This window comes from Mercurialis annua, linkage group LG1-X (assembly GCF_937616625.2).
Source record: "Mercurialis annua linkage group LG1-X, ddMerAnnu1.2, whole genome shotgun sequence".
Classification (NCBI taxonomy): Eukaryota; Viridiplantae; Streptophyta; class Magnoliopsida; order Malpighiales; family Euphorbiaceae; genus Mercurialis; species Mercurialis annua.
This window is the reverse complement of record NC_065570.1, coordinates 50,678,267-50,822,445: the sequence shown is the minus strand read 5'-3', so window position 1 is coordinate 50,822,445 and position 144,179 is coordinate 50,678,267. Positions and strand designations below refer to the sequence as shown.

At 31.8% G+C, this 144,179-nt stretch overlaps 10 protein-coding genes and 2 non-coding genes across 15 annotated transcripts in view; 5 read left to right on the top strand and 7 right to left on the bottom strand.

Annotated features, from left to right (window-relative positions):
* The window catches only part of LOC126665417 (arogenate dehydratase 2), a 4,693-nt gene extending 17 nt beyond the window's left edge, over positions 1 to 4,676 (top strand). Inside the window, exons 1-12 of the mRNA XM_050358226.2 lie at positions 1 to 434; positions 521 to 588; positions 675 to 767; positions 1,854 to 2,054; positions 2,131 to 2,211; positions 2,505 to 2,600; positions 2,685 to 2,762; positions 2,847 to 2,936; positions 3,228 to 3,295; positions 3,515 to 3,596; positions 3,809 to 3,884; positions 4,300 to 4,676. The exon at positions 1 to 434 is cut by the window's left edge and continues 17 nt beyond it. Coding sequence (XP_050214183.1) covers positions 182 to 434; positions 521 to 588; positions 675 to 767; positions 1,854 to 2,054; positions 2,131 to 2,211; positions 2,505 to 2,600; positions 2,685 to 2,762; positions 2,847 to 2,936; positions 3,228 to 3,295; positions 3,515 to 3,596; positions 3,809 to 3,868 — 1,170 coding nt within the window. The 5' untranslated portion in view covers positions 1 to 181 and the 3' untranslated portion in view covers positions 3,869 to 3,884; positions 4,300 to 4,676. The remainder of the gene's footprint in view (positions 435 to 520; positions 589 to 674; positions 768 to 1,853; positions 2,055 to 2,130; positions 2,212 to 2,504; positions 2,601 to 2,684; positions 2,763 to 2,846; positions 2,937 to 3,227; positions 3,296 to 3,514; positions 3,597 to 3,808; positions 3,885 to 4,299) is intronic.
* Positions 4,677 to 5,519: 843 nt separating this feature from the next.
* Positions 5,520 to 5,592, bottom strand: TRNAK-UUU (transfer RNA lysine (anticodon UUU)). The gene has a single exon. It is a non-coding gene; the product is annotated as a tRNA-Lys (tRNA).
* Positions 5,593 to 6,435: 843 nt separating this feature from the next.
* Positions 6,436 to 14,074, bottom strand: LOC126660637 (NEDD8-specific protease 1). Of its 3 annotated transcripts, XM_050354216.2 has the most exons (5): positions 13,858 to 14,073; positions 11,963 to 12,660; positions 9,330 to 10,161; positions 7,519 to 8,216; positions 6,436 to 6,964 (listed from the first exon to the last, which is right to left on the bottom strand). In XM_050354216.2, the coding sequence occupies exons 2-5, from the start codon at positions 12,635 to 12,637 to the stop codon at positions 6,764 to 6,766; spliced, it is 2,406 nt and encodes an 801-aa protein (XP_050210173.1). In that variant the 5' UTR covers positions 12,638 to 12,660; positions 13,858 to 14,073; the 3' UTR covers positions 6,436 to 6,763. The 3 variants fall into 3 exon arrangements, with proteins under 3 accessions (XP_050210173.1, XP_050210181.1, XP_050210196.1); XM_050354224.2 differs by lacking the exon at positions 6,436 to 6,964 and having other exon boundaries at positions 7,310 to 8,216; positions 13,858 to 14,072; XM_050354239.2 differs by lacking the exons at positions 6,436 to 6,964; positions 7,519 to 8,216; positions 9,330 to 10,161 and having other exon boundaries at positions 11,824 to 12,660; positions 13,858 to 14,074.
* Positions 14,075 to 27,566: 13,492 nt separating this feature from the next.
* On the top strand, positions 27,567 to 37,544 carry LOC126659928 (V-type proton ATPase subunit a1). Its single transcript, XM_050353263.2, has 18 exons — positions 27,567 to 27,935; positions 28,035 to 28,079; positions 29,043 to 29,165; positions 29,358 to 29,465; positions 30,584 to 30,697; positions 30,852 to 31,025; positions 31,214 to 31,351; positions 31,468 to 31,575; positions 31,664 to 31,771; positions 31,899 to 32,047; positions 32,603 to 32,756; positions 33,185 to 33,345; positions 33,938 to 34,144; positions 34,235 to 34,418; positions 34,516 to 34,599; positions 34,998 to 35,191; positions 35,281 to 35,340; positions 36,857 to 37,544. Exons 1-18 carry the CDS (start codon positions 27,774 to 27,776, stop codon positions 37,059 to 37,061), a joined length of 2,478 nt encoding a protein of 825 aa, XP_050209220.1. The 5' UTR covers positions 27,567 to 27,773; the 3' UTR covers positions 37,062 to 37,544.
* An 8,627-nt stretch (positions 37,545 to 46,171) lies between these two features.
* LOC126672738 (uncharacterized) lies at positions 46,172 to 50,166 on the bottom strand. The gene is made up of 7 exons (XM_050366695.2): positions 50,151 to 50,166; positions 49,727 to 49,743; positions 49,286 to 49,293; positions 48,154 to 48,772; positions 47,494 to 48,067; positions 46,765 to 47,378; positions 46,172 to 46,603 (listed from the first exon to the last, which is right to left on the bottom strand). The coding sequence occupies exons 1-7, from the start codon at positions 50,164 to 50,166 to the stop codon at positions 46,172 to 46,174; spliced, it is 2,280 nt and encodes a 759-aa protein (XP_050222652.2).
* A 2,202-nt stretch (positions 50,167 to 52,368) lies between these two features.
* LOC126665659 (protein ALTERED SEED GERMINATION 2) lies at positions 52,369 to 54,788 on the top strand. Its single transcript, XM_050358513.2, has 5 exons — positions 52,369 to 52,629; positions 52,720 to 52,971; positions 53,412 to 53,555; positions 53,641 to 54,339; positions 54,427 to 54,788. Exons 1-5 carry the CDS (start codon positions 52,519 to 52,521, stop codon positions 54,670 to 54,672), a joined length of 1,452 nt encoding a protein of 483 aa, XP_050214470.1. The 5' UTR covers positions 52,369 to 52,518; the 3' UTR covers positions 54,673 to 54,788.
* Positions 54,789 to 61,180: 6,392 nt separating this feature from the next.
* LOC126660725 (uncharacterized) lies at positions 61,181 to 70,112 on the top strand. Of its 2 annotated transcripts, XM_050354387.2 has the most exons (13): positions 61,181 to 61,435; positions 61,629 to 61,823; positions 61,930 to 62,168; positions 62,348 to 62,433; positions 62,558 to 62,730; positions 62,948 to 63,078; positions 63,226 to 63,498; positions 63,596 to 66,495; positions 66,964 to 67,409; positions 67,491 to 67,941; positions 69,001 to 69,109; positions 69,183 to 69,263; positions 69,869 to 70,112. In XM_050354387.2, the coding sequence occupies exons 1-13, from the start codon at positions 61,255 to 61,257 to the stop codon at positions 69,932 to 69,934; spliced, it is 5,331 nt and encodes a 1,776-aa protein (XP_050210344.1). In that variant the 5' UTR covers positions 61,181 to 61,254; the 3' UTR covers positions 69,935 to 70,112. The 2 variants fall into 2 exon arrangements, with proteins under 2 accessions (XP_050210344.1, XP_050210336.1); XM_050354379.2 differs by having other exon boundaries at positions 66,964 to 67,941.
* Positions 70,113 to 71,111: 999 nt separating this feature from the next.
* On the top strand, positions 71,112 to 74,224 carry LOC126681463 (hyphally regulated cell wall protein 3-like). The gene is made up of 2 exons (XM_050377004.2): positions 71,112 to 73,622; positions 73,821 to 74,224. Exons 1-2 carry the CDS (start codon positions 72,493 to 72,495, stop codon positions 74,008 to 74,010), a joined length of 1,320 nt encoding a protein of 439 aa, XP_050232961.1. The 5' UTR covers positions 71,112 to 72,492; the 3' UTR covers positions 74,011 to 74,224.
* Positions 74,225 to 83,828: 9,604 nt separating this feature from the next.
* On the bottom strand, positions 83,829 to 89,948 carry LOC126665447 (protein NRT1/ PTR FAMILY 2.7-like). Its single transcript, XM_050358273.2, has 4 exons — positions 89,852 to 89,948; positions 89,555 to 89,772; positions 88,716 to 89,257; positions 83,829 to 84,700 (listed from the first exon to the last, which is right to left on the bottom strand). The coding sequence occupies exons 1-4, from the start codon at positions 89,946 to 89,948 to the stop codon at positions 83,917 to 83,919; spliced, it is 1,641 nt and encodes a 546-aa protein (XP_050214230.1). The 3' UTR covers positions 83,829 to 83,916.
* A 5,292-nt stretch (positions 89,949 to 95,240) lies between these two features.
* On the bottom strand, positions 95,241 to 100,414 carry LOC126665446 (protein NRT1/ PTR FAMILY 2.7-like). Its single transcript, XM_050358272.2, has 4 exons — positions 100,309 to 100,414; positions 100,008 to 100,225; positions 98,817 to 99,358; positions 95,241 to 96,123 (listed from the first exon to the last, which is right to left on the bottom strand). The coding sequence occupies exons 1-4, from the start codon at positions 100,382 to 100,384 to the stop codon at positions 95,301 to 95,303; spliced, it is 1,659 nt and encodes a 552-aa protein (XP_050214229.1). The 5' UTR covers positions 100,385 to 100,414; the 3' UTR covers positions 95,241 to 95,300.
* A 16,445-nt stretch (positions 100,415 to 116,859) lies between these two features.
* On the bottom strand, positions 116,860 to 116,966 carry LOC126666377 (small nucleolar RNA R71). Its single transcript, XR_007637880.1, has one exon. It is a non-coding gene; the product is annotated as a small nucleolar RNA R71 (small nucleolar RNA).
* A 19,780-nt stretch (positions 116,967 to 136,746) lies between these two features.
* On the bottom strand, positions 136,747 to 141,926 carry LOC126672665 (protein NRT1/ PTR FAMILY 2.7). The gene is made up of 4 exons (XM_050366621.2): positions 141,782 to 141,926; positions 141,493 to 141,710; positions 140,554 to 141,092; positions 136,747 to 137,612 (listed from the first exon to the last, which is right to left on the bottom strand). The coding sequence occupies exons 1-4, from the start codon at positions 141,873 to 141,875 to the stop codon at positions 136,793 to 136,795; spliced, it is 1,671 nt and encodes a 556-aa protein (XP_050222578.1). The 5' UTR covers positions 141,876 to 141,926; the 3' UTR covers positions 136,747 to 136,792.
* Between the last annotated feature and the right edge of the window lie 2,253 nt (positions 141,927 to 144,179).

Here is a 144,179-nt window from a genome sequence, read left to right as displayed (position 1 = left end):
ACTGATTTTATTCAAACTTGAAACTCATTTTGAAGATACAAAAAAGCTGATGTGAAAGCAAATAAATGGCAGTAAATTCAATGAAATCCCACCCCATTTGCTTCCCCTTCACAGCACATTTTACCAACTCCTCTCTATGAACGAATGAACCCAAAACTGAACTCACCAAATCAATTCAAAAATGGCCACTTCTTCTTTAGCTAAATCCCTCGTCACTGCTGCTCCGTCGCCTGGTCAAATTACTGTTCAAAAAACTTCTCTTATTCCCAATCAAATCCGTTTTTACCACACTAAACGGCGTCGTAATGTCATCGTATTAGCCTCTTCTCGCGGAGAAAACGATAATCAAAACGCTCAGGCTGCTCTTGAGCTGCAGCAAACTCCTTTGCTTAATAACTCTCCCTACGATGTCGTTTGTAAAGACGCTCTTCCTAGTACGTTATTTTTGCTATTTGTTTTTGTTTCTTTTTAATTTTTAATTTTTTGTTTTAAATATTGATTGTTTTGTTGTTGTTGATAGGGCCATTATCGTCTTCTCAGTTCTCCGATTCAGTTTCTGAGGGCTCTCGGCTTCGTGTAGCTTATCAGGTGAAGGAAAATCTGCGAACGTCGTCGTTTTATTTTCCTCTGAGTAATTTGAAAATTAACTTTATTTTCATATTATTTGGTAAAAGGGAGTCGGCGGCGCCTACAGCGAATCAGCGGCCGAGAAGGCGTATCCGAATTGTGAAGCAGTTCCTTGCGAGCAGTTCGATACAGCTTTTGAAGTGAGTGTTTTTTGAAATTGTTTTAATTTAAATTATGCCTCTTTTTTATATAAGTATTTGTATTTTTAACTGAGCATTGTTGTGATTTTTTCCTGTTTTAGAATTAATATTTGCTAGATAGAACAGTTTTGATGTGGAGGGTTAGGTTAGCTGTATTTTTCTTTCAACTAATTTATGGTTGTTGATTGACAATATGTATGTCAAGCCAATATCAATCCACATTTCAGCAATACGAAAACATTAAGTTTATCTTGGACTTCTGATTCTATAATACTTATGAAAGAAGATTTGATTACATGGATCGCCAGATGGAAAAAATACATCGAACCATATGAATAAGAATGGAAAGATGGAATTGTAAATCAAATGCAATTTTCAATCAGTATCCAACAAATTTATGAGGCTGTTTTTTCGTTTCATTCGATTTAGTTAAATGATATATATTTGAAGTTCTTGGTTAGTGTTGTTAAGAATTTAGTATTCTAGCTCGTTGTGGCATAAGCCTATCAGATTATTTGGTAGGTCTAATGCTATATCATCCATAATTTTGATTTTATTCTCCCTCGGTACCAAATTGATAGACACTTTAGGACAAGCACACAATTATTAAGAAATTTAGTTTATCTAGACAAAATGAATTAATTTATGAAGTACTACACTTACCTTTATTTAATATAATAATTTTTTGTCTTTTAGTATTTTTATTTTCTTTTTAATGCATTCTGCTTGTAAATAATGAGGATATATATGACAATTAATCATTCAAGTTATAAATGAATGCCTATAATTTGGAGCAAAAAAATATGAAAATGTTGCCTGATTTGGGATGGAGGGAGTATTAGATTCACTGTCTTTAGCTTCTTTGCCTGTGGTATTGTGTAGTATGCGTTATAAGTATTCTGCATGCTATACAATTGACTTCTTGCTTAATTTCTAGAAAGTCATGCGAGTATTGTAGTGGACTATGAGGAGAGCACCTAAACTGTAGTTAACAATATGGTCATATGAAGGTCATAAAAAGATGCATATTTCAGGATTTGTTGCTGGTTAAAATTTTAATATATCTTCTATTCGTTGCTTTTATAGGCTGTTGAACGGTGGCTTGTGGATAGAGCAGTTCTTCCCATTGAGAATTCTTTAGGCGGGAGCATCCATAGGAATTATGACCTTTTGCTCCGGCACAGCCTGCATATAGTTGGGGAAGTGAAATATGCTGTTCGCCATTGCTTGCTAGCCAATAATGGTGTAAAAGTTGAAGATTTGAAAAGGGTCCTAAGTCATCCACAGGTATGTTGTAATTATTTTTCTTACTTATCTTTTGCATACTTTCAGTGTGTTCATATGTTACCTGGTCATGTTTCAGGCTCTTGCTCAATGCGAGCATACATTAACAAGCTTGGGATTGGTCAGAGAAGCTGTAGATGATACCGCTGGTGCAGCTAAGGTAGGGCTATATGTTTGTTGTTGGATTGCTATTTTCCTTTTGTGAGTTTTTGAGGCCTTCCATTTGAAACTTGTTTTAAAACAATTCCTGCATGTTCCAAAAATTCTTATAGAACACTATGTTTGAGAAATTCTTGCTTAACATAAGTAGATAGTGAATTCTTTGTTGTAGTGTATTATGTTTTCAACTTATAGATAATTTGATATTATTCCAGACAATAATATACAATAAATTGCAATTATTCATGGCCTTTGAATTTTTGAACTTGAGTTAAATCCATTGTACTCGTGTAGCATGTTGCACTTCACAAACTAAAGGATACAGGAGCTGTTGCTAGTTCTGCTGCTGCGAAGATCTATGGCTTGGATATTTTAGCTGAAGATATTCAGGTTTGCATATGAATGTCTCGATATGATGATGTAACATGAATTGATGTTTGATCTGCTACATCTGTCATGGTTTTGTTATGACAGGATGATTGCGATAATGTTACTCGCTTTCTGATGCTGGCAAGGGAACCCATAATTCCAGGCACTGACAGACCATTCAAGGTTTGTCTTTTTGTGATGTAAAATTCACCGCTTTACTGATTGCCCCATATATTTTCTATTGCTGATGATTTTTTTTATCCTCAGACGAGTATTGTTTTCTCCCTGGAGGAGGGCCCTGGGATGCTTTTCAAAGCACTTGCTGTTTTTGCTTTGCGGCAAATTAACCTTTCTAAGGTGCACTTTATCTTCTTATGTTATGTTTGGTATTTACAAAGATGTAATTTGCAGGCAGATTCATGCTTATTTTTTTTGTTATTTTTGTTGAGAGTTGCCCAACATTGATAAAATAAAAGGACAAGAAAGAGTTAATAACGGTAAGGGATTGATCACTCAATTGACTAGTTCTAGTCATTTTGGGTATGGTTAGATTCAAACTCATCTTATATGTATGTGGACTCTCGCTCAATCCATATCTATCATCTTTCTTCTACAAGAATTAAATGGAATCCTGTCACTTTTAACCAGATTGAGAGTCGACCACTGCGGAAACAGCTACTGAGAGCATCTGATGATAATAACAATGGACTTCCAAAGTAATTTCTTCAACATCCTTGTATTTAGTTGCGTGAAAACTTGCATTTGCTAGCTTTTAGACTTGGAGTTTCAGTAATTCGCAGAAAGCCTTTTTTGTTCATTTGCTGGGCTTGCTAGCCTCAGTTTGTTTTTTGTTTATACTTTATTTTCTCTTGCTGCCATATATATTGGTGGGTGGAGTAGAGCTCAGCCTGATATATTTGCTTAATGTTTTGCAGATACTTTGACTATCTTTTCTATGTGGATTTTGAAGCATCTATGGCTGATCAGAAAGCACAGAATGCCCTCAAGCACCTGATGGTGTGTGTTCCTTCTTGACCGTATTGCAGTGAAACAAATTATTACTTTCTGTTTTATTTCTCATTCTTTTTCGATTTCTTCATTCTCTCCTATGTTATTCGACTTTTTAGGTCTCATCTAAAGAATGTGCAGAGTACAGAGTTCATGATGCAAAATTCGTTTAGTTCATCCCACTCGTCAAAAATTGACATAAATTTTCCTTTCTTTTACAGGAGTTCGCTACCTTCTTGCGGGTTTTAGGGAGTTATCCTGTGGACACTAGCATGATATGAATGAGCATTTAACATGGTAACTCTCTAATATCTAAATTGCTCTTTGTTGTCCAAGAGACAATCTTATTCCGATGTGATTTGGTGATGAAATAAGAACTCAGTTCTGAATCATGGCTTTCATTATTTAAATTTGAAATATTGTTCAGCCCAAAAATGACTTCTTATCCTGAAACAATCACTTAGTGAGCACTTATTTAAGAACTAATTTTGACCAATGTCCCAATTATTTGTTTCTCTTGATTTTGGCTTGATCCGGTTTGTCTGATATTTGCTGATAAGAAAATCAGGCCCTTTCTCTCTTCACCATTTCTATAATTCATAGGCTTATATGTGAAATACGTCGCCTTGAGTCTCATGTATATTGTTTAATATTGTGCGGTTTGTGTTTATTTATGTTTCTCATTGGGATTTTGACGATCCTGCTGATGCAGCGGTCCAGGCTCATAGCCTCTCGGCTTGGATTTCATTTTGAATGGACACCAGGAAATGTGATTGAATCCCCGCGGCTTGAATTTTATTTTGATTGGAGAGAAAGGATTGGTGATCTATCTCCATTTACAAGTCTCCTTAGAACCGCTCACATATTTTGTGGTAATCTCCATTCGCAATTTTGTGGCTTCCTTTTCTATATTGCTCATGTAATTATGAAGATCCGGAATGTACTTTTGTTTTGGTTCCATTTTTTTATAATTTATTTGATATTTGATATAAATGTGATTACGTTAAGAAAAACTTAATAAACTATTCATTGTTGGTATTAGTATATGTTATACTTACTGTTAAATTTATCTATATCTTATTATTAACATTATTTTCTTTTCATAACTTTCTTCTTCCTCTTTATAAATTAAGAGAAATGAACACAATTAATTATGCTCTGTTTTAGTATTTTGCATTGAGGATAATAATCAACAATTAATGCCAAGTATATTGAATCTGAGATTAGAAAGGAATTTTGGTAATCTTGTTTATGTGATAACTGTCAAAATGAGCTACAAGATTTAACTACTATATATTTACAATATATAAATACATCAGTTAACAAAGTATAGAATAAAATTATTTCATCTTACATTTAGCCTAAAAAATAGGGAAATTTATTACACTTAACTTTTTAAATTACTAAATACCAACTTTCTCTACTTTTTATCTTCTTCATCTTCAAACTCTTAAAAACCTAATTTTTTTCTCCTTTCTTCCATTAACATTAATATTCACCTTACAAAATCAACACCACGACCCACTACTTTCCGTTGCCCTCTCACTTTTTTTTTGAAACTAAATATAACCATCACTTATTTAGGTATGATATAACATAATGATATTCGTTTATATATACAAAACAACCCTAAATCAGATTGTGAGTATTAATAATTAATAAGTAGATATTAAAAAGAGTATGATAAAATTTAAAGATTGTAATATTTTAAAAATTAGAAGAGTTTTGACGTGTATAAAAAAATTTAGGTATGATATAACATAATGATATTCGTTTACATATACAAAACAACCCTAAATCAGATTGTGAGTATTAATAATTAATAAGTAGATATTAAAAAGAGTATGATAAAATTTAAAGATTGTAATATTTTAAAAATTAGAAGAGTTTTGACGTGTATAAAAAATTCATCATATTTGAATAAAAACAGTTCGCCGTCTGTGGGAATCGAACCCACGACCACATGGTTAAAAGCCATGCGCTCTACCAGCTGAGCTAAGACGGCTCAATTGTTAGATATTAATTAATATATAAATAAAAACTTTAATAAAAGTAGTAAACAGTTTCATCTCCCAGTATCACAAAACCAAACAATTTAACTTTCAAAGTGAAGCCAACCTTGCAATTTATGGGTTTTTTAGATAAATTCCAAAAAAAGATAAAATATTCCCAAGAATACTATCTCCAAATTTTTTTTTGAAAAATACAATTTGTACTTTTTTTTTGTAAAAATGACTTTTGTTATTCTCAAAAATATTTTTTTAATCTCAGAAATACGATTTTGGTTATCCACCGGTATACTAACACTGTTGGTTAACCAAGAAACAAAACTATTATAAATTTAAACCTCAATTTCTATTAAACTAGTTGAAAATTTTATTACAAACCCCTCCGCCTTCATCATCGCAAGAGCAACCGTCAAATAAAACCTAAATCGTCTCTTTTTAAATCTAAAATTATTGATTAACCATTTGTTAACTAACAGTGTACTAAAAATAAGGTCATTGGTGTACCTTTAGTACACCATTGGTTAAATAGTAACAAAATAAAATTCAATAACAGTTAACTAACGTTTTTATTAATAATATATTCAAAATAACGTTTATTACAAGTTACCAAACGGTTTACCTAATGTTAACCATTGGTTATCCAACACCCAAAAACATAACAATTCTCATAAGCATTTTTTCAAACACTTAGAGTGCAGGCAGTGCAACACCAAAAATCGAACCACCACCACATCACACCGTTGTTCACAAAAGAAAAATCAGTTAACTAACGATTGGTTAAATAGCAACAAAATAAATTTCATCACAACAGGCCCGCTACCTCCGGCGACGACAACCAGTTAACTAACGATTTTATTTATAATATATTGAAAATAAAATTTATTACAAAGTTACCCAACAGTTTACCCAGTGGTAACCATCAGTTATCCAACACCCAAAAACATTACAATTCTCATAAGCATTTCTTCAAACACCTAGAGTGCAAGCTGAACATTGATTCTATCTATACAATCACGACAATATACCACAAATCTCCACAATGAACCCAACAAAACTCAAGAATCCAGGCACAACAAAGAATAGAACAACCCCAACCGGAAACCAAATCGGAGCCCCGCCGGACGGCTATTTTAGGTAGAGTATGTCATGGAGGCCGTAAAGCAAGGCTCATCGGCAATTGGACTCCGATATAAGACTCACGTGGTTCTCGCGTGCGTTAATAGGGCTAATTCTGAGCTCTCGTCTCTCCAAAAGAAGATTTTCAAAGTCGATGACCAAATCGACGTTGCTATTGCCGGTCTCACTGCCGACGGTCGTCTCACATGGTTCAACAGTTGCTTCCTCTCTGTTTACTCTTGGCTGCCATGACTTTTATTTGAAGAAATTAGGTTATAAAAAGATTAGAAAAGCATTTGATATTTGTATAAAATCAAAAGTATAAAAATCAAAAAAGAAAAGAACAAATTGTATTTTTCAAAAGAGAAAGATATGAACGTAATTGTCTAATTAAGTTGAGAAGGTGTAGTATTTTGTCTAATTAACCGCAATTTATTGCTTCATTTTATCTGCGCATCACATGCATGAAATATAATATATTAGTTTTCTAATACAGATTTTTAATATTGGTAACAGATCCGAAAATACATTTAAAAATTAAAATTATTCCAGTTCATCCTTGAGAATCATATCACATCCCAATATAGTCAAATAGAATGAATTGAACAATATTTTATAAATATGCTATTATCATAAATATATATAATGTTTCTTGACCCGTGAACTTAACCGCTACAAAATTAAACGATAGCATTCCACAGTTCAATAATTAAAGCAAAAATGAATCCACTTCCAAATCCTGAACTAAATTAGGTAGACAAACCTCATGCACTTCAATTCATCATATGCAGGCCTCATTTACTTACCATAAGACTTCTAATAAGAGATAAAATCTCAGTTCGCATTGCAGCAACAGCAGCTGGGGTAACCTGCGCCTTCACATCAGAAAACCATAATGAAGTCGTGTCTTCGCGTTCACGTTTTCCGTACCAGAAACAAATGGCTCTCGTGGTGGCAGTGACGTATAAGCCACAATCCCATCCATTCAATTGCTGAGGCGAATCAGTATGTTCCATATACTTGGCATGAACCGTTGCATCCGAGGAGGCTAAATATCTAGCAACAGCTTCGTAAAGTCGCAAAGCATGTCTTCCGTTTGTCCCCGAGAAGCTATCGTGATGAACAAAGACATCGGAATTTCTGTCATAGACAAGTAAGCTCCAATGTGATCCACCCTCAGCAAGATTCACATCATCATTGTCGTTGACCGGAAATATCACCAGTTTCTTATCTGCTAATTTGAGGGGTTTGAGGAAATCTTTTAGACACTCAGTATCCGGGCAGTTTGAAATCCAAAAGGCAATCGAAGGTGGAAGAAGTAGGACGTCCTCTGACGGGTGGCTCGACGAAAGATAACTAAAGTAAAACTCAATTATCCGATCATTAAGAAAATGTCGACCACTAAGAATCTCCAAATCTGATTGCCTAAGAACAACATCATTATAGCTGAGAATCTTTTCGTCTGCAGCAGATTTCACCATACCGTAAATTTGTGTATGTTTATCTGGTTAAATCCACAGCCAGGTCAGATAAGGTTATAATGCCATTCTTTTATCAGCGCAAAAGCAATTCGTAGGTTATGATAGCATAAAAAACAGAGTAAGCCAATTAAACAATAAGTTTCAATGCCAGATTGCTAGCTCAATACATTATGGCCTATATTCTCTTGCTATGTAGCACGGAAACGCCAAATTGAAAAACGCTTAAACGAAAAACATCTAAACAAACATAAAACTCGACATATTTCCATATAATATATTTTTCTTAAAGAAAAACACTTAATCATCAAAGGAGTAATTTCTAGAAGTAAACTCCTGATAGACAGTAAACCATACTTTTGTTCACTAATTCGAGTAGAACCTTCTTCCTTTCTATCAAAAAAACTAATCCGTCTAAACGTTCAAATTGTTAAGTGAGACTCCAACATTAATTTTATTATCTCTAATACACTACCTCACGCGAGTGCTCACTGGACTTGAAGCGTGAACAAACAAATAACAACTTTAGTTTGTGCTTTTAATTAATCAAATTGGAGTTATTAAATTCTAGACCTTTAAATCCTCTGATATCATATTCAATAACCAAGTCACCCAAAAGTTAATTAAACTATTAGTTAAGCTTTTAGATGAGAATATAACATTCGTTTTAGTATCTCTAACACTTTCTAACAATCTTATAGAGTTACCGATAAGCGTCGGACAATATTCAGTTAAGGTTGTGTGTTTAATTCCTTCAACAAGCGCTAAAATTCCCCCTCCCCGATGAATTAAAAAAAATATTAGAGAGTTCACAGCCAATTCTAAATCAGCAACTTGTTTGAGTTTCCCTACATCTCACTAAAGATACTTTATGCTCAGTGTTCATTTTCAAAGATTTAAACAATAATAGAATCGATGTTATCTAACATAAGGTGAAAATCAAACACATAAAATAGAAAAACCAAGTACCAGCTTTCAATTGATTGATTAGAACATGGATTGATTAGATCAAAACTAATTAGATTTTCAAGAACAACCAGGTCATTGATTTAACTTATTAACCAATAACAAATTCACAAAAGTATATTACCATATGATATTATTATATAGAAAAATATATATACAAAATCATTATTTACCAGATGTAGGAGCGGTGTGAACCCGACCCTGGGATGACCGGCCAAGAACCCTCTGATTGTACTCCCAAGCACTCGGCTTGGTAGATGAACTCCCCTTTGGTCTATCTCTGACTATGGTTTTCACTCCGGGTTCACTATAACTTGATTCTTCTTGGTGAAGGTGATCGCGGATCATAAGAGATATACTGCGCACCACAGAGCGATCCTGAGCCATCACCTCCTCAACAATCTCTCGAAAATACTGGTGATCCTCTGACTTATCAGCACAACCTGCCTGTTCGAATGTGTCCACCACATCTCTACCCTCAAAACTAGACTTCCTCAAATAATCTCTATGGTTGTACACTTGTCTTATAGTAGGGTTGTCTGACGGATTTTTTTCTTTCAAGGCCGCCAAAATAGCACACGGCTTAACTTGTGCTGCACTCATATCCCGCACTATCAGTTTGGATGCATGACTTAGTCTACTCATCTGACCCTCAAACGCATGATTGTGCATACTCGTAATCCCAGCATTTGCAACGATAATCCATCCACTGCCAAACAATTTTACCGCAATCTTGAAAGTGCATTTGCACGCTTTCGTCTTTGTATTCTTTCGTGCAGCGGAATCAAGATCTCTGGACGATCCTCTGTACCGCTCACCACGGGCACATTTCAGAATCTTTTGCCTCCCCCCATTTTTATGAGAAGAAATAATCAACTCGAAGCCAATATGTTTAGCTATTCCTTTTGCCCACTTAATAGCTTCTGCATCACTTTCAAACGTTTCTCCACTTAAGAATTGTTCACTATAATCGATACCATCACCGCCAATTTTTTTTAATTGAACCTATAAATTGTAAATAACTAATATTAACATTTGCATTAATATTGATAATTAATAAATATAAAATAAATCCCAAAATATCCAAAAAAAACACACTAGGACGCACTAAAAAAACGTCCCACCATAAGGTGAGACATTTTTAGAATGCGTCCCACCTTCTGACTGGACGTCCTCAAAAAACATCCAGCCTAATGGTGGGACGTTTTGTTATCGCATCCCACAATAAGGTGGGACGTTTCCCTTTTGCATGCCATCTGGGAGGACGTCCCACCATATGATGGGACGTTTTGGAAGGACGTCCCTCCTTATGGTGGGACGCAATCCTGATGCATCCCACCTGAAAAATTGATAAAAACAAATTTTCTCGGTAGATTTTTCAGAATCTTGATACTTATTTCCTGACGAATTGGAATTGTAAGCAGCCATTACAGTTTCCGGATTGGAATGAGGTTAAGAGGGGGAAAATTATTATGTTTTGGGAGAAATTCTTAGGTAGACTCAGTTCGTGACGTCATATGTGCACTAAGCCTATCACATTATGACATGTCATTAAAATAGTGGCACAATCGTAATATTACTATTCAAATGTGTAAAAAGTAATAAACAAAAATACTACAGAGCTATTATTTTAATATGATAGGCTAGTACACTGGTGACGCGGTAAACTGAGTCTACCTAAGAATTTCTCTATGTTTTGATTAAAAAGACAAGGAGGTAATTTGGAGGGGGGGTAGGATGTATATAGTAAAACCCTTAATTTATTAAGTAGTTGAAATAGTCAATTTGATCTTAAGAATCAACAAATTTCATTTCAACAAGGAAAGTAAAAGATTGACTAAATTTTTGGTGAAATTTGAAACGACATGGAAACTAAAAGAATTTTATTTAAATTACTAATTAATGTTTTACGTTTAATTATTTTCTTTTTAGATTTTTTCGCAATATTTAAAGATAATTATTGATATATAGTATTTGACTATAAATAGAAGTCTCGTGCATAAATATGATTTTCTCTATTTAATTATAAGTTCGATTTCAATAAAAAAATTATTGACTTTATTTTTCTTCCTACTTAGTATAGCAACTTAATTTAAACACTAAAGAACAAGAATATCTATATTATATATCTAAACACTGATAGATGCATATTTACCATATAATTCTTAGTAATAAATTTTTAATTGATAATTAGTTTAAAGTTTTATTGTCGCTTAACTATTATCTGCAAAACTAAAATAAATTCGTAGAAAGGAGTAATAAACTCAATTTATGACTCTAAAATGTAGCTTAGTAATTTTAGTGCATTACAACTCAAGAGTTTGGATTTACGGCAATTTACAAGTATCCTAATATGGACATAGCAAAACAAAAGATTTTGTAAATGTTATATTTTTGTTAATAAAACTCTACTATTTATCAAATTTATTTATTAAATTAAAAATATATAAATCTAATTAATTTTAAAAATTAATCAATTGAACTATTATGTTTATTTTTATCAAAAAGAAATGTAGCTAATTCAATATTGATAATTAATACTAATTAATATAGTTATAATAATTTTTTTTTAAAAAATTGATGAGTCATGTTACGAGACACGTGATGCGAAACTAGTTATCTTAAATATATAATGTTTCTTGATTCATGAACTTAACCGCTACAAAATTATACGATAGCATTTCTATATTTTTTATTCCACAGTTCAAAAAAAAAAATTAAAAAAAAGAATCCATTTCCAAATCCTGGACTAAATTAGTTAGACAAAACTCATGCATTTCATCTTATGTAGGCCTCATTTACTTACCATAAGACTTTTAATCAGAGACAAGATCTCAGTTCTCATGGCAGCAACAGCAGCTGGAGTAACCTGCACCTTCACATCAGAAAACCATAATGAGTCCGTGTCTTCGAGGTCACATTTTCTGTACCAGTAGCAAATGGCTCTCGCGGTGGCAGTGACGTATAAGCCACAATCCCATCCATTCACTTGCTGAGGCGAATCAGTAAGTTCTGTATACTTGGCATGAACCGTTGCGTCGGAGGAGGTTAAATATCTAGCAACAGCTTTGTAAAGTTGCAAAGCATGTCTTCCATTTATCCCCGAGAAGCTATCGTGATGAACAAAGACATCGGAAATTCGGTCATAGACAAGTAAGCTCCAATGTGATCCGCCCTCAGCAAGACTAACATCATCATTGTTGTTGACCGGAAATATCACCAATTTCTTATCTGCTAATTTGAGGGGTTTGAGGAAATCTTTTAGGCTCTCGGTATCCGGGCAGTTTGAAATCCAAAAGGCAATCGAAGGTGGAAGAAGTAGGACGTCTTCTGACTGGTGGCTTGACGAAAGATGACTAAAGTAAAACTCAATTATCCGATCATTAAGAAAATGCTGACCACTAAGAATCTCCAAGTCTGATTGCCTAAGAACAACATCATTATAGCTGAGAATCTTTTCATCTGCTGCAGATTTTACCATGCTGTAAATTTGTGTATGTTTATCTGGTTAAATCCACAGCGAAGTCAGATTAGGTTATAATGCCATTCATACATAATCAATTTTTTCAGCGCAAAACCAATTCATAGGTTATAGTATAAAAAACAGAGTAAGACAATTAAGCAATAAGTTTCAAGCCAAGATTGCCAACTCAATGCATTATGGCCTATATTTTCTTGCTATGTAGCACGGAAACTCCACATTGAAAATCGCTTAAAAGAAAAACAGCAAAACAATATTTTTAATAAATATAGAGTTTTGAGTTGTATTCTGAAACATAAAACTCGACAAATTTCCATATAACATAATTTTCTTAGAAAGACATTTAATCATCAAAAGAGTAATTTCCAAATGGTAAATTCCTGATAAACAGTAATCCATACTTTTGTTCACTAATTCGAGTAGAACTTTCTTCCTTTCTATAAAAAACTAATCCGTTTAAAAGTTTAAATTGTTAGGTGAGGCTCCAACGTTAATTATATTATCTCTAATACACTCCCTCAACCGAGTGCTCACTGACCACTTTAGTTTGTGCACTTAATCAAATGGGATTAATTGAATTCTAGACCTAACAACCCTATGATATCATGTTCAATAACCAATTCACTCAAAACTATTAGTTAATCTATTAGCTGAGACTCCAACATTAGTTTCAATATCTCTAACACTTTCTAACAATCTCAGAGAGTTACCGATGAGCCATAGCTCAATTGGTATAAGCGTTGGGCAGTATTCAGTTAAGATTGTGTGTTCAATTTCTTCCCCAAACGCTAAAAATTCCCCCTCAGCCCCGATGAAAAAAAAATCTTAGAGAGTTTATAACCAATTCTAAATCAGCAACTTGTTTAAGTTTCCTACATCTCACTACAGATAATTTATGATCAGTGTTTATTTTCAAAGATTTGAATAACAATAGAATCAATATTGTCTAACTGAAGGTGGAAATCAAACACATAAAATAGAAAAACCAAGTACCCAAATCATCATTAGAACATGAAAAACAGCTTTCAATTGATTGATTAGATCAAAACTAATTAGAATTTCTAGAACGACCCAGGTCAGTATATTAACTTATTAACCGATAACAAATTCACAAAAAACTCAACATACGAATAATATTTTGTAAAAGTTATCAAACAAAAAATGGCGCAATTGAAAAAGAAAAAGAATTAAGAGAGGTAATAGTGGAGGTGAAATATAACCTTTGTGCTCAACTTGTGCGCTTTAGCTGCTTTGTGGCCTTTAGCTGTTTGAGAAAAGTTGAAGGAATGAGAGTGATGGGTCGCATAAATTAAAGGATGGGTGCATTTAGATTAACCTCTCTGCCTAAAATTCTATTTTCCTATCACATAATATTATGTCAACTTCCTAATAAACCCTAGCCCTTTTTTCTCAGTTCTTCTTCCTCGGCAGCCGGCTTAATTTTTCTTTTGACGGTAACTACCTCTTTGTTTGTCATTTTAATTTCATAAAATATAATAAATAGCCAAAATTTTTTTATTTTTTTGATGGATTAAAATTTAAAAGTTTTTTTATAAATACAAAAAAAATAAAAATATTTACTAAGATACTACATCCATTTTTCTTAACAGAAATATAAAAAATATTTACAAAAATATAAATTTTTAAAAAATATTTAAAAAATTATATAAAATTTTAAATTTTTCAGTTTTTATATTTCTTTAGTATATAATACGCATATAATCTATATATAATCCGCATATAATACGAATTATATACGTTTTTTTATATCAGATCTAAAAATAAAAATTCCACATCTGAAAAACGAAAGAGATGAGGAGGAAGACCAACTGAAAATCTAAAAACAAACTGAAAATTTAGAAACGAATGTAAAATACATTGATAATCAAGTGTTAGAATTTTAAAATTCAAATCACGAATCATATACATAAATCCTAGATCTATACATATAATAAGAACAAAATCCTAGATCTACACATACAAATTCTAGATTTAAACATACAGATATGATTTCATAACATTTGAAATCTGATTTTAAAAAATAAATACGAACGGCGGCGTGAGTAGTGCAGGGGACACAACGGTGATGATCGTGAGGGAGGGCACGACGGCAACGATCATAGCAGCGGCAGCGGTGATTGTATCAGCAGCAGCGGCGAGCGGAGCAGCGACGGCGGCGTAGAGAGGGTGCGGCGGCGAGTGGAGGAGAAGGAAAGTAGATTGTGGTGGTGATTTTATAAGATGAAGATTACTGTTAGTGGTGGTGGATGTTAATGGAGGAATAGAGAAAATAAAATTAGGGTTTGAGTGGAGAAGATGAAGAAAAAAAAGGGAAAATATTTTTTTGCTAATAAAAGAGATAAAGTGGTATATTTGAAAATATGGAAAACACTCTTGTAAAAAAAAGATAAGATATTATATTTGTAAATATTTTACCTTATTATGTATAGAGTATAAATATTCCTAAAATTTATCACGAAGCGCAATTTAATTATCAAGAAGTAAAGATAAATTGAAAATCTTTCATCAATAAAATGGATTCGTTTATGAGATATACTGGTTTTATTTATTTTTCATTATTTGTCTTTTTTATGAATATTTTATTTTGTCCTTTTTTTATGAAAGGTTTGTTGTATTTTCTCTGTGAAAGGTTTGTTGTCTCCTTTTTAGAAGGAGTTATTAAGTGTTGATTGAAAAGGATGATGTGAGTTCGCGGGTGACTGGAGAAAATTGAACGAAGAGTGATTGAAGATTGCATTTAATTCGCGAAACAGTTAGTAATTTATTTTTATTTTCGTAAGTAAGATATGCGAATCAGAAGTATGTTGTATGTTCCATGTTAGGTCACTGGGTTTAGATTTCAAATTATCCCAGAAATTTCTTACAAATGTAACTGTTTCATATTCAATTTAATAAAATCTGATAAATTCAAAAAAAAAAAAATTACGTCAACTAAATTTGAAACATTACACGGGACTGGTAATGCGATTCGTCATATAAAGACTGTTAATTGAAATAATAGTTAATTAAAAATATTTTATCTTACTTCTAGAAAATATAAATAAGAAATAAGAAATATTAATTTATTAAACACAAATACCTTAGTTATAATTTAGATAATTAAATAATAATTAATATAGTAATAATTAAATATTTAAAGTAGTATATTCTAAAGGCTTAATTATTTAAAAAACCCTCACCTTTAACTTTTTTTTCGTTTATACCCTGACCTAGGAAAATTGTCACATATACTCATGACCTTGTCTTTATGTTTCACCTCGACCCTCGAGGTATTAAATTTACCTCTTTTCATTTGAAAAAAAGTTTAAAATAGTCCTTCATCTTTAGCATATATTCTAATTATACGTCAATGTTATTAATTATACAAAAATCGAATTTTTTTTGAAAATAATAATATTAGCGGTTTTTAAAATTGGAGTATAATTGTAGGTTGTAATTAATAAAAAATATTTTATTTATTTTATTTTATTTAAATTAAAAAATTAATTAATTTTAGGACTTATTTGAGCGTTTTTATAGATGAAGTATTTGTTTGTAATTTTTTTATTAGAAAAAGGTATAAAATAACTCTTATATTTAGTTATTTTCAATAAATCATTTTTTTTTTGAAATTTGGGGTAGAGGTGAAACATAAAGACAAGGTCATGAGTATTTGTAATACCCCAAATATTTTAAGAATAATTAAGTCGTGCCACGTGTCGTGAATTTCGATAAATTAAGTCAAGATGGATCTAGTTTAATGATATCGGGAATTTAAAGTAATTTTTATTGAACGGATTATTGGGATTAAAGGAAAAGGGTTAGAAAATTAATATATAAAATAAATTATAAATCCCGAGATAAGAATTAGTTCGCCAAGGTCCGCGAAATATTTTATAGTATTTGTGATAAAAGTTTCGAGTCAATTGGAGACCTTTTAAAATTTGGACGCGGATGCGTTTAGGACTAAATTGTAAATTTTGAAAAGTTTAAGGGCTAAAATGTAAATTAGCCAATTGAGCCTCGAGAATTGAAATGAAAAGATTATTAATGGAAAATAATAATTTTGGAGTCGTATTATTTATTTGGATATAAATAATACGTACGTAATCGAGATAAAGTAAATAGTTAATCGTTAAGTTAAAATAGAAAGTTTAAAAGAGAATTGGTTTAAGTTAAAGAGATGAAGGATTAAAAGTGTGCTTTAGCCATATATGTATTAGGAATGAAATAGGAAAGGAAAGCTCCAGAACCTTATAGCAGATCATCTTCTCCTTCTTTCATTTCTCTCGTTGGTTTTGAACGGTTCCGTCGCACGATTCCGTTTCTCGTCCGTTTCCGACGTTCTATAGCTCGAATTGATCGTATTCCAGAGGCGAATCACGGTAAGCTTGACGTATTCTCGTTTAAACGGATATATTTTGAGTTATATCGAGTTAAAGTTTTAGGCCACGAAACGATTTTATCGTTTTAATGATTTTAGGATTTAGATATAGCGTTTTGATTATAGATTGAGCGTTTTGGATAAGTTTAGAGCGTTTTTACGCTAATAGCACGTCGGAACGCCCCGGAAAACGATTCCGGGGATCGTGCACGAAAGTGCACGATCGTGCACAGGAGGTGCACGAACGTGCACCTATGTGTGGTGCACGACCGTGCACCAAGGTGCACGAACGTGCACCAGCAGGACGTGCACGATCGTGCACCCCAATGCACGAACGTGCCCCGGACTTTGATACCTCAGCGATTCCGTTTTGATACTCCATTTATATTTACGTATCGAGACTAAAAATCAATAGATTATCGATTAATTTAAGACGTTAACCTAATGAGGTTAAAAAGGGAATTGATTTAGAAATGATGTTCGAATTGTAAACGAGTTAGACACCGTTTATCGGAGTATACGTGGAGAGCACGACGGTTAATGAATTTATAATGTCACGTCTCGAGTCTAGAGTCAATCCTAGAATAGGATTCTGACGTGAGTCAATTATTTTAAAATAGTTTTAGATCCGACAAGGCAAGGAGCCGATGGACCAGGAGCTCGGGGAGCTAGATGTTTCTGAGCACCGGTACCAGAGTATTTTTGGATAAGCGGTCACTGTGAGTTTATACGATTTGCTTTTAAAGTATTTATTTAAGCAATTATTTTATATTGCTTTTTATTTGAATTGCATGTTTTATATGCGAATTCTTTTTATGAATTGCATATGGTTGATTTGAAACCAGTATTGATCCGATGGAACGTGCTACCTATTGGGCGACAATAGGACTGTGTGATCACCAGTTTTGATATGACTCAGCTGGAAGCTGATGATGAATATGAAATTTACGATTGGGTTATGATTTAGATACGCAGAGTGAACTCGGCTACGGTGTAGCCTGGAAGTCCCCGTATCTAGTGGCTGGGCCACCAGCGAGTTGGACTCGCAGTTGATATTTATGATTGGGTTGATCGATTGATTATTAGTATGTTTGAGGATTAAGGTTTCATTCGGATCCTGTACTTGGCTGCACGAGGTTTGAACGCTATTGCATTGTTTTATGCTTTTTGATTTATATGGATACTTATTAGTAAATGTATAAACTCACTCAGTATATTCCCATATACTGACCCCTCACAGTCTTCCTTTCAGGTTAAAGCATTTTGAAGAACGGACTTCCTCCTTCTTGTTCTGGAAGTCCACAATAGTGAAAGGTCATGTTAAAGAACGTTTTCTTCGTAGAGCTGCAGTAGTCGGTAGATGTCTGTATGGGATGTAAGATTTATATTCAAACGGTTTATTTAAATGGGCAACTCTGATTTGAGATGAAAGTATATATACATTATAATTGTTTATAAATAACGTATTTTAACCGTTGATTTCGTAACCAATTTCCATGAGTGAAATTGGTCAAGATGTTGATTAAAGATAGGGCAGAGCCGGACATGAGGTGTCGCTCGGAAAGACCCTAGTCTATAATAATGATTCGCGATGCTTTTCAGAAAGTAGTAAAGATGTTTTAGTATTTATAATAATAAAGTTTAAAAGGGTTTTCTGAAAATAATTTATATAATATATTTAATTCGCGAAAAATTCATAGTGGTTTTAGGCTTGCTACGGTTTCCGGAACTACCACTCCCGTTCCCTAGCGCCGGTCTCGGCTCAATAAATTGGGTCGTGACAGTATTTGTGACAATTTTTCTAGGTCAGGGTATAAACGAAAATAAAGTTAAAGGTGAGGGTTTTTTTAAGTAATTAAGCCTATTCTAAACAAATTTTAACATGGTATTAAAAGTGGTTTATTTTATTTAGTACTTGATAGATACAGATGTTGGATGTGGTTTATAACTTGAGATATTGAGTATTTGAACTTTGATATCAGGTTCGGGTATTTTGATAGGATGTATGGATTAGTGTATGGGACGTTAGTTCGTTCAGATTGTGTGTCCTTGAACTTATTGGTTTGCGGACCTTTTATAGTGTTTGTGGCGCCCTTTGTCTTTCCTGGTCGATGTGGGATTTGTGATTCCCTTATGTTCCTTCTTATTATATTAGTACTTTAACTCTAATAATTATTTTAAATTTTTTTTAATTAATAATTATATTCTAAAAAGTAAAAAGAACATTAACGTCTATATATATCCCCCTCCCCGCCATCTTATATATATATATATATATATATATATATATATATATATTTTGAAGTGGTTTTTTTTATTTTAGGATATCATGTATTAGAAGTTCTGTTTTCTTTTAGATTCTTTTTACATCAATTTCTCTTTTTAACGTTTATTTAGCGATCTAAACAACATTCTATAAAATATTTCACGGATTAACTCATTCCAAAATTCCTAAAGTATATAATTTTTGTTGGCTTATCCCCTTAAAATCCCCCCACTTTTTACCCCCAATTCGTTTGCACCCTCACGTTGTAAAACCACCAAATATACCCAAATTACGACCTTTCACTTTGAATTGAACCCTCAAGCTTTAAATTAGGGGTGGGCATGGACCGGTTAACCGGTCCATGAGGGTAATTTGTAAACCGGTCCATTGTAATACGGTTTTTAAAATTAAAAACCTAAACCTAAAATTTTAAACGGTTAACCGGTAAATTGGTTAACCATAAAAAACGGTTCGGTTTTTCGGTTTTGCGGTTTTTAACCATATAACCATTAGAAAAATTAAAGACAAAAAAAGATATATTTTTAATTCTATTTGATTTTTTAGCAAACAAAAAAAACTATAGAAATTCAAATTATATTAAAAAAAAATATAAATCTAAACTATCTTATAAATAGTTAAATCAATGCAAATATTTAAAACTATTATTATTTACAAATAATTTATGAGTAATATTAAAGCTAGGTTTGTATTTTTTGAATTGTTTGTAGTGTTGTTCACGTCCACTTTCTACTATTTATAGACTTAAATATTTATATTTTTGTTAAGTAAATATTTTAATAAGGAAAACAAATTTCTTTTACAATATTTTCATATATAAAATCTCCTAAAATATATAAATATTCCTAAATAAAATATATGTCAATATATTTTTATATTTAGATTTTATTGTGTATATTTTAAAATCAATATTATTTTATAGATCATAAAATATATCTTATTAATTATTAAAAATATATGAATATATATATATAAACCGGTTAACCGGTTAACCACGGTTTTTAGAAATCCAAAACCTAAACCTAAACCATTAACCATGAAAACTAAAAATCAAAACCTAAACCTAAACCGTTGGACCGGTTAACCACATTTTTCGGTTCGGTTTTCCGGTTTCGGTTCGGTTAATCGGTTTGACCGGTTTTTTTGCCCACCCCTACTTTAAATTGACCTATTTTTACTTGAAAAATGTTCAAATCAATACTTTAAATTTTAGCATATATTTTAAAATAGGACTTAATATTTTATTTAAAACAAAAATAAACCTATTTTTTCAAGTGAAAATAAATCAATTTAATGCTTGAGGGTGCAATTGAAAGTGAAAGGTCGTAATTTGGATATATTTGGTGGTTTTGCAATGTGAGGGTGCAAACGAATTAGAGGTAAAAGGTGAGGGGTTTTTAAGGGGATAAGCCATTTTTGTTTAAAAAGCCCCTCAATTGCAGCATAGCTCTTTCTAGCCTCTCTTCTTTTATTTTTTGTATTTTTAGGCCCTCCAATGGATGTTTGTCAAACGCTTGGAATCATAACCCAATGAAAACGATTTTGACAAAGAAAGAAGAAGCAAGAAGAAGAAAAAAAAACGAAGCAAAAAAGACTATAAACCTAACGTTATGGCTGAAGGTGGTGAAAGAGAGATTTTTAAAGGTCAAGAGGATTGCGAAGATGGATTCCCCGTTGTCTTCCAAAATGCAAATGTGGAGTACGAGCGAGGGTAATGGTGGCTTGGACCAAAACAATCTTGGCAGACGATTTTTCAAATGCTCTAAACCTAAGGTTAGTTGTTGTTTACTCGTTTTTTTTTCGCAAGCGATTCTTTGGTTGCATTATTACTTTATTTTGAAATATGAATATACCGTGTAAGGTTTATATTTTTGAATTTTGGGTTTCAATTTTTTCAAGTTACTGTTTTTAATTTAGGGTTTTTTGGGTTTTAGTTTTCAAATTAGGATTTGCAATGGTAGAAATCATCATCTGAATTATATTGGTATTGAAGTTTATAGATTCAATTTTTTCAGCTTATGTCAAAAAGTAAAAAATAAATGATCTTAAAAGCAATAACATTCATAATATCCCTAGTAAGGCAGCTCCAAAATTTTAAATTTCAATTGGATTCTTGTAAATGGTTTTGTTTTTCTATGTTAGTGAATGATCATATAAATCAATTTGCTATTAAACTCAAGAGAATACTTCATACACAAAATTATTACACATATCATATGGCGATACCCATTCGGGTGGAGCTGACTTAATAGGACTCGGAAATCCCCTAAACACTCCTTAACTGAATATAGCAGGGGAAACCGAACACCCGCATCTAGTTGTTCAATAAAGATGATTGCCTCATCAGCACTACATCCAGAGCACATACATCCGGAGTGATTCTAATCTTATAGCTCTCAGGGATACTATACAATGCCCGAGCACCCTCTACTTGGTCATCATCCAAAACACAAGGGAAATCCCTTGAAGTCTTCTTATTTAAGAATTTCACCTCGCCCTTAGGCTCGCCCCTTTTAGCCCTAACTCGTTTAGGTTTAATCTCCGCCTTTTTTGGACGAGGGATAAACTTACTCTCCAAATGAACACTCACCCTTTCCCCTAAAGGGACAGACCCACTACCTAGAGGAGGAAAATCAAGGGGGACTTCACTATCATCTTCCGACCAGGATATATGGTCATTAGACTCGGCTACAGGGGATTTAAGTTCCCCACTAGATACAATAACTACCTGGTCATATCTCTCGCCGCTTAAGTCAGAAGAATCAAATGCAGAGGACATTGAAGGATCAATTCACCTCCTCAATTCGGCATGAAATATCAAAAAGGTTTGAGTTTTTTTCGTAAAATCGGTCAAAACAGCTCTTTACATAAAAAAACAGAGAATGATAAGTAATTTGTCATAATGAATCCCAATTAATTATACTTAATCCTAATTAAACTCTAATCAATGCTAATAAATTAAAACTCTAATTAACCTTATTTATAATTGACCAAAATTAACTCTAAAAACCTAATTGATGGATCCGATAAAAGGTTCATGTCTTTTGGGTCGCTCAAAGTTCGTTTTCCTTTGGTCGCTCCATAATAATCTTTTTATATAGTGAACTCCGAGAATGTCCTATAAGACAAACAAGTCATATAAGATTTCAAAGTCTTGGTCTGAAATCCACTCCGAAACTTAAGTTAGTATCAATCTCATATAAAAAGTACTATACAAAAGAGGTAATAAAACTTGACTTACTATAATAATAAGTTGACTTGCCTTATATAGAGACTTGATGAATTGACTTCCTTATAAAATATCAATGTGGAATTTTGCTATAAAGTCGTCATGTGAGGTTTTGCCTTATTCAATCATATGAGGTTTTGTTATTCCATCCCTAATTAACCACAATTAGCCCTAAAAACCTAGTTAACCTACAAAACAAGATTGTTGTTGTTGTCGCCATCAATAGCCTTCAACATCTGTTACAGCTTCACATCAAAACACATAACAAAAGACTAAAGTTGTTGTCACAATGAACGATGAACGAAGAATCGACGAGGGCGAACAAGATGCTACCGTTGATACTGGTTGTCGTATGTCTATGCGGACTGAATGATGATTTTGTTGCGGAATGCTGCAGTTGCTGCTAGTCGATCATAGCTAATGTGGTTGAAGGGAATGTCATTGTTGTTGTTGCTGCTAATTAACTTCCTTTTTTCCTCCACCAATTCTCCTATTTGTTGAGCTCTGATAGAACAGTGGTAATGGTGGAGAAGAAGAGAAAAAAGTGGTGGACGGCGGCAATGGAGGTTGTGGGTGGCGGCAAGTTTAAGTAAAATGAGAAGGGTTTAAGGAAATTGAGAAATAAGGTTCGCATATTTGGCTTAGAAGATGAAATGTAAAAAATGCAAAAAAGTTTTTAAATTTTTAAATAAAAATTCATCTGATATACAAAATTTTAAAATTATAAGGATAAAATTGATATATATTTAAAAAGGCAAAAGGCTCACTTTAGCCCCTAAGGTCGGACTAAAAGAATAAATAAGCCCCTAAGGTCAAGGTTGGCTCACTTCACACCCCGTACTTGTCCAACACGGCTCAGATCACACCGAAAACTTAACACCGTTAATTTCTTCTGTCAAATGATGACGTGGCATATAGGCAAAATGTTCAAAAAAGTCCTTAATGTTAAAAATACTTATCAATTTTATACTTACAATTTTTTTTATCAATTTTCATCCTCTTTTTCATTTAAATATTAATAATTAAAAAATATTTAAAATTAAAATATTTATTAAAGCAATCGAAACACAATTAAACATTTCGAAACAAAATTAAACGCTTCAAGGTCCAATTAACAAATATTCCAACACCCACCGTAAACTACACCAACAAACAAATATTCCAACTAAAAATTAAAAAAGATTTTGCCGGAGAAGACACGTTCGTCTTCTCCGGACTGTTCTTCCCCATGGAAGAACAGATATGTTCTTCCATGGGGAAGAACAGCTGCTGTTCTTCCCCAAGGAAGAACAGCCACGTCGGCTGTTCTTCCTTGGGGAAGAACAGTCGACTGTTCTTCCCATTGGGGAAGAACAGGTCGGCTGTGACCTGTTCTTTCCCAAGGGGAAGAACGGGCCGGTTCTTCTCCAAGGAAGAACAGAGCGGTCGGCTGTTCTTCCTTGGGAAAGAACAGCCTAATGTTCTTCCCTTTGGGGAAGAACAGCCGACCTGTTCTTCCCAAATGGAAGAACGGATCTGTTCTTCCATGGGGAAGAACAGATCTGTTCTTCCCTTTGGGAATGAACAGCCAGGTCGGCTGTTCTTCCATGGGGAAGAACAGCCGAAGAAGACGAACGAGTTCGTCCCGTTCGTCTTCGTCGATGATTTTTTCTTTTTCTTTTAGTTTTATTTTTTTTTTAATTTTAATTTTTAATTAGGTTTAAATTTTTAATTTAATTAGGTTTAAATTTTATTTTAATTGATTTAATTTAATTTTAATTTATTTAATTGAATTATGAAACGTTTAATTAGGATTCGAAGTATTTAATTGTGTTTAATTGTTTTAATAAATATTTTAATTTTAAGTATTTTTTTTAATTATTGATATTTAAGTGAAGAAGAGGGTGAAAATGGTTAAAAAAAATTATAAATATAAAATTGGTAAGTATTTTAAATATTAAGGATGTTTTTGAAATTTTTCCTTCCATGCCACGTCATTATTTAACTGAAAAAACTAACAGCAGTGTAATCTGAGCCGTTTTGGACAAGTACGGGGTGTGAAGTGAGCCAACCTTGACCTTAGGGGCTTATTTATTCTTTTGGTCCGACCTTAGGGGCTAAAGTGAGCCTTTTGCCTATTTAAAAATCATTGAGTGTTAATTTTACCAATGTAATAAATATTAAAGATCAATTTTTTAGGGTGTCGATATTTCCAAAGCTAAAATTACTAGGGAAAGAGCAATGCTTTTGAATTTGACAATATTATCCTTATTTAAATATGAGTTGACTTGTTCTTCTTTAATTTGGTTTTTCTTCTTCGAAAATAACCTAACTAAATTAAATAGAATAATCAACATTTCTTTTCTGTAACATTTTTTGAGCCTCTCTATACTACCCATCTTTAAATCTGAGACATTCTTTTATTTTTGTGTTTCGTTTTTTTACTGGATTTGTGTTCAACCATTTTGTGGTTTCCTGGAATTATTAAAGTTTAATCAATACTTCATAAATATATGAAAACGTAGAAGGATGAAGGTTTGGGCTTGTGCTTAATACCTGCAAGAATAGACAATCAATTAATGGAAAACATCAATCATCAATGGGCAATTTGGATTTTAATGGTTTCGGCAGACTTAAATTTCTATGGAAAAAATCAATCATCAATCAATTTTAAGAAATGGTTAGCAGAGAGAGATTTGAAAAATATTTGCAGGAAAGGATCATAGAATCACTCTAATTTACGAATTAGTTAAGTATTTTGGAAAAAAAATAGAATAAAAAGAAAAAAATAGATTCAGATTTGATTAAGGATAAATTTGTCAAATTCAAAAAACTGCTCTTTCCCTATTAATTTTAGCTCTGAAAATAGCGCCACCCATTTTTTAACTTTTTTCATTATTTAATGGAGGGTGTGCTTCACTTGCGGGTGAAAGTGTGGGAGGATGCATTTGTTTTGGCTTGACATAGTTGTAGTTATTTTGATCCGATTTCGTGAACTTCGGCCATTTTTAATAGACCTAATGTCTTAAAAATTTCCGACTTTTTACCTCATTTTCAATCCTATCATGACGTTGCAAATCAGTCAATTTTACCCTATTTTGTATTTTTTCATTTCAATTGTACCCTGAAACATAAAATTGACATTTTTTTTATTTGACAAAAGTTCAAAAAAATTCTCTAAATTAACCCTTTTTTTATTAGATTAACTTTTTATATCAAATTAATCATTTTTAAAAAACATTTTGAACTTTTATTAAATAAAAAAAGGGAAATTTTATGTTTTAGGGTACAATTGAAATGAAAAAAAATACAAATTAGGGTAAAATTGACAAATTTTCAACGTCAGGGTAGGATTGAAAAGGGGACGAAAGGTCGGGATTTTTTTAAGGCATCAAGCCTTTTTAATATTCCGTACAAAATTGAGGGGTGAAGTGATCCTTTGTTTGTTTTACGAGTGATCAAATTATTCTCTTATTTGTTATTTTCATTTTATAAAAGCTAGTGTATCAAAATAATCCTTTAGTTCAATCGATTGAATACAAATCAAATGATGATTAAAATGTTGTTTTTGTCAAAGTTATTAGAAACTGAGTCAATCGGGTTGACTTAATCTATCAATGATTCAAATATTACTAAAATGTTTAATTCTTTTGTCAAATTTGTTTAAAAATAAAAAACATCAGCTAAAATCTTCAGTAAATATCTAAAAACAATAATCAAACTTTTTAAATAAAACAAAAGTAACTATATCATTAGACCAAATTAGAAATTTTAGGGTTAATGTCTTAAAAAACCCTGACCTTTCATCCCTTTTTTCAATCCTACACTGACGTTGAAAATTTGTCAATTTTACCTTATTTTGTATTTTTTTATTTCAATTGTACCCTAAAGCATAAAATTGAGCTTTATTTTTTTTTAGCAAAAGTTTAAAAAGGTTCTTTAAAAATGGTTAATTTAATATAAAAAATTAATCTAATGCAAAAATGATCAATTTAGAGATTTTTTAAAACTTTTACAAATAAAAAAGGTCAATTTTATGCTCCATGATACAATTGAAATGAAAAAAAAATGCAAAATAGGATAAAATTAACTGATTTTCAACGTCAGGATATTACTGAAAAGGGAATAAAAGATCAAAGTTTTTTAAAATATTAGGCCAAAATTTTATGATTTGAATGCATTTGATTTTGGATCAATTCTTATTTGTAGAATCATATTAATTTTAGGGGTAATGTTATTTTTTTTTTAAATTCATAAACTATACCGGTTTTTTCAAATTAATCACGAACTTTAAAAGTCTCAATTACATGAAAGAAGTTTTATTTTTTAATTTAATGCATATGCTGACGTGACACTCATTCATTGGTGTGATTTTTGCTTAGGTGGACATCATTTTTGACGGTCACGTCATCATATTATGACCTTATGTATCGAATTGAGAAAAATTGAAGCTTTTTACATACAATTTTTGTGATTAAATTAAAAAATGATATAGCCTTAATTTTATAATGGATTAATTTTGTTAAGTTAAATTATTCAATTCAATCCTTTATTTTGGTTTTGATCAACCTTAAATGGATATATCTTTTCATCAAAAAAATAAAAACTGAATTTATCTAAATTAGTACTTCACAATTAATTATAATATCAAATTAAAATGGCGCAAATTATTTAAAATTATAATTTTAATGTGTTCTATAATTTTAATACTAATTTCAATTTTGACAATTTAACTTATAAATTACCATTTCTTTGTATTCGAAATATTGAACAATTTTTTTAATAAATAAAAAGCAAATGTGACGTTGGAAATAAATTATTATCACACCCACATTAGTAGAAAATTGTTTTATTTTTGGAATTGTAAAAATTTCAAAATTAATGTCTGTTATTGTTAAAATTAAATTCTTTTTTAAAATTATAAAGTATACGCTATATTTTGTGACTATATGATATTTTTTTTTAAAAAAAAAGAGAATGTAACCGGATTTTCACGATCGTGGAAGTTGGCCATTTAGAAAGGAAATACTAAAAAAAAAGAAAAGAAACCATTATTTTCTCTTGAACTTTTACTGCACTAGATGCAGAAATTAAAAAAACAATAGAAAACAAAACAGATCTGGGTCATAAAAGTTTCATAAAGTCAAAATAACGAATTAAAAAAATTTAACATTTCACACAAATATTTATCATGCGTATTCCATCACTACCATATTGAGATCCACGGAAGAAACCACTTTCTCTGGTTCATTAACAAAATATGGGTTTCATGGAGAAATTTGACAAGTTTTTCGATACTATTCCGGCGATGGATCTGATGCGTTCCGAAAAAATGAGTTTCGTGCAACTCATCATTCCCGCCGAGTCCGCTCACCGAGCCATCTCTTATCTCGGTGAACTCGGCCTTCTCCAATTTCGCGATGTGAGTTTTCCGAGTTAGATCCGAGTCTCTGTTTTATTCATTTTGCGTTAATTATGAGGATAATGTTAGTTAAGCATGATTTTTTTTTTGAATTGGCAGTTAAATGCTGATAAAAGTCCTTTTCAACGGACGTTTGTTAATCAGGTAATTATTTTTCTCTTTTTAAATTTTAATGCTCTTTAAATTAGAATCTGTTATCTTGTAGCAATGCTTTGTGCACGCCAATTTGGTGTTTCTGGCAATTTAAATATCAAGTTATGAGCAAATTGTAGCTTATGTAGGGTGGTTAATTTGTTTTAGTCTGTTAAAATCCATGTAATCTAGCAATTATATTATGCTTATAGTTAGTTAAATACGGGTTGATCGATGAAGTGCTTCCGGTGCGCCGCATTATATTTTTTTTGCCTGTAGAACTCTAGAACTAACGAAATGTTTTCGGTATCCTTTGTACAATCTACAAAATCTACAAGAATTTGATTCATTTGTCTTCTATTTACTCAATTCTCATGATTGGAAAGCCTGTAGTTGCAGGAATTCAATTTATTCAACTTAGAAAGACCAATGCATTTTGACAAAAATGAAATTGTGCCGAAAGTGGCATGCATTTTTCTGATTTAAACTATTTATTCTACAAAAGTTTACACATCCTTTTTCCTTGATCCGTTTTCTTTTTACTAAATTCCACTCGCTTCATTTGAGTGATCATTTAGAGTCTGTCAGGATAGAGGCGTTGGTTGTAGATGTAAGCACTTGAAGAAATGTGGATTAACTTGAACCCTGACATCCAGTCTAAAATATTGTTTTGTTAGCAAACTGCCTATTTTCTTTGTGTTAACAGGGTCAGGACCATGTCAAAACAATTTCATTTGTATAAGAACTTAAAGTACCCGGAGGTTTAGATAGTGAAAACTGGACCAAGTTGCTTTTGAACAAAATCACGAATAATTGAAGTTTTACTCTTCTTCACGACTTAAACTACATTAACCGACTGCCATATTTTTTATGATTTTTAATTTGTATTTCACTTTAGAGTTTGAGTAAATTTAAGTTGCAACAGCGGATTACTTTTTGTTTGTTTTTTTTAATGTTTGAGGGATCTTTCCATAGGTAAAACGATGCGGAGAGATGTCAAGGAAGCTTCTGTTTTTCAAAGATCAAATCACTAAAGCTGGTTTATCATCTTCGACACTTCCTGCTGTGGAACCAGATCTTGAACTGGAGGAATTAGAGGTACATTTACATACCAGTGCCTTGTTTGGTGACACCTGGAATTTCATTTTATTTTTTTTGCTTTCTATTATGTGATGCCAGTAATCATTAGTAGAATTTACAGGAGGCACTAATCAATATTTACTTCAGATAGGATTATGATAACTTTGTTCTAATAAAATTCATTCTGTTTTTAACTTCACATTCTGTCAGATTCGACTTGCTGAACATGAACATGAGCTACTTGAGATGAACTCTAACTCTGAGAAACTTCAACGATCATACAATGAGCTTTTAGAGTTTAAAATGGTATTGCAAAAGGTAATATTTTTGCTCTCATTTAATTATGAGCACTTGTTGGCTCAGGATATGTTACATCATAAGTTTTTTATTTTATTCATGTTTCCATTGGATCCTCCACTTTTCTTTTTCACGAGTGTCTTCACTGGTATCTTGTTTACACTAATAGTTACTTGGTTCTTTTATTGGCATGGATGATACCTTATGTGATGAATTGACATGTCACCAAGCTAGAGGCTTGTGGCTAGTCCATTAAATTTCATTAATAAATAAGTTAACCGCGGAAGAAACTAATAAACAGCAGTGTAGTGTAACACTATATTTAGTTAAAGCCACATTGATGATCTTAGTTGAGTTGAATGTGTAATTATTTTATAGTGTGACACTTCTCATTTTTACATTTTGATTCACTCTGCATGGTCCTGTGAATTCCAATCCATTAAGTAACTAATAGACTAATTGATTGCTTTTTCAATTGCTCTCTCTTTTTTGAGTTCTGCATTAACTATCAAGCTATTTGATTGTTTTAATGAAGTTGATTCCTAGGTAGGCTTTTATTGTAGTACTGGAAGTTGGAAATTATGTTAGATGGACCTTCTTATATGCTGTCTAAAATTCAAATTGTTAGGTGGGGCTCCAACAATAATTATTACTTATTATTATTATCTCTAACACACCCCGCACGCGAATTGACTTGAAGCGTGAACAAGCATAGACCCACTTTACCTTATGCATTTAATTAATCAAATGGGGGTTGCCGAGGATCAAACTCTAGACATTTCGATTCACAGAAGCTTTGCTACAATATCAAATAATCAGTTCACCTAAAAGCTTGCCCTATCGGATGTGGGTCCAACCATAGTTATCATTATCTCTAACATAAGAGAAAGATGAAAAATGTTAAATAGTAATTTTTTTATCAGAAATTACAGGATATGTATTTATAATTTTTGTTCTTCCCTTGTATGACCTCGTTAATAATTGTTTCTTAGAGAATGAATTTAGTAATTTTCCAAGCATTTTATTGCTGTTATTTTTATTTCTTTTTAATTAATCTTTGAATACTATCTTTGTAGTGGAGGTCGTAATGCATAATTTTTTCCTGATTTCTTCTATCTATCTTTGTGGCGAAATTCCAGGCAGTTGGCTTTCTTGTGTCAAGCAATAGTCATGCAGTTGGAGAGGACAGAGAACTAAATGAAAATGTGTATTCAAACAATGGTTACAGTGACACAGCTTCATTACTTGAACAGGTCTTTTCCATGATGTATTAATTATTTGTGTGAAATTATATACATCTTTCTGCTTAACAATGTGCATTGAATACATATTTCATTAGATATATTTTATAAGTTTCAACCATCGTATTTCTGTTCCCACATTCATGATATTCTTGTTATTTTACAGGAACTGAGTTCCGCGCCATCAAACCAATCTGGTTTGAGATTTATCAGTGGTATTATACCTAGACACAAAGCTCTGAGTTTTGAGAGAATGCTATTTCGTGCTACAAGGGGAAATATGCTTTTCAATCATGCATCTATCGATGAAGAGATTATGGATCCTGTGTCCGCCGAAATGGTTTTTTTTCTTTTCGTTCTATATGTTCCCTCATGTTTTATTTTCTGATTTGTTTCTCTGGAGCTGTCAATTTCATTTGACTTCATATTCTTTAGTGTACTCTAGTTTTAGCCGCATGCTTTGTTAAGTGTATGAACTAGTAATTGAATTTGTGCAACAGTCTGATTCCTCATGTTTTACCTTTGCAGGTTGAAAAGACTGTGTTTGTCATTTTCTTTTCAGGGGAGCAGACAAGAGTGAAAATATTTAAAATATGTGAAGCGTTTGGGGCTAATTGCTATCCTGTCCCTGAAGATATAACTAAACAGAGACAAATAACCAGAGAAGTAAGTGCTGTGTGATGTTTTCATGTGGTGCGAGAGGGAATCTCTTTTAGTCAGAACATATGTAATTAGTGTGCCCTCAACTCATTTATGACATGTCTTTTTGCTGTTTATTTTAGGTTTTGTCACATCTTTCTGAATTGGAGGCCACTTTGGATGCTGGAAATCGCCATCGAAACAAAGCCCTTACTTCTATTGGGTTCTATCTAACAAAATGGATGAAATTGGTACTAAGTCCTGTAATTTGTACTTCTTTTGTTTTCTTAATGAATGATTTGTGGCTCCCTATTTACATGCTGCTTGTCTCTTCTGAAGGTTCGTAGTGAGAAAGCTGTATATGATACATTGAACATGCTTAATTTTGATGTCACCAAAAAATATCTTGTTGGAGAGGGCTGGTGCCCCATCTTTGCAAAAACTCAGGTACAGTGTATATGTTCTTTTGATTGTATGTGGAGTTATGATGATTGCTTAACTCTACTTTCAGTTATTTTGTTAAGACACTTGTGAGCTTGTATATCTCAAGGGAAGACGTGCTATGATTGAACAGATTCAGGATGCACTACGTCGTGCAACATTTGATAGCAGTTCACAAGTGGGCATAATATTTCATGTGATGGAAGCTCTGGAGTCACCTCCTACATGCTTTAGAACAAACCGTTTTACGAATGCATTTCAGGAAATTGTCGATGCATATGGGTCAGTTCTCTAATGTCATTCTATCATGGCTTCATGTTGTCTTACATGTTATTACTTCTTTCGTTATATTTTTTTTTTTTTTAAAAGAGCTCTTTTTATTTCTGTAACCGAAGGTGATCTTCCATGTGAAACATTTTATGCACCGGGTTTAATACATCTTATTCTGATGCATCAACAATGAGAGGTTAATTGTCACAAACATAGATGGCTGCAGGACAGCTCATTTTGTTACCTGGCTTCCTGGGTACCACTATCAGTAATAGTTATTGATCAGATTATAAATCAAAAGTGAGGGTTATGTCTGATATTTCTTGCTAACAAGTGTGATATTAGTGAACAGTTGCAGGGTCATAAACCACAAATGCTGCATGATATCGCCATTTCTATCATGTTCTTCATACTCTGTCTTGTAGTTGATGTTACATATTTTTGATTTAAATGGATTCTTTTTTAGTTTCAGGAGTTTCTAGTTAGCTGTATGAAGTTGTGTTTTATTTATATTCACCATCCATTCATTAAGCTGCCTATGGAACTAATTCAAGAATCGATTGGCAGTGTTGCTAGATATCAAGAAGCAAATCCTGCTGTCTATGCTGTTATTACCTTTCCATTTCTTTTTGCGGTAATGTTTGGGGATTGGGGTCATGGAATATGCTTGCTGATTGGAGCTTTAGTCCTTATCGCTCGTGAAAGTAAGCTCAGTTCTCAGGTATGATTGTTTTTATTTATGCATTAAAAGGTTTCTGAAAAGTGCTATTTTCCAAGAGTCAGTTTCCAGTAATTTAAAATAAAAGTACTTTTTATAGTGACCTAAAAGTTCTTCAAAATGATTTGGTCCTTTTCATGTCATTTAATATTTGGTCAAATGTTGTGCTGAAATTTAGTTCTCCAAGGTGAATTAAACAATTTTTATGAAAAGATGTTCTAACTGCATCACATGTAATATGAGTAATGTTTAGGTAATATTTGAGCATGCATGGCTTCACTTCACTTCATGATCATATTATTAATTTCCAATTTATCTATGCTATTTGCAGTTTATTATCTGAGTTGATCCTGATACATTATTTTATTCTTTTGGATTTTCCCATTTTGACGTTGGCACTAGCACTAAATTGAATGTTTAACTCCTTCCAGAAACTTGGAAGCTTCATGGAGATGTTTTTTGGCGGCCGCTATGTACTCCTTTTAATGGCATTGTTTTCAATTTACTGTGGGCTGATTTACAATGAGTTCTTTTCTGTTCCTTTTCACATATTTGGTGGGTCTGCTTACAAATGCCGAGACACCACGTGCAGGTACATGTATTTTACATCTACATGCCATGTTGGCTAGAAACTTTATTGAAGTTCAACTCATATGCATGATAATGATCTTCTATTTGTTGATACCTTGTCTAGGGTTTCATAATTATGGGAATATGGTTGTAAATATATCTTTATGTTTTAATTAATGCTAAATCTTTCTGAGGCGTCTAATGTATAGATATGTAATTTATCTATTACATTTTTTCAGATGATAGAAGTGTTTTTAGAAGATGCATGTTTATCATTTGGAAAAAAAGGGAATAGAAAACAAAATGAATGTATAACGTGTCAAAGTGACAATGTATTATACATAAAGTCAATTTGGTCCTTAACAAGCCAAATTATGCAAAGAAAATTATGGATGAAGTTGCAATGGAATTCCTAATATAATTGGATATTTTAATGCAGTTTACTGAAACAACAGTTTTACTAATGTTGGGTTCTCATGCACCACTTTTTTTACATTCAGTTTTTATCACTCTTGTTCCATTTCCCTGAGGGCTGTAGCTGTGGATTTTATCATGATAATTATGGTCTTTTGTTTACTTCGGTCTGATACTTTTTCCTTGCATCTTTTCATCAGCGATGCACATACTGTTGGTTTAATCAAATACCAAGATGCATACCCTTTTGGTGTGGATCCCAGTTGGCGTGGAAGTCGTTCAGAACTGCCCTTTCTGAACTCTCTCAAGATGAAGATGTCAATATTATTTGGTGTTGTGCAGATGAATTTAGGAATTCTTTTAAGTTACTTTAATGCACGTTTTTTCCGAAGCTCAATAGATATAAGGTTTGCTTGTTTTCTTTCTTTCTTTCTCAGTTGCTTTGTTACATTTAAAGAGGATATAGTCGATGAAACTTTTTTCGCCTTTGGTTTTAGGTATCAATTTGTGCCACAAATAATCTTCCTCAACTCCCTTTTTGGGTACCTTTCGCTACTCATTATCATCAAATGGTGCTCTGGCTCACAGGCGGACCTTTACCATGTGATGATTTATATGTTTTTGAGTCCTACTGATGAGCTTGGTGAAAACCAGTTGTTTTGGGGACAGAGACCATTGCAGGTATGAGTATGGTTATCCTATCCGTTTTTTCCAGCTACGTGCACAACACATATGTTGCTAGTCTTCATTTTAGTGAATTTATTCTTGAATCTGGCAGATCATGTTGTTACTGTTGGCTATAGTTGCAGTTCCGTGGATGCTGTTTCCTAAACCTTTTATTTTGAAGAAGCTTAATACTGAGGTAATTTTTTTTTTTTTCATCTTTTGCCTTTTTTCAAATTTTTGAGTCTTACTTGAGTCTCGAATAGATTTATACAACAAAAGTTAATGAAGTGATGTATACATGCGCACAAAAAAAAAGGATTACAGATGATATTGGTTTACTTGCAATGTTAATTAAGATCCATTCGCTATTGGCGTTTAAAAAGGCATTAAGGATGTAACTTCTTGTTCTTATATATGAAGATTTACGTTTGATTGAAATGTTGAAATGTTTTTTACCCTCGAGTTCCTGCATGGGATACGCTTGCTATTTTCATGATAGGCCTTGTATCAATAACTAAAATAAAAACGGAGTACATATTTATGGAAACTTTTTTAAATATTTATTTACTAATTTTTCTTGGTGATACAATATAGAGATTTCAAGGTCGAACCTATGGGCTTCTTGGCACCTCTGAGATGGATCTTGATATGGAGCCTGGTTCTGCTCGACCGCAGCATGATGATTTTAATTTCAGTGAGGTGTTTGTACACCAAATGATACACTCCATTGAATTTGTGCTTGGTGCAGTTTCAAATACAGCATCATACCTTCGACTCTGGGCTTTGAGGTGCAGCCATGAAGTCTTTGTTCTTAATTCTGTTTTATTTATCTCGTCTTTCATAGTTTTGTAATTTAAATATATGATTTCTATTGCAGCTTGGCACACTCGGAACTGTCAACTGTTTTCTATGAGAAAGTCCTTCTCCTTGCTTGGGGGTAAGTAATTTTCTTTCTCAATATGAATGGCATGCTATTTTCTGCCTCTTCATACTATGTCTTGAAACATTATCCTCTTGTTCTTTTAATTGCAGTTGCTAGTTCTATACATAATTACATATTATTCTATATGGTCTTTACCAAAGACAAGTATTCGTAAATAGAAAGGATAATCTAAATTCTTCATTCATGTGATGAACCAATTCGGGCGGATTGTTATCAATACCGGAGGGGCGAGCCTGTGTGCCTTAAAACTTATTAAGCAGTCGCTATTAGGCATGTGTCTAGGCACAAAGGTACAATATAGTGGCGCCTGTCAATAATTGGCTCAAAGAATCTCTTGTTTAATCCAAATGAATTCTGAAACGAGTTTATTTGCAAATGAAATGGATTAAAGACTAGAATTGAACCAAAACAAGTTGTAGCATTAGAAACTAAAAGAAATAAGGGGCCGTTTGGTTTAAGGTTGGGAATGAGAATCGAAATGGGAAGGAATGGGAATGGGAATGATTGTTTTCATTTTTTGTTTGGTTCAAAGTGTAGGAATGGGAATGGATAAAGTTTAATAAAAATATTATTTATTATTTATTAAAAATATTTTTTTTATTTTTTGAAATATTTTTTATATAAAATAAATTATTTTTTTAAAATAAATTATTTTTTTAAAATAAATTATTTTTAAAAAAACAAAAAAATTAGTTAAATTAAAATATTTTTTATAAAAAATATTAAAAAATATTTTTTTTATTTTAAGTATATTTTTTAAAATTTAAAAGTAATTTTTTTAATAATTATATATTTATTATTTATCATTAAAATATTTTGTTAAATTTTGATTCCCATTCCCAAAAGTTCATTCCCATGGGGTAAGGGGGGAATGGGTGATTCCCAAGAAGGGATAATCACATTCCCATTCCCTAGTGTAATTTGACAAAACAAACACAAAAAATGAGAATCATTCCCATTCCCATTCCCCCTTTTTTTGGCGAACCAAACGGCCCCTAAGTGTAAGGTGGGCTTTTCAAACTTAAAAAATAGCATCCCTCCAAAAATATTGAATGAAATGATTTTGAAGAAAATAATAGAGAATATTAGAAGAGGAACTTGGAAGTGATCAATATAAACTCAATGATAATAATGAAGGAAAAAAAAATCATATTTTGTCTTGATGATGCCTTGACAAGTTTTTTAGAAGATTGTTAAGCTGTGTGTGCGCGCGCGCATGTTGACTTGTGTGTTTTGAGTATTACTATTATTTTTAGTCATAGCTTTTTATGAGTTTGTTAGCAGGACAGTTCAGTTTTTTATTTTCATGATTTTACGCCTTGTTTCGGTAAGGCGTGTGTTTGCCTTGCACCACATGCTCTAGAACCTCTTTGCATCTTCGCTAATCTCGCGCCTGAAATCTATGCTTTCATTATCAGATTGAAAATAAAAAAGCACTTCTAAAATATTTTGTTGCATCTAGTTTAGCAGAGCATTAATATGTTCATTATCCGACTAATTATTATTACAGGTATGACATTCTTGCTGTCCGGTTAGTGGGACTCGTAGTATTTGCTTTCGCCACAGCCTTCATTCTACTCATGATGGAGACACTTAGTGCATTCCTACACGCCTTAAGACTTCACTGGGTAGAATTCCAAAATAAATTCTACCACGGCGATGGCTACAAGTTCAAACCTTTCTCATTTTCTTTGATAAACGATGACGACAATTAGTCAGCCTGCACATATTTTCGATTTTGGTTTTGCATACGAGGCGCCAGAGATTTTTGCTGAGAGAACCATTTGCAACAAAAAGGATTGAACCGGCAGACGTTAGTGCCTTTTTCGCCCCCGACATTAGAGCTGCTGCACGGGTTTAACATAGAAATGTGAAATGCCGACTCATAATTCTTTGGGTTTATGGTATATATATAAGGTTTGGTTACAGCCACGAAAGGCCAATAGATTATAAAGAGGATTAGTGAAAATTATTTGTAAAGAGGGAGGTAAAATTTAAATACGCCATGTACCTTTTTATTACTTTCTGGATAGAAATAGAAACGTGAAACTATACAACAGAAGTTATGGATTTTGTAGTTATTGGAGCCTTCTGTTTAAGTTTTAAGTTTAAGTTTTGAGTAATTCGCAATACTGTTGCAAATTTTTGTATACCTCTTCACTTACATCAGAGAGAAATTAATGGCTTTCACTGTTCAATCTGTCTCCTCTGTATTTTTTTTACTTATGTTGATGACTCTAAGTAGGGGTGTGTAATGGAGTCGAGTTGAAATATTATCAAACTCGAGTCCATCCTGACTTTTCAAATTTTGAAGTTCAAAGTTGATGTAAGTTTGATCAAGTTTTATTTAGAAGTTGTAGAATAATACAGAAACGAGTTTGTTTCAATTCAATTATTTGTGTATATATTTAAAAATTTAAAAATATTACTAGTAAAAATGTTTCTAATTAAAGAATAAAGAAGTAAATTAATTAAAAAGCAAGTAGGCACAAGAATTTATTGAAATCTTAGGTCATGTTTAGTTGTAGAAAACATTTTCTATTTTCTGTTTTCATTTTTCTTCTCATTTTCTCTATTTTTCAGTTTTTTGTTTTCCAAATAGAAAACTAGAAAATCAAAATTTTATTTGCTTATCTAATTTTTTTATTGTTTTCTATTTTCTATTTTCTAAAATTAAACAACATACTACATCTTTTTAACGAGATTTTTGTATTTTTATTTTTCATGAATGTTGTTTAACCTCAGAAAAAATTAAAAAGAATTGAAATTCGAGTTTTAATTATTTAATATTTAATTTAAAATAAATACTTAATTTAAATATGAGGAGAAAATATGTCTTAAAGAACTTTTTTTATATCATGATGAATGTGTATGACTTTATTCGAAAATAATATGGTTGGATCATTAATTATGTTTAAAAACCGGTCCAAAAATGAACTAAGAGATTTTAGGCCGGTTCAAAAAAAAAAGTTGGAACCAAAAATGTCGGTTGGTGTATTTTAAAAAATATAAATTTTAAATTATATACTAAATATGTTTATATAATTCATTGCTAATATAATTAATTATATTAAATTTATTTTAATGTATTTTTTAATTTTTCGAATCGGGTGCAGCCGGAATTTACCGGTTTAAAAACGGTCCGAAACAATTCAAGAGTCGGTTTAGGGCCGGTTCAAGTGTTTCTCGAACTGTGAACTATAGAGTTATAAACTGTGCTCATTTCTACATGCAAGTGTTTATTAATGATTAAAAAAATTCATTAATATTAAGATTGAATAAATATTGATTCTCGTTGTTAAATTTTTAAATTAAATATTTTTAGTATTTTTTGAACTTGTTAGATAGAAATATCAATTAAAAAATTGTGTTTTCTAAAAGTTAATTTTAATAAAGGAAAAGTGAGAAAACATGTTTTTGGTGTTTTTCAACCATTAGTTATAAGAGAAAATTAGGGAATACACTCCAATTTTGAAAATATTTATATAGATTACCTCCCTTATTAAAAGATATAAAAAATACTTCCTCTTTTATTGTTATTTGTGTATTTACTCCCACGTGTCATTTTTAATTATATTTGCGCTGTTTCATTGTTTTTTACGCCGTTTTATTTAAAAGTTTTCTTTTATACTCTTAGGGCAGTTATTGCTCATTATTTCCTGTTTCCCTCTTTTCTCTTCTCTTCTATTCTCTCTCGTTCTCGTTCTATTTCACTCTTCGTGTTTTCTGATTTATTTGCTCTTCACTGTATCGTTTTTTGATTGTTGTATCTTCCATTGTTACTGCTCTATCATCTGCATTGTTCATCGGTGAGTGATTTCTCTAATTTTTTTTTATTTTTAACGGTTATGCTTTTGTTATATCTTATTTTTTGTTGTGTTAGATCTAGGATTGTGTTTTTTTTATGATTTTAATAGTTTTTTTTATCTTACAATATGAATTGCAAATGATTTTGTATTAAAAATTTGTGAATCTGTTAATGCATGTACAATTATTGATATTTTGTTAGTTCTTATCACTGATTTCGTTTTTTTATACTTTTTATCTCCAGTTTTTATTATACATTATGTCTGATACTGATTTTGATCAAACATTATCGGAATTCTTGATTCAATTGAAGAATCCTGACATTGCTCCTAAAGAAATGGAGGAAGCTTCTGATTCTCCGGTCCGTATGAGTTTGAGGAAAAAGACTATTGGTAGTAAACCTGTTACTCCTAAAATAGAGAAGAAAGCAATAAAGAAATCAAAATCTGTGCAGAAGTCTGTTGCTGGAAAAAGGAAAGCAAATTTTGTGGTACCTAAAAGAGATATTAAGAGGAAAAGGCTTGGTACTGATAATTTGAATAAGAATGATTCATTTCAGGTATTTTTTTGATTAATTGTGTTTTTTTCGTATTGTACTGATAATCGAATGATAATATGATTATAACATGATGACAAGTTGATGATAACATGATGATAGCGTTATGTTAGTATAAATGTGTATACTGATAATATTATGATAATATGCTTTTTTGTGATAATATTGTGCAACTTGTATGTGTTCAGTTGTTTGGTAATATGATGATAATATAAAATATTTGTTTCTGTTGATACTCTTATGATAATAGTATGTCATTTTGAGAGTGTTGTTTTTTCTGGTAGTTGTATATGTTCAGTTATTTGATAATATGATGATAATATAAAATATTGCTTTTATGTTGATACTCTTATGATGTTTTTAATAGTTTTTGTATAACTGATGACAATTTTATGACAGTATGATACCATGATGGTAAGTGTACTGATAATCGAATGATTATATGATTATAACATGATGATAAGTTGATGATAACATGATGATAAGTTGATGATAACATGATGATAGCGTTATGTTAGTATAAATGTGTATACTGATAATATTATGATAATATGTCATTTTTTGTGATAATGTTGTGCAACTTGTATGTGTTCAGTTGTTTGATAATATGATGATAATATAAAATATTTGTTTCTGTTGATACTCTTATGATGTTTTTAAATACTCTTTGTATAACTGATGACAATTTTATGACAGTATGATACCATGATGATAATGATGTTTTTTTATAATAATATTTTTGTATAACTGATAACATTATGATACCATTTATAATACTCTTTGCATTTGTGTTTATTGCAAACATTTGATTTGTTACTTGGTCCAAAGGATCGGTTTGTCGGTAAAGTTGGAAATGCTTCACAGAATGCAGTGCTGAAACACATAAAATCGAAGCTTAGTGAAGATCAGTTAGCAACGTTCAAGAACAGTAGGTTTGGTGCCTTTCTAGAACTTGACAAGGATGTACTGAGTCTTAGACTCATACATGCCATACTTTTAAGGGAAGTTCATCACAGCAATTTGTCAGAGCTTTGGTTTCATTACGGTTCGCAGAATATGCGATTCAGTCTATATGAGTTTGGTCTTGTTAGTGGACTTGTTTGTGTTGGTGATGTGTCAAGGTTTTCTGGTCATTTTAAGGACAATAATTTTTTTAATAAATATTTTGGTGATGTGAGCAAGATTACCCGTCAGGTTATTGAAGCGAAATTTAAAGAGGCTGCGTGGGAGAATGATGAAGATGCTGTAAAGTTTGCAAAGCTTTACATGGTTCAGTGTTTTTTATTGGGTCATCTTGGGACTACTTTGGTTGACGATCGGTTCATTCACTTGCTTGACTGCCCTGATTATGATGATTTTCCATGGGAAAATATTCATTCCAGTTATTTGTTCAGTCTACTAAGAACAAGCTGTGGACTAAACATAATGCATCAAGTCAATCTGCTTTCTATCGTTTGTATGGTTTTCCGCATGCTATTCAGTTTTGGTTTTATGAAACAGTGGTTTCTGTGCCTGAGTATTTGTGTACTTTGAGCAATGCTGCTGTTTATCCTCGATTACTGCGTTGGAGTCCGAAGGATATTAAGAAAATGCAAAACTTTGACTTTCAGGTTTTTGATGATGGAACTGAAAAGGTATTATGATTCTTATTTAACTTTTTTTCTTTTATTGATTTGTGTGTTATTTGTGAGATAATTATTTTTTATTTTTTATAGGTCTCAGTGCTTTCAAATATTGTAGCAAATGAGTTTGTGTCAAGTCAACTTATTGTTACTGGACTAAATTATCAAGGTCAAGTTGTGAAGCGAGCAAGAACTTCTGCTTCTGATTCTGAAGATAAAATATTGGAAGTGGCAAGGTCTGCTTGTATTAAATTTGTCCATGAATTGAAAGCACTAATTTTTGATAACAAGGCTGATTATTCTGATGTGGAGTGTGACGTTCGAAAGCGCATTTGTGCTTCTGTGGTTAGTTTTGAAGAAAATCAATTGAGTGATATTTTTGATGACAAATCTGGAAAGGTATGTGTTTTTATAATAACATTACGATAATAGTATATTATGATAACTGTATGATAATGTGAAAATACTGATACTTATATGATATTTTGATGCTCATCTAATAATGTGATGCTCATCTGATAATATGATAATTGTATGATAATTGAATAATAACTGTATGATAACATTTTTGCATAAAACTGATACTGTTTTAATATTACATATTTATTGTTAGCATTGCAATGATACCTCTATGATAATACTTAATTGTACTGTTATTTTTATGCTTTTTCATGAGTTGTGTTTTGCTGTTTTGTTAATGGCTTATATGTTCATGATAATGTTTTTAATTAATGAGAATATGATGATACTGTTATGATAATCTCTTTTATTTATAATGATATAATCATTGTTTAATATAGACTGATACTGTAGAAGAACTGATATATTCTTCTGACGGTGATTCTGAGGTAAATATTTTTATATATATTTTAATAATATGCATTATTCTAATTATTAATTTTATTAATTTTTGTTTTTGCAGACTGTTAATGAGAATAACAGTGGCTCATCGGAGGAAACTGTGAGTGATGATGATGTGAGTCATAAGGTCTTTAAGGAGAGTGCTGCGATTTTAAATAATGAAAATGTTGTATCTGTTTCTGAATCAGTTGGAGGAAAGGTATTTTTTTATTGTTGTTGATTTCTTTATAATTAACTGTACATTTTACTAATTAATCTTTTTCTGCTATTAGATTGATGCTGAGGTAAATGTTGAGGAAGTGAAATCCTTGTCCAATGATAATCCTGAAATTGATGATTGTGGTGTAGAAGATGTGGCTGAAGATGTGGGAGAAGCTGTGGCAGAAGTTGATTCTATTGCTGATGATTCAGAGAGGAATTTTGATGTGGATGCTTTTTTTGATAGCAATCCTAGTCAGTGTACTGATAAATTTGATGTAGTTAAGGAGGCTGAGTTACCTGACATAACAGAAGAAGTTGAGGATGCTGATTTAGTTCAAAAAAGGGATGTAATTGGGGATGCTGAGAATGTAAATGTAGCTGATGATATTAATCAGGCTGAGAATTTTAATTCCGTTGAGCCGTTGGAGCAGGTCGACAATGTCAATTTCGTTGAGCCGTTGGAGCAGGCTGAGAATGTTACTGCTGTTGAGCTGATGGTGCAGGATAAGAATATTAACGAAGCTCTGCATTCTGTTGCAACTGAGCAGTCTATTTGTACTGATGGTGTTCCAGACAAGGAACAATTGAGTTTAAAAGAAAAGGAATCTGACTTGGAGGTATAAACATACAAGTTTGTTAATTTTTTGCTCTCTTCTTTTTTTATGATAATGTAATGATACTGTTCTTTTTTTTATTTTTTGAGTTGTATGGCTACTTGTAAGTTAATTACATGATACTGTAATGATAATGTATTATTTTTATACTGTTATGATAATGTAATTTTATTATTTTTTAATTGATAATTTATTGATAATATGGTGTTTATATGAGCTGATTTTTTACATTTATGTGATACTGTTATGATAATGATAATTACATGATAATGTCTTATTTTTTACATTTATGTGATACTGTTATGATAATGATAATTCTATGATAATATGTTTTGATACTGTTATGATAATGTAATTTTTTTATACATTGAGTGTGTCATGATAATTATATGATACTCTATGATACTATTATGATAATATGAAATATTTTTGATTATTTTTTATGTAACAGAATGTTTGTAGTGCTGCTGGTGAAAAAACTGATATGCACAAACAAATTGAAGTTGAACTTGAGATGATTGGTGAAGTCTGTAGTGATGAGTTTATGACACCTCCTGTTGAGCAATCAGATTTAGATGTTGCAAAGACAACTTTAGAGAAGAAAGTGGATGATAATTCTGATACTGAGATGGATGGTCTTGCTGCTTGTGAGCTACAAGTATCTTCTATTGTGGCATCTTTGTCTACCTGGATTTCGAATGAGGTATTTATTAAATTTAGGTTTTGTTTATTTTTCAATTATTTATGCAAGATAAGTTAACTGAACCTTCTGTTTTATGAAATAAGGTTCCTAAAAAAACAGTTATAAAAGAAGAGAATGTCATTGCTGAACAAGATATACCAGTTAAAACAGTTACTGCTCCTCCAAGAAGGAGATTGAAAGTAATGTTTTTAAATTTATTTTATTTTTAATTAGATGTAATATTTTTTGATATTGTAATGATAATGCAATGTTTTGTTTTCGTATTGTAACAGCTTCCCACAAGGAAAACTAGTGAAAATTTGAAAAAGGAGACAACGTTGACAAATGTAAAAAGTTGGGCAATTCCATCTTTTGCTTTACTGGAAAAAGTTCGAAACTTAGACAAACCTGAAAAGGTTAAATCAGTTGGTTTGGTGTTTGTAAATCGCAATCCGTTGCTCCTAGAAAGTGTGTCTGATATGTGTAATCAAGCATGGCTTTCTGAATTTAATGATTGGATTTGTGTTGGCACATACAAGAGGAAAACAGAGCAGTAAGCTTTCTGTCATTTTCTTATTTTAATATGTATATTTTTTTTTATCTTGTTGTAACACAATTTTTTTGAATTTTTGTAGCCATGAAATTTATTATCCAAACTATAAAATTTTAAAACCAGTTATAAGGCTTGGCGGAGAGGAAATTCGTGTGAAAGATTTCTTTTTCAAGCTTCATACACCTGGAGCTTATTTGGATTCAAGTGTAAGTGTATCATTATATTGTTTATATAATTATATGATTGATTGATAACAATATGATAATATAGATTGATAACATTATGATAATCACTGGTAATGAAAACAGTGGATAAAATAATGAGATAATGTTTTCTGATAACATTATGATAATCTAATTATAACATTATGATAATATGTGTTTTTATGATCATAAATGTTTTTATGATACTTCTATTATGTCTTCTTACTTTTGGTTTGTTTTATTATTTTATTTTCAGCATATTGACTGCCTGTTTGCATATTTGAGGAAGAAGTGTATGTTTCTGAACAATGGTTACAGTACATGTGCAAATTTCTTTGACCAGTATGTGCAGAATGGGTATTTAATCTATAAGGAGGTTGGCAGTGTGACTGAAATACTGCAGTTCTCTGAATTGTATAATATCATTGTTGGTGAAGATGGTGTTTATAAGAGGGCTTGGGGAGATGTGAAGAATGTACTGTTCCCAGTTCATCTTAAAGTTGATGGTGAAAATCAGGATCATTGGATTCTTGCTAAGCTCAGTTTTGAATATAGGACTTTTTTTATCTACAACTCTCGCAGGAGTGAGCTCTATGACAAGCATACTGCTATTGCTATGAATGCATATGCAACATTGATCCCATTTCTATTGGATACTGTTGGATTTTATGATCGAAGGGACATCAACTTCAAATTTGTTTATTATATGGGCAAGAAAAACACTGATCCATTCGTTGTAGCTTATGTTAACAACCTTCCTGTTCAAGAGGATGCGTAAGTCTCTATCTTTTGGTCTTTTTATATTTTTTGAAATAGTGATTTAATGAGATAGTTTCATAATTATTATACCACAATGCAGAGATTGTGGCGTTTACGTTGCAGCTTTTGCTGAATACTTGATAGAAGGGAAGGCTATTCCGAGACAAATCAGTTGTAGTGTTGTTCGTGAGCGATATGCAGCAAATCTGTACATTTATGGAAGGTAGAAGATCAAGAGTGGATATATATCAAATGAATGTTAATGTTTTAGTTTTTGGTTTAGGTGTTTCATTTTGTTATTCTGTAAAAAAAAATGGTTGTGTAGATTTTTTTTACTGTTAATGACTTTTATTATGATGTAATGACAATTGTTTGATCAGTTTTATGATAATGAGATGATAAGTTTGTGATACATAAATGATGATAAACTGTTTGTTCATTATCAGATGTTTGGTTTACTTTGACTCATATGATAATTGTATGTTACTGTTATCAAATTTATGATTATCTGATTTTATATATTTTAATGATTATCATATGTTTAATATTTAGATGATTTTTATATATTTTAATGATTAACATATGATAATATTTTATAATATTTGTATATGGTTGATAATAAGATGATAATGTAATGATAATATTATGATAATAACATTCATAAATGATAATAAACTGTTGTCCATTTATCAGATGTCTGGTTTACTGTGACTCATATGATAATTATATGTTACTGTTATCAAGTTTATGATTATCTGATTTTATATATTTTAATGATTATCATATGTTTAATACTTAGATGATAAACATATGATAATATTTTATCATAATGATATATGGTTGATAATAAGATGATAATGTAATGATAATATTATGATAATAACATGATATTACTCCATCAGATATTGAATGATATTTTTTTATTTATTGAAAAATAGTACTATTGAAAATCTCAAATCACAGTTTTCTATCTGTTTTTTGGAATATTTTTACAAGTTTTACGATTATGTCCATAATATCCACATCTGCTGCACTTGTTTTGATTCTTTTGTTCTTCTGCTCCTTTTATTCTTCTCTTTTTTGGTCTTCCTGGCTTAGTTCTCCCTATAGGAGGTAAGACAATGATATCCTCAACCTCTGCAGTGACTTCCCATGTTTCTTTTTTAGGAACTGGGTATACAGTTTGTGCATATGTAGCAAGCATTGCTTCATTTGTGAAGTACTTTGAGCAATATTCAGTTGGGTCTTGATGTTTGTAGTTTAATACAGCAGCAGCATGTTTACATGGGATCATTTCTTCTTGATATCTGTTGCATGTACAAGATTTTTCCTTGATGTTAACAGTAGAGGTATCACCATTTTCAGTAACAGTGTATATGACATCATTAGATGGCTCTACCTGATATACATGTGATAATGTCAAAAATATTAAAAGATAATAGCATATGATAATAGAATGATAATAAACTGATAATAGCATATGATAATAGCATGATAATAAACTGATAATAGCATGATAAGATGAAAATATTTCTAGCTGTGATAAGAATGAATCCGTACCTCTATTTTGAGTGAATCTAAATAGTTTTGCCTTAGGACAACATCATATTTTGAAGACAATTTTGTAAAGGTTCCTTTAGCAATATTTCTGTTCTTGTAGCTCCACCTTTGAACCAAATTTCTCAAGTATTCCATAAGCATCGTAACTGGTAATTCTCGTGCTCTATTTACTGCTGCATTAAATGACTCAGCAGTATTTGAAGTCATTATGTTGTATCTTTTGTTCACAGAATGTGAAACTGCCCACCTTTCAAAACCTGCATCTTTGAGATAAGCTGTAACTCTTGGATTTACGTTGCTCATTTCTGCCATATGAGTATTGAATTCTTCCTTTGTATAAGCTCTTGCTGCTGCTTTGAACAGGTCTTTAATTGTCTTCTGATCCTTTTTAAATCTGCTTTTCACGTTACTTAGTAAATGATATAAGCAAATATCATGTTGAACTTCTCCAGCAAAAACACTTTCTATTGCATTTTTAATACTCATATGTCTGTCTGAAATTATACACATTCCTTCCCTTACACCAAAAACAGTTTTGATTTGTCTAAAAAACCAATTCCAAGATGCATCATTTTCTGAATCTGTTATTGAAAAGGCAAGAGGGAAGATTTTTCCTGTAAAATAAGAAGCAAAATAAAATAATGATATTACGATGATACTGTAATGATATTATAATGATACTGTAATGATAATATGATGATATCGTGATGATAATGATATTAATCATACCTGCTGCATCAAGAGTTGAAGCTGAAAACAGAGAACCTCCAAATGGTCCTTTCAAAAATGTAGCATCAACAACCATAATAGGCATACAGTGACTCCATCCACTTATTGATGCATTAAGTGACATGAATGCATAAAGAAAAGTATGATCCACATTTCTTTGTAAGCTTACAACTGATACTGTATTTGTTTGCTTCACCATGTGAAGATATCTCGGTAGTAGACCAAATGAATTTTCTGGTTTCCCTCTTAAAAGCTCTAGTGCAATTTCTGGACATTTCCAAGCTTTCCAGTAATCCAATTTAATGCTATAATCATTTCTCATGTCTCTGATTATGTCATTAGGTGTGTAAATTGTCTTGATATCCAACAAGTTTGACTTTATTATTTTTGCTATGGTTTTTGAGCTGACAAACCTCAGGTCTCCCATTCTCATCTCCAAAGAACATGTATGATAATTGTTGAACTTACGTACTCGAAACATTTTTGTATGACCAATTTTCGAGGCATAAAATTTCCAATCACAATGGTCATCTATGCATTTTAATCGGTACTGTCTTGCGCATGATTTTTGGACCTGTAATTATTAATAATATACAGTATCAGTTTTTTGTAAAACTGTTATGATAATAAAATGTCAAAATCAGAATATTTGAAATGTACCTTGAACTGAAAGTGTTCTTTTAGTCCATATAGGCTCATCTCTGATATTAATGTTTCTTTATCTTTGAATATACCTCCTTCTTCTATTTTCTGATTTGCTTGATTGGTTGCAACATGATCTTCATCAAAATTTGTTTCTGGAAGATTTTCTTGAAGTGTGCAGAGAAGGTTTACATATTCAATCATATCCAAATTTGAATAAGACATTTCTGTTTCTTTAGAGTTTTGTTCATCCAGTTGCGTTATATTGTCTTCATGAACAAGAAGTGAATTGTTTGCAGCTTCTGATGATGATGTTTCCAAAAAAGAAGCAGATTTATTCAATATGATGCAGATTGGATATCTTGTGAAGTTAAGTTCACTCTTCTTTAACTGTATATAGAATCTGAGACTTCTTTCATCTGCTATTTTGACTGGAGGATAATCATCACTGATTAGATATTGAATATCTAATTCAGTTTCAGTATCTTGAACTTGCAAACTTTGATATACTAATTCGATAAAACTATTGAATGTGCAGTTCATTTCCAATAAAATTCCTGTCATTTTGAAGTCAGTATACTTTCCATCTTCAGTCCATTGCCCATCATGTTGCATTAGTACTTGGATAAATTCCATCCTGAAAATGATAAACAGATGATTATCAGTTGAAATATTATCATATGTGTATCAGTTGATACATTATCATATGTGTATCACATTATTAAATAATCATAAGAGTATCACAATATCATATGATAATCTGATGATAATGTATCATCTGATAATCAGACTGTCAGATACTCATATGATAATCAGTTTTTTCAGATAGTCATATGATAATCAGACTGTCAGATAGTCATATGATAATCAGACTGTCAGATACTCATATGATAATCAGACTGTCAGATTATCATATGATAATCATATGACATTATCATATGACACTCACAGCTTCAATATGACTATCTGATTATCATATGACTATCTGACAGTCTGATAGATAGTCAGATACTCATATGATAACTGTCAGATAATCATATGATAATCAGACTATCAGATACTCATATGATAATCATATGACATTCTCAGCTTCAATATGACTATCTGATTATCATATGACTATCTGACAGTCTGATTATCATAACAGTACCTGACAGTCTGATAGATAGTCAGATACTCATATGATAATCAGTTTTGTCAGATACTCATATGATAATCAGACTGTCAGATAGTCATATGATAATCAGTTTTGTCAGATACTCATATGATAATCAGACTGTCAGATACTCATATGATAATCAGTTTTGTCAGATACTCATATGATAATCAGTTTTTTCAGATAGTCATATGATAATCAGACTGTCAGATAGTCATATGATAATCAGACTGTCAGATACTCATATGATAATCAGACTGTCAGATACTCATATGATAATCAGACTGTCAGATACTCATATGATAATCAGACTGTCAGATACTCATATGATAATCAGACTGTCAGATAGTCATATGATAATCATATGACACTCACAGCTTCAATATGAGCATCACATTATGTGATAATCATATAACATTATCATATGACACTCACAGCTTCAATATGACTATCTGATTATCATATGACACTCATAGTATCAATGACTATCACATTATCATATGAGTATCAGATTATATGCATCACAATATCATATAAGTATTTTTTTTTTCACATTATCATATGAGTATGAGTATATCAAATTATCACAAGAGTATCATTTGAGAATCACATTGTGTCATAATCAGACTGTCAGATACTCATATGATAATCATATGACATTACATTATCAGACAACATCAATATGAGTATCAGATTATCAGATGAGGATCACATTATCAGATTTGCATCACAATATCATATAAGTATCAGATTGATTTTTCTTATAGGTTAAAATTCAAATATCATCATATTTTTATAATCGTACAATCAAAAGAAGATAATATAAAAAGCAATTTTATTCACGAATATAGTCAATTACCTTCAAGAATCTCCATTTTTTCAAGAGCGAGCTGTTTTTCGAGCAGATTATAAGGAACGAACTATTTTTTGAGATCTGGAAGTTGTTACAGAGATCTGGATTTAAGAATTTGCAGAATCGGAGAAGATTTTTTCAAAACAGAGAGCTTGAAAACGAGCTGTGAGAAAATAGAGAGAGAAAATAGAGAGAGAAAATTGAGAGAGAAAAAGAAGGAACCTCGTTGTTAGTGAAATTAATGAGCTTATATAGTGGATGTAAATTTATAATTATAAAAGTGAGGAGAGTAAAAAAATAAAAGGTTTAAATTCGTGATGTATTTTTTGTAAGATTTCCGCGCTGATATATATTAACATATTATTTTTGTATTTTAGGTAAATATGTATTTTTCTCTAGTTATAATATGGAAAATTATGAAAATTGTTTTCTAGTTTTCTAAATTAGAAAATAATACAACTAAACACCAGATTCTGTTTTCCAGTTTTCTTGGAGTAATTTTCTGAAAAACAGCCAATATTTCCCACAACTAAACAGGGCCTTAGTATTTGAATCGGAGTCGAGAATTGACTCAAGTTTACTCTGAACGAGAAATTCTTATCGAGTTTATTTCGAATATCTTTTAAGTCAATTTGGAGCATATTACGAGTTGACCTGGTCCGGTGACATCCCAATTCCGGAATTACAGTTATCTCAATTTATATGATTGAGCTCTTTTCCATGTTCTATATGTGTAGTAAAATATTAGTTTATGATTATGATTTTTTTTTTCATTAAGACTTATCGTCTTAAAAATGTCAAACTATTTCAAATGCCGTTGGTTCTAACATATGCTTTTAAAAATGCCAATTTTAGCTAATTTTATATTTTTGCTAATTCAATTTTCATTTAACCTCGTTAGGTTAACGACTCTAATTAATCGATAATTAATCGAATACTAATCAATTTTAAATCTCGGTATGCGCGTACGAAATTTTCTCGAGAAACTAGGTCAATTGGTGAAAACAATGTGCGTCCGCGCGTCTACCTGTGCGTCCGCGCAGAGGGACTGTGCGTCCGCGTAGGGGGACTGTGCGTCCGCACAGTCTATAGACTGTGCGACTCACAACCACGGGCTATGCCCGGGGATCGATTCCGACATGCTCCAATGCGTCAAAACGCTCTAAACGTGTCCAAAACGCTAATTCTAACTTCAAAACATTCAAATACAATCATATAGTCGATAAAACGATAAAATCGTGGCCTAAAACTTTGAATCAATATAACTCAAAATATATCTGTTTAAACGATAAAACGTCAAGCTTACCGTGATACGCCGCTGGAATACGATCGTTTCGAGTTATAGAACGTCGCAAATGTGGTATATTTTTAATTTTGGTGTAAACAATATATTTATTTATACTCTTTTAATATTTATTTTTTAATTATATCTAATATAAAAGTTAATTTTTTTATTATAGTAGATAAAACACACTAATAATATATGTAAAGTTATCATTAATTAATAATCTATTAATTTTTTATATCAAAAAATTGGAAAAAAATAATTTAAAAAAATCGGTTTTAAACCAAACCAAACTGAAATTTCGGTTTGTACCAATTTCGGTTTCGGTTCGAATTTAAATTTTCACCCAATTTCGGTTTTCCGTTTTTCAGTTCGATCGTTCTAACTGACCGAACCGACCGATCGCACAGCCCTACTAGAGGGAAGGAAGAGCTCACTGCCTCATAATACATTAAAATTATATATTATTTTGAAGGAAAATGCTACTTAACAAAATTAATCTATTTTTTTATATTGCCCGACGTGACCGTTTTTTATTTGCTTAATTTCTTTTCAAGAATGTATATCTTAAATTTCCTTTTTAAATATATCTACTCGTTTGTTGACACATCATGCAAGATAATAAGATGAGGAGATATTTTTAGATAAACTCAGTTTACCACATCATCCGTAGACTAGCCTATCACATTATGACATGTCATTAAATAGTGGCACTATCATAATTTTGTTTATTACTTATTTATACTTTTGAATAGTAATATTACGATAGTGCCATTATTTTAATGACGTGTTATAATATGATAGGATTAGTCTACGGATGACGTGGTGGACTGAATCTACCTAAGATGAGTTAATTTTGGTGGGTTAAATAGTATTGCTCTATTCTGAATTAGAAAAAGAAAAAAGAAAAAAGCATAATAATGAGAATCCATGATTAATTGTAAGGAGTTAACAAGAAAGTGCAATTCTGCAACTGTATGTATCAAAGTCAAGTCCTCTGTTTTCCTCTTCCAAACCCATATTTTTCTCTCCTTTATCTCTCAAAATCGAAAAAGAAAAAACAAAACAAAAACAAAATTCCACTGCTAAATGGAACTTCCTTATAACAAGAGAATTAAACATGGATTTTCACAAATTCACAACAGAGAACTTGGTTTATTCAAACCCAGAAACTTCTCCAAAACATTCTCTGCTTCTGAGGTATTTTTTTTGATTGATTGCCTATTTTTTCACTGTTTTTAAATTGTTTTCATGGTTTTAATGATAACCAATAAATTAATTTTGATGCAGGAAATTGTGAAGCAAATAAATCTTTATGGGAAGCTGATGGGTCATGAGGGTTGTGTAAATTCAGTAGAGTTTAACTCTACTGGTGATGTTCTTGTGTCAGGTTCTGATGATAAAAATGTTATGTTTTGGGATTGGATTAGTGGAACAACAACTGTTTCATATCCTTCTGGTCACTTTGATAACATATTTCAGACCAAGATCATGCCTTTAACTGATGATCGTACAATAGTTACTTCTTCAGCTGATGGTCAGGTGAATTATGATCAAGAATTGAGTTAAATTTCAGTTCTTTCAAAGCTTGTAGTTTGTTCTTTAGTTGTTGAATTCTAGCAAATATGAAAAATTGAGTGATTAGATATCATCCGTGAATTCTTAGATTTATTAGAATTATGTATTAGCTTAGTTCGAATCCGAGCTATTGGTGATCAATTTATCGTTGTTCGCTTTTACTTTGAGCCTAAGTAGCACGCACCCTTCATTTAATCAACAGACATGAAACTTCATATTTAACATAGGAAACCTTATAATAACACCATCTCGTCATATCCGTGTCCCGTTTCTCCATATCCGTGTCCATGCTACATATTTGAGCTATCGGGGATCAATTTCGAAATTGTGATATTGTTTTTGTAGTTTGTTATTGATAGGTTAGCCCGTCGGTTTTATGCATTTCATCTGTTGTATACCTGCAGGTGAGAGTTGGCCAGGTGCTGGAGGATGGCAGAGTTGATACGAAAAAGTTGGGGAAGCACCAAGGGCGTGTTTACAAGCTTGCTGTGGAGCCAGGAAGTCCCCACATATTTTATAGTTGCGGTGAAGATGGTTTTGTGCAACATGTTGGTTAATTTATGTTATGCTTTTTCGGAAGTTCTTTCGGTTGTTTGTTTAGTCCGGCAGTTGATCATTTTCATTACTTTGCAGTTTGATCTGCGTATGCGCAGCTCGTCTTCTACCAAGCTTGTCTGCTGTTCTTCATTCACAGAAAATAACAGCAGACGATCTTTTAATTGTATAAGTTTGAATTCCATCGTAATTGACCCAAGGAATCCGCATTACTTTGCTGTTGGAGGTTCTGATGAATATGCACGTGTTTACGACTTAAGAAAATGCGGATGGGACGCGTCAAATAGTTTGGATGCACCCTTCAACATATTCTGCCCTCGTCACTTGATCGGGGGTAAAAATGTGCACATCACGGGATTGGCATACTCTAACACAAGCGAACTGCTTGTCTCTTACAATGATGAACTTATTTATTTATTTCAGAAAAGCATGGGAATTGGCCCCGACCCGTTGTCTGTGCCATCCAAAGATCTGCAAAAACCTGAAGAGCCGCAAGTTTACACAGGTCATAGAAATTCAAAGACAGTTAAAGGAGTGAGTTTCTTTGGACCTAATGATGAATATGTATCGAGTGGATCAGATTGCGGAAATATATTTATTTGGAAAAAGAAAGATGGTAAGCTAGTGCGTCTGATGTCTGGCGATAGATATGTTGTAAATCAAATCGATCCCCATCCACATATGCCTATGTTCGCTACATGTGGATTAGAAAAAAATGTGAAACTTTGGGTTCCCATGGCAAGTGAGCATTCTCCAATTCCTGACAACGTGGAACGGGTACTAAAGTTTGCATTTTTCTTTATTTTTTTGCTTTTGGATTAATATTGATATTGATTATCCCATTGTTTTCTTCTGTACGAAAAGATTATGGAATCAAATCGGCAGGGGAGAGAGGACAATTCGCGGGTGAATCTTACCCCAGATGTGATCATGCACGTTCTGCGCCTGCAAAGGCGGCAAGCATTAGCATATGTAGAAAGGAGATATAATAGAGGTGATGTTGAGAGTGATGACGAAGAAGCAGAGGCATATGCTTTTGGATTTTCAACCGGCGATGCTTCTTCCGAAGCGGGTTCAGACGAAAATTCCGGAGAGTGTAATATTAGCTAGAGTTTGTAAGTTAGACGCGTACGAATTTCCTATTCCATGTTTCTCATGGAACTTCTTGCCCTGAAAGTCCTTGCTTTTTGTACAGTTTTGTATCAATAATAATATGTTTACTTCAATGTCTTCCTGTTCTTGCATAGCAGATGGGATTGTATGGAGTTGGGTTAAACATAGAATTCTTTCAAGGCCTTAAGTAGATAACTAGAGATCGATATGTTCATAGTTATGTTATATATGTTCATGAGAAGCAGTGAGAATTTAGATTGAAAATAAAACATGTTTAAATTTTTAAAATCTTACATTTGAATAATATTAAGGTTACATGTAGATTTGTTCGTGGAATTGAATAATATCTTTGAGGTATCTTATATGTATCTACAAGAGAAATTCTTAGATGTATTGAGAAATATTTAGATAGACCCATTCTACCACATCATTCATGGACAAAGTCTATTATATTATAACACGTTATTAAAATAGTGGCATTAGCGTAATATTACCATTAAATATTTTAATGACGTATTACAATATGATAAGTTTAGTCTATAAATAACGTGATAGACTGAGCCTACCTAAAAATTTATCGTATTTACAATGTATTTTTTGTGGGGAAAAATAGAAATGTTAAAGAAAGGTCCCCATAAATTTAGTTGTTTCTGGATAGTTTTGTGGTTAACCCTTTTATTTTTTTTTCTTCTAAATTTAATACGACTATTGAGTAAGCTTTGGGCAATGAAAAATAGACTTCAATTTAACTTTATACTATAAAAGCTTAAAGGCTGTTTATACAAATGGCTTAAGTTATTTACACAAATATATTTGTACTTCATAAAAAAATAATGTACAAAAATCTCAAAATTAAATAATCAAAGTTTATATTTATATCTAACAACACAAATAAGGCCGACTTTGAATTGATATCAAGCCATGATGTATAAATATTTTTTTTTGTCAAAAACTGAAATTCTTTAAACATAAAAGATTTATGGATCAAAAACATAAATTTTATAAAAAGTGAATCATGAAATATAGGCTTAATTGCTTTAAAATCATGAATTTTAGCATATTTTACAATTTTAACACAAATTTTGAATTTTCATAATGCCGAACACCAACTTTCATATTTTTACAATTTAGCACGCTGAACAATAATTCGTTAAAAAATTGTCGATATGCACACTGAAACAATGTATATCACGAATTACTTGATATTTTGAATTGCAAAAAACTACTCATTCGTGTATGAAATTTTCAAAACTATAAATTCGTGTTAAAATTATAAAACTGTTTACACTGGCCCAAAAAAAAAAGCTCATATGTTCAATTCGGGTTTTTAAACCCAAAAGCCATCGACTATCCTTTTATTCCTATCTTAACTTAGTAGTTATCTTTTTTAGTCATTATCTTATTTTTAGTCATTATTTTAATTATTTAGTTTAGTATTTATCTAAATAAGAGATTGTATCTCACTAGACTAGGTTTTCTATTTTAGGGTATGTCCCCTATAAATAGCTAGTTTTAGGTTTGTATTAGCTACAACTCAAATCAATCAACAAATACAACTTCAAAGCCCTGCGCTTTTCTATCCCCAACCTCCGCGGTTGGTTAATTTAGGAGTAGTTTTCAGTATTAATCTCGCCTGAGTTCATAACTCCCAAATTATTACTATTAGATCACGTGGTTAAATGTCTTTAACCAAACAACACACTTTTCTGACTAAATTTCGGTCTAAAGCATACTTCCATACAGAACCCATTATAAATTCAAAGATTCGCGTGTCTGGAAATTTTCCACGCAAACATCGGCGACTCCACTGGGGACGCATTTATGGTGAGCACAAAAACCGGAACTATGAAGAAAATTTATAGGTGCACTCGTTCAAGTAGTCGAGTCCAACCCGAAGTAGATTGCACATGTTCATGCGATCCAAATTCATACTTGAAGAAGATCGTGACAAATGGCGACAAGTCAGGGTTACAGCCGCAAAAGAGGACCGACGCAGTGACAATGACCGTCGAGTTTCAGCTGCAAAAGGGGACCGACGCACCCCCCTGCTGGGACGACGACCGTCGATCTCAGAGTCAAGCATCTGAATCAAGTACACGAAGAGGAGACAAATGATTATGTCTGCAACCTACCTCTCTCTCGTCCCTCACTATCACGTGCCGATTTCATAACCATGCGTAATGAGTTAGTCTAGAAAAAATCGGCGGGTATGTGATGAGGCGATGAATCAGATGGAGGGAGCCATTAAAATAATTTAAAGGGAGAAAAAGGCGGATTTCGATAGTTTAACGAGTGTTGTGAAATTATTGGTGAAAATCTTGTCAGGATAATATATATCGCTGAGACTGCCAATAAAAGGGCCGAATTTCTCTAAAAGCCGAATAATCTTGGAGTTCGAAAGATATCGGCCAAGCAAAGTATCAAATGCAAATAGGCGATCAAAATTGGAGCCTATCATGAATGATTATCAGTGTTTTAAGAAAAATGATCGGCCAAATTTCTTGTTCAAATCAAGAAATCTAGACATGCCCGGAATAAATCAGATTGAAAATTCCATCATACAACAAAAGACATGTGGCCCGCCAAGTTGTTCAACTGAGTAGAAGCATGCAGTAATGTTCATTTGTCCTTGTAAGAATTGAAAAGAAAAGAGTGGGCCAGCTTTCATTTTTTATGAGCAAACAGGAGCAAGAAAGGAAAAATGAATGGAGGAGCAGTAACTAGACAATGACACGGCTTGCACCTAAGATCGGCCAAAGATTTATAATTCTTGAGTTTATAATAATGAGGCCAATCAATTTTATGTGCTGGTTACCGAAATCCGATCGGGCAAAACAAATGGTGAGCGATAAATTTGATTTTTTCGGTCTAAGCGACCGATCACTGGATAATTTATGGCATACAATATATAAATATGTCTCTTCACCTTTCTTAACATCCAGCTAAAAAGACGTGGGGGGCATTGTTTACACTGGCCCAAAAAGAAAAGCTCATATGGGCTAATTCGGGTTTTTAAACCCAAAAGCCATCGACTATCCTTTTATTCCTATCTTAACTTAGTAGTTATCTTTTTTAGTCATTATCTTATTTTTAGTCATTATTTTAATTATTTAGTTTAGTATTTATCTAAATAAGAGATTGTATCTCACTAGACTAGGTTTTCTATTTTAGGGTCTGTCCCCTATAAATAGCTAGTTTTAGGTTTGTATTAGCTACAACTCAAATCAATCAACAAATACAACTTCAAAGCCCTGCGCTTTTCTATCCTCAACCCTCGCGGTTGGTTAATTTAGGAGTAGGAGTAGTTTAAACAATAATTTTGCTTGGGTTTCTTAACCTCCAGATTAATGTTTTAATTTAGTTTAATCAAACCCTATTCAACTTTTCGGACCGAACCGGTTAAAGCATCGAGCTGTAAAGTACCCATCTATAAATTCAAAGATTCGAGTATGAAAATATTTTCCTGCGAACAAAAACACATTAGAATTCATGTCTTTAAAGCAGTTAAACCTAATATTATTCAAATGTAAGAATTTAAAATTTAAACATGTTTTATTTTCAACATAAATTCTCACTGATCAAATCGGAGCTCCATTTCATTCAATTTGATGAAAAAAAGACCTGGACTCAATCATGGGCCTCACAAGGCCCATTAAGAAATAGAATTCTCTAGTAGTCATATCAAATTACCACGCCTTTAGTAGTTAATTTGATAAATCGTGAAAAAGAAATGAAGAAGAATATTGACGTACTTTTGTAGCGAAACACTTGTATTCGTAATAGTGAGAATAAGTTGGTGTTTAGCGGAGTTATCATTTCGCGCTCTCCGATTTCATTTTCTTTCCACTTTCATCTTCTCCTTCAAAAGCTCAATACGAAAGATTCGATCTCAAACAGTGAAATCCAACGTTGAAGCAACAAACCGTTTTAGCAAGTAATCAATACATCAAGGGAAAAGCAAATGGTGACAGTTATCAACATGCATGATGACAGTTACCAAAATGTATTGGCTATTTGTGCACCCAAAAATTGTGTTCGATCATGCAGATGGTGATGAATCGTTGATTAAAACAAGCAACTTCATGCAAATATATCCAGATGGAACAGAAATGAGGAAGCAATTGATTCACCGCAATTGATACACCAGTAAGTTTCCCTATATGCGGAACAAAGGTAACTGTAACACTTCAAATTTTTTCTATTTTTTTTTTATTTGCTTTTGATGATTTTTCATTTAGTTAACTGCTTATATTTTAATGAAATAAGTCTAATTGAATCATAACTAATCCATGTTACTTGTAGAACTTCATTGAACAAGAAATCTTTAACTTTTATGCATCATATTGGGATTCACATAATTTGTCAACAAATTTTTAAATAATCAATTTTTGTTTTTTCATTCCTGATCTTTTTTATTTCTTATGTCATTGATGGTGTTGTTTAACATGATTTTTAATGGATTAGTACGTAAGCGTTTCTAATTATATCACATTTTGACAAAAGTTTATCGTATTTTAAAAAATATATTTTCAACTCATTAATTTCATAATTTTTCTTGAATATGATTTCCAAATTTAACTAGTTAACTAGTTATATTTTTTGAATTTTTGTTTCATTTAAGTTATGTAACTCTTTTTCTTTTAGTTTCAGATTAACATTTTGGAAAAATTCATAAATAATATAACAATTATGATGTTCCATCAATTACTACCTTTCTAAATTTTTATGTCTTTCTAAATTTTATTTGTTGATTAATCATGATTTTGAAGTACAATTTATTAAAATCTTATAGTTCGCTTCTCTTTCTCAATTACTTCAGTTGCATGTTTTTTCTTGTTCAATCAATATCTTGGTCTGTGTTTATGCACTTAGAAAAATGACGATTGAAGCGATTTTACTGTCTGAAATTTTCAGAAATATATTTACTCTCTGAAATTTTCTTAATCCGATTCTTCTACATTCCTTGCCGCATCTTCTAGATTTTTACCGGTTGCTTCTTCTTCCATCTTCATGATCAGGTAAGGGTTAAAGAATACAAAAATTAACACAATAGATTATGTACTTATATTAACCTTCTTTTTGTATTGTGTTTCCTAATCCTTACATGTTTCAGTAGTTATTTCCTAATTGGAATACACGTGTTGTGAGTACATGAAAATTAAATTTGTATGGAAACCCTAGTTTAAATTTTAGTTACTGATAATAAACAAACTAATTAACAAGTATATATATCTACTTCAAAAATACGTACGTATATATATTGTTTTTTAATGAACTTTCATAAATTATTTGTATGATAGAAACTTGTTACTTTAAATAACTAAACAATGAATTTGACATAAATATATGATGGTTATCTTTACATTAGCAATGTTTTTTTATGCTTTAATTAAGGTACGCAAACAAACAATTTTTTCTTTTCATAAAAAAGATATTAATTTTAATATTTTTAATCTAATTATTATAATTAGTTTTAGTTTCAAGTTACGACCGAGTTCAACAACAAGCGAATTATGTTATGATTTGAGATGGTATTTTAAAAAAATATATTTTTTTTGTAACGTTATTATAAAATTGATGTAATAAGTATATTTTATTAATTCAAATAATTTCCTTTTATTAAATTTTCTGAAAAAAAATATATCTGTTAATGCTTAATCACAGTTATAATCTTAACAATCTTTCGTTCTATTTAGATCTCATCCATGGAAATGAGAATTGGAGATCAAGTCTTTGACATAATTACTAAGAAGAAAATAACTGATGTTTGAGTGATTTTTTTCGTATTTTTATGAGTTTTATTTAATTTTAAAATAATATATTTTTGTATACTTTGTGATTTTTTTAGTCATTTCTTAAAAAATTCATCCCCAATTGGGTGTTTATTGTCCCTTTATGAGTGTTTATATCTCATATGGCGAGTTTTCTTTATCACGTTTACTTATACAAGAGGGGCTATTTGAGAAGCCCCTCTAGCTCACATCCTTCCTCGGCTACCTCATTGGACACCACTACTGTCAGGTAAGATCGAATTAATTTTATTATTGTTTTTAATTTCAATAATCAGGTATTCTATTATGGTGATTGCTGCTCTGGATGAACTCGACATTTCAATTTTTACTTTCCTACAAAATCAAGGTAATATTTATAGCACATTAGCCGCTACCAACTGTAAGTAATTTCTTCATTTTTTATTATTTTATGTTTATTATTCATTATTGCTACCGTTCGTTTAACAAATTATCCATATATTGATATTAAATTTGTTAAATGAATGTGTAATTGGATGGCTCAAATAGTAGCCGCGAAGTCCACTTTTAGTTCTTTTATTTCAAGAGGGTTTCATCATCTTCATGAGATGGCCTTTCTTATTATATATTTATATATTATTATCTTTGGCAAAAAAAAAAAAAAAAAAATTACCACGCCTTTAGCACGTGCAGGTTATCGTTACATTAAACCACTTCCCGCTTATGAATACAAAATTCAAAATATAAAACAAAAATAATAATCAGATTGATCACTTTCTTCCTCAAAATCACAAAAAAGAACTGAATCCATTTCAGTGATTTCTACTCAATGGAGACGGATCTGTCACTGATTGAGATTTCCGGAGAAGACGATTCGCTTCTCTCATCTACACAACAATCTCCAACCGACGTCGTTTCCCATCCCAATAATTCCTTCTTCTCATGCTCTCCTCTTCTCCAAACACGCAGTAGATCTACTGTTTCTCCTTTTATGTGCTCTCCGATTACCGGTGAGTGAGTCCCTTTCACTTCAATTTCTTGGGATTTCATGTTAATTCCATTCGTACTGTATGTATTTTATCCGCATTGTGCTCGAGTGTAATCTAGGGTTTGAGTTTTAATAGGCTGTGATTTATTCTTAATTTCTGTTAAATTAGGAAGTAAAATTACGGTTTTATTTTATTCTATTGTGCTGTGTTGTAGAGGAGGAGGATAAACCCAGCTGTTCTAATCGTGAAGAGGATAATAGTATGGGTAAGGAAAATGTTAATGGCAGCAAACAACAAGAAGCGATTAAACTCTGCATTGAGCCTCAGCAAATGAAGAGAAAGAAAAGGGGTGGCGGATTTAATCTCCGTAAAAGCATAGCTTGGAATAGAGCTTTCTTTACTGATGAAGGTTTTAATTACTCGTTTTTCTTAACCTATTCTTATGAATGTTTAATTATTGCTTGTAATTTTGTCGAGTTATTGTTCGAATTAGTAGTATTATTATTTGTATGTAGGTGTTTTGGATCAATCGGAGTTATCAATGCTTAATAATGGGAATTCTGGGAAGATGCTGTCAGCTATACATGAAGGCGGAGAGTCGTTATCTGGTGATTTGCTAACAGTTGATAGTAATTTATCCAAGCCTCCTAGGACTCCAGGTCAAGGAAGAAAAGTTTCTGCCATGTCACCGAAGCTTGGTTCACCAGCTAGACATAACAAAACTTCCCCATCTTCTTCTTGTGGTGTTTCTCAAGTATGGTTTACGTTTCTTTTATCTTTTATATCCCATTTTCTTGTGTAATCTCTTTAATTCTTGCTTGAAGTAAAGTATTTGCCAGCCCCTTTTTAAATTAATTATAGAAAGTTCCATGGAAAATTAGTTGGAATGAAATTCAAGGTGGGTGATGTTGTTCCAAACATGCTTTTCTGCAGGCCAAGCGGAAGATTCTTACACCACATGATAGCAATAGAAGTGCCTCTAAGCGAAGTGGCTGTCCCCGACCAGTTGGTTCTTCTTCATATCCTTTTAGATTTATTTCATTAAAAGTAGGTTGTTTGAAGATTGTTATAAATTTCTTACATATACTTATTTTTCTTTTCCTTTTTTGTTCCTATGCAATTGTGGCCTTAACTTCTTTGAACTGTTAGACGGATTCTAAACACAAATGTAAACACAAACACAACAAAAGTTGTTGCTAAAGACGCAAGAGTTTCTAAACGGTTGGTTCCAAAGACAGATTCCGTTGCTTCTACATCATCTAGATGTTCCACAACAAGCGCTGGCCTCCCTAAGCGCAATGTCATTTCTCAGCCAGGTGACTTTATGTATATGACTGTGACATATTAAGAATTTCTATGTTCTTGGTGCAGCTTCCAGATTTAGTTTCTCATCTGCATCATATCTTGAGAAGTACTAGCTCATCCGACATATGATTTTCTTTTCCTGCTCTTATTCTCTGTTAGATCAGATCTTCAGACTTCACTGTATCATGAGATGATATTCAATTAAATATGTAAATGATGTGTCTGCAGGCATTACTCATAGAACGGTAGGACTTAAGGGAACTTCCACTGATACAAAAATAGCCAGTAATAGTGTAAAATCTGGCCCTGATGGGAAATTGATTAGAAAACCAACTGGTCAGCCAGCAAGAAGAAATATGGTAAGAAACAAACTATTAAAAGTAACAGCCACTGTATGTCAATTTATTAGAAATTTGTGTGACTACAGAGACCAGGCTGACAAAATTTTGTAGAATTATACTATCTTATTACCTAACATACACCTCTTTTGTTGAATTTTATCAAAGGTAAAAATCAGCTCAGTACCTGAAATACATTCATCATCCAGTGCACAACTTCCCCAGGTTGGCCAAGTAAAAAATAGTTTAAAAGTTATACCAGATTCAGCAGTTCCAGTGGCTCATCCAGCACGTGGCCACGATAGTAATACCAGAAACATTGCAGCCTCTTTCTCTCAAAATGCTTGTAATAATGTTGGGCTCATGCAACCTCCACAACCTCAAAAAGCTAAAACATCAGGCTTACGAATGCCATCACCATCACTGGGATTCTTTGGTCAGGTATGCCATTTGATGATTTGTTTAAAAGAAATACCTATTAGTGCTTTATTAACTCTTTATCAGATTTTTCAACCTCCCGTGGCAAATTGATGTGCAGTCGAAACCTTCTGAGAGAAGCAGTCAAGCCTCCAGTCTTGCCAAGTCTAACATTCCTAGTTTTAACAGAACTGGTGCCTTAAATACTGTCCAGCAGAGGCCGCCACGACCGTCCGGGAATATACCTGTATACTCTAGTATGATTCACTCTGTGGCACCCACTGATACTGCCTCAAATGCAAAGATCAAATCCAACTTGGAATTGAGTAATAGGCAGAATTTGGCATTGCAGTTGCAATCTAATCCTAACAGTAAAGATTCAATAAATCAGAAGCAGAAGCTGCATACAATTACTGATGATGTCAATCAACATTCTCTAGATGTTGATGAATCATGTAAAATTAAGGTCTCAAGCATGAAGAAATTAGAACTGCAGAAGCAGCAGAACAATGATACTAAGTTGTCTTTACAAATTGGTCCATGTGAACAACCAGAAAAAGGTGTTGATAGGAGTGTTATTGACATCTGTCTCAATAATATAAACTCCACTGGTGCCGGTGTAGACTCCTCCCATTTTACTTCCCCTCTTTGCCTCCAAGTGAAATCTCAAGGTCCTTCTGAGACGAAAACTATAAATGTTGACCAACATGTGGAAGACATACTGCAGAAATCCTCTAAGAAAAATCTTAGTGCCTGTTCAGAGCCTGAGTCTGCAGAAGTTGACAATTTTAGATATGAGGTTGCTCTAGAAGTGCATGAAGATGAGCTAAGTGGTATGCATGAAGCCAGGAGGCAGTGCTCCCAACAAGTTGAGCTGATGAATCCTGATATCTGCATAACTGATTCAAATTCTGATGTGGAGAGGTCGAGGCTGAATGATACTTTGTTAGAGAAGAGCAAATCATCTGAAGAGCTTAGCAAATCTGGTAGTTTGAAACCTGCAGATGTTCTTCTGGAAGTCCAAGAGGCTGGTGCAACTTCTTATTGCCCATCTCTCTTTCCAAAAGTGGAGCTCACAGAAGATGGCTCTACTGGAATTGGTTATTCAAGTGAAAAATTACATGCAGGTGATGCAGAAATGCTGTCTGTAGAGGGTGATATACTGGTTGAAAGTGGCAATAACTCAATGGACACTTCAGCAGTGGGTAATTCAGATTTGATGGATATTGACTATCCAAGTGCAAAATCTGCAGAAGAATACGAGCTTCCAAATTCCTGTATTTTAACAGAACAGGATACTTATGGACCACTTTCTAATGATGACTCAGTTCGTGGAGTATGTTCTGAATATGACCAGGAGAAAAATCTCCTTCAGAGTCAGAAATCTGCTGAATTAAGAAAAACCAATGACCGCGGAGGTGACTTAGGCAGTGTTGATGTTCCTTGTTTAATATCACCTCTTAGTCAAGATTGTGGTTTTAATGAACCTGGGATAATCCAGTGTATTAAGTTGGAAAATGCTTTAGTGGCTTCTATAGACAGCGAGCTGGCAGATAATAACAATGTTAAACTCTGTGGTGAAGCCAACACTTTGGCATCGGAAAGGATGGAAAAAAGCAATATGACCGGAGCATTCATCACTGACAATCCTGAGATGAATATTCTTTATCCAAACAGAGGAGATTTGAGATGGAGCAAACTCGAGAATCTCATTGTCACAACCCAAAATAATCCCATTATACGTCTTAAGGCTGCTTCTGGGATGACCAACAAAAAAGATAGTGAAGGCGCGATAGACAAACAATATCCTTTTTCTGATTCACAGCCAGATAGTGATGCTTGTAGTGTGGAAGGGATAACTGGTATACAGCACACTGATCGCTTGACTGGCGTACGGGATGTGAGAGAACAGACTGCAGAGGAAACTAAGCTGATAAATTTTTGTTCTCAAGAAGCTGAACAGGTGAATCATAGTCTAGATATGTGTGATGACGACTCAAGAGACAAATGCAGATCCTTGAAAGATGTCAGTGCAATTGGTGTAAGTGGATTTGCAATTCCTCAAAGTCCACACCTATACAGTATCAGAGAAAATGAACTTGCTGGTAATGGCAATATGGAAGATGCACTAGAGGTGTCCTTAGATGAGAGTTCATTGCCTGATATGTGTAATGATGACTTAAGTGACAAATGCAGATCCTTGAAAGATGTCAGTGCAATTGATGGAAATGAATTTGAAATTCCTCAAAGTCCACAGCTATCCAGTATCAGAGAAAATGAACTTGCTGGTAATGCCGATATGGAAGATGCACTAGAGGTGTCCTTAGATGAGAGTTCATTGGGTGATAGCTACAGCGGTAATAAATACACTTTTGTGGAAAAAAAGAAGCCTTCGTTGGTATGTGTTGATACCAGCAAAGAGCATGCCGAGATTCAAAATTTTGGACTTGTAATTGAACAAGTTCCTGTGGAAAATCACGGTTTGTGTTTGAATGATAACTTGGTGCTTATGGATTCTTCTGTTGAACCGCAGGAGACCAATAATCTTGAGAATGTTTCAGGTATTAACGATTGTCCTAGGGAACCAAAAAGTTCCAATGATTGCTCCTTTATGAAAGGAGATGTAGACTTTAATATGGATGCGGATGCTTTATCCATTCAGGCATCAGTTGAAAATATTAAATGTCATATGGACTCTGAGTACAGGAGTGGTTATGAGATTGACAATCAAGCTTGTCCTTCCAATCTTGGGTCATCCTCTGAGACAAATGAAGATCAGATGCCATTGGCTGCAAATACTTTTGTCTCCAAGGCATTTTGTTCTTTGAATGAACAAACCAATCAGACCTCAAATGAAGGCACCCAGCAGGATTTGCAAGAAGATTTTACATTGACTGTTACTTTATCAACAGAAGCTGAAATTAACATTCATAGAAGCAATGGAAATAGTAACAGTGAACTGCAAAATGGGTTGGAAAGTGTTATGCACTCCAAAGAAGTTGAGGATGCAAAAAACTCACTGTAAGGATTTTAAACCTATCTCTTCTTTATGTATATGTTTCCTCTTGTCAATCCTTTAATCGTTATGGTAAGCATATGACACGCCTATTAGAAATAATAATAGAACCATAGTTGCAGCTTCACATAAGATATGGATTTTTTTTTGTTGGATTGGTTATTTGACATGATGATCATAAGGTCTAGAGTTTCATCCATGATAATTATCATTTTTGATTAGTTAAATATATGAGCACTATGTAGTATGGAACAGGAAACTTGAAATGAGAAAACAGAATGATGTTTTAAGAAGTTACAAATATTGAGTTTTGGAGCTTCAAAGCTTTTCTGAAAATGAAAACGAAACATGAAATGTAGGACTTGAGAAGTTTTCAGACAACAAAATGAGCTTGAAGGTGAAATAGATAAACAATACAAGAAAAAATTATATTCTTTTTCTTATTCACAGCCAAATAATGTTGCTTGTTGTAGTGAAGGGGCCATTGATATACAGCACACTGATTGCTCGACTGGCATATGGGATGTGAAAGAACAGACTGCAGAGCAAGCTAAGTTGATAAATTCTTGTTCTCAAGAAGCTAAACAGGTGAATCGTAGTCAAGATATGTGTGATGACGACTTAACTGAAAAAGGCAGATCCTTGAAAGATGTCGGTGCAATTGGTGGAAGTGGATTTAAAATTACTCAAAGTCCACAGCTATACAATATCAAAGAAAATGAACTTGCGGGTAATACCAATGCGGATTATGCGCTAGAGGGGTCCTTAGTTGAGAATTCATTAGCCGACAGAAACAGCGGCAACAAATGCACCTTTGTGGAAAAAAATAAATCACCATTGGTGTGTGTTGATACCAGCAAACATGCCGAGCTTCGAAGTCTTGGACTTGTAATTGAACAAGTTCCTGTTGAAAATCATGGTTTGTGTTTGAATGATAACTTGGTGCTTATGGATTCTTCTGTTGAACAGCGGGAGAACAATAATATTGAGAATGTTTCAGACATTAATGATTGTCCAAGGGAATCAAAAAGTTCTGACGATTGCCCCTTTATGAAGCAAGATGCAGGCTTTAATATGGATATGGATGCAGAGCCCTTATCCTCAGAGGCATCAGTTGAAAATGGCAAATGTCGCAGGAGTGATTATGAGCTTGAAAATCAAGCTTGGCTTTCCAATCTTGGGTCGTTGTCTGAGACAAATGAAAATCAGATGCCATTGGCCACAAATGCTTCTGGCTCTAAGGCATTTTGTTCTTTGAATGAACAAACCAACGAAACTTCAAGTGAAGGTACTCAGCAGGATATGCAAGAAGATTTGTCGTTGACTACTACTTTGCCAGCGGAAGTTGAAATTAACATTCATCTAGGCAATGGAAATAGTAACAGTGAACTGCAAAACGGGTTGGAAAGTGTCATGTCCTCCAAAGAAGTTGAAGATACTAAAAACTCACTGTAAGCATTTTTAAACCTGTATCTTCTTTGTGCATGCGCAGTATTTGTTTCCTCTTGTCAACTCTTTAATCATTATGATTAGCATATGACAGGTTAGAAATAATAATATATCCAAAACCATAGTTGCAGTGGATTAGTTATTTGTCACGCTATGTCGCTATGATTGAAAAGTCTAGAGTTTGATCCTCAATATTTACCATTTTTGAGCACTACGTTGCACGGAAAAGAAAATGTCGAAACTGGAGATATCAAATTGATATTTTTCGAAGTATAGTTTGTAAATATTAAGTTTCAAAATCAGAAGCGTTTGTAAAAATAAAAATGAAATATGACTTAAAAAGTTTTTGTGCAACATAATTTGAGTACAAGATAACATGAACCTGTTGTGCGGAGGATATGTTAGAAATAATAATATAACCATAATTGGAGCATAACTTAACTGTTTGACTTTTTGAATGTATTGATTATTTAATTTGACTCCATAACTTTCTTGGAATGAGTACAGTGCATATTCTAAATAGGCTAATCACTCAAAACCCCTCACCTTTAAACTTTTTTTCAATTCCACCCCGACGTTGAAAATTTGTCAATTTTACCCACTTTTAAATTTTCCGTTTTCAATTGTACCCCAATATTTTAATTTTTGTTAATTTTTTTACTTAAATGATGAAATCATTTAATTAATTAAGTCTAAACATGAAATTAAATTCTTTTTTATTTAAAAAAGTACAAATAAATCCTTTATTTTTAAAAACTAACTAAAAACCATAATCAAATTAACACTAATTTAAATTCTTAATTAATTTAACTAAATTTAAATAAATTTTAAAAATATACAATTAGTATATGCGAGACATGAAGAATGTTTTAAACAAATTTCCAAACGCAAAAGACGTTAATTTAATTTTTCAGGGTACAATTGAAACACAAAAATGAAAAACAGGGTAAATTTGACAAATTTTCAACGTCAGGGTATGATTGAAAAGGGGCTAAAAGGTCGGGGGTTTTTAAGACATTAAGCCTATTCTAAAAGTAGTTGAAACTTCTGTTTGGTTTCAGCAAGAAATCAGGGGAAGACAAGAAGCAAGATACCCTGGTTATAAAACCTCCATCAAATGCTGTTCCTTTCTCAGATGAATGGTTAGCTGCTTTTGAAGCTGCTGGAGAGGTACTTCAGCTTATACATATACCCTAGCGTAGAAGATAAGTATTTGGTAATCTAAATGCAAAGTTTTCTGCAGGAAATTCTAGCCAAAAAAGGTGGTGCTGTTCAAAATTCACCCCCAGACAAGTCTCTACCCGAAGCAAGTCCTTGGTCCCCGGTGAGATCCTTTATCCTTAAATCATTTCTACAAGCTCGTACGGGCGCGCTAACGGTTGGTGACTGATTTAACCAAACCGAACTAACCAAATCACTTTATCCTTTTACTTGAACCGGTAGAATTAACTGAAAACCTTTCAATGAATTAACCGAAATAGATCAGTTAATTTGGTTTGACCGAGGTTTTGCTCACCCCCACAAGCCAGTGCATGCTAGTATTTTTTCTATATACTTTTGTAGCTAAAGTAAACAAAACAATGTCTCACCATGGAATGAGAACTGTTTTGCTATTAAAAAAACTGAACTAAATTGAATAACTGAACCGAATAAATATATTTGGTTCAATCCAGTTTGAAATTATAAAAAAATATAATTTCTCGGTTTGGTGCGGTAAGAGAGTAAAAAAAAAACTCCGTTCCCTTTTGGTAAAAAACCGAATCGAACCAGAAAACAAATAAAACCGACCGATTCAGTTTGAAATATTTAATTTTTTTATTAAAAAATGTTTTGGTAAAAAACTTAGAATTTTGGTTTGGTTGGAACTGAATGTACACACCGACAGCATAATGTTTGATCTAACCAGATTCATGTGGTTTTGGTTTTCAGGTAAAGAGGAGAAACAACCAAGAATTAGGACCATATGACTGTACAAAATTTACGAATCCCAATTGAGGAGCAAAACTATAGAGGGGCTCTACTACTGAAATGTACAATACATGCCGACACGAATAGTCTGATTTCTTCCACTTTAGAAGATAAGCTAATCATTCTTTTTCTCTTGACATTTCTGTAGACCTAACTTGACCAACTACATAATAAAATTCAATGCCTTTTCTTTTGCACTAATAAATACACGATGATATAGGGGTGTGCATTTGGTTCTAACCAAACAAAACCAAACCAGGTTGGTTGATTTTTTTGATTCCCTTTGGTTTGCACTAATGTTGACCCAAATGTTTTGTGTTCTAAATCAAACCTTACTGAAAATTTGAATTTTTTTTACCAAATCAAACCGTTTGTGTTATTGTGACTGAAATAGTGCAATAGTAATAGTGATGTGAGGATTGAATGATATAACATTAAGGCCCCCTTTGGAACAATTCTTTTTACTCACTAGAATTCATTTATAAATGAATTCCACAAGAATTCATTTGCAAATGAATTCCGCTGTTTGGAATGAAAAACTATAAACTATAGAATTAAAATGAATTCTGCATATTTATGTTTGGAATGAATTCTATAATCCAATTCTTTTTAATCTATTCCTATATTAACCTTATAACCATTTTACTAAACATTAAAAATTAACTAAAATACTATTAAAATTTATTATATGCTAAAAATAACTAACTATATTAAAATATATAATTTATTTTTTAAATTTCAAAAAATTAAAACATAGCAACATAAACCACAAAATTAGTATTTCTGGAAATTACTGTGGGCACGCTTTAACTGAAAAGGTCTTCTGTTTTTTTTTGTTCAAAAAATTTCCGAAACACCGATTTTTATAAATTTTATAAATTCAAAATATAACAACATAAATCACCAAATTAAGCATAAGCTACTATTTTAAACAAAGATCAAAATGCATAACTTGTTCTTCAAGTTTTACAAATTCAAAATATAGCATATACTTTGTTAGAAGTATATGCTATATCAACATATTTAACATACATATTATTGAATATATTCATAAGAAACAAAATAACAACTAATATAAAAAATTTAAACCATTCAAAAATTATACACATATAATTAAAATCAAATACATAATATATAACAAGAAAAAAATTAAAAAAATTTCACTAGTTTATTTAACTAATTATAAAAATCTGAAAAAATATTAATAAACTATTTGAAATAGTTAATTAAAAAAATAAAGATAAGTTGATAAAACTAAACTTTTTGGTTTGAGATTTGTTGTAGTAGGTATTATAATGATTGGTTGTGTAATATGGAGTAGAGAAAATTAAAAAAAAAACGAGAAGGAAAATTAAAATCAAAATGGAAAAAAATAAAATGAGAAAGAAAATTGAATGAAAATGGAAAGAAATAAAATGAGAAGAAAAATTGAAATGAAAGTGACAACAAATATGTCAAAAAAAAAGAGAACCTTTAAAAAGTTGAGGGTATTATTGTCAAAAAGGGATTGTTCTTTTTGTTATGTGTTGTTCATTTGTAAATTCTATCTATTTTACTTGGATTTATAAATTCACAAATTATAACTAACATTAATTCCCTGATTTTAATTCCAAGAATTGTGTTTGTCCATTCATTCATTCCAAACATAAAAAATTGGAATTATAAATGAATTCCAACTTTTTTTAAGGAATTCATTCATTCCAAAGAGGCCCTAAGTAGAATTGGAGAAGGCATTGTGATCTAGCAAACCGGCATCATTTGCAATTTATAAATTCTGCATAAATAATAAAGATTGCAGAATTATTAATATATATTTTATCAATTATTGTGTTATTCGAATTTTTTTTATTTCAACTGTAGTCAATTCTGTCAAATTGAATTAATTCAATCTAATCTTATTTATATAACAACCATTGAATGTCTCTATTGTTAATTTCAATTGAATCAAAAGAAAAGATAACTCTCCAATTAAAATCATGGTCAATTGAGAAAATTTGATTAAAATTAAAAATTGGTCTTAACTAATAATTTTTTTAAAAAATTAGTTAGAATTATCGGAACTATCAAGGCTTTGCAAAATTTTCCGGCTGCATGTATATCTAATGATGACTCAGATAACTTTTCTTCCAGTATCATAGTATGAAATTTGAACAAATAAATGTCTGAGAGCAATGAAATTAATGTCATTTATTTAATGTTCTCCCCGTCCACAATGTAATGATTAACTTGAGTTTCAATAAAACTAAAATTTCTTTTTAGGAGATAAATTAAAACAGGAAATTATAGGAGATTTCGGATTTTTAATTTTGTTTCCTATTCTACCTTATTGAAGATTTTTCGTTTAACTTAATTTCAATTTTATACCTCTGAAATTAGAGTTTAAATGAACTTGGGTTTCGATAATTTCGCTAATTATTAGACCAACTCAACCTAAATATATTTCTCCAAAGAATTTATTCATTCAAAGCACCGTTTCAGTTTTTCTTGAATTCTTTTCGCACCTTTTCAACTCCAAATCTCAAAATCTTTGGTACCTTAATCTCCAAGAAACCTAAACCCTTCTTAAACCCTAAAAACCCTCTTCAATGGCGTCTTCAGTTTGCTTAAAGGACCTCTCAGTCTTTCACACAATTGATCGTCAAATTCATGAAAAATTGGTCATGAAATTAGGGGTTGACTCTAATTTATCCAAGAAAATTGTAGCTTTTTGGTATTTGCTGGAAACAAAAGGTTATACAAACTTCGTATATAACATGTTAATGTTATCGGATTCATATCTTTACGGTATGACGATGGATGCAGTAATCTGCTTAGATTGTTGGAGTAAAAATTGTCATAGTTCTTGGAATTTGCCATTACCGTTCATGCGTTTTATTGTTAGTCAAGATTTTTGTCTTGCAAAAGTGCTTGAAGATAGAGCAGATTGTTTATCTTTGATGAAAACTTTCTTGGAGAATGTGTGTGATAGGGTTTTTATTGACTCTAATCCAAGAAAGTTGGTAAATGAACTTCAAATTCAACCTGTGACGGCTAATGGGTTATCTGTCGCTAATGGTTATGGGTTACCTGTCGCTAATGGTTATGGGTTATCCAATTGTAATGGATTACCTGTCGCTAATAGTAATGGGTTCTCTAATGGTTATGGGTTATCTAATGGTTATGGGTTACCTGTCGCTAATGGTAACGGGTCATCGGTCACTAATGGTTTATCCGTTGCTAATTGTTATGAGGTATCTGTTGATAACGGCTGCGGATTATCAGTGGCTAATGCTAATTGTAATGGGTTATCTGTCGCTAATGGTAATGGGTTATCTGTCGCTAATGGCCGTAGTAATAGGTCATCTACAATCAATGGTAGTGGGCTATCTGTCGCTGATAGTTACGGGTTATCTGTCGCTGATGATTATGGGTTATCTGTTGCCAATGGTAATGGGTTATCTGTTGCAAATGGTCCTTGTAATAGGTCATCTACCATTAATGGCAGTGGGTTATCTGTCGCTAATGATAATGTGTTATCTGTCACCAATGGTAACGGATATTCTGTCGCTAATAGTGGCGTATCGGATGAGACTCAGAAGGTTCAATCTCGTAGGGCAGTTATGGAATCTGAGAAAAAAGATGCAGCTGTTGCTTCTAATATTGATCGAACACTGTTTATTACATTCTCAAAAGGACATCCAATATCAAAAGAAGAACTTAGAGATCTAATAGTGAGGTACACTTTCTCAATCTTGATTTTGCTAATATATTGCACTATAATTTCTTGAGTTCTACATTTTGGCGTTTCGTTTTTGTTTTAGAACTCTGAAACTCCAAAACTGTACATTTACAACCTATTTTTCCTAAAAAATAAAAAAAAAACACTATTTTGTATTTTGACATTTCCGTTTCCGTGCGATGTGGACTGAAACAGGAAATTCGGGGATTGCGTAGAATCGGTCTATATGAGATCAGAACCGGAACCTCTATTTGCCCGAGTTGTGATTGACTCAGTGTCAGCAATGTCAAGAATTCTAGGGGACAAAGATATAGTAAAACTCGGCATTCATGGCAAAGATGTTTGGGTTAGACGCTTTATCCAAAACACACAGCAGGTTAGTTAGTATAGCAGCAGTTATGGTGTCAATTTTTTTGTTATTTTGATGGAAATGGTGTCAATTAGTTTTAGTTTAGAAAGTCAACTCTAATTTGTTTGTTTTTCATTTAGATAAGTACAAATGTAATTATCTCTTGTAGCTTAAGTAGCACGAATACGAAGACATTGATATAGAAAACTCGGAAATTGAAAACGGAATATATAATTTCGAAGTTTGAGAATTTTTTTTAGAACATCATAATATAGAATTTGAAAAGTTTACTTGAAATATTACTTATAGCAAATATGAAACGCATATCCATCTTTTGCACATTTTCACATGACATTGTGTGATAAAAATTAAAATTTTAGGTGTTCGATATAGGACTATAGTGAGCATCCCGCGTTATTGAAATTGACAAAAACGGCGCAATAATAATATTAGATAATCAAATTACTGAATAAAAATTTAAAGACAAAGGTATAAATTAAATTTTAGAGGCGATTCGAGAAAATGAATAATTTAAGACAATTAGTAATAATTACCCGTAAATACATGAGCACATAAGCAAGTAGAACAAGACAGTTTTACATGAGATGGAAATTTACAGCGCATCTAAAATTCACAAATTTTTTGATAGATTTCTTTAAATTTAATCCTCAAAATGGAAATGGAAAATTAAAAAATAAGGAGTTGTTTTACTCAAGTGATTTACTATTTTTCTTTTTTGATTCTAAATTTTGTTGCAACTTTTAGACATATATATTAATGAATTAGTTTGAATGGTATAAATGTTAAACAAGATTTTATTAATTAAGATTGAAAATTTAGCTCTTTTCATAATCGCTCTTTCCTTCTCCCATTTCTGATGATAAAAAAAGGGTAGTACTATTCGCCGCCCCAAATAACCACCCACCGCCCAACTTTTGACCAAACTACCCCTAAATCATTTTCATTTTTTTTAAAAAAATTCAATTCTCTCAAATCAATTAAAAACCCAACGAATATCCGAACGAATTTATAATAAAAATGTTAAAATCGACTAAAAATAAATCTAACAATTAATCGGTTTTAAATTTTTTCATTTAAAAATTTTTAATTTTTTTTTTTAAATTTTTTAATGGGCCATCGACGGGAGATGGCGATGGTCCAATGGACCATCGTCCAGCTTTGGCGATGGTCCAATGGATCATCGCCAAAGCTGGACGATGGTCCAATGGACCATCGCCATCTCCTGGCGATGGTCCATTGGACCATCGCCAACGCTGGACGATGGTCCAATGGATCATCGTCCAGCTTTGGCGATGGTCCAATGGACCATCGCCAGGAGATGGCGATGGTCCATTGGACCATCGTCCAGCTTTGGCGATGATCCATTGGACCATCGCCAAAGCTGGACGATGGTCCATTGGACCATCGCCATCTTAGGGCGATTGTCCATTAAAAAATTTTAAAAAAAAATTTAAAAATTTTTAAATGAACAAATTTAAAACCGATTAATTGTTAGATTTATTTTTAGTCGATTTTAACATTTTTATTATAAATCCGCTTGAATATTCGTTGGGTTTTTAATTGAATTGAAAGAATTGATTTAAAAAAAAAAAACTGAAAATAGGTTAGGGGTAGTTTGGTCAAAAGTTGGGCGGTGGGTGGTTATTTGGGGCGGTAAATAGTAGTCCACTAAAAAAAAATAGGCCAAACACATATTTAGGTCCCTGCACTATTACTCTTTTCCAACTTAAGTCCCTGAACTATAAAACGTTTAAAATAAGTCCCTACACTATCAAAAACATCTATTTTAAGTCCCTATCATTGCGCAAGTTAACGGAATGTGGATGACGTTAACAATTATATATCAAAAATGCTATTTTGGTCTCTGCACTATCATTTTTTTCCAAATTGGGTCCTTACACTATTAGAAACATCAATTTTAAGTCTTTCTATCACATAATTTAAATAATATTAATAAAATTTTTATTTTATTTTATTTTTTAATGTTATTAATTTTTTTTAGCATTTCCAAAGCTAGAATCATCTCCGACCATTAATAAAAAAAAATTCATTTTAATTTAAAATTTTAATTATTTAAAATTTATTAATTTAATTAAATAAAAATAATTTTTTATTTTATATAATTAATTTTTTATTTTTATAAAAAATTAAATATATTAAAAAACAGTTCGTCTACCTCGCAATCTTTAAAATATCATATTTTTAAAAATATTTATTTTAATTTAAATAAATAAATTTATTTTGAATTAATCAATTTTGAGTAATTAAAAATTTAAGTTAGATTTATAGTGCAAGGACTCAAATGGCAAAAAAATTAGTGTAGGGACTCAAAATTTTAATTTCATAAATTTTAACTATAACCAATCTCAGAGTCAAGCGTTTGTATCTCACTCTCTAACGGAATGACACGGAGGGACTTAAATCAGAGACTTTTAATAGTGCAGGAACTTATTTTAAATGTTTTATAGTTCAGGGACTTAAGTTGGAAAAAAATAATAGTGCAGGGACCCAAATATGTGTTTGGCCAAAAAAATAGACACATGCACAATAATTTTTTTGTTATCATCGCATGCACAATAATTTAGAGAGTATATATTCACACACCAGTGTTTTAGTTCTAAAGTTAGTTACAACTCTCAAGTATTTTATCTCTTTTCTGATGCGAATTTAGGGTTTAAATTATATGCTTATCTCCTTAAAAAACTCTCACCTTTTACCCCCAATTCATTTGCACCCTCACATTGCAAAACCACTAGATATATCCAAATTACGACCTTTCACTTTCAATTGCACCCTCAAACATTAAATTGATCTCTTTTCACTTGAAAAAATAGGTTTATTTTTGTTTTAAATAAAATATTAAGTCCAATTTTAAAATATATGCTAAAATTTAAAGTATTAATTTGAACATTTTTCAAGTGAAAAGAGGTCAATTTAATACTTGAGGGTGCAATTGAAAGTGAAAGGTCGTAATTTGGGTATATTTGGTGGTTTTACAACGTGAGGGTGCAAACGAATTGGAGGTAAAAGGTGGGGAAATTTTAAGGGGATAAGCCTAAATTATAAGAGAGGTCTTGCATTGTAAATTACAATCGCTTTTTCTTGTTTCAGGTGCATCTTTTTCTTACATATAGTCATTGGTTTAAATTCATAAAGAAATTCATTTTCTTATATATAGCAAATACATACATTTTATATTGGTATACAATGGATTTATCTTTTTGGAATCTTTACAATGTCTTAATCAATTTGATCTTCTAATCAATATAAATGTATTCTTTTTTATCATAATAGGAACATATTCTAATAATTTCAATATAATTGCAGATTTTGCCAATTTAATATATTCTATATAGAACATACTAAATATATAATATTTGAGCTCAAGTTAATTTAAATTGGAAAAAATAAAGTTAGGATTATTTTTAATTAGTTAGAAGCTTATTAATTGGCCATTGGCTTATATGAGAAGAGTGGCCATCTCGTTGCACTAACTAAAAGAAGATCATAACTCATGTATTAGACAAGATAAGATTTTCGATCCAAAATATTTTTTTATATATATAAAATGTTGGAGAAGTTGCTAATTCTGAGTTTTTATCAGCATATTTTATTAATTAGATAAAGTATTCATTCTATCATAACTTTAGCCATTGTATTAAGTATATCAATCATATCACTATATATTATCATCTTTTCGGCCTTATTAAATATATCTTCAATCGATGTGGAGCTAAATGTAAAGTGATTTAATATACGTCATGTTAGATCATTTTTGTACACATAAACGTATAATATCGTACCACAGAATGAGAAAAAGCAGCCATGAGCTTCCGCCCAAACTCTAACCCTAAACACCACTATCCGACCACCACAAACACCACCTCCCTCCACCGGTCAGGACACCAGAATCCCCAACTTCTTAATGTCTCAACTATTTATTTTGAGAATTACCCAAATCATTGGTTATATATGGACTTACAACGGGCGTTTGAGAAATTTGGAGTCTTTGGGAGAGTAATAATCACGAGGCGCAGAAACAGAAACAACAAAAGATTTGGATTCCTTCATACTGATAACACGATGCCTTTGGAAGAGAATGTTGATCGTTTAAACACCGTGTCTATCGGATATCATAAGATTAGGGCTTTTGTTTCCAAATACCCTAAACCAATTTTTCAGAATTCTGTTAGGATTTTGAAGCCGGAACAGAAACCAGTTCCTGCTATGGCTCGACCAAATTTTTCTGATTCAGTAAGGGATTCAAGGTCATATGCTAATGTTGTCTCAAAAATTCCTTTACGTTATGATTGCGCAGTGGCGCGGGATGATACTTTCAGCTTGATTGCATCAGTGAGGAGTTTACCTAATGTACTGGAGGTTAACTCATTCCTGGATGGAAAAGGAATTTGTTTTTTATCAAGCTCACTGTTAGGAGGTTCATACGTCTTGCTCAATTTTGAAAATCCAGTTCAGCTCGACAGTTTCAAGCTGAAGTCCACAATTCTTTTTCCTGAATTCTTCGATAGAATTCTGCCCTGGGATGGATCGTTTGTTGCGGAAGATAGATTTACGTGGATTACTTTCAGAGGTATACCTATTCATGCATGGAAAGAGGACTTTTTCCTTCTTTTAGGGAATCAGCTTGGAAAGTCTGTGACAGTGAACAGTTCTGTTATTTCAAAAGAACGGATGGATGCTGGATCCGTTCTTATTTCTACATCAGCACCTTTTATTGATTGTGTAATGCCTACTATGATTAACGGGAAAGAATTTCTTATCCATGCAAAGGAATCTGAACTACCTATGTTTTTATCGGGTGACAAGGATGGGTCCTCATCATCGGATGCTTCTGGTGATTCTGATTTATCTAAGCCACATTCCCCTACAGATGTATCTCCAGAAAAAGGGAGTCCCGTGTTTATTTTGCACAAGCCTGACACTGAGAATGCAGCTTCTCCTCACACAGTTGATGCCACTGTACCAGAAAATACGATCATTCAGATGCAAAGATCTGAAAATTCTTCACCGGATTTGAATTCTATTGAGTTAGAAAAGCAGTTCTGTAACTCAAAGGAGCTAATTTTATGTAGCATGAGGGATAATGAGGAGCAACCAGACGTTAATGGAAGTCCCCAAGATTTTGTTATCGTCAGAAGGAAATCAAAGCTAATTGACAGCCCGGGCAATTTACTATTTGCAGAACCGGATTCCAAACCAGAAAATACTATTTCTGATGGTGTTATAGCTGACTGTAACCGATTACTCCGAGAGGAAAAGCAGATTTTTCAGCAGTCCTTAGATCCAAAGAAGACGTGGTTGGCATGTTTGGAGTTGGGATTATTTGCAAAGGAGAATGAAGTTCAGATTATCTCATTGTTATCTCAAGGCAATAAGAATAACTCTTAGGAGTATTCTTTCTCTCCAGGTTATCATTTTATTATGTCGAATTCTTTTAATTATCTATCTTGGAATTGTCGTGGTGGTTTATCTTATTCGAGGAAGCAGAGGTTTATTAGATCTTTAGTCTCTAAGAATTCCTTATCTTTACTGGGTCTAGTTGAAACCAAAAGGGAGTTTTTTGATGATTTTGATATCAGACGTTTATGGACTGGATTAAATTTTGGTTATTGTTTTTCTCCTTCTAAAGGGGCTTCGGGAGGTCTTTTATGTATTTGGAATAAGAACTTGATATCTCCTATCAATATTCATGTTTCAGATAGGTGGTTGTATATAGACTTTGTTTGGTTTTCTATTCAAGTCAGAGTTTTCCTTATTTATGCTAGTAATTGCCCTAGGGAGAGGCTTTTACTCTGGACCGAGATCACTCCTTTCACGGTGTCTGACAGATTATGCATTATGGCTGGAGACTTTAATGAGATATTGGATCCTTCGGAAAGGGTCAATTGTAGAGGATTTTCCAATTCTATGAAGGAATTTGCTAATTTCATTTCGGCTTCTAACTTAATTGAGACGAAACTTCATGGGCGCTTTTTTACATGGAATAATAGTATTTCGAGATCGAAGATTGATAGATGCTTTGTTTCTTCTAATGTTTTGACTTCATGGCCAAATCTTTTACTAAAAGCTTTGCCGAGAACTTTTTCAGATCACGTGCCGATTCTTTTTAGCTCGGAGGTAGCTATGGATTGGGGTTCGAAGCCATTCAAATCAATCAACGCCTGGTGGGAACATCCAGATTTTTACTCTTTCGTCGAGAACTCTTGGCTTGACTTATCAATTGATAAAAATGCTAGTTTTGTCTTCAAATTGAAAGAGCTGCGTAAGCGTATTCGTTCTTGGAATAAGACAGTTTTTGGGGACTTGAATTACAAGAGCTCCTCCATTCAGAAGGATATCGTAGCCTTGGATGTTTTGGCAGAGTCTCGGAACCTGACGGAGGAGGAGACAGCACGGCTTTGTAGCCTGCATTGTGATTTTAATTCGGTAAGTCTTCAGCTTGAATCTCTGTGGCTTCAGAAATCAAGGCTGAACTGGAGCTTATTTGGTGATCGAAACTCAAAGTACTTCCATTCCGTGGCTTCATTGAGATCTCGAAGTAATCTTATATCTGTTATGGAGGTTGACGGTGTGAGTTACAACAATCCTTCTTCTATAAAGCATAATGTGAGTTTATATTTCAAGAATCTGTTCAAGAAGAAAAGTTGCCCGCCGTACTCTCTGAATTCATTCCCTATTGCGAAACTCTCTGCTGAACAATCTTCTTCTTTGACAGTTGCTTTCTCAGAGGATGAGGTATTTAGTGCGCTTTCGAATTGTGATAACAATAAAGCTCCGGGTCCAGATGAGTTTAATTTTTTCTTTTATAAGAAAGCTTGGCATATCCTAAAGGGGGATATTATGAATCTTTTTCATAGTTTTCATCAGGGAAGTGGTTTTTCGGTTGGTTTGAATACGGCTTTTTTGGTTCTTTTGCCAAAAATAGCAGGTGCTTCTAATGTCTCTGATTTTCGGCCTATAAGCTTGATCAATGGTGTTTTGAAATTGGTCTCAAAAGTCATGGCAACCAGATTAGCTCCTTTACTTCCTCTCATCATCTCGGATAACCAATTTGGTTTTGTTAGGGGCAGAAACATTCACGACTGTCACATGATTGCTTCGGAACTCATTCACCTTATTCATAGTAGGCGTGAACAGGCTTTTTTGATTAAGCTTGATTTTAAAAAGGCTTTTGATTCGATCTCTTGGGATTTTATCCTCAATATGCTTGCCCAGATGAATTTTAATACTTCGTGGATTGATTGGGTTTCTTCGATCTTCAAATCAGCTCAGTTGTCGGTTCTTGTAAATGGCTCCCCTTCGGAGAATTTCTTTATGGGAAAAGGAGTTAGACAAGGTGACCCTCTTTCTCCATTGCTTTTTGTTATTGCAGTTGAAGGTTTGAGGGCTATTTTTGCTAAGGCAATTTCTATAGGCATGATAGATGGTATTTCAGTTGACGGTTATGACTCTCCGGTTTCCTTACTGCAGTTTGCAGATGATACACTGATATTTGTTCCTAATGATTTGGCAAAGGTTTCCAACCTTTTACGAATTCTTAAGTGTTTCGAATTGATTTCAGGTCTGCAAATTAATTTCCAAAAGTCTTCCATCATTGGAATTAATGTAGATTCTAACTCTCTGAATTCAGCTGCTGCAATTTTAAATTGCAAGATAGAGTCTTTTCCTATTACTTATCTAGGTCTTCCTCTATCTCTGAAGAAAGTACAGGCAAAATCGTGGGATCCTCTTATTCACAGTTTTTCTTCTCAGCTTGCTAGATGGCGAGGTAATCTTCTTTCTCCTGCAGGAAGACTTGTTTTGATTAAATCGGTGCTTAGTAGTATGCCTATATATTATATGTGTACTCTTAAGATGCATGTTTCGGTCATTACAATTCTAGAGAGAACCATGAGATGTTTTTTTATGGGGAGGCACTCAAGATGGGAATTAGTTTAGCAAAGTTGCTTGGTCGGTGGTTTGTTTACCTTTGTCGGATGGAGGTTTGAATGTTACTCCATTTAATTTGAAAAATACTTGCTTGCTTTTCAAATGGATTTGGAAACTTATGAACGCAAGTTCGGATTCTTTGTGGTTTTCGGTTTTTTCCAATAGCTTGGGCATTCGGTATTGGTTTGATATTTTATCCGGGAATAACCACTGCCGATTTTCGCATGTTTGGAAGGATATTGTAACTGCTTGTGTGAAAAACTCGGAAATGTGGGATTATTTTTTCTCTCAAATTTCAGTGAAGATTGGTAATGGAAACACAACAAGATTTTGGCAGGATATTTGGTTGGATCGGAAATGCTTGGCTTCAGAATTTGCCGTTTTGTATAAGATTTGTAAGTCTCCAAGCTTGCTAGTTTCTGATGTCTTCGACTTGGAGCAGACAGAATTTGTGAACTTCAGCTGGGCAAGGCGTCTTCGCGTCGGGGAGCAGTCTGCACTGCTGCGTTTGGAAGAAGTTCTGGCAGCAGCTCATGTAGACGATCAACGCAGGGACAAGATGATTTGGAAGCACGGGAAGGAATACTCCTCAGCTGACATGAACAAGCTGTTCTCTAGTCATTTGGCCGAAGCAAGGAATGTATCAGCAGGGACAGATTTCATTCGCTTTATTTGGAAGACGAAATTACCGCCTCATATTCAGTTTTTTCTTTGGTTATTAGCAAGAGATAGAATCTCTTCGAATGCTAATTTGGTCAGGAGAGGAATCATTTTACAGGAGAATTGTGGTTGTCTTTTATGCACAGAGGAGGAAACGGCGACTCATATTATGTTTCACTGTCATTTTGCATGGAGAACTTGGATGCATGTAGCTTCTTTAGGTAATTTTTACTGGGTTCAGCCTTTATCTCTGGAGCAATCGTTCCATCAATGGTCTTATATTTGCATCAAAAAATATAGGACATTGTGGAACTTGATTTGGTTCTTTATTTTGTGGTCCTTATGGAAAGCAAGAAACAAAAGAGTTTTCAAGTTCAGATCTACCAAAGTCGACAAGCTCGTTATGGATAGTGTTAGTATGGCGGTTATGTATTACAAGGCATTCAATCCTTCTTTTGCTTATTCTAGTATGGATGTTATTAGGAGTTTGGGTTTTTTTTGCTCTCACTCTTCTTGATTGTATTAGTTTCTTTGCCTTCCACTATTTGTGGTTGAGCTAATGCAAATATCATTTATCAAAAAAATATCGTACCACATTATATCCAAATGATTGCAAATATACTTTGCAAAAGTCGAATATATGATGATAAATATAACACTACTTTTAAAATATTGTATACTTAGAAAAAAAAAACTAAAAGTGTGGATAGATACAAATGTTTTGTTCATTAATTATTAGTGCTTTGTGGAGGGCTTATCTTAACTTTTATAATATGTTATGGTATTAATTAGTAGTGCTTCTAAGAGGAATTTATCTCAACTTTAAAATAACATCTACTCCTTTTATTAATTTTAATCAATTTTATTAATTAGAGGTTAATTTAAAGAAATTTTATTTTATTCATAAAAAAATATATTTTAAGTGTAGTTAATTTATTGAACTAGATGAGTCAAATTTCATTTAAAGGGCGACTAGTAAATGGTTGCCTTTTTTTTAATGTTTTTAGTTTATTCTATTGAGTATGAATTATAATAAACTACTATTTAATGATAAATTATTATTATTATTAATCAAATTGGATGACTATGATTATAATTAATATAATTTTTTTAAAATTATTTAATAGATAAAATTAAAGATAAAGAGTATGGTAAAAGCGACAAATATTAAAAAAATTTAAATCATGAAGTGGAAGAGAAAAAATTACAATTAGCTTCTTTTTTTTTGCCCATTTGGGTACATTAATTAAGAATTACTACTCCATAAGACAAGACAAAAGTGTTTGTATTAATTTCTAGGAGCTACAATATTTATTGTTCTACTTCAACATTCTGATAAGTATACAAATGAGCACAAATTAAATAATACACAAAATTAATTACTCCTAATCCCACCATAACCCAGTACACATTGTCAACTCTCCCCTCATTTATATTATCAGGCAACCAATTTGTAACCTTTTCAACCACAGCAATCAAACCTGTGCTTAAATAAAATGATACCCCAATAATAAACGATATTATAGCCGTTCCCGTGCTACGAAATGACACCGGAAATTCTTTATAGTATAACGAAACTTGTCCCGGAAAATGAAACGCTTCTCCGATTCCGACTAATATTAGTTGCGGAAATAGCCACGTAACAGACATTTGACCGTCCGTTAATTTTAATCTCTGAGACTCGACCAAAGCGGAAATAACCATACTTATCACATTCATCCCGTGGCCTACTCCTACTATTTGAAATGGGGTTGGGTATTTTCGTGTAATAAGCCGCCAGCACGGATTAAAAATCCGATCAATCAGTGGGACCGTGATGGAATTTGTGATTAAAACTAGGACTGAGATTGAACCGGCGGGGATTTGGAAATGTTTTCCGAGGTGACGATCCATGGCTAGGGCTTGAAGTACCGTTAAGCTCAATTGGACCGCTATTGGAATTGCTACTAATATATTTGATGACCATATTGGGAAAATTGTGATCAGGGTTTTGAAATCTTCTACTTGTTGTACTGAGCAGATTCTCCATGGTTTTGCTATTGATCCGTCCGGTTTTATGTCGCCTTCGGTTTTTATTGCTGCTCGGTTTAAGAACCTGAATTTAATATCAGATTTTGTTAAATACATAATTGAAATGATAATTTGATGATAAATTCGGGAACTTATAATTAAAAAACGACCGCCTACAACTTCTATCATAATCTGACTTATACAAAATATACGGTAAAAAATTAAACACCTTTTAAATATAAATTGCTAAATATTTTATTAATATATACTTTAATAATTTAATTTTATTCATTTTCTGTTTTTATAGATTCATTCTACAAAATTATAATAGAATATATTTATAAATAAGTTATAACTCAAATAGTACAAGCGTGTAACATGAATCGTAGATTTAAATTCTCCCGCGTCATTTTTTTAAATTATTAAAAAAATAGAATGTATTGAATTTTATTTTTTTAATACATGTCATAAAAATTTTCAGCCACTAACCTTAATTGGGATTCTATGAAGAATTCAACCAAACAAACCTCTTAAAATCAAGCTTAGCCAATAATCAATTCCAAGTGTGAACAAAAAGTGTCCTATGAAGTACCAATCTCTATACCAATTCCCCAATCATGTCCATCACTAACCTTAGTGGAGCTATGGGCCCACTGGACTCCTACTGGACTCTTGCTTTGTTTTGACGAGAAAATTAGGATAAATACTCTATTTTTAAAAATAATTTGATTTTCTACCTTAACAAGGAAAAGATATAGAAAATACCTCACCTTTTTATTGTTTTTATTTTTTTACTCTAGCACTTGTTTATATTATAATTATGCCTAACTTTTATTATTATTTTACTCTAACCATTTTTCTTTACTTTAAGTGACAACTGTCACTTTTTTCTTTTTTCTCTCTCTTTCTTTCTTTCTTCTTCGTCTTCTTCTTCTTCTTCTTCTCTGTTTGTTTTTTCCCACCATTTTTCTTCTTCTTCTTCTTTTCTTTTCCATTTTTATTCTCTTTTTTTTCGCCGCTCCGCCGTCAATCCGCCGCCGCTCTGCCATCGTTCTACTGTCACTCTCCGTTCGTTTCATATTTGATTTTAGAATTTTTTTTCTTAATTCGTGGTGATTAATACGATTTATGTTAACTTTCAGATCTAAATAAATTACTCTTTGATTTTTTCAATTTTAGATCTAAAAATCTGCATGAAAATGATTTTATGATGAAAAAACGATTTTCTGCACAAAAAACGATGTTCTGCAAACAAAACAGCATCTGATTATCATATGAGTATCACTGCATTATCATCACATTATCATAGCACTGCAGAAAAGATAATTTTTATATGGAAAAACATCCTCTGATTATCATATGAGTATCACTATATTATCATGTAATTATCATAACATTGCAGGAAAAAAAATTCTGCAGAAAATAATGTTTGATTGTCATATTGTTATCATAATATTATTCATATATTGTTATCATAACATTATCATATGATACTTACATGGAAAAAAAATTACAGAAATAGTGTCATATGATAATGTTTTATCATATGATAACGAGATGATAATATTTATGGTACATATATGATAACATCAATGATAATGTATGATAAAATAGTGTTTGATTATCATGTCGTTATCATAACACTGGAGTATGATAATTAGATGATAATTAGATGATAATGAATTATGATAAGGTTATGATAACTAGATGATAACGTAAGTGAAAATAGAATAACAAAAAGATTCATGACACCGGTATGATAACCAGATGATAATAAAAGAATAAAGTTATGATAATAGTATGATAATATGATACATATATGTAAAAAAATTACAGAAAAATTACGATAATGAGATGATAATGTAAAGATAATAGTATGATAATATGATACATGTACGAAAAAAAAAATTACAAAAAATTATGATAACGAGATGATAATGTGAAGATAATAGTATGATAATATGATACATATATGAAAAAAACAATTACAAAAAATTTATGATAATAAGATGATAAGGTGAAGATAATAGTATGATAATATGACCTTATTATACTTCATTATCATACTATTTTCTTCACATTATCATACTATTTTCTTCACAATAATACATTATCATCTCGGTATCATATGATTATATTATGATAACGAGATGATAATACAGTGATAATAACATGATAATCAATATTTTTTTTAGTAGAAAATCATTCTTAATGCAGTGTTATGACAACAACATGATAATACAGTGATACTCATATGATAATCAGAGACTGTTTTTTTTATAAAAAATCTTTTTTTCTGCAGTGTTATGATAATCATATGATAATCAGATGCTGTTTTTTTTGCAGAAAATCGTTTTTTGTGCAGAAAATCGTTTTTTCATCATAATATCGTTTTTCATGCAGATTTTTAGATTTAAAATTGAAAAAAAAATTCAAGAGCAATTTAATTATATCTGAATGTTTAAAAATCGCAATAATCACCATGCATCAAAGAAAAAATAAAATATGATTGAATAATGCAGTCACAGTGGAGCAATGAAGAAACGGCGGCGAAGCGATGAAGATACGGCGAAGAAAGAAAAATGGAGAAGAAATAAAGAAGAAGAAAAAAATTGACGAAGAAAAAAAGAAACACAGAAGAAGAAGAAGAAGAAGAAGAAGAGAGAGGAGAGAGAAAGAAAAAGAGAGAGAAATGTAACAACATGACAACTGTCATATAAAGTACTTAGAGTAAAAAATTAATAGAAAGTAGGTATAATTACAATATAAACATGCTTTAGAGTAAAAAATAAAAGCATTAAAATTATGAGGTATTTTTTTCTATTTTTTCCTTATTGATGTAGGAAATCAAATTATTTTAAAAAATAGAGTATTATCCCAATCTTCCCTTTTTTGACTGACCATAACACGTATTCTGATCAAACTGTTAAAGTTCTCAAGTCAAAGGTAGCCCACCAGTACCACCAATTTTAAAAGAAAAATTAAGTGAATTTTGTAAAAATACTTAATTTCTAATTTTATTTATAAAAGATATCCGCTTTTATTTTTTTAATAATATTTTTTCCGAACTCATTAAATTTATAAAGTACTCTCTTTAATTTCAATTTTAAACATCATTTAAAATCGATAGAAACTTTTCTAAACTTAAATACTATTTTTAGAATGGTGGTAAATTATATTTTTCAAAATTAGTTGAATTCTTTTTTTAAAATTATTCTTTTGGGCAAAAGTGATAAACTGTATTTTTAGACTTGTTTAAAATTATTTTTAAAAACATGCTGGAACGAAATTTGTAATGGAAAATTAAAGCGCGACTGTAAAAAAAATCCTAACTGCGATAGAATTTCAAATAATAGTTTTGAAGTTGGATTTTGTAGATATTTTTATTTTGTAGATATTTTCATAAAGATCCCAAAATTTTAGAAAAATGAATTTTATCTTTGAAATAGTGTAAACCTGGTCAGAATTTTTAAATACTCTCTATGTTTGCAAAATTGTATTTTTTTCATAATTTGGACTAATTTATATTTTGAAGAGGGACATTTTGGTTCGTTTTGAACCAAATGTACATCCCTAACTGCTATCTGACAGAGACGTATCAAAAATGTTATAAATTTTTATAGTAGCTGATGACAAATGTGCATCACATGTTGGGAGGTAAATATAAAAACACAAAAAGTGAGTTTATTTTTTAATTAGAAAATTAAGAAGTTTTTTTTAATACTTTTGTAACTTTCCAATCTATAATTCCTGAAAATATCGACTACACTATGAATCTAATTAGAATTTATACAAATAAATACTCTCTCCGTCCTAATTTGTCCAATTTGAAATTTTTTCTTATCCCAAAACTCTTGTCCACTTTTAAAAAATAATAATTTTTGCACTTAGTTTCCCTATATAATCCTTATTTAAAATCCATTTATAAGTAAATTGAAAATAAATTATAAGTGGCGGCCTATATTAAATAAATGTATGTTAAGAAAGTAAGAAAATTTTCATAAAAAATCTAAACACAATGAGTGTTTTTTTTAAATTTTGTAATGGATAAAGTAAACAACTCTAACGAAACGGAGTGAGTAATATTAATGAATTCGTACCTGAAGCTCTTCGTCAATGAACCAGCAATATCCAATACCTTCTCATCCTTCTCACAGTAATAATCCTCACATCTGGAAGATAACTCCACGTGTCTCTTTTTAACAGTAGCAACAACCACACGCGCCAACCCCGTGAATGGGCTTCCTTCCGGTTTATCACCACGCTTATAAAATTGTTTTCCGACGAGGAAGATGACCAAACCAATAAAATTGGCAGCAACACAGACACCAAATCCGACCGCCCAACTAACATCTTCTTGAATAAAAACAATGGCGGTTGCGGCGATTACGGAGGAGGAATAGAGCGTGAAGAAAAACGAGTTGAAAAATGTGGTCTGATCTTCCGATTTGTTGAACTGATTGGCTCCCATTGTTGCTAATGTGTATCGTGAACCTCCGAATCCTATTGATGTCAGAATCAAAGATCCGTAGAGCACTGTGTATTGGAAATATGATGCAGATTTGCAGAGACTTGATTCTGTTAGACATGGTGGAGGTCTCAAGGGTTGAAGAAGTGCTGTTAACACCAGAAGAACTAGTCCCTGCAGTTTTTAAACATAATTTATTTTACCTTTTGTATTGTTTTCAATGCATTCAATCATAATTAATGAGGGCATATATGACAATTAATCATGCAAGTAATAAATTACTGCCTATAATTTATAAGAAATAAAATAAAAATAGTACCTATCAATTTGGAACGGAAGGAATACTATATTTCAACAGTTTCTATTTTAACATTTCTCGGTTTTGCCATTTTGGTTTCGGTATTCTATAGTATTTTTTTAATTTATCATTTTCATTCCGTGCAATGTAATGTTTAACGACAAAGAAATTACCAGAAAAGAGACGCAAGAAGTGATTGTGAGAACAGAGAAATTGCCAAAGAAGGAATCAGCAAGAATAGCTCCAACAAGAGGAAACACATTATTGCCACCAATAATTATATTAGACAGCTGAGCAGCAGAAATACTCTGAAAATGAAATTCTTGAATTAGATAAACAATAATGTTTGACAGATATCCTACTCCAGCAAGTGTTAAACCAATCATAGTCCCTGCATAAATTTTAAAAAATAATTAATAGATAATTTGTTTTATTGCACAATTAATTAACAAAAAATTAAATAATGTAACCTGTGATAAAAGGGAAGGTGACCCAATTTCCTCTCGATTTGGAATTAGAAGTTGGGTTATTTGCTTCTGGGTCAGTGGATAATACTGAATTATCCATGATTGGAAGTTCTATGCAAAGAGAAATTAGAGTGGCTTTTATAATGCAAAGTTGATGCATGTCTGTGTGTAAAGGAAGCCACCATTCGAAAAGAAAAAGACAGTCCCCATTAAAATTTGACGAAAACGACACAATTAATAAAAATTTAAAGATAATTAAAGTACAATTAAAGTTTAGAGACAATTCGAAAAGAAAGAGATAGTCCAACGACAGAAAGTGTAAATTACCAGTAGATACATGAGCATAAACAAGGGTGTTCAATTTCTACACGAGATGAAAATTTATAGTGCAACTAAAATTCAGAAAATATTGGAAGATTTCTTTAAATTTAATCCTTAAATAATAGTGCAATTAAATTTAAATGGAAAAAATATATATACTATTTTGCTTTTCAGATTCTAAATTTAATTACAGCTTTAGACATATATGAACAATAGTATTTCAGATTCTAAATTTAATTACAGCTTTAGACATATATGAACAATAGTATATAGAGAGTATATTCACGCATACGCTAAAATTTTCACCTCTCTAATAATAAATAAACAAATAAATGGTTCGAACGCACTCTCCAGATATCGGATTAAAGCGGTTGATGAATGTATTTGCACGATTTTTCTTTGGATTAGATTAATTCATTAGAGAGGTTTTGCTTTACAAATCACAATCATCTTTTTCATAGAAAGCCACCATTAAAACTAGCATCTAGTGTGATTTTTCAAACAGAGATGCATGACGTACGATCCAAATCTGTATGTTTAATGAATGCCAATTTGCCAAACTTTTATTGACATTTTGGGTTGTTTTATGATACAACTACGCCTGAGTCGGGTTTAGATGAGATAAAATTATGTATATGTTGTAAATTTTTAAATAAAAACAAATAAAAAATAATTATCACGTAATAAAAATAAGTAAAAGTCGGTTATCACATATGCGTTTAGATTGAAAAATCTTTCGTTAAAATAAAATTAAAGTTTGATAATAAAATTGAAATAAATTAAAATTTGCTCATCAAATTGCAAAATGATGACACTTTAGACCCCAAAAATCAATTACTCATATTTTAAAGAAAATAAGTACACCAAGCTCCACTGATGAAAAAGATCCAATGAACTCTATCCCAATCTTTAAAAGGAAATTAAGAGATTAATGTAATAAGATTAATTGGACGTGGAAAGCTTATTTCATAGTGATTAACTAGTGGTTTCTTTTTCATTTTTTTATTCCGTGACTTCCAATCTTATCACAAGAGTTTCAGGTAGGGAGTAGGGATGGAAATGGAAAGGGGATTTTCCGTTTCCCGTGGGGACCCGCCTTTAATGGGGCGGAGAATCCCCACCAATTACCCCCATGGGTGCGGGGATGGGGAAAAATCATTCCCCAACCACAGGGATGGGGAGGGGACGGGGAGTATGGTCCCCACCCCATGGGGATCCCCATCCCCGTTCCCACGGAGACCCGATTTATATTTATGCATATTTATATTATATTATATATTTTTGTATATTATTTATAATCTTAAATAATTTAACTTAATTTTTTTTATTAGTTTCTATTTAGTTATGAAAATATAATATTATAAGAGATAATAGTATTTTTTATAATTAACTTTTTTTAAATATCTTATGAAAATAATGAAATTATTTATAAATTATATTTAATTGTACGGGGAATGGGGATCCCCACGGGAATGGGGGATCCATGGGATGGGGACGGGGATGATTTTATCCCCATTAATTAAATGGGGACGGGGATGGGGATTCCCCACAGCCGCGGGGATGGGGATGGCTTCCCCGTCCCCGCCCCGCCCCATTGCCATCCCTAGTAGGGAGTGCATCTTTTTCTTACATAGTCATTGGTTTAAAGTCATAAATAAATTCATTTAATTAAAAATATAAAAATTGAGTATATGTATTTGCAAATACATACATTTTATATTGGGTATAAAATGCATTTCAAATAAAATAAACAGTATCTTTTTTATAATGTCTTGATCAATTTTGATATTCTAATTAATAAAATATATGTATTTTTATCATAATAAGAAAATATTCTAATAATTTTTTACAATAATTGCAGATTTCACCAATTTAATAAAGGAGTTCCTACAAAAATACTTAAAATTTTAAAAATATTTATAAAAATAAGTGTTGACTTTTTTCAGTTACAAATATATTAAGTTGACTTAAAAATATTTATAACAAATACATAAAAATAAAAATTATTTATAAAAATACGATATGTACACTTATTGGTATAATTTTAGTATATTAAAACTTGTGAAACAGAATATTTCAACACCTATTTTTGACTCTGCATAATATTTTAAGTCTCTCCTTTGCATGGACAGAATATTTCCCATGCACGTATTCCTGCTGTTGAAGACCATGACAACGCTATTGTGGATGTGGCTTCTATACGTGATGATGTTCCTCATTCTATGCGTACAGAGCTGCTTTTTCCTTCTACTCGTCATAATGCTGCTGATGTTCGAGGGGCTGCTGGGCAGAGCCATTTAACAAACGGGGTAGAGGACACAGATGATAGGACAGAGATGATGCAGGTTACAGCTCAGACTGATAATAGAGTGGTGAAACCTTCACCTTTTGCTCAGGTTTGGAATTCACACGTTCAAACTAGTGTTAAATTTTTTATTTGCGTTGCTTTACATAATCGAGTTTCTACTTTGGAATTTTTAGCACGTCATATAATTTCTTTTGATAACTTGATGTGCTCTCTTTACAATGTGTGGAGTTGCAGGAGCATTTGTTTATTCATTGTATTTTTGTGAGGAGTGTTTGGTGTGTTGTGATTCAGAGATTGGAATAGCTTGGGTGTTTCTAAATTTTTTTGACGATTTTATATTTCAGTGACAGAATATTGTTTCGAGGGGACCATATTGGAAGCTTTGGCAAATTGTACGGTGTTTGGTGGTTTGGGAGTTATGAAAATATAAAAATTGCAGAGTTTTCTGAATGAAAATTCATTGAAGGAGACGGTGATTTTTGGTTGCTTTACTGAAACAATTTTCATTTTAAGTGTTGTGATATGAGTTTCTGTTATTCGGGAATGGATTTTTATAGAAATCTTTTCTATATTTTGTAGTCGAACGGGTAATTTTCTTTGTCTATTTCCTATAGACTAAACTTTTAGTGCGCCAATTTAATGTGAACTTCTTATGCAAAAGTTATAAATTTCGATTTTTATCACTTCTTGTGACTTTTATATAAATATCTATTCATAAAAAAAATATTAGCAGTGCTTCTGAGAGAAATTTATCTCAGCTTTTTTTTCATTTTATTAATTCTAATCGATTTTATTAATTAGAGGTTAACTTAAATTATTTTTATTGCACTTAATTTATTGAAATTAGATGAGTCAAAATCATTCACAGGGCGACTACTAAATGGTTGTCTTTTTAATGTTTTTAGTTTATTCTATTGAGTGAATTGATTATAATAAAGACCTAATATCTTAAAAAAATTCGATTTTTTAGCCTTTTTTCGATCCTACCTTTATCATTACTAGAAAACAGTCGATTAGCGACGGATTTTAGCGACGGATTTTGAATCTGTCGCTAAATCCTAAAAAAAATTGGCGGGATCTACCTGCACCTGAACAGAAAGACCCTATGAAACTTCACTGTTCCCTGTGATTGGCTTTGGGCCTTTCCTGCGCAGTTTAGGTGGAAGGCGAAGAAGGCCCTTTCCGGGGGGTCTGAGCCATCAGTGAGATACCACTCTGGAAGAGCTACAATTCTAACCTTGTGTCAGGACCCAATTTTAGCGAAGAAAATTCTGTCGCTAAAAGTGGCGGGATGATTCCCGCCAATATTTTTTCCCTTTTAGCGATGGATTTTGTAATCCGTCGCTAAAAGTAATATATTTAGCGACGGATTCCAAAATCCGTCGCTGAAAGCATTATTTTTATAAAAAAATTATTAATTAAAAAAATAAATATTAATTTAAATAATATTAATTAAAAAATAACTTATTACAAAAAAAATTATTTATTAAAAAAAATTGTTTATTATTTGTTTTTATTTAAAATAATAATTAAAAAATAATTTATTAACTATTTATTTAAAAATAATTAGTATGAAAAAATAATTACTTTATATTACGGGAGTAAATTTTTGTTACTTTAAGATATATTTAAATATAATATACATAAATATATAACAAGAATATGAGTTGGTTGAGGTGGAGCTACGCGCAGGGAACTACAAGGTTAAAGAGGATTGGGTGGGAGCAATGTGAAGGATGGGTGACCTACTGGACAGTTTGAAAATTTGCGATAATTGCGTGGGTGACAGTGTGTAGTGTAGTGTATAGCGGGTGGGTGGGTTACGGAGTGCGATCGATTAAATAATATTTCATTTTACGATTTTAATTAATTTTTTTTTATTTTCAAAAATTAGCGACGAATTTAAATCCGTCGCTAAATCCGTCGCTAATTTGATAAAATTCTGTCGCTAATTTTTTTTATCCCGTCGTTAAAATTGTAGCGACAAAAAAAAGCGACGGACCGTCGCTAAAGGTAATTAGCGACGGATTTTTGCCATTTAGCGACGGAAAAATCCGTCGCTAAATGGCTGTTTTTAGTAGTGTTATGATAAAAAAAAACACCAATTTTTCCATATTTCGTATTTTTGTGTTTTAATTAATATTAAATTGACGTCTTTTTCATTTAAAAAAAAATTAAAAACGTTCTCCATGTCTAGCATATAGTAATTGTATGTTTTTAATTTTTTTAAAATTTAGTTAAATTAATTAAGACTTTAAATTAGTTTTAATTTGATTATGGTCTTTAGTTAGTTTTTAAAAATAAAGGACTTATTTATACTTTTTTAAATGGAAACAAATTTAGTTTTATCTATAAACTTAGTTAATTAAATGGTTTCATCATTTACATTAACACATTGAAAAAAATTAAAAAATTGGGGTACAATTGAAACGATAGAATGCAAATTAGGGTAAAATTTACCAGTTTTTAACGTTATGGTAGGATTGAAATGAGACTAAAAAGTCGGGATTTTTTAAGATATTAGGCCTATAATAAACGACTATTTAATGACTGTCACGTGAACAATTATTATTTTTTATTTAATTGGATGATTATGATTACAATTAGTATAGAATTCTTCAAATTATGTAATAGATAAAATTAGAAAAAATAAAGAGTATGATAAAAGCAACAAATATTCAAAACTTTTGAATCATTAAGTAGAAGAGAAAAAATTACAATTAGCTTCTTCTTTTTTGCCCTTTTGGATACATTAATTAAAAATTACAAGACAAGAAAAGAGTGTTTATTTTAATTTCTAGGAGCTACTTGTTCTATTTCAATTTATTCACTTGTCATATCAGAAACTAAAGCAGTCTCCTTAGTAATTGGCTTTTCAACATTCTGATAAGTATACAAATGAGCACAAATTAAATAATACACAAAATTAATTACTCCTAATCCCGCCATAACGCAGTACACATTGTCAACTCTTCCCTCATTTATATTATCAGGCAACCAATTTGTAACCTTTTCAACCACAGCAATCAAACCTGTGCTTAAATAAAATGATACCCCAATAATAAAAGATATTATAGCCGTTCCCGTACTACGCAATGACACCGGAAATTCTTTATAATATAACGAAACTTGTCCTGGAAAATGAAACGCTTCTCCGATTCCTACTAATATTAGTTGCGGAAATAGCCACGTAACCGGCATTTGACCGTCCGTTAATTTTAGTCTCCGAGACTCGACCAAAGCGGAAACAACCATACTTACCACATTCATCACGTGGCCCACTCCTACTATTTGAAATGGGGTTGGGTATTTTCGTGTTAGAAGCCGCCAGCACGGATTAAAAATCCGATCAATCAGTGGGACCGTGATGGAATTCGTGATTAAAACTAGGACTGAGATTGAACCGGCAGGGATTTGGAAATGTTTTCCGAAGTGACGATCCATGGCCAGGGCTTGAAGTACCGTTAAGCTCAATTGGACCGCTATTGGAATTGCTACTAATATATTTGATGACCATATTGGAAAAACTCTGATCAGGGTTTTGAAATCTTCTACTTGTTGTACCGAGCAGATTCTCCATGGTTTTGCAATTGATCCGTCAGGTTTTACGTCGCCTTCGGTTTTTATTGCTGCTCGGTTTAAACACCTGAATTTAATTTTGTTAGATATATAATAGAAATAATAATTCGATGATAATCAAGAACTTATTTAAATTTTATTTAGCCTATTATTTAATTCATTATAAATTACAATTAAAATTGTTCTCAAAACTGTATGCTTTAAATTTTCATGTAGTTATGAATCACCGTCAATTTTTCAAAATAATATGTACATATATATAGTCGGATTTATCCGGTTATATTAATGGGTATTTCTTACCTAAATCCGGTTCATGAAAAATTCATGTACCTATACAGTGGAGTGTTAGAGAAATGAGAAGAAGAGAAAATAATAATAAAAAAAAAATTGTGTTAGATTTTCTAACACCCTATTGGGTAGGTGCATGGAAAATTCATGGACCGGAACTAGATAAAATTTTCTCTATATTAATAACCCAATTTTACCTGTTTAACCTGATTCTAACTGGTGTCTTAGTTTTGAGACTTTCATATCTAACCGTGGACAGTTCGACGGTTTCATTTTTACCCTTTCTAGTCCGGTCCCCTTTTAAAAACACTGTTTTCTGCATATAATTCAACTTAAAATCGAACGGAAAGTTTTGACTAAAACTCAACAACATAACATGGGATGTTAAATAGGACACTTTGCTTCCACAAGCAAAATGAACCATTGGACCGTCACATCTAACATATTAGACCATATTTAGTTCAGAGATTTGAAAAAAAAAAATGGAACTTATCAACCAATTACAATAAAAAAAAGTTAAAACAAAATTGTTGAATTATTAATAATTAATAGGTCTAACTCATAATTATAACATCACCTCATATTAATAATATCAACTAATGATGAAACTAAAGTTTAGTTTGGTTCAAATAAATTTTATAATTTTTTTAAAATTCAAGTAAATTCTGCAAAATGTGTGTTTGGTTCAAATGAACTTTTACAATTTAAATTTATATTTACACTTAAAATATAATATTCAATTTATTTTATTTTATTTAAAATCAAATTCATATTTAAAATTCGGAAAACTAAATACAAAATTTCATTTTCAAGTAAAATTTATTTAGAATAAAATGAAACGAAATAAATTTTACACCAGAATTGATCTAAACAGGCTCTAAAAAAAATAAAAAAAGTTGATACTAAACTGATTATCGAATATAATCGATAAATGACATTTAAAATTTGACCGCCTACCCTTCCTTTTTAATCATAGATGAACCTTTGTATAGGAAAGATAATAATTTAAATTTATATAATTTTGTTTTGATGAATTAAATTTATATACTTAAATAATAATATTAAGATAATGTTAACAATATAATTTTATTCATTTGCAAAAAGCATATATATTTTTTTTTAAAGAAAGTATATAGTTTTATTTTTCTATCATCTTATAAAAATTTCAGCCACCGACCTTAATTGGGATTCTGTGAAGAATTCAACCAAACAATCAAACCTCTACAATCAAATCTTACCCACAAATCAAATCCAAGTGTGAAAAATATCTAAATCTAGCAATTTTGCCAATCATGTCTATCACTAACCTTAGTGAAGCTATGGGCCCACTGGATTCCTAATGGACTCTTGCCTTGTTAACGCGTAATCGGATCAAACTGATATGACCTCAAGTCAAAGGTAGCCCACCAATTTTAACAGAATCAAGATTAAGCAGTCTTATAGGAAAAATTATTAAAATGTATAAACAAAATTTAAAAATATGTTTAATTTATTTATTTATTTTGATATTCTCTATGCTTTATATTCTTACTTTATGTCTAAATTATTTTATTTGTTTCATAATAGAGGTGTATTAGAGATGTATTAACGATGATGTATATGTATAATATTTAATATGCACTGTATTTTTTGTAAATAAATATTATAATAATTTTTTCTGTTTTTCGATAAAAATAAAATTTAAAACATATTTTCAAAAATGAAATAACTATTTTGATATCTATACTTTTCGGTTATAAAGTTCCTAAAACCAAATGACTACACTATAAATCTAATTAAACTATACATAAATTTTTAATTTTAATGAAATTTCAAGTTTAAACTTTTTTGAGCACCTATAGTCAGAGGCAATGTTTCAGCCCGGGGCTGTTATTAGAAATTTATTAGGACAAATGACTAATAAAGACCAAAGCTTTCATAAAATTTTTATCAAAATACAAAATTTTCAATTATATCCAATTTGTCCTGATAGCAGGATTTCGTTTCAATTATGCCCAATTAAACGATTTTACTTATAAGGCGCTGATGTGTGGCACTGTCAAAGTGATTTTTTTTTTTTATAAATTTATAATTTATTTAAAAATTTATTGAATTATAGCTACTCTAATTTAAATAAAATAATTTTCTATATTTTTTAAACAATATATTTTAGTAGAAATAATTTTACTTAAACAATTAAAAATATTAAAAAAATTATAAATTGTTGCCAAAAAGTTTTGAAACAGAATTATTTTTAAAACAACCGTTGGAAGTTTATTTTATTTTTTAAAAAAGAATTTAGAAATTTTTTTCATCAAATGTTTAAGTGAAGTTTTTTAAAAAACTACTTCAAAAATAAAAACTCCATTAAAAACTTGAACCAAACTTTTAGATGAAAAAAGGATTAAAATTAATTAAAGAAGAAAAAGAAACGGATTCATAAGTTTAATAAATTACTAAAAAAGTTAAATAAAATCCAAAATTAATTAATACCTGAAGCTCTTCGTCAATGAACCAGCAATATCATGTCCCTTCTCATCCTTCTCACAGTAATAATCCTCACATCTGGAAGATAACTCCACATGTCTCTTTTTCACAGTAGCAGAAACCACACGCGCCAATCCCGTGAATGGGCTTCCTTCCGGTTTATCATCACGCTTATAAAACCGTTTTCCGACGAGGAAAACAACCAAACCAATAAAATTCGCAGCAACACAAACACCAAATCCGACTGCCCAACTAACATCTTCTTGAATGAAAACAATGGCGGTTGCGCCGATTACAGAGGAGGAATAGAGCGTGAAGAAAAACCAGTTGAAAAATGTGGTCTGATCTTCCGATTTGTTGAACTGATTGGCTCCCATTGTTGCTAATGTGTATCGTGAACCTCCGAATCCTATTGATGTCAGAATCAAAGATCCGTAGAGCACTGTGTATTGGAAATATGACGGAGATTTGCAGAGACTTGATGCTGGTAGACATGGTGGAGGTCTCAAGGGTTGAAGAAGTGCTGTTAACACCAGAAGAACTAGTCCCTGCAATTTTTAAACACAATTTATTATTTACTTTTCTTTTTTTCATTTTCGTTGCACAGAAATTTACCGGGTCTTATATTTTGATGATGTTTGTTTTTATTTTCGACGACAAATGTAAAATTCTATATATTATGAAAATGAAAAACAATGAGATTTATAAGAAAAAAAATTAGAAAATTGGAGTTTTGGAGCGTGAAAATTGTCTCTAAAAATAAAAATAAGACGCTGAAATATAAGATTTGAAGAGTAATACAAAAATAGGTTGAAACGAAAATACTTCAATACTCTGACATTTTATATTTATAACCTACATAGTGTAGAAACATAAATGTTAAAATGTGAAAACGCAGATATGAAAAAACAACGAAACAATATGTATTTTACATATATATGCTATGAGTATAGATTTTTTATTTTTTAAAAAAGAATTCAAAATGAAAGACAAACGTCAAACGAAAGATTCAATGAATCATGTGCAAAGTAATTTACAATCTATTATCAAAAAATACCATTTCACCGGTTTTTGTTTTAGCATTTGTCGGTTTCATCATTTTCATTTCCGCGCAATCTAATTTCTATATTTCTAGCAGTTTTCTAATGCATCATTTTCGTTTCGGTGCAATATAATTATATATGATAGAGAAATTACCAGAAAAGAGACACAAGAAGTGATTGTGACAACAGAGAAATTGCCAAAGAAAGAATCAGCAAGAATAGCTCCGACAAGAGGAAATACATTATTGCCACCAGAAACTACATTAGAAAGCTGAGCAGCAGAAATGCTCTGGAAATTAAATTCTTCAATCAAATAAACAATAATGTTGGATAAATATCCTACACCAGCAAGTGTTAAACCAATCATAGTCCCTGCAAAAATAATAAATAATTTGATTTATTGCATAATTAATTAAAAAATAATATAAAAAAATTAATATAAATAAATGTGTCACCTGTGATAAAAGGGAAGGTAACCCAGTTTCCTCTTGATTTGGGATGAGTGGTGGAGTCATTTGCTTCTGGGTCCATGACTGTTTGGGTGGAGTAATATGCAAAGAGAAATTAAAAGGGTCTTATAGTTGATGAGTGTGTGTATGTGTAAATGCATGAGTTGCCAACTAGGACTAGCCAGCTAATAAAGTCAATTTACAAAGACAAAATGAGTTTGATCTTCTGAAACTAATCAGAAAAATCTATTACAAAAAGTGGATATTCATATGGTATCATCAAACATTAAAATAGTGATGATACATAATGTAATTCCTGTTTATGTTTAATTTTTTTTTTCAATTCCATAAGGTTTTCCTGAACGGATTTCATAGTTAAAGACAGTATTTTTAAGTTTTTCACATTTAGACTAATCTCCACTCGAGCTGGGTCGGTCATTTGCAGAAGAAAAAACTCTAGCCTCAAATTTTAAACGGCTGCACACATAAATATGGTTCAAACCTGCGACCCTACTTAAATTAAAAAAACTGGATTGCTAAACACCGCCCGGTTTTACTTACCACCGCACAGGCAAAAGACATTTCTGCCCTTTTAGCAAAATTTTGAAAAAAAAGTTCTCTCAACTCATTCGAATACATTCGAACAAATACGTAAAAAATCGATTAAAATGACGAACAACGAGTACAATTCATCGGATAACGAGTATCGACGTTCGGAAACAACCCCCGATAAATATTTTTTTAAAAAAAAACTCGAAATAAATAATTTTTTTAAATTTTTTTAAGGAGGGACGTTTACATTTCACGTCCCCTCCAGAGGAGTGGACGCCGGAAAGCGGCGTCCCCTCTTCAGGAGAGGACGTGGGAAATCCACGTCCTCTCCAGAGGAGGGGACGCCGCTTTCCGGCGTCCTCTCCTCTGGAGGGGACGCCGGACGTCCTCTCCTCTGGAGGGGACGCCGGACGTCCCCTTTTCAGGCGGAGGGGACGCCGGAAAAACAGAAAAAAAAAATTAAAAATTATTTTTTATCTCGAAAAAGCCGGAACATATTGTTTCCGACTGTCGGTACTCGTTTTCCGACGAATTATACTCGTTATCCGTCATTTTACTCGACTTTTTATGTAGTTGTTCGAGTGTGTTCGAATGAGTTGAGAGAACTTTTTTTTTTTGAAATTTTGCTAAAGGGGTAAAAATGTCTTTCGCCTGTGCGGTGCTAAGCAAAAAGGGGCGGCGAATAGCAAAACCCTAAAAAAAACGCTCTACCAACTCACCTATCTCTTGAGGTTGTTTATGTTTAAATTTTAGAGGTACATGTTATTCGTTTATCTCAACTTAATTGAAAAGATTTTATGTATATTGTTTTCGGTAATTAATTTTAAGATTATTAAATAATATTTTTTTTTAATGATAAAATTTTAATAATTAATTGGTGTTATTTCAACTAGAAATACATAGGCTATATTCTCTCTTTCTTACTTTTTATCATTTGTCAATTAAATTTTTCCGGTTTATAGTATTTGATAAGTTTTAGGCAAAAATTAGTAGTAATAAATAATAGTAGTAGATTGGGATAAAGAAAATGGATCATCATGTTCACTAATCTACACCACTCATTATAAAATAAATGGTGTATATTAATTTAACTAAATTTAGACTGTTTTGATCTGCACCATTCATTTTGTAATGAATGGTGTAGATTTAATGAACATGAGAGAATCACAATTCAAAGAAAATATACATCTTTCTCACGCCATAGACAACTACTTCCTCCATTCCATTTTATCGATTATTTATTTTTTAATATTTAACGTCCAAAAAAATGTTATATTTGTATTTATAATACATATTCCCTTTTGTATTATTTTTATTATGGATGGGATTCCATCAAGTTTAAATAAATTTGAGGGGGTAATATTCACGATCTACACCGTTTATTATAAAATGAATGGTGTAGATTAATTTGACTAAAATTATATCTTTTTGATCTACACCATTCATTTTATAATAAACTGTGTAAATTGTGAACATAACTCTCTCAAGTTCACAATGAACTTGAGAGAATCTCCATTCTTTTATTATTACTAGGTTTAATACATTGGTTAATGAATAAAATTGATGACATAGTTGATTGCATTACATTTGCGAAATAAAAATAAAGGATATAAAAAATATATAACATTTAAAGTATTCTTAATGAAATAAAAACGTTACAAATGAAAAGGAACGAAAAAGTAAATATTTAGAAATTTTAAATCATATTAGGTTCATGCATATGTGAAAACTTTAGTTAGATAATTTTTTTTATTATAAATATACATTTGTTTAAGTAAAACTAAATTTCTTCTTGAAAAAAGTAAAAATAAATTTCTATTTTAAGATTTAAATTTCAAAATATTTAAGGCCAAAATAAGAAAAATATTATTTAATTCACCTATTTTAACCCACCTTATTGTACCGTCTTACATGTCATGCTTTTATTTACATTACTCTTAAAATAAATTTAACTATAATCTAGTGTCATTTATTTTAGACTTATTCCTTGAAAAATATCTCATTTTTTTCATAGTTTAATTTTAAAATAGTTAATTTTATTTTATTTTTTTAATTTTCAATTTTAATTATAGCCAATTGTTTTGATTAAGCGATGAAAAAATTCAATTATGCTTTTTGCGTTTGAAATTTTTGATTGTTAAGACAAATTAGAAAAATATGAAGTAATATGAAGAAGATATTTAATTTTGTCCTATTATAATTTTAACAAATAGCTACAATATAAATTGAAAATAGACGATTTTATAAAATTTGAATTTTAAATAGAAAAATAAAAAAAATAAGGCATATTTAGATAATTAAACTTTTATGGCTTACTCACTAAAAAATACTCACCTTTTCGATTTTTTTTTGCGTTTGTGGTCTCACTTTTCGAAATCTTCAATTTTAGCCAATTTTTCATTTTCACTTTCAATTATAGCCGTTTGTTCAAATTGGAGTGGAACAAGTTATAGATATTTCGTTTATATTACTTCATATTGTTTCCAACTTGTATTTTTATCTCAATAAAAATTAAAAATAAAGTACTATGAGAGGTTTATTTGAACTTTTTTAAATTTCAATTTGGGCAAATGGTTATAATTAAATGTGAAAATTGAAAAATGATCAAAATTAAAGATTGCGAAAAATGAGACCATAAATAAAAAACAAAAATATGAGATATGTTCAAGTGATAAGGTAATTTTTATTTTTATAACAATATTTGCAGCCACTAGTTGAAAGCCTTGGGAAACTTCCATAAATTAATGGGGGTATTTAATATGCATTGCACAAGTTGATTTTCCTATAAATATTAGATTCTGTTTTCATTTTGTTCAAAGAAAATTGCAGATTTAGTCAATGGTGGTTAGCAATGTCACGTGAGCTCATATTCGGTCATTTTCTTCCTCAGCTTTTTGATACTCTGTGTCTGCTTGTTTTCGTATCGTATTTTCTTGTTTTCTGAACAGAATCATATTCATATCACAGTCACATTGCAACCAAAATAGACTTAAGAATACTATACACTTTTTCCCAATTCGAATAATTTCTAAATTATCTACTAAATGTTTCAGCTTAACTTCCGTATCTAACTCTAAATTCACCTCTACTTTTAATTTTTTTTACCTCTGCTTTTAAAAAGAATAGGCTTCGGTTGGGATTGGAGCCTATTCTAATCTAAGTTTGCATGGTGGGGTCCATTTATATATTAAAAATTAAAATAATATAATATGGTGAGAAAATCGGTTGGATCCGATTTGGCTATAAAAAAAAACACATATTGTTAAAACGGGTTATATTTATATTCTCAAAAAAAAAAAAAAACGGGTTATATTTGTCGATTTTGAAAGATTTGGTCATAACTGATAAAAGTCACAAAAATTTAGGCCATGTTTGGTTCATGTAATAGGTGCGGAATGGAATAACTATTTCGTATGAAATGACTATTCTTTACTTTGTTTCATGGAGTAGTTATTCTATGGAATTGCTATTCCATGATTTTATGAAATAAACACTAATCTCAAAAAGTAAAGAATAGCTATTTCAATTCCATGAACCAAACATATTTTAAAAAGATTTGGCCTTTTATATATTATAATAATAATATAATTTAGTACATATAATTTTGTATAAATAATTAATAAAATCAAAACAATCAGTTGTTGGATAAAGGACTTCAAAATTGAATTTTTTCAACAATTATTGTAAATTCATAAAGCTACCCGCAACTTTTAAAAAAAGTTTATCAAATATTTAAGTTGGACTTTTTGAAAAGTAAATGGTAAATATAGAAAAATGGAACCAGCCACCTATCTACTTGACTAATAGTAAAAGTGAATGAAACGAGTAAAATTTTAACGAAAATAAATAAGAAAGAGTATTTCATTTGAATTTCAAATAATAAAAACTAAACTGTATGTGAAGAATGTTAGAATAATTTACTCTAATTTCATATTAAAATAATATATCCCATTTTTGATAGTATATATATTATATAACTAAATTTATGGTTTTCCTTTTTTAATTTGGATTTATCGTTCTATTTTAAAAAAATAAATTAAAAGTAAGTAATTGGCTTATTCTAGTGGCAGAGCCGAGCGTCCGCCCTGCCTTCGGTGATCCGTTTCCTAAGAAAGAAATGAGGTTGAACTATTCCGCCTTGGTTCGTGACTATACTAATGCCGATTGCAGAAGTATTTCGTCGGTTTGTATATTTTCTAACATAGCAGCAGCGATTTCGCTTTTGACATAGTTTTAGAATTAGCATTCTTTAGGGTTTTTTTTTACTCTAATTAAAATAGGGAAATGATAAAACAATAAATTACACATCAATTTCGTTTCAGGTATAAAAATTAGCCAAAACCCATTTAAGCCCATCAAAAAATAACCAGAAATAAACCCATCAATAAAAACCAAACTATGATATTTTTTCATATTTTATTTAGTATTTAGATTGTAAAATTATATTATAATTATATTGAATTGTACATATTAATAAGACTACAGTGAGTTAATATAAATTTGTTTATATTAGCTGATAATTTAATTTTTTTATTGATGATTGATTATTTAACTATTTTAAATTTATTATAACTAATTTTTTATATTTTAAATAAATCAATATAGATAATAAAAATTATATTTTAAATGGTTGTTTAGTTATTTTTAATTTTTTAAAAGTTATTTGATCTAATACATTGAAAAGAATGACCGATCTATGTGTTATTTGGACAAAAACAATTCCACCCCCTTACTTAAATTTTATGATTCCGCCACTGGTTTATTTAATGTCGCGGTTTTGTTAACTAAATCGTGAATACGCAGCCACATGAAGGTTGTGTAATGTGTTTAGAGTTGATTTAACTATATAATATATATAAAATTATATAATTGAAATGATTAATGACAATTAGAGTTTACAAATTAAATAAACTAATTATTAATTTATGTTTACAATACATATTATTATTAATAAATAATTCTGTTAAATTTTATTACCTCTCAAGTATTCTCATATGTTTCGAAGTTGACTATTCACTTATTTATTTTTATAAAAAATTACTAATAATAGATAATTTTATCAGATTTTCACTTTAAATAAACTACCTATAATATTTTTTTATGTATTCTCATGAGTTTTCATGTTGAAGTAAACTATCTATTTATTTGTTTTTTATATTAAAAATTATTACTAATAGATAATAATTTCCATAACTCTTTAATTTGAATAAATTACATATAATATCACTCATTTGAGTTTCCAATAAAGAATATATTTTTTAATTTCTAACCTAAATTAAAAAATATTTAATTTTAATTAATAGTATTAGATACAACTCTTTATTTTAAAAATTTATATAAAACGATTTATTTAATTTATATTTTTATATTTTTATTATAAAAAGAGTTATTAATGAATATTCTTTTTATTTATATATTAGTCTACGTAAATTGAAACCCTGTGAAACTGATGATATGGATCAAATGTCACTTTTATATTTTTTATTATAAAAATTATTATTAATAACAATTTATATTTATTTATTTTTATAATTCTTTTTGTTTTTTTAAATATACTTCTCAGAAATTTCCAAATCAAATAAAATATTTATAATATTTATTTTTTTACCTCTTTATTATAATATTACTATTACTAGAGAATTTTTAATTAATTGTAATTTATATAGATTACCCATTTAATATTTTCATGAGTTATAAATTTATATAATTATTATTTAATTTTATTATAATTTTTTTATTAAACAATCATTTTCATGATTTTCCAATTAATATATACTTTTTATTTAATTTGATTTATCTGTAAAAAATGTTATTTAAAAATTATTCTCATAAAAGTTTCATTTTTAAAACATTTTGTTTTTAATATATTTTATTATAAAACCTAGTATTCCTAAAAAATATGATTATAATTTATTTAAAAAATGAATACCCACTAGTTCTAAATTTGTATGAGTTTAAAATATAAAGATATTTTTTTTATTATATATTTTTTATTTTTATAATATATTCAGTTAGAAGTATTAATAATTATCTAATCAATTACATTATTTTTAAATTTAATTAATTTAAACCTAGATTATGTAAATTAAAACAAAAATTATATCAAGATGCTGCACTACTGCACAGATATACGACTAGTTAGTACTCCCTCCGTCCCAAAATAATAGCACACTTTTTCATTTTTACACAGTTTAAGAAATACAATTATACTCTAATTTTTCACAACTTTATCTTCATTTTTCTTAACATACCCTTATTAAATATTATGACTAATTTACTTTTTAGCCTAATAACATTAAGTGGTAAACTTTAAATAAGGATAATATGGAAAAATCAACACTCTAAAGTGTGATTTATTAGGAACATGAACAACTATTCGAGATAAAAAAAGAGAAAAGTGAACTATTGTTTTGGGATAGAGAAAGTATTATAATTAGACGGTACTTAAAAATGAATAGACCTAACAAATAGTCACATATCGATATTTAAAAAAGCAACAATTGGAAATTTGGTACCTTATATGGAGTAAAATTAATCCCTAGCTATTTCGCAATACAGGCGGACTAAGAGCAACTTCACAAGCTGTCACGATTAATATATATAAAAGATAATCTAAAAAGAAAAAAAAAGAGAAATCAATGCCAATATAAATAACCATATTGTTTGAAAAGCAACCGAATGCAAAATTTAAATAACAATAAATTTATTTTAGTTATTTTGAATATGGATTTTTCATATTTGAATATGACTTCTGTAATTATATATATATATATATATATATATATATATATATATATATATATATATATATATATATATATAATAAAATTATAATGGATATGTTTTTTCTTGCAAGATTTCAAACATATAACAACGTGATTTAGTTTGCACATTAAAAAAAATCAGAACGGAATAGAAATGTATACGGGCCAAAATATAAAAAACAAAAAACATGAAAAGAACATATAAATAAACTAAAATATAGAAATATGCTTATGTATATTTTAAAAGAATTTTTAAGTTTGAGTTAAAATGCTGAAATATTTCAAGAAACCGAAAATTCGAGTTTTCCGGTGAATCATAGTTTGCAATAAGACATTTCCTGAAATAAGAATTAAAGAGATGAACATTAAATTGCAAAATTAAAGAGTTGAAGATAAAAACTGGAGCTTACATAAATTGCATAATCTTGATGTTTCATAATCTGAAAGACAACTGATTCACATTGTTTTTCAGCTAAAGAAATAAAGTTGTTATAGAAATATAGAAAGTTTCGATGATAGAGTGGTGGTATTTTGTTCTCTAACTCTTGTACTTTTACGAATTTCATTCAAATTAAGGCCGATTCTTTTTTTCCAGTCGTATAGCTATATAGCCTATATTTGTTAATCATGTCTACTAAATATTCTTTTATCTCAAAGTCAAACTATAAACTGAAATGAAAATCATCCTATAATTAATTAATGGATTAGTGTCACAAAAATTCACCAACTTTACACGTTTTCTCATTTTAATCACGTAGTTTAAATTTTCTCATTTTCATGCACGAACTATCACTTTTTCTCAAATTCATGCACGGTGCTGAGGTATCACGACCCGATCGGTGCAATTCGCTTAGGTGGAGGTTATTTTACGCCAATGAATGAGTGACACCTCAACACCATGCATGAATTTGAGAAAAAATGATAGTTTGTGTATAAAAATGAGAAAACGTGTAAAATTCGTGATTTTTTTGATATTAACCCTTATTATAATGATTAATAACTCCAAATTTTGAATAAATGTTCTAAAAAATTTCATTATATATATTAAGATAAAAATTAGCTTAACAAGAAAAAAAGGGTCATATTTATCCCTAATATTTGGGTTAAGAATCACTTACGCCATCATAATTTGAAAAGGTGACGTTTTGAAATGGGCTCCTTTAGGCCACTTACCTTTTTTTTTTGAGAAAATTAGGTATTTACCTAAAAAAAGAAAATAATAGAAAATATTACCTCAAGATGAAAAAGATACAAAAAATACATCAGAGTTTCACCTTTTTTATTATTTTACTCCCAATGTTTAAATATTTATAATTTTACTCCAAATACAATATATATTCTCTCTCTCTTTCTCTCAAAAACAATGACATAAAGTGTGGTCGACTATAACAGATGATGTTTGCAGCGGCGTTAGAGGATATCTTGAGCTTTGGCGGTGTTAGAGAATACGTAGGAGACCGTCGTAGAGGCGTTGAAGGGATTGCGGCGGCGGCGGTGGAGATAAAGTATGCTAGGCGGTGGCAGTGGAGATGAAGTATGCTAGGCAGCGGAGGTGGAGATAAAGTATGCTAGGCGGCGGCGGTATTGAAGGTGTCAACGGCGGTGCGGTGTCTACATCTCAATTCCCTGGCATGGTGACCTAAACGGCGTTGTGGTGTCTGCTCTCAAATTTACTGACACGGTGACCTAAATTGAGAATTGTCTGTTAGATGCAAATTAGTATTTGGTGATCCTTACTAATCTAGATTGCTTTAACTTATAAAATAGGATTAGGTTATCTGTTTGTCACAACTTTAAACCCTCAAAATAATAAAATATTACTCCATATTTATGCTTGTGCATAATTGTTGTCTAACTCATATTGTGTAGTTGAAAATGATATTGATATGAACTTGAGTATCGAAAATTTGGATAATTCGGCAGAAAAAAAATATAGCAATCTGAATTATAAAATTTACTTTACATACCTTATCATTATATTATCATATGATATTATCATAATTTCTTATATAATTCATGAAAAAATAAATAATATTATCATAATATTATCGTTGTCTTAACATAATATTATTTTTGCACCAACAAGAATTTGGTGCAAGTGATAAGCGGATTGATATCGCTTATCATAATATAATCTTTTCATAATATTACCGTAGACCTATCAAAATATTATCATAAATTTATTATAATAGTATCATAATTTTATTATAAAAATTTACTTTATGTACTTTATCATAACCTTATCGTCACATTATCATAATAAAATCAATAATATTATCATAATATTATCGTAGCCTTTTCATAATATTGCCATAAATTTATTATAATAGTATCATAATTTATTATAAAAATTTATTTTATATATTTTATCATAACTTTATCATCATATCATCATAATATATTCATTACATTATCATTACATTATTATAAATATTATCATACAAATTATCGTTAGACAATTATAATTTTATCATAACCTTATCATGATATTATCATCTAGTTATCATGAATCCTTCTGTACTTTATTTTTTACGTAGGTTATCATACAATCAGGGACGAAGACAAGATTTATTTTTATAGGGGTAAAAAAAGAGAAATTTTCATTGTTGAAGGGGCATAAAAGTTTACAAAAGAAAAAATCAAGGGTCAAAAAACTAAAACTAAAAATTTCTTAAGGATGAAAAAGTAAAAGTTAAAATATTTGGGGGGCTAATGCCGCTACTAACTCCCCTTTGCCTCCGTCTATGCATACAATTATCATACTTCATTATCATATCATTATCATACTGCAGTGTTATGATAACGACATGATAATGTAGTGATATTGACATGATAATCATACATTGTTTTATCATAACATTATTATAGATATTATCATAACATTATCATATAGGTACCATAAATATTATCATCTCGATATCATATGATAATGTTATGATAATGATATGATAATCAAACATTATTTTTTACGATTTGTTTTATAGTGTTATGATGACTACATGATAATACAGTGATATATATGATAATCAAATGTTGTTTTTATAAAAAAGAAACATTTTTCTCTACAATGTTATAATAATGATATTATAATGTATGATATTCGTGTGGTAAATTACATTATCATAATATTATCATTAAATTATCATAATATTATCATGCAAATTTATGGAGAATTAGATAACATTATCATAGTATTATCTTAACTTTATTATATTATATTATCAAAGTCTTATCATAAAAATTTACTTTACACATGTTATCATAACCTTGTAATTACATTATCATTATATTATCATGATATTATCAATGATATTATCAGAACAAAATAATATTAAAAAAGATTGAACATTTTGAAAACTAAACCCTCAACCATAGAGAAATAATTATTATTCTTTTGTTGGCCATGGAGATAGAAGATGATGAACGCATTTGATACAATTTCTGCAAACTTATGACCAAAAATACACCAAGGACTAAACAGATAAAAGCAAAGAAGCGCCTGCTTATTTATAGCACGAAAGAAAAATATATTAAAAGATACAAAAGTTAGCAATTTTCTGGAGTATATTCTTTTAAGAGCATACAAATCGAAAGAACCCCCTTGTAAAATATAAAGATTCTTCAATTAATATGTACAATACATAATATGTAATTCACCTTCTTGAGTAACACACACAAATTCTGAGTCAGGCTGAATATGAAGGACTAAATTCAACACTGAATGAAATATTAAGTAATAAGTTATCAAGCACCACAAATAATAAGTAGTAATTAGCACTGTGTAAAATATATAAGCTAGATTTCTATAAGTATTGGAATTATGGCATTTTGTGAATTTAACCAATCCAGATACTTGTCCAAAATTGGCAAAAAGGACATAGATACAAATTCATAACTCATAACCATGATCATATTCATAATCAAATATCAAAATAACCCATGAACCACACAAACTACAAATGAAGTTGGATAACAGTTTACAATTTCGATAAATATACAGAATGCTTACACAAAAAGAATGAAATGAAACCTCCAATTATGTAAAAGATGAGTTAAACGCTGCCGTCACCGAATATATCATCCACGCTTCCCGTTCCATGCCGCAGTTGAAGATCGTCTCAACTGCCGCCGCTGAAGATCGTCTCAACTGCCGCTGTTGAAGATCGTCTTCACTGCCGCCACCGTAGATCGCCTCCACCTCACAGCGTAGATCGCCTTCACCTAGCCGCTGGAGATCGCCTCCACCTCGCCACCGGAGATCGTCACTGCTTTACCGCCGGAGATCACCTCCGCCTTTCAGAGAAACAAAACAACGAGAGAAAAGGAAGAGTAAAAGAAGAAATATACAGAGTATTTATTATAAATTAAAAGAGTAAAAGAATAATTAATTTAAATTTTAAAGTAAAAGTATAAAACACAAAAAACCCGAGAGTATTTTATGTAACTTTTTGGCCGTGAGGTAAATTTTATAAATATTTTAAAAATGGGAGTGTTTTCCCTAAATTTCTCTTTTTTTTGGAAAGGAACATATATACCTTAAAGGTATTCATAGTTTAAGGATATAAAGAAGCCTATCTAAAAACGCTACTGGCACGTTTGTTATTCCTATAAAATTAAAATTAAAATTAAAATTAAAATGATTGTTCATAAAATAAATTATCTAACTACTTTTCCAATGAAGTGTATTATTGCATTAAATGTTGCTCATAAATTACTACAAACATATGTATTAGAATTAGAAGAATAAGAGAGAATTGAAATCTTTATTAATGAATCAAAAACTCAGATTACAAACTATGAGCTAGGCTAATCACTATTTATACTATGCTAATGATCAAAGCAAAGCAACTAAAACAGCCTAACTAACTATGCTGACTCAGCATACAATCTGTTACAAACAGAACATAGAAAACGTGTGAGTTGAGCTGGCATGAGCTGTCACTAATTCTGATAGCCCCCCTCAAGCTGGAGCATAAATATTAATTATGCCAAGCTTGGACAGTAACAAAGACAAAGCTGGGGCAGGTAAAGGTTTTGTCAAGAAATCAGCAAGTTGATCATGAGTTCTAACTGGAAGAAGATGAATAATTCCAGCTAGTAATTGCTGTCTGACAATGTGACAATCCAACTCAATGTGTTTTGTTCTCTCATGAAAAACAGGATTTTCAGCAATTTGAATTGCTGACTGATTATCACAAAACACATTGACTGGAGTTGAATCAGAGATGCCAAGATCCTTGAGCAAGTATAAAAGCCACTGTGACTCACAGGTGACTGCGGCTAAAGCCCTGTATTCAGCCTCAGAAGAAGATCTTGAAACTGTTTGCTGCTTTTTAGACTTCCATGAGATCAATGCAGAACCAAGGAATGTGCAGAAACCAGTGATGGACTTGCGAGAATCAGGGCAAGAAGCCCAATCAGAATCACTGAAGGCCTGCAATTTGAGTGTATTCTGAGAAGCAAAAAACAACCCTTGGCCTGGAGCAGCTTTTATATACCTCAAGATTCTATGTGCAGCAGCTAAATGAAGGTCTGTAGGAGCATCCATAAACTAAGATAGTTGCTGGACTGAGTAACTGATGTCAGGTCGAGTTGTGGTTAGATAGAGGAGTCTACCCACAAGTCTTCTGTACATGGTTATATCAGGGAGAATGGTACCTTCATTTTTTGACAGCTTAGTATGGGGCAACATGGGAGAAGACACAGGCTTGCAACCAATAAAATCTGCATCCTTAAGAATATCAAGAGCATACTTGTGTTGACATAATGAAATCCCAGTGAAAGATCTTGCAATCTCTAAACCAAGAAAATATCTCAAAGGACCTAAGTCTTTGATATGAAAAGCAGTGTTTAGATAATCCTTGGTATCCTGTATAAGAGATAATAAACTGCTAGCTAGTATGATATCATCAACATAAACTAGCAATGTTATTGAGTCTGCTCCTTTAGTGAGAGTGAAAAGAGAGGTGTCAGCTGTGGATGGAACAAATCCTCTATGTATGAGAGCAGTAGTGAGCTTGATATTCCACTGGCGACTAGCCTGTTTCAAGCCATATAATGACTTGTCCAATTTGCAGACTGCATCTGGAATTGAGCTTTGAAATCCTTCAGGGAGTTTCATATAAACTTCCTCTTGTAGTTCTCCATTAAGGAAAGCATTATTAACATCAAGTTGATGTAAATGCAACCTTTTAACTGATGCAACAGCTAACAGAGCCCTTACTGTGGTCATCTTCACAACAGGAGAGAAGGTAGACAAATAATCAATTCCAGACTTCTGAGTATATCCTTTAGCCACCAGTCTGGCTTTATGCCTATCCACAGTGCCATCAGGTTTGTATTTTAACTTGTATATCCATTTACAACCAATAGGTTGTTTACCAGAAGGTAAAGACACAACCTGCCAAGTCTTATTATTTTCTAGAGCCTCTATTTCAACTTGCATAGCTGACTGCCACTCAGCATGCTTAAGAGCTTCTTTGTAGGTTTTGGGTTCTTTTAAGGACACAATGTTACAGACAAAAGATTTGTATGTGGGAGAAAGATGTTGATAAGAAAGAACAGAAGAGATGGTGTGAGGTGTAGTGAGTTTAGAAGAACATACAAAATCCCTGTATTTAGAAGGGAATGTAGAAGTTCTGGTACTTTTTCTCTGTGAAGTTTGTGGAATAGAATCAGAAGAGGGAATGACAGGTGGTGTTGGTTCAATTTGAGTATGAGAATGAGGTAGATCATATTGAGTTTGACCATTGAAAACAGGAGTGGGAAAAGTATTTGGAAAGGCAGTAGAAGAGAATGGAAATGTGAGTTTGATAGGAGTAGAATTACTCCTATTTCCGAGGGTTTTTAGTATTGATTTGCATGTTTTTTATGTCACATTTGATCTCGTTTTGGTGTTTATCTGTGTTGTCCAAGTGTTGTAGGTACTTTGGAGAAATGGGATGTTTTTCGGGCAAATTTGAGCAACACTATGCAAGGGGAACAAACCGAGTATGTTTGAGGCAAATTAATTGAAGTATGGAGGCTAAAGCTGAGTCTCACGACGTGAGGGTTATGTCTCACGACGTGAGAGAAATGTTGGAAATTGGCAATCTTCGCCGAAGAAGCTCACGATGTGGTCACGACGAAGCTCGCGACGCGAACCTTGAAAACTTGGCCCTCACGACGTGAGACCTATGTCTCACGACGTGAGACATGTGGGGGAGATGTCTTCAAACTCGCCGAAGTTCCTCACGATCTTGTCACGATGAAGCTCACGACGTGAGCCTTGGTATTTTTGGTCTCACGACGCGAGACCTATGTCTCACGACGTGAGACTTGTGGAAATATTTTGACGAAGGATTCCCACGATGTGCTCACGCCAAGCATCACGTCGCTATACCATTGATCAGAGTCTCACGACGCGAAGGATAGGTCTCACGTCGCGAGACCCCCGAGTTCGGCCAGAAAAGTGATATTTTTACAAGTTTGCCACTGCGAGAAATCGATGCACTGCTGAAGTCTGAGGGGCATATTTGACATTTAAGAGAGCTACAAATCAGAATTTAACCCTAATTACACATGGGTATAAATAGTTAACAAGGACATCTTGTAAGGAGTTCGCTGGGTTCGCTTAATTCGCCACATTAGACATTAGTTATTACATTAGTTTAGTTTAGCTTTCGATTACCGTTCATCGTTTTAGCTTGTATTCTGGATTTTCTTCATCATTGTTTTGAGATTATTGTCGATTAAGGTACGATAACTATTAAGAGATTAATTATTATTGTTTCTTATTCAGCCATGAATTCTTATTACATTATTGTTGAACTTTCTTTGAATATGTGTAGCTAAACCTTTCATTAGGGATTATTAATGGGATTTATGTCTGTTTAAACGAATTGGATTTGTGGGTTATTGTTATTACTATGTTTTAATTATTGTTCTTAACGCTTGAATTTATTTGGCCAATTTATTCATTGTCATGTGTTTTGGTTTTAGCTCGAGAGAGTAAAACTGGAATAGACCAACATAATTAAGAACGTATGAGTTAATTGCGCGAGAGTGAATTGACGAGTACGTGTTCTTAGGGTTTACTTCATAAACATTAATTGATTAGTAATTTAGGTTAATAATTGTGCGAGAGTGAGTAATTAGCCTGTTACTAGTTTGTTATCTGTTTTTGCCTGCAATTGCTCGAGAGAGAATTTTAGGTGCTTACGATTAGCCTGAACCTTAGTAGAACAACCAAATCCATATTCCAATCTGATTAAACAGCATAATGAAAGTTAATAATCCCTGTTCTTCCCATCATTATTAAAACCTTATTTTCATTACAGCTTTGGTAGTTTTATCTATAATTGTTATTTCAGTTTATTTAGTTTAATAACAACATTCAAAATATCTTTTCAACTATCCAAATCGAGTATCCTAACTGGTTGTCTTTAGAAGCTTTCTTTGTGGGTACGATATCCGGACTTCGCAGTCTGTATTACAAGTTGGCATACGTACGCTTGCGTATTTTTACCAACAAGTTTTTGGCGCCGTTGCCGGGGAAAGCATATCTTTTAACATCTAAGTTAGGATAACTTGGCTTGTTTTAGTTTTTATTTTTCTTGTTTTACGCGTGGTATTTTGTTGTTTTGTGTTGTTTCAGGTACCCTTCTCATAGTGTATGCATAATACACGACGTAAAGGACTACCGCTAGAACCTTTTCAACAAGATCTCACTACCTTTGAGCGAAGTGTCCGAAAATCAGCTCAAAGGAATCAGAATATGGCAGACGAAGACGGTATCCCACCTGGTTTCAATCCTGTGGTGGATAATAGAGTCCCCCCACAAAATCAGCAGAATCCGCAGGATGTGCAGGGAGAGAATAATGGCGGACAGAGAGTACGAACATTGATGGAGTTCTTTCAGCCAACTGTGGGCAACACTACTCATGGTTATTTTGCACATCCTGTACTAGCAAACCACTATGAGATCAAGACAAGTGTCATTCAGCTGATAGAAGCACGCTGTCAATTCTATGGGCTACCTAGTGAAGATCCGAATCAACACATCGCCGATTTTTTGGAGGTGTGTAGTACATTCAAGCTCAGCAACATGACAGACGACGAAGTTTGGCTGCGCTTATTCCCATTTTCTCTGAGGGATAGAGCGAAGCAGTGGATCCATGCATTGCCTAGAGCGGGGATTAACAATTGGTCAGATTTGGCAAAAGCTTTCATGAGCAAATACTTCTCCATGGCAAAGACTGCAAAGCTGACTAGGGATATTATGCTCTATCAGCAAAACGATGGAGAATCGATACATGAAGCGTGGGAGCGATACAAGGAGATGCAGAGGAAAGTTCCTCATCATCACATCACTAGAGAGAATCTGATCCAAAATTTCTACAATGGGTCAACTGAGTTGGGGAGAAGCGCTATAGATGTAGCTGCAGGAGGGTCACTAATGAGGAAGACGACCGATGAAGCATTTGCTCTATTAGATGAGATGGCCATAAATGGATGTACTTGGCCGAACGAGAGGGCGAAAGTACCTGCGCAGAGAGGGGTAATGGCAGTCAGTGTTGATCCAGCTGTGGAGAGTCTGAAAGCGAAGAATGCCTCACTGCAAGCTCAGGTTGATATTCTTATGAGGCAAGCTGCAGGGATGACTATGGGAAATGTTGCTGCAGTTCAGAGTAGCTGTGAAGTATGTGGAGATCCTACCCACATGGAAAATGACTGCTATGTGATGGGACAGGCTTTTAATGAGCAGGTCAATTTTGTGGGAGGACAGAGACAGGGCAATGATCCGTATGCTACTACTTACAATCCTGGATGGAGGAATCACCCGAATTTCTCATGGAAGGATACTGGGGGTAATGCCAACAATCAGGCGGGTCCGAATTTTCAAGGAGGACAAGGGCCACAACAGAATCAGGGCAACTTCCAACATCAGAACAATAGACCTCAGCATCCACCTGGCTTTCAGCAGAGAGAGCAAGGAGAGTCTCTTCATAGTAAGGTGGACAAGATGATGGAGTTAATGTTGAAGAAGGAAGCAGAGACGCAGCAAACATTAAGGAATCATGCTGCCACAATTCACAATCTTGAGTTGCAGAATCAGCAGATGGCCCAAGCACTTCAGACTCGAAATCAAGGGGGTTTACCATCCACTACTGAGGCAAATCCGAGAGAGCAAGTCAAGGCAATAACACTGAAAAGTTCAAAAGTGTTGCCTGAACCGCATGCAGAGAAGGCTGTAGTAGAGGCAGAGAAGGAGCAGTGTGAGGGTGGTGCTACTGAGTCACAAGTTTCAGAATCATATACTCCACCTCCACCATATGTTCCTAAGGTTCCGTTTCCGCATAGACTGAAGAAGCCACAAGACACTTGGAAGTTTCACAAGTTCTTGGAAACTTTCAAGAAGCTGCAGATCAATATCAGCCTAGCGGATGCACTTAGAGAGATGCCGCATTATGCAAAATTCTTGAAAGACATTCTGATGAACAAGCGGAGCTGGGACGAGAGTACGACTCCATTTACAGAGAATTGCAGCTCAATCAGTTTGAGCAAGCTGCCTACAAAGCTCGAAGACCCAGGGAGTTTTTCTGTTCCCTGTACTATTGGTGATTTACGAACTGCTAATTGTTTATGTGATTTGGGTGCCAGCATAAATTTGATGCCTCTTTCTTTGTTTAGACAGCTTCTTGGTGATCAACAGGTGAAGACCACTCCTATGATGTTGCAGCTTGCTGACCACTCTGTCAAGAAGCCGTATGGAATTGTCGAGGATGTTTTAGTTAAGATCGACAAATTCATCTTTCCTGTGGATTTTGTCGTTCTTGACTATGAGATCGATAAAGAGTGCCCGCTAATTCTTGGACGGCCATTCATGAACACCAGTAGGGCTCTCATTGATGTGAATGCAGGCAAGTTGACTCTGAGATTAGAGGACGAAAGTGTAGAGTTTGAGATGACAAAGAGGGTGCGAAGCCTGAGTAGTGAGGAAAAATGCATGAGAATGGACTGCGTGGAGGAAAGCGAGCGTGAGAGCATGAAGGATGTGTTGTACTTAGACTGTCCTACGACATGGCAAGAAGTCAACTCATCAAGTAAAGAAGAAACATTGCACAAGCCTGTGTGTGATATGCCTGCACGGTCAATAAAGAAGAAAGCATCTCTGAAACCTTCACTCTCCGCCAAACCGCGAAGGGGTAAACCTAAACAATGGGCAGGGTGGAAGTTGAAATTTGGCTCTACGGCAAGTAGCAAAGATCCAGTGCAACCCGGAAGCATCAATGTAAGTGAGCTTGTCATTCTGAATACTTCTCAAGTGCGTTCATGCGCAGGTAAGCTGGTATTGCAGTGGAGTGGACCATTCAAACTCCGACGGAACATTGGTCCTGAAGTGGTGGAATTGGAAAGCGCAACCGGCGAGATCTTCAAGGTTCTTGAACAATGGTGCAAACCATGTTCGAAAACTTTTATTGCTCAAGGATATGAGCGAGTTGCTCTTTTTGATCCGCCATGATTTTTCTGCCATACGGTCAAGCTAATGACCATAAACAAGCGCGCTTGGGAGGCAATCCCAATGGTATCTTTCCTTTCACCCTTTATATTTTTATGTGTCAGTTATGTTTTTTTTTTTTTTTTATTTCATTGCATTAGGGACAATGCATGAACTAGTGTGAGGGTGGGGAAAACATTATGCTTTTATGTTATTAGCTTTCTTTTTGTTTATTTATATTTGTTTGGTATGTAGGATGATATGTAGCGAACTCCTTTATAGATGTTTTTGTATGTCTTTTGCTTAGCATGATCATGCCTTGCTTGTTTGGTTTGTCCTCTATATCATGCATATGCCGTGTTTCTTGCCAATGTCAGAATTTTGAAATTTTAGTATTTTCGTCCCCCCTATTTAATGAGTTGGTTAATTATTGTCTTTGTGTGTAAACAACATTGTGGGAATGACAGTTAAATAACTTTTTCCTAGTTAGCCAACATGAATTAATAGGCCTGAGGTGAAATTTTACACTTTGAAAAACATGTTCTTTCTTTTGAATATTGTGAAATTTGGCATGAAAATCTTGACACGAGCACTTGTGTAAATTCTGAAATTTTGAGCAATTAAACATGTTTGTATTTTAAATCACCTTGTGTTTACCCAGTTTTGTGAGATATTTGAGCCTTATCGAGCATACTTTTTATGTCTCATTTTATTGTGGTGTGAGTCGATACATGTTGATTTTCTAGAACTTGCCTTGCGTCCACAGTAAAATTGCATTGTAGGTTGAATAATTTGAAAGTGATAAATGGCATTTAGGACAACCCATTCTTTAGACCACTTTAAATAGCCTACCCAATTTCCCTTAGTTCAACCAATTTGAGCCTTAGCCGTATTTTTTTTTTGTTTCATACACATTTCACACACTTTACCTTTTCTTATTCTCCTCCTTTCTACCTTATTTTGACTTGACAGATTGATGGATATGCAGAAAACTAGTGTGAGGATCTTTGACATCCTCAGCTCATGATGTTAGATTGATTATCTCTTATTTGATATGATTAGTGTTGCCTTTTGAAGTTCAGAAAAAAAAAAGCGAAAAATAAAAGAGAGCTTGAAAAAGAAAGCAAAGAAAAAGAAATAAAAAGAGAAAAGCCGAGCTTAAAATATATAAATCTGAAAATAAGAACTCAAGGCATGAAAAGAAAAAAAAAGAGATTGATATATGGTTTCTAGTTTGTGTTTGTTGATTTGTCAAGTCATTTTTCATCATGTTATTTACCTTTTTCCACACCCTAACCTAGACCCCATTACAACCCTTAAAAGTCCATTTTGATTCTTATTGTTTGACTTAACTTAGTAGTGGAATTGTGGACTGTAGGCAAGCCTATGGCAAGATTACATGTATTGATGTGAGAGTTTAATTTTTATACCTTTTACACTTGTGTGCGAGAGACTACCTTGTGAGGAGTTACTTGGTGATTTCATTATACATGCTTGTGATTTTGCTCATTTGCTCGAGTTTCATGTGTTGTTTTTGAATTGATTGGATTGCCTTTATGATCAATGTGATTTCGAAATCATGTTTTAATAAGTGTAACTGTGTAGTCTCGGTGTTATTGATTCATGATCTGGCATTAGGCATTGTTATTTGATGTTATTCTTTCATTGTTGTTTACTTCAAAGGTTTAGATTTGATCGGTTCATTATTTAGGGGGGGTGAAAGTGCTTTAATTTCTATTATCTGACTTGGTAGTGTGAGATTGGCATTTAACATTATTCTTTATTTGCTTGAGGACAAGCAAAAGGTTAGTGTGAGGATGTTTGATAGGAGTAGAATTACTCCTATTTCCGAGGGTTTTTAGTATTGATTTGCATGTTTTTTATGTCACATTTGATCTCGTTTTGGTGTTTATCTGTGTTGTCCAAGTGTTGTAGGTACTTTGGAGAAATGGGATGTTTTTCGGGCAAATTTGAGCAACACTATGCAAGGGGAACAAACCGAGTATGTTTGAGGCGAATTAATTGAAGTATGGAGGCTAAAGCTGAGTCTCACGACGTGAGGGTTATGTCTCACGACGTGAGAGAAATGTTGGAAATTGGCAATCTTCGCCGAAGAAGCTCACGATGTGGTCACGACGAAGCTCGCGACGCGAACCTTGAAAACTTGGCCCTCACGACGTGAGACCTATGTCTCACGACGTGAGACATGTGGGGGAGATGTCTTCAAACTCGCCGAAGTTCCTCACGATCTTGTCACGATGAAGCTCACGACGTGAGCCTTGGTATTTTTGGTCTCACGACGCGAGACCTATGTCTCACGACGTGAGACTTGTGGAAATATTTTGACGAAGGATTCCCACGATGTGCTCACGCCAAGCATCACGTCGCTATACCATTGATCAGAGTCTCACGACGCGAAGGATAGGTCTCACGTCGCGAGACCCCCGAGTTCGGCCAGAAAAGTGATATTTTTACAAGTTTGCCACTGCGAGAAATCGATGCACTGCTGAAGTCTGAGGGGCATATTTGACATTTAAGAGAGCTACAAATCAGAATTTAACCCTAATTACACATGGGTATAAATAGTTAACAAGGACATCTTGTAAGGAGTTCGCTGGGTTCGCTTAATTCGCCACATTAGACATTAATTATTACATTAGTTTAGTTTAGCTTTCGATTACCGTTCATCGTTTTAGCTTGTATTCTGGATTTTCTTCATCATTGTTTTGGGATTATTGTCGATTAAGGTACGATAACTATTAAGAGATTAATTATTATTGTTTCTTATTCAGCCATGAATTCTTATTACATTATTGTTGAACTTTCTTTGAATATGTGTAGCTAAACCTTTCATTAGGGATTATTAATGGGATTTATGTCTGTTTAAACGAATTGGATTTGTGGGTTATTGTTATTACTATGTTTTAATTATTGTTCTTAACGCTTGAATTTATTTGGCCAATTTATTCATTGTCATGTGTTTTGGTTTTAGCTCGAGAGAGTAAAACTGGAATAGACCAACATAATTAAGAACGTATGAGTTAATTGCGCGAGAGTGAATTGACGAGTACGTGTTCTTAGGGTTTACTTCATAAACATTAATTGATTAGTAATTTAGGTTAATAATTGTGCGAGAGTGAGTAATTAGCCTGTTACTAGTTTGTTATCTGTTTTTGCCTGCAATTGCTCGAGAGAGAATTTTAGGTGCTTACGATTAGCCTGAACCTTAGTAGAACAACCAAATCCATATTCCAATCTGATTAAACAGCATAATGAAAGTTAATAATCCCTGTTCTTCCCATCATTATTAAAACCTTATTTTCATTACAGCTTTGGTAGTTTTATCTATAATTGTTATTTCAGTTTATTTAGTTTAATAACAACATTCAAAATATCTTTTCAACTATCCAAATCGAGTATCCTAACTGGTTGTCTTTAGAAGCTTTCTCTGTGGGTACGATATCCGGACTTCGCAGTCTGTATTACAAGTTGGCATACGTACGCTTGCGTATTTTTACCAACAGAGTTCATGAAAAACTACATTTCTAGAAACAGAAATCTCATGAGTTTTTAGATTGTAAAATCTGTAAGCTTTGGTTCCAGAAGAAAAACCTAGGAAAAGGCATGGTTGAGCACGAGGGTCAAACTTGTTTCTGGTATGAATCAGAGTAGACACATAGCACAGACAGCCAAACACTCTTAAGTGAGTAAAGACAGGAGGTTTTTGAAATAAACATTCAAAAGGAGTCTTATCATGGAGAACTGGAGTTGGAAGTCTGTTTATGAGATAGACAGCATGCAGAATGCAATCTGACCAAAACTTGATAGGTAAATGAGCTTGAAATCTCATAGCTCTAGCAACATTCAATATGTGTTGATGTTTGCGTTCAACTATACTGTTTTGTTCTGGTGTGTAAATGCATGAAGTCTGATGATGAATTCCTTTAGAAGCAAAGAATGACTTCATGCTAAACTCAACTCCATTATCTGTTCTAATAGACTTTATTTTTATTGAGAACTGTGTGTCAACATAAGTGTAAAACTGCTCAATAAACTGTCTTGTTTCAGACTTGTTTTTCATCATAAAAACCCAAGTATGTCTACTGCAATCATCCACAACTGTCAGAAAATACTGATGTCCATACATTGAGGGAGTAGAAAATGGACCCCAAATATCCATATGAACAAGATCAAAAACAGATTTAGAAACTGAAACACTTAGAGGAAATGACAACTTCTTCTGTTTAGCTATGGAACATACTCCACAAAGATCTTTACAAACAGATTGAATGTTAGAATCTAAGGAATTTAAGACTTTGATTCTAGACATTGATGGATGGCCCAATCTAAGATGCCAAAGATCTTGCTTAGAAGGAACTGTGACCGCAGCAACTAAAGAAGTTTGTGAAGGAGTTTGGGAAGTGTGAAGTTGGTAAAGTCCATTTGTTTCCTCAGCTATTCCAATCATCTTCAAAGACTTGATATCCTGGATAATACAATGGGTAGGATGAAAAAGAAAGGTACAGGACAAAGCTTTTGTTAGTTTACTGGTTGAGATAAGGTTGAAAGAAAAGGAAGGGACACAGAGAACATTAGACAGAACAAGATCTGCTGTCAACTTAACAATTCCTACATGAGTTATGGGCAGATGAACACCATTAGGAAGTTTGACAGATGATTTAGACATAGCAGTATATGACTCATAATAACTAGGTGAACATATTATGTGGTCTGTGGCACCAGAATCAAGGAACCATAAAGATTCACTTTTAAGAACATTGGCAACATATGAAGTACAGACTGTAATACCTGAAGTGGTTGCTGTGTTGCCATTATCAAACTGAGCTTGTAAAGCATTGACATTAGTACTGGCATGAGCATTTGAAGTTGAAGTTTGAGATGTGGATGGTTGGATAAGTGCCAAGATTTTCATGTACTGATCTGGTGTGAAAGACATATTCATCATAGCAGCTTGATTGTGCATCATATTATCATCAGAGGATGGTATATCATAATGATCAGTCTCAGAATTTTGAAAGTCTGCATTAGACTGATATGATTCATTGCAAAACTGCCCCTCTGTCATATTTGCAGAACTGACAACTGGTTTTCCTAGAGGTTTAAAACCTGGATGACCTGGAGGAAATCCATGCTTCCTGAAGCATCTATCAACTGAGTGTCCAGAAATACCACAAAAAACACATTCTGGCAAGTTGTTATTCACATTGAACTTGTTTGGAAAGAATTTCCTCTGATTGTTAAAGGTAATTGGACCTCTAGAAGCATTGAAAGGTGGTCTGTATGAACCAGGTCTAGCATTACTGTAAAAAACTGAAGGTTCAGTTGGTGTTGGTAAGAGAGAAACTCCAGATTGTCTCTCTTGTTGAAGAACCAAACCAAACACTCTATTTATTTTAGGAAGAGGATCCATCATGATCATTTGTGACTTTATATTTGAATAAGTCTCATTGAGTCCTCTTATAAAACGAAGAGTGTAATCATTATCATAGCAAGCCTTCATTTTAGAAAATCCATCACAAGAGCACTTTGTGGCACAAGAACAGATAGGCAAAGGTCTCAGACTCACAAACTCATCCCACAGTATTTTGAGATGAGTAAAGAACTCGGTTACAGAGAGTGTACCTTGCCTTAAAGAATATAATTCTTGTTGAAGATCAGAAATTCTTACATAATCGCCTTGGGAGAAACGATCCTTAAGATCATTCCAAATCTCAAAAGCTGAATCAAAAGAGATTACACTTTGAGAGATAGTTGGAGCAAGCGATTTGACAAGCCAGGAGAGCACCATTGTGTTGCACCTCTCCCAAGCTGGATAAATTGGATCATCAACAGGAGGAACAAGAATTGATCCATCCATGAACTTCATTTTGTTTTTAGAAATCAAGGCCATGCGCATAGCTCTTGACCAGGCATAATAGTTCTGTCCATTGAAAGGAGTTGAAACTAGCATTAATGAAGGATTCTCATTAGGATGCAAGAAGTAAGGACTGGAATGTGATTCTTCAGGTCTGAGTTGATTCATTTTGAAAAGAAAAATTGAGCTGTAAAAGCTGTTTGGATACTAAGAAAAAGAGAGAAATGAAGAAATAACCGTTTTTGAAGAAAATGATGCGATCAAGAAGAAAAATACAGCAAACTGATCGCAAAGAACTGAGAAAGAAGAATCTGTAATTTTTTTTACAGATGAATAAGAAGAGAAGAAGAAGAAGAAAGAAACAATGTGTTTGTTTCTCGAGAAAATTAGAGAGAAACCTCTGATACCATATTAGAATTAGAAGAATAAGAGAGAATTGAAATCTTTATTAATGAATCAAAAACTCAGATTACAAACTATGAGCTAGGCTAATCACTATTTATACTATGCTAATGATCAAAGCAAAGCAACTAAAACAGCCTAACTAACTATGCTGACTCAGCATACAATCTGTTACAAACAGAACATAGAAAACGTGTGAGTTGAGCTGGCATGAGCTGTCACTAATTCTGATAATATGTATAAATAATTTAAAATTGAAAGTTTTTTTCTTTGTATTTCTACTAGTGATGAAAACATATAATACTACAAATTCCAATTAATTTAGTTCCCATCCGTGCTGAAATTCATTAACACCTGTAGGAATATTTTTGATATAAGCTCCTTTATCTTTAATATTCCAATAACATTCGTTATTCAAATCACACTTCGTGAGAAAACTTGAGGCAGCGGAAAAAATCTTAAAATCGGCATGATGATGACTGTCGGGAGCCATGTAGCACCAGAAAAGTGTAGTGCCAAAAAAATTTATATGAAAACGCCATCTAAACATTTCGCTGGGTATTAAGTATTGAGCACGAAGATCATTGTCTTTAGATTTATAATGCACAAGTAAAGTTTTTCCTTGGGTTAATTGATTGGTAATATGAACATAGTAAGGTTGGAGTGTTCTAGTAAAATCAGCTGACAAGCAACTGTTCAACCCTAGGGATAAAATAAAAAATATTTTGATTATATTCATATGCATATTGGATATAAGTTTAATTGTTGTCTTTAACTAGTTTACAAAACAAGCTATATGTTAGAATATGCGGAAATTAAATAGGATCGTTCTAGACATACCTCTTGTCGATTCCACAAGTTTGATCGATTATTATGCACTAAGCCTCAAGTAGTTTCACAATGGAAAATATCTTTGTTTCATCACCTAATGTACCTATTAATTGTGATATTTGATAGAAAATTGAGTTATGATTCATTAGTTTGCTATGTGGTATCACTACATATATATATAAGGTTAATGTCATAAAAATTCACAAACTTTACACGTTTTCTCATTTTAATCACATAGTTTAAATTTTCTCGTTTTTATGCACGAACTACCACTTTTTCTCAAATTCATGCACGGTGCTGAGCTGTCATGACTCCATTGGTGTAATTAGCTGAGGTGGAGGTCATTTTACACCAATGAATGAGTGCCACCTCAGCGCCAAGCATGAATTTGAGAAAAAGTGGTAGTTCGTGCATGAAAATGAGAAAATTTAAATCGCGTGATTAAAATGAAAAAAATGTATAAAGTTCGTGATTTTTTTTTGACATTAACCCTATATATAAACATATAATGGGTGCCATGAATAGGTGTAACTTTCCATTAAGTTACCACCTTTCATGGAGTTGCAACTTTTCATTAAAAGTTGCAACCCTATTCCATGCAAACCCATGCAAATCCAAATATGTAATTGGATTCGGGTGAATCCGTCATGGGCGACCTGACCCAAATACCAACATCTCCCACTCGCACATGACGAGTTAGACCTCATTGCGATATTCTCTATTATCAAATATAACCACAATTTCATACTAGTACATAGGTCGTGCGACCTAGCGAGTATACCTGCACTCGGGAGCTTATAGCTATGCATCTGTTAGGAATGACATAACAGCTTCTACCTTTAAAAAAATAAGTCATTGTTATTCTCGCAGTACCCTAGATTTATCCTTTTGAAATGATAAACTCTATTCCCTCCCAGAATATGTTAAAAAACATATATACTTGTGTATTCATAATCAAGTCACATTTCTTCAAAAATTGACAAGATTGGCTAGCCAATGAAAACACTGAATCAAATCTTTCTTTCTTACTCGGAATTTACAATTTTATACACAGTTGCTTTTCTAGACATGGTCCATAGGCCGAATCATCCATAACCATAGGTAGCAAGCTAAGATAGCAAACACCATGAATAAAACATAAATAGCAGTAAAAAGTCTGCGGGTACAATCATAAGGATATATACTTATCCTATATGGTCTCACACAGTGGAGAAGCAGGGAATCATTCTCCCACTATCCTTTTGGTCGTCTTAGCACACATGGTATGAATCATGTGCTACAATATTATGTATATCTTCGATGTCAAATAAAATACTGTACGAATCTTAGTTCAGTCATTTCTTAACGCCTAACTTGAATTCTCAAAACTCTTACTCTTAGCAGGTAATAATGAGAATTCACATCCGGCTATCACAGATCACTTTGGATTCGGGCAATCCAAAACGGTTATAAATATAGTATATAACCTCATCCCTTTCTCTTGAGGCGATAAACCTAACATCATATCTCATCTCCACTCGCTCATCTAGCGCTAGAGGCGACCGCTCATGTGAGTGAGCCGATCTAAAATCTGTGTGACATCTTTGTTGAGCCTTTAAAAAATAATATATGTGATGTGATGATATAATAAAATTAATGACAAGACATAATATTCATTTTTGCATACATATAATCAGTACAATATAAGCTCAACAATATATTTATAGATAAATACAATTATCTAAATTATACGCAATCCAAGAGATTTCACATGTGCAAGAAATACATCTCTTGGAGATCAACTACTACTTCAATGCATAGAAATATATTGTACCGCCACTTTTCTTTTGAAAACTATGTCTCTTACGTAGTTATACTAGCTAACTCGCCCATAAACAATACATATGTTTTGGTGAGTACACATCATAGTATACATTCGACTTTCTACTAGAATATGGTATAGTGGATATTTCTCTTTATTCTTGTGGATTCTTAGGGCATATTGTAGGACTTAAAACTTCATATTTTAACACTGGAGTATCCACTGGCTTGCAAGTACTCATATTGAAGTATTATAGAACCTTTTGGATATAACTCTCTTGTGACAGAGCCAAAAGTTTCTTATAACAATCTCTTTTTATTTTAACTCTCAATATAAAGTCTGCCTCACCTGTATCTTTCATATCAAATTTTATGGATAACCATCTATGGTGTCATGACATACTCTTTGTCATTTCCAACAATTAACATATTATCGACATAAAGAGATAGAATTGCAAATTTATCATTCGATCCTTTAATGTAAAAACAGTGATCTTCATCAATCATCTTAAAAATCACAGGTCAATATGGCCTTATGAAATTTAAATTACCACTGTATGGATGCAATTCTAAATCTAAATTTGCCACAATAGCCAAAATAGATTTCATTTCTTCTTCCGTTGCAACTTTTCATTCTTTCTTTTGAAGACACTCAAAATGCCTCTTTCATTGTTTTGGATTTATTATTGGCCAAACCCATCCTCAGGTCCCTCTACTCTTCACTTTTTTTTCATAGAGTCCCTTTACTTCATTTTCTCCTTATCGAGTCCCTTTACTTTCGTTTTCGTTGTTATTACACCCTTTTATGGATGGAATTCAGAGAGTGCAACACACTCTCCGTTACTGAGAGTGGCGAAAAATAAAAATGACATTTTAACCTTAAAAATACATTAAATCTATTGTATTTAGCCTATAATACAATAAAACCCTTGTACTTATCATACAAAACAAAATCAAACCCCAACTTTAAATTAAATTAATTAATAAAATAATTAATTCGAGATTTGATTTTTTTCCGAAATAAAATTTAGTCTCGTTACCCTCATATAAATTTAATTTAATTAAATTAAATTTTAATTTATTTTTTAAAAAAATATCAATACCAAAAAAAATTATGTGGCCTTTTTTTCCTCCATTAATGGAGGAAATGAAGGTTTCCTCCATTAGTGGAGGAAACCTGCTCGTTTCCTCCATGGAGGAAACGAGCAGGTGAATGTCGTTTCCTCCGTGGGAGGAAACAGATCTCGTTTCCTCCATTATGGAGGAAACGAGACCAGCTTGTTTCCTCCATAATGGAGGAAACAAGCAGGTTTCCTCCATAATGGAGAAAGTTTTTGGAGGGTTCCTCCATTTGGAGGAAACATGCGTTTCCTCCATTAATGGAGGAGAGCTCCTCCATTAAAGGAGGAAAGAAGAAGACTCCAATTTTTTTTTTTAAGAAAAAAATGTTTAATCCTTGTATTTTAGCCATATTATTTTTTTATTTTGACACATCATTATTTAACAGAAGTTTAATATTTAACGGAGAGTGTAGCACACTCTCCACATCTCATACGTCTAGGGGTATATAAACAACGAAAACGAAAGTAAAGGGACTCGAGAAGGAAAAAATGAAGTAAAGGGATCCAATGAAAAAAAGTGAAGAGTAGAGGGACCTTAGGATGTGTTTAGCCTTTATTATCATTAGTGAGGGTAACAACTAGAGTTTTTGAATGCACACTCTAACGCAAGTGATAACAATCATCTTCACCAATCGAAATTGGTTTGGATTTCTCAACTCTCTCACTCAATTGAAATGTGTGAAGCAACCAATGTGTGCTCCCACTATCAAAAATAGGATTAGATACCTCACTTTCGAGGTTCAACTATTAGTTGATTTAGATCAACTTATCCTTCTTCTTGAATCTTATAAAGATGATAATAACTATCCAAATTTCGCTTTGTAGGAAAATTATCTTCAATGAAAATGACATCTTTGGACTCAATTTCTGTTTTCCTTCTATCATTATCCTTACCAATAAAAACATAACCTTTTGAGTTTTCAAAGTATCGAATATAGATACATTTCTTCCCTCTGGGTTCTGATTTACCAAATTTGTGGGAAGAATCAAGAATGTATGTTGCAGATCTTCAAGGACACAACTCACTCAAATCGGGTTTTCTTTTAGCCCATAACTCATAAGGTGTTAAGGATACTAATTTTAAAGATACACAGTTAAGTATATAGGATGCTATCAATAATATATCACCTTAAAAATGAATTAGGAGATCAGCTTGAGCCATCATACACCTAACCAATTCAAGAAAAGTTCTATTCCTACACTCGGCAACACCATCTTGTTGCGAAGTTCTAGGAGCTGTTAATTACCTCAATATACCTTTTTCTTCACACAATTCTTTAAATTGGTCCCATAGATACTATCTACCTCGATTAGTCCTTAAGACTTTCACAGTTTTATCTAATTGATCCTCGACCTCATTTGAATGCTTGTAAAACAATCTAATATTTCAGATTTAATGGAGATCAAATAGACATGAACATATCGAGTGAAGTCATCTAAGAAAGGTAACGAAGTACGAAACACCACGCTTTTCTTGAACATTCATTGATCCATATCTGAATGTATAAGTTGCAAAAAGAAAATTCAACTCGTTTACCCTTTCCAAAAGGTTTTCTAGTTGTTATTTCTTGTAAGAACACAAGTGGGCGAAATGAATTTTGTGTTTGATCCTAAAAGATCATCACGTGTTAATCTATTCATTCTATCTTGCCCAATATGTTCTAATCTAGCATGCCATATCATGATTGCTAGATTGAGAAAATAATGAAAAACAAACATCTCTATTATTAAAATAACATTTAGTGTTTAACACTATAAAGACATCCACATAAAATCCACAACCAAGATATAAAGTACCACTAGAGGTCTTAACATAAACATCTTGAAAAATAAACCAAATCCTAACTTTAACAAAGCAATAACGGAGACCAAGTTCCGTCGAATCTCCGGGGCATAGAGGACATCATGTAAACATAGAATCTAGCCTTCTTGCAAAATCAATTTGCATGTGCTAATTCCTTTGACTTCAACTCTTGCAATGTTGCCTACATATATCACTTCAAGACCACTTGTAATTCGACGAAATCCATTTATGTCTCTAGCTAGTGGCTCTTGAATCTACACTCCATATAGGATGAGATTCAGTTAGCAAAGAAGTACTAGAAACATAAAAAAATAGAAACAAAACTTCTCTTAAAGAAGTAAGACAAGACTTTACCTTTTTAGGCTCAGTGCACTCACGAGCATAGTGACCCATGTTTCCATAATTATAACAGGTCGACTTAATCTTATCCCATTTTTTACCACGCTTTTGGTGCTTGTTTCCACCTTTTGGTCCCGGTCCAGCTCCATCCATCTTGCCTTTATTTTTCCAACTCTTTTTAGACCATTTACGCTTATGACCACCTTGTTTGAAATTAGATTCAGCAACATATGCTTGAATATCAGGTTTAGCAGCCTCGAGGCGCTCATCCTCAAGTTCCAAGTGGCGCGCAATATCACTAAAAGTGTTAATATTCTCATTGTGAGTCATGTTTACTTTCATGTGCTCCCAATTATTAGGCAAAGATCGAATGACCGCTTGGACTTGCTGTTCATTTGTGAGGTTATGTCCAGCTGATTTTAGCTCCATTATCATATTCCACATATCCCTTAAATGTTGTTTCATTATCTTGTTAGAGACTTTCTTATAAGTGTCGAATTTGATAGTTAGCTGCCTAAGTCTGGAGACAGTAGTTCCTCCAAACTTCTCGCGCAAAGCGACCCACATGGCATTAGCAGTGGAATACTGCTGATACTCATACACCAAATCATCATTCACAGAACTGATAAGGATTTCTCTTGCAGTTGAATCTTTTTTCTTCCAAACAGTGTGTGTAATCATGTCGCGCTTAAATTGCGCATCATTGACATTTCCCTCATCAGCCATTGGTTCATCCATTACATTATTAACAGCATCAAGAGCTTCTTGCTCCTCAAGCACATAATGTATTTTTAGATGCCATATGTTATAGTTGTCCCCATTGAGTTTTTCACCCTTATTAAGTTCGGCTATGATATTTTTCGAAGCCATTTCAGTTCAATAATAACTTCAAAGAGACATATTTAATGCAAAAATTAATCTATTATGTAATCATACACATCATCATCATATTAATCTAGTCGCAATTACAAAATAAGTTATTGAAATTTTTTCATATGAACTAGAACAAAAAGTTCACTATGTTCCCAATCAAATTCATCATTCAAATGTTAAATTTTCTTTAACTTAATTTAAATTTGCGCCATTTAATTCTTTGATGAGAATAATAAAATTCTACCAATCATAGAATGCCCATCTCATAAAATATTTATTGGAATAAGTATAATAATCCATAATATTTTAATGATCATAAAATATTGGGTTAATTACATATAAAATCACCACCTTTACACGAAATTGCAAAAATAACACGACCTTTAAAACGTGGCAATTCAGGGCACCACCTTTCATTTCTTTTCAAAAATAACACGGGCGCATTTTTAGTGGCATTTTTGCTGACGTGGCGTGACACGTGGCACTCTCATTGGGTGTCCAAGTCAGCAAAATTTTACCAAAAAACGTGCCCGTGTTGTTTTTGAAAAGAAATGAAAGGTGATGCCCTGAATTGACACGTTTTAAAGGTGGTGTTATTTTTGAAAATTCGTGTAAAGGTGGTGATTTTATATGTAATTAACCCTAAAATATTTATCAAACATTTAAACACACCATAACTCAAGAATAGTCACTAAAATAATAAAACAAAATTATTTAATCGGGGTATGAATCAAGAGTTTAGAAAATTAAATAAAATTATTAGTAATTTTTCTAGCACTTGTATACAATTTCTATGAATTTTCCAATTGAAAATTCTTTAACAATTGCATTTTAATCAATTAAATGATTCATAAAATTCAAAATAAATATATAAAAAATTAATTTTCTCCCACTGAAATTCAATATTATTCAAAATATTATCTCAAATATATTTAATATTTTTCCGTATTTAATTTCTATCAAAATAATTTATTTTGAATTTATAATAGTAATAAACTATAAATTAAATATTAAATAATCTGCATTTCGTAAAAATACAAAAAATATATCAAAAATTCAGAAATAAAAATTACAATTTTTCAGTGGTGTTTCAGAAAGTTTTCGACTCCAAGAAGGCATTGCATGCGCCCCCCCACGCGCCCCATTTTCGCGTGGGGCTGCTCTCTTCACTGACTGCCTATGCAGTCAGTTTCAGTCGCGTATGCGGCGCGTGTATTACAAGCGCAGAGTACACTTCCGAATTTCGTTTCAAATGTTTTCCTAACCCCCCATTTATGGCTATTCGGAGTTCAACGGTACAATCGGATTTCAATTCTGACATCGTTTGATACGGGTGTGAATCACAAACTCCATTAAAGAGAGTGTAAAATACACTTTATCTTCAACCATCACACCCTTTAATCTGAAAATTTGCAGATTTTGCATTTCATGAAGGTAAGTTCAAAAATTCATAATTTTCATTATACAAATCCGTTTTGCGTGATCTTTATGTCATTTTAAAGATGACATTACGTAGTTTTCAAATCTATAATTTTTACAAAATTATCTGCCATAGACTTAGTTCAAAAAACGTGGCAAAGTTTCTGAAAACACACAAAAATTCGAAATTTCCAGAATTGAAATTTCAACTACCCAACTTGAAATAATCATAACTTTCTCTACACTAATCCAAATTTCGTGTTCTTTATATCTTTTTAAAGCTTGAACAACATACTTTATAAATATCTAAATTATATATCATAAAACACAAAATTTGGATATTTTATTTTCATACAAAGTAGAGCAAATTCTAAGGCATATAATATAGAAAATTCATTTTTCAAATATTATGAATTTTAATCAATCAAAGCATGGAAATCAACATTAAAGGCTCCGATACCAATGTTGAAATATGCGGAAATTAAATAGGATCGTTCTAGACATACCTCTTGTCGATTCCACAAGTTTGATCGATTATTATGCACTTAGTCTCAAGTATTTTCACAATGGAAAATACCTTTGTCTCACCACCTAATGTACCTATTAATTGTGTATATTTGATAGAGAATTGAGTTATGATTCATTAGTTTGATATGTGGTATCACTATATATATATATATATATATATATATATATAAACATATAATGGGTGCCATGAATAGGTGTAACTTTCCGTTAAGTTACCACCTTTCATGGAGTTGCAACTTTTCATTAAAAGTTGCAACCCTATTCCAAACCCATGTAAATCCAAATATGTAATTGGATTCGGGTCAATCCGTCATGGGCGACCCGACCCAAATACCAATACTATATATAATTTGTGTGTTTATCTATCAAACAGATAAAGAGAAATATAGTTATTGATTTTTAGTAAGTATTGATTGCTTTTAAACAAAAAAAATATGACCTATATATTATCTACTAGTTATTTGTTATAAATTTGTGATAGAATCAATGGTAAATTAATATTGATAATGAATTATTTATCCATTTAGGTTATTAACTTCATATTGTATGCGTTCATCTCTACTCACAAAAGAAAAACAATAAAATTATAAGTAAATTATTAGATATTAAACACCGTAGCTAACCAAATTTGCATGTTGTTTTAAAATGATACCTATATTGGATTTTGTTTTTTTGTATTGTTACAAAATGGTTATAATGTCGAACCATGTAAATTTCTTGTATTATTTGTTTATATTGCTATATTATTATTTGTTAATTAAATTTATAATTAACACCTACAGAATAATTTTGATTTCGATGTGTATACCAATCCGGTTATGAATCGTTCACAAAAATTGGTATTAAAAATTCAACAATCAGCATCAATATTACAACACAGAACATTAAAATCAAACGAATTTTGACACCTCTAGCTCAAGTGATGGCCTAATTAGTAAACTTACCACAAGGAAGATTTTCAAAACTGCCTTAGTTTTGATAAATAATTGCACGAATACATGTCATGATATTCTAATTACACTCGGTATCTCATTTTAAAAAATAATTTCAAAAATAATTTTTTCTTTAATTAGGACTGCATTCACATAAACAACAGCCACCTCCTCAAATTCCAAATCCCTCTCTTCCTATCTTTCTCTCAAATCACTCTCTTCCTCTCAAATTTCTATTTTTTAATCCACCGAGTCTACGAGTACAAAAAATCGGCATCGATCACATCAAATAATAAAAGTAAATTTCATCGTCATCGTTTTTTTTTTCTGATGTTGTGTTTAAAAAAAATTCATTTTCATCGTCTTTCTTCCGGTGGTGTTATCACGAGTCTGCTACATTTACTCCATCGTTTTTTGTATTTCTTTAAATATTTTGTACACATATCATTTTACATTTCATGTTATTATAATTAATTATTATATTTGGTCATATACATTTATCTCTAAGAGAAAAAATACTATCTTATATTCCAATTTATTTTGATGCTGCTGATTTTATACATAAAGAATTAATTTATGGTATTTTTAGGAAAAATATATCATAAATACACCAAGTGTGTTTTACACTAAAAACGCATAAAAATATATCATAAAAACCCTATAAAAATATACTATTAAAACACCATAAAAAAACTATAAAAATACCACCAAAATACAAAATAAAAACATTAACGTAAAAATTAAAAAAAAGGTATTTCTAGAATTAAAAAACTAAAAATAGATCATTTTGGTAAATAAAAAAATATGAATTAAAAAGGTGTTAAAAATGAAATACCAGTGTAATTAAGTTGCAAAATAAAATATCCTCAAAAAGTCTCCTTTAGAATTAATCTAAAAACCCAATAAAATAACAAAAGATAAGTAAATGCTTGAACACTACAAAGGATAAGAATTGAATAGCAACCTAAATGACTTAAAAAAAATTGATTAATTAATACTAAAGTAAGTGTTGTAGTTTACCGATGAGTTATACTTCAAATATATAAGCGCTAAACAGCAAACTGTTAGGTCGTGGGTTCGTTTTCTCCCACAAGTGTTTCCCCTCCCCAAATTATAAAAAAAAAGTGTTGTAGTTAACACATATAACTGGACAACTTTTTAGTTATTTTAATTATAAGGCATAATCCATCCCCAAGTAGCTAATATTTTTTATTTTTTATTACTTAATCTCTAATATATTTTTTATTTAGTTTTTTTATTTTTTACTTTTTATTTACTTAGTTCTTATACTTCTGTTTTCCTCTATATATTTTGTAAATTTGTTATTTATTTAATTTTTTAAAAGTTTTATTTTTTATTTACTCTGTTTCTGATATATTTTTAAGGACTAAATTATTGCAAAATTTAATTATAAAAGGACCAAATAAATAAATAAATATAAGGATTAACCAAAAAAAATGACATCTAGATTCAATTACGACCAAACCCGCTCAATTGAATCAATTAAGCTTGATCTTATTCATGTAACATCTAATGGACTATGGATGATTTCTTTTTTTAATTCAACCTTATGGATTGGATTAATAACTTTCATGTGAGTAAAACTATAGTACTTAATTTATTTAACAGAAAAAATTTAATTACAATTAAAACACAATCCTTCACTTTTCATGCTTAGATTTGGTTAAACTTGATAAAAGCCTAAATTTAAATTAATAAAAAAAGTTATTTAAATATTGAATTTATTTGTTTCCTTAATTTGTCTCCTCCATCACTTATCAGAAACTAAAGCACCACTCTCCTTAACAACATCATGAACATTTTGATAAGTATACAACTTAGCACAAACCAGATAATACCCAAAATTAGCCACTCCGATCACCACCAGAACCCAATACACATTATCAACTCTTCCATCATCAATATTATCCGGTAACCAATCCGTTACCCTTCTAAGAACATCAATCAAAGCCGTGCTTAAATAGAATGCTATCCCTATGATCAAAGAAATCATAGCCGTTGATGTACTACGCAATGAGATAGGAAATTCCTGATAATACAAAGCAACTTGTCCCGGAAAATGAAACGCTTCTCCGATTCCGACCAAAATCAGCTGCGGAAACAGCCATAACGCCGGCATTAATGCCTCAGTATCATCTTTTCTTAACCTTCTTGACTCTACTACAGCGGAAGCAGCCATACTTAGCACGTTAAACACGTGGCCAACTCCGATTCGTTGAAATGGAGTTGGAGTTTTTCGAGTTAGGAACCGCCAGAAGGGTTCAAAGAAACGGTCGATAACGGAGAGACAGACGGTGGCTGTGAAAAGAACTATGACAATGACGGAGCCAGACGGAATTTGGAAATGTTTACCGATGTGACGGTCCATTGCTAGAGCTTGGAGAATGGTGAGGCTGGTTTGCATTCCGATGGGAGTGGCTAAGAAAATACTAGATGACCAAACTGGGAAGATTCTGATTAGTGTCTTGAAATCTTCTACTTGCTGAACTGAACAAATTCTCCATGGTTTCGAGATTGTTCCGTCTGGTTTTACGTCGCCTTCGGTTATCATTGCTGCTCGGTTGAAGAACCTGGTCAATTTATTAGAATTTGATTATGACAAACTAATACGCCGCTAACTAATGAGGTATAACTCAAATAATGTGTGTTGGATAATTTTCAGTTAAAATTTGGGGTTCAAATTCTAGTATAAGCGCCGAAAATCTCCTTTTAAAAAATACATTTTTTGCCCCAAACAAATTAGAATAAATATAAATATTAAAAAATTAGCTTATATAAATAAAATGAAAATATCACACTCATTTTTATTTATTGTAGTAATTTATTTTTGTCTAGTACTTTTTGTGTTATTTTAATGCATTCAACTACAGTTTATAAGGATAAATATGGTAAACATTCAAATAATAAATAACGGTTATAATTGAAATAAAAATAAATAAAAATAACGTCTATCAATTCAAAATAAAGAAAGTAATAAAAAATATCATGCTTTTTTAAGATAATATACGATCAACTAAACTAGTCCATTTATGATGGACATTTGTAATCTAAGTCGGATATATTTTTTATTATTCCATTCATTACAAATTAATATACATTATTTTTATTTAATTTAATTCCAAATTATAGACGATTATTTATTATTTAACTGTTGTATTGCAGTATATAAAATGGCATGGCGACTATTTTTTGATATTATGATTGAATAGTGAAGTAAAATATATTCATGATATATTTTAGACTAAATCGTCCAAAAATATCTCATTTTTCAATTATTTTATTATAGTATAATTTTAATTTATTTTTTATTTTTTTATTTCAATTATAGTTATTTGTTCAAATTGTAGTAGAAAAATTTAAATACGCCCTTAATAATTATTCATATTGTTTCAACTTAGCATTTTACAATCAATAATTCAGAATATAGGGTATATTGACTTTTTTTTACTTCAATTTAAATAAATGAAAAACAATTGAATTTGAAAAATTAAAAAATGAGTTAAAATTGAAATTTTGAGAGTTTAAATGAAAAAACATTAAAAAAATGAGTTACTTTTCAATAACTAAGCCTATATTTTATGACCGACAATGCTACGATGTCATAAATCCTTTCCAGATTTAACTAAATGTTTAAATACAGTGAGCTAAATGTTTTTAATACTGAAAATCAAAAAATACACCATTAAATTGTAGGCCTAATCACTCAAAAACCCCTCACCTTTAAACTTTTTTTCAATTCTACCCTGACGTTGAAAATTTGTCAATTTTATCCACTTTTGAATTTTCCGTTTTCAATTGTACCCCAATATTTTAATTTTTGTTAATTTTTTTACTTAAATGATGAAATCATTCAATTAATTAAGTCTAAACATAAAATTAAATTCTTTTTTATTCAAAAAAGTACAAATAAGTTCTTTATTTTTAAAAACTAACTAAAAACCATAATCAAATTAACACTAATTTAAATTCTTAATTAATTTAACTAAATTTAAATAAATTTTAAAAATATACAATTAATATATGCGAGACATGTAGAATGTTTTAAACAAATTTCCAAACGCAAAAGACGTTAATTTAATTTTTCAGGGTACAATTGAAACACAAAAATGCAAAATAGGGTAAAATTGACAAATTTGCAACGTCAGGGTATGATTGAAAAGAGGCTAAAAGGTCGGAGTTTTTTATGACATTAGGCCTAAATTGTATGTCACGCCATTTTCAAATTGTAGTATTTTATACTTCAAATGAGTCATGGTTATATTTTCCACATATTAAATAAATAACGGATGAAACTAATACAGTTTAAAATTCTAATATATCTGATGTTTAGACTATAGTTGTGTGTATATAAAAATAGTTTCTATTTGTATTAAATATTATCTGAATTACATCATTTAAGTTGGACCAAATCCTAAAGAATTTGGTTGGGAACTTGAATAATGCTCTTTCTTGACTTGAACTTCACACATTGTAGTGTCCCTATCTTTGCTTCGACAGGCATTCAGGATTCGCGTTTTCCCCACAACATCAAGTGGATATAGTAGTGGATTGGAGTGGGTAGAATATCCAAATGGGCAAATGGTGATCATTCGATTAAATTTGAAAGTAAAAATATCAAAATTGGATTTTTTTTTTAATTTACAAACTCAACCGAACTTTTGAGATAAAATTCAACTCGCTTCAATTTGATTTTTAATATTATCAAACTAGAAGAAAAATATTTTTAAAAAAAGACAAATAAAATAAAAAAATAAAAGATATTTTAGCATTTAATCTAAGTCAGATTATACATATTTTGGTATTTAAATAGATGAAAAATAATTTAAGTTTTTTGAAAAATAATGTTATTTTTTTGAAAGACAATGTTATATTTATAATTTGTTGGTTTTTTAAAGTTAAATATCAAACTGATTTAAACTTTTTAAATAATTAAAACATATAAATTAAATTGACCATTTTTAATTCAGCTTGATTTAAATTTTTAGATAGTTTGGTTGGGTGCACAGTGCACACCCCTTCAAGTTGACTTAGTGTGTATATATATATATATATATTCTCTCATCAAAATAAAAATATATATTCTGATAAATAAATAGAAGTGTGTATTTTCTTAAAAAGGAATTAAAGGTAGAGTAGTGCTACAAACTTTATTGGATTTTTGTTATGTGGCCTGCAACCCGGCATATAGTGTAGTCTACTTCCAAAGGCATCATTCAATCATTTCAGCTCATAATTAGAATCTACCTTTTCAATTTGGGACATTAGAAGGTAGATTATATTGTGTGCAAGTGATACATATGTCCATATAAAATAAAAATGAAACATCATAATTACAAACTTAATATTTATTTTTGGACTAGTTAGTAACCCGGTGATCGAAAAATAATTAAAATCACTAGAATGATATATTTTTAAAAACTTGAAATGCCGTTAGCATGGTTTAAGTACATGTTAGTTTTTAACGTATTTTTAATGGTAAAATACAATAAAAATGAATTAGAAAAATCATACCTGAAGCTCTTAGTCACTGAACCAGACACTTCTTTCACCTTCACATCGTTTCCATGGTAATAATCCTCACTTCTAGACGATAACATAACCTTCCTCTTCTTCACGGTAGCGACAACAACTTGAGCCAAGCTCGAAAACGGACTTCCTCCGGGTTTTTCATGTCGATAGAATCGATTTCCCGTCAGAAACAAAGCTAAAGCAATAAAGTTAGCAGCCAGACAAACTCCAAATCCAACTGCCCAGCCAACATTTTCTTCTATATAAACAATGGCGGTTGCGGCAATAACTGAGGCTAAGTATAAAGTGAAGAAAAACCAGTTGAAATAAGTGTTTCGATCTTCGGGTTTATTGAATTGATTTGCTCCCATTGTCGTTAAAGTGTATCGTGTTCCTCCGAACCCTATTGATGTCAGAATTAAAGATCCGTATAGGATTGTGTACTGGAATCCTGATGGAGCCTGACATAGAGTCGATTCGACCTGGCAAGGCGTTGGCCTTAAGGTTCGGAAAATTGCAGTTAAGACAACTAGAACCAGTCCCTGCATTTTTCAAAATTTTAATAATGACGGTGTCAAACCTGTTAACCGAAGGGATTAAATTATTCTCAAGTTAATTGTATATGATCGATCATGGTTAATTAATACACTCTTCATTATAAAATGGATAGTTCAGATTCAAAATACACGCATCCTATTTAATTTTTCTAAAGGTAGAAATTTTCTAAATTGTGTCAACTCTTATTAACCTTTTCCAACTCTCAATTTAAACAAACTATAAAACAAAAAACGACTGAATAACAATTTTTTTTATAAAATATAAAGTTTAGATATTTTACAAGCGTTTTTCAAAAAAGAGATAAAATGTCAAAATTTAAAACTCGACAAGTTTGCATGTAATATTATTGTAGCAAAAAATAGTAAAAAGAACATACGAAATTACCAGAAAAGAGACACAAGAAGATAGAGCAATAACAGAGAAATTGCCGAAGAAAGAGTCAGCAAGTATAGCTCCAACTATAGGAAATAAATTGCTAGCACCATTAACAACATTAAACACCTGAGCAGCATCAATGCTCTTGAAATTAAATTCTTTAATCAGATATACAATCAGGTCTGCTAAATATCCTCCAACAGCAACTGTCATTCCAGCCATAGCCCCTGCACATAAAAAAAGTTCATATTCAGAATAAATTTAGTTTAAGAAATTAGTTTAAGAAATATAAATATGCCTGCGATAAAAGGGAAGGTAATCCAGTTGCCCTTTTTTCTGCCATTGGAGCTTGAAGTATTTGCTTCAGGATCAGAAGAGAGTGAACCGTCCATGGTTAATTTCTTGCTGTTGTTGGTGTAATGTTATTGATAAAATGAGGTCTTAAATAATGAAAAGTTGGTGGTATGGCTTCTATATGCTGAGTTGGCAGCATATATATAAGAGCTAATTTCCAAATCTATCCATAGGTGAAGTCAAAGATAATAGTGTCAATATATTCTATAAGTAAATAATTAGATTGTATTATTGTCAATTATGAATTAATTAATGTTGATTAGAGCTAACACTAATATTATTTTAAAATATGATGTCATGGACCTACATATAGAACATATGAAAATTATCCATTTTATAATTTTAATTCTTTCATTAATACAATTACTATGGACTTTAATGTCATTGTTTAATCATTTTTAAATTGTTTATGATGTCAACGTTTGTATTGTATCTTGTTTTAAGTACGTTGATTTAATCATGTACGAATATGGTTTTGTGTTATGTGAACATAAATATAGGGATAGGGATGGAGTGGGGATGGAAAAGCTATCCCCTTCCCCGTTTCTATGGGAAATCTTCATCTTTGTCCCCATTTAACTGTTTCTATGGAAAATCCTCATCTTTGTCCCCATTTAACTGATAGGAACTAACACTCCCATCTCTATTTTCATTTTCATGGATTTCCTATCCCTATGAGGATCTCTACATTTTTGTATAATTTAAATATAAATATTTAAATAATTTTATAATTTTTTTAAAACATTTTAAAATAATATGAATTATTCAATATTAATAATATTCTATATAAAATTAATTTTGTCCGCAAAAAATAAAAGTGAAATTAAATTACTAAAAATTATAAAGAATATATTAAAATTTATAATATAAATTATATAAAAAAATCGGATCTCCGCATGAACGGGGATGGGAGTCCCATGAAGTGGGGACTATACTCCCCGTCATGTCCCCATCCCCGCACCCATAAGGATCATTGGTGGGGATTCCCTGCTCTATTAGATGCAGATCCTTATCGGGATTGGGGAATCCCCGCCGCCCCATTGTCATCCCTACATAAATGTGAGAGTTCGATATTGCACTCTTGCCATAGCAATTGATTTATTGATATGTATGTTGTATATATTATTGCATGCTATTGAGGTTGAAATTTATTAAACATTAACCGATGGTAGGTTGATTAGATAATCTAAGTTATTTTTTGAATGTGTACGTGTTATTTGATGGTCTTGACATGTGTTTATATTATGTTTCAGCAAGTTACAGGTTTCAGAGCTACCGCTTTTATTTCTTAGCGGCGGTCGCGATTCATGAAATTGGATCGTGACAAATTAGTATTAAACCTTAAATTTATAAATACTTAAACCTTATTGCTGTGATGTAGGTGGTTGATATGTTATTATATGATATTGTGGCGTGTTTGGATATTTTGTTGTTATGTTATAGGAATTACTGCAAAATTAGAATTTAAATCTTGTCCTTAAAAATGTTTATTGCCTCTTTAGTTAGCTTTATCGATAGTTACGATAAAAAACAAGTCATATTTTCCTTTTTGAACCTTTAATATTAGAATTTGCTATTTTTCATGGATACATTGATAAAATAAAAATCTAGATTACATTAATGAAATTTTATTTTTATGTTCTCTCAGTTAGAATCATATAAAACTTAAGTATTTGATTTATGGTTTAAAATAGTTATTGAGTAGAACATACGGATGGCCGAGTTGTACATTCAATGAGTTGTGTACTACAATTGGCATGAGATTTTGAATTTGTATATCAAACATATAATCAAAAAAGATTCCTAAATGACCTACTTTCGCAAGGTATGCATTTCATCTTTTTACATAACAGATACAAGTTTACGCGTTATGCTTCTTATGAAATACTTTTATATAATAGCCTCGTTATTTGTATTTGGAGTTAACTCGTCATGACGAATCACATCCATCATTCGGGCATACTTCAATACGTTTACTAGGATTTTTGTAAACATTGGTTGCTATTCATATACGTGATTGAAAATATATAAATAAATATTTATTATTTAATTTAAAAAAAAAATATTTACTTTATATAGTTTTCTATCAAATTATAGTTCTATTTGTATTTGTAAGGATTTGAATTCTTTTGGCACATGAAATTCTTAAACTCATGCAAGTGTTTTAACTTGTTGCATATAACCTGCTCTATTTTTGTTATTTCAGCGTGCTGCATATCCTTTTTTTTGTTTCCTTAATTATAGACTTCATATTTAAATCACGTTTTAAACCCTAAATCATTCTCTCATTCACTACAAACCCTAGCCGTCATATTCTTCTTGATGATTTCATACGTCCAAAA

Excerpts from the sequence above, each read along its gene's own strand:
- LOC126660637 (XM_050354216.2), bottom strand. The coding sequence starts at position 12,637 with ATGGTAAAATCTGCAGCAGATGAAAAGATTCTCAGCTATAATGATGTT. Across the intron at positions 10,162-11,962 it reads CTCTGATTAAAAGTCTTATG|GTTCAATTAAAAAAAATTGG; the intron begins GTAAGTAAATGA and ends TACAATTTATAG. Across the intron at positions 8,217-9,329 it reads TCACACCGCTCCTACATCTG|ATAAACATACACAAATTTAC; the intron begins GTAAATAATGAT and ends GGATTTAACCAG.
- LOC126659928 (XM_050353263.2), top strand. The coding sequence starts at position 27,774 with ATGGGTTTCATGGAGAAATTTGACAAGTTTTTCGATACTATTCCGGCG. Across the intron at positions 29,166-29,357 it reads TTGAACTGGAGGAATTAGAG|ATTCGACTTGCTGAACATGA; the intron begins GTACATTTACAT and ends ACATTCTGTCAG. Across the intron at positions 29,466-30,583 it reads TTAAAATGGTATTGCAAAAG|GCAGTTGGCTTTCTTGTGTC; the intron begins GTAATATTTTTG and ends GCGAAATTCCAG.
- LOC126672738 (XM_050366695.2), bottom strand. Across the intron at positions 48,068-48,153 it reads AAGAACACTTTCAGTTCAAG|GTCCAAAAATCATGCGCAAG; the intron begins GTACATTTCAAA and ends TAATAATTACAG. Across the intron at positions 46,604-46,764 it reads TAGATTCACTCAAAATAGAG|GTAGAGCCATCTAATGATGT; the intron begins GTACGGATTCAT and ends CATGTATATCAG.
- LOC126665659 (XM_050358513.2), top strand. The coding sequence starts at position 52,519 with ATGGAACTTCCTTATAACAAGAGAATTAAACATGGATTTTCACAAATT. Across the intron at positions 52,630-52,719 it reads AAACATTCTCTGCTTCTGAG|GAAATTGTGAAGCAAATAAA; the intron begins GTATTTTTTTTG and ends ATTTTGATGCAG. Across the intron at positions 54,340-54,426 it reads TTCCTGACAACGTGGAACGG|ATTATGGAATCAAATCGGCA; the intron begins GTACTAAAGTTT and ends CTGTACGAAAAG.
- LOC126660725 (XM_050354379.2), top strand. The coding sequence starts at position 61,255 with ATGGAGACGGATCTGTCACTGATTGAGATTTCCGGAGAAGACGATTCG. Across the intron at positions 62,731-62,947 it reads CAATGTCATTTCTCAGCCAG|GCATTACTCATAGAACGGTA; the intron begins GTGACTTTATGT and ends ATGTGTCTGCAG. Across the intron at positions 63,079-63,225 it reads AGCCAGCAAGAAGAAATATG|GTAAAAATCAGCTCAGTACC; the intron begins GTAAGAAACAAA and ends ATTTTATCAAAG.
- LOC126681463 (XM_050377004.2), top strand. The coding sequence starts at position 72,493 with ATGGCGTCTTCAGTTTGCTTAAAGGACCTCTCAGTCTTTCACACAATT. Across the intron at positions 73,623-73,820 it reads CTTAGAGATCTAATAGTGAG|GAAATTCGGGGATTGCGTAG; the intron begins GTACACTTTCTC and ends GGACTGAAACAG.
- LOC126665447 (XM_050358273.2), bottom strand. The coding sequence starts at position 89,948 with ATGGATAATTCAGTATTATCCACTGACCCAGAAGCAAATAACCCAACT. Across the intron at positions 89,773-89,851 it reads CACCTTCCCTTTTATCACAG|GGACTATGATTGGTTTAACA; the intron begins GTTACATTATTT and ends AAATTTATGCAG. Across the intron at positions 89,258-89,554 it reads CTTCTTGCGTCTCTTTTCTG|GGACTAGTTCTTCTGGTGTT; the intron begins GTAATTTCTTTG and ends TAAAAACTGCAG.
- LOC126665446 (XM_050358272.2), bottom strand. The coding sequence starts at position 100,384 with ATGGACCCAGAAGCAAATGACTCCACCACTCATCCCAAATCAAGAGGA. Across the intron at positions 100,226-100,308 it reads TACCTTCCCTTTTATCACAG|GGACTATGATTGGTTTAACA; the intron begins GTGACACATTTA and ends TTATTTTTGCAG. Across the intron at positions 96,124-98,816 it reads TCATTGACGAAGAGCTTCAG|GTGTTTAAACCGAGCAGCAA; the intron begins GTATTAATTAAT and ends AATTAAATTCAG.
- LOC126672665 (XM_050366621.2), bottom strand. The coding sequence starts at position 141,875 with ATGGACGGTTCACTCTCTTCTGATCCTGAAGCAAATACTTCAAGCTCC. Across the intron at positions 141,711-141,781 it reads TACCTTCCCTTTTATCGCAG|GGGCTATGGCTGGAATGACA; the intron begins GCATATTTATAT and ends TTTTATGTGCAG. Across the intron at positions 141,093-141,492 it reads CTTCTTGTGTCTCTTTTCTG|GGACTGGTTCTAGTTGTCTT; the intron begins GTAATTTCGTAT and ends TGAAAAATGCAG.